The following is a 144179-nucleotide window of genomic DNA, read 5'->3' as shown; positions in this document are numbered from 1 at the left end:
ACTAAGTATTTCTGTTTGGAGGTAAATATCTGATGAGTGGATGATACCTAGCTAGATGGGCTTACACAAACCCTACCAACAAAGATACCACGCTACTCCAGCAAAGATCTGTACCACCTGGAGTAGCATGGCCGAATGCATTAACCTTATCTTCAAAAGGAAAATAGGATCCCAGAAGTAACAGTTATTTTTTTACTAAGTTTGTTTTAAGTAAGTAAAATTACATTATATTATTATTTATTTCTGCTAATAACTGTCTCTTGAGCAACTTTCCCACATTGTATATAATAGTTATCGTCCAAAGGTGGGGTCGAAGACCGCAGGCGGTTTTGTAAACTCATAGGGTCATAAGTTCAAGAGTTTAACACTTACAACATTCAATATATTAACAAACTATGTAAATTTCGTTCATTCTCATAATGTGCTATAGGCTGTTCAATAAACACTCGTTTATTTTAATCATTATAGCTTTTCAACATTTTATATAATAATATGCTCATTAATTTAAGTATTATTTTTTTATTTTACTGATTTGTAAGTCGACTTTGATATTTAGTTTAGCATTAGCATCCTGTAAATTTCCCACTGCTGGGCTAAAGGCCTCCTCTCCCTTTGAGGAGAAGGTTTGGAGCATATTCCACCACGCTGCTCCAATGCGGGTTGGTGGAATACACATGTGGCAGAATTTCGTTGAAATTAGACACATGCAGATTTCCTCACGATGTTTTGAAAAAATGAAAAATCAGTGACCTGCCTGGGTTTGAACCCGAAATCATCGATTAAGATGCACGCGTTCTAACCACTGGGCCATCTCGGCTCATTTAGTTTATTTAACAGTATTGACATTGCCATAACGGAGAAACACTAGCTTGGTTGTGTTTAAGGAGAATCTTTCCTTTCCGGAGAGGCTAGTTCTATCAATTGCGCACGGTATACAAAAAATAGAGACGGAAGTACTATGTCACAACGAACAACGGCCCTCTAAAGCGAACTGCTCTCGCAATGTTGAGTGAGACATCAACATACTCCACATTCTCTAAATACAAACTCTTGATGAAAAGTTTCTTTTCAACCCTTGAGCTACATGAAAAATAAAATGAAAATACATATTGAGTAACATAGACGATCTGAAACAACAAATCGTTTTTTTACTATCTTCTTACATATAAACGTATATAACGCATAATTCATTCTAGTTTGGAAGTCAGGGCTACATTATTAAGATACGTAAAAATAACAATTACAGTACCGTTTTTATTACCCTAAATATATAACAGAACTATTGAAAATCAAGCCTCTTAGTTTGATCACGGGCAGCACTAAATAAAAAAAAACACGTACGTCATGTACAATTATTTTCAAATATTTGAGAATAATTATTCCAGCATAAATATTTTTATACAATTTTATCAATTAATGCAATACGCTCATGGAAGCTCTCGATGGCATGGCATATTTTTTCAGACATAATCGACAAATATAATCAAGCAGAGAAAACAGAATGAAAATCTTCGCTGTACCAATTTTTTGAGATAAGGGCGAATGGAAATAAGGACAGACTTGACAACATACTTTAATTAATAATGTTGATATACAGGTACATATTAAAATCACATTTCTAGGTTCATACTAAAATCTAGTTCTACCATAACAGTAAGCATGATGTAACTTCAAAAAATAAGACTATTTTTTATTTATCAATTCATAGAGATGAATATTAATTTGATATCATTAATTTTGCTAATTTAAATCAAATAGAGCTATCCAATAATCAATTTAAATAGCTTATACAAAAAACCGACACAAACAGCGTAGAACACTATTTCACGGAATCGTTTTAATTAAAATGCTATTAGTTAGTTAATCGATGCTTAAAATACACTAATTATCGGCGTTTCACTTTCGAAACTATTTGTTTACAGATTGAGAGCGTTCGATTGCTACAGCTCGTTACTTTTTGTCGGATTAGATTTAAATAACTTAAATATTGGGTCCACATCTATTTGACTTCGCTGCTTTTAAACTCTTGCAAAACATACGTGTGAAGTAAAACGAGATAGGTGATTTATGAAGATTTAAGTAGGTATTTAGCTCTTAATCGGACGTATAAAAATACTGCGCAAGGAACAACATTGCAATAATTCGCATGTGAAATGAAAACATGCTGGTTTAGAATTCTCGATACGGATTTAATATAAATTCATTAGTCAAAATCAATCAATTTCTGCCGCGCTGGTATTATAAAAGCTTACTTTTTGTATGTCCAAGTTCATATTAATTTGCAATTGACTTTATTCGAACGCAAACTTTTAACTTAATTTCTCTTATTCATTGTACTTCCAATAATATCTAAAATTTATAAAAAGGTTTCACGTATTACGTAACGTCTCGATTGGTCATATTATAATTTGTATAAAATAAACAAATGTAAATTGTAATATATGCATGTTTAATATTTATAATAATAATAATTTAGAGCCGAGATGGCCCAGTTTTTGAGCCGATGATTGCGGGTTCAAACCCAGTCAAGCACCACTAAATTTTCATTTGCTTAATTTATGTTATAATTCATCTCGTGCTCGGCGGCGAAGAAAAACATCGTGAGGAAACTTGCATGTGTCTAATTTAACGAAATTCAGCCACATGTGTATCCACCATCCCGCATTAAAGCAGCGTAGTGGAATATGCTCCTAAGCTCTTCGAAGGGAGAGGAAGCCTTAGCCCAGCAGTGGGAAATTTACAGTCTGTTAATGTAATGTGAAAATATATGCATGTTTAATAATTAATTGATGAACGATACAAATGATGATAAATTAACAATATTGTGAAAATAGTTATTTTATACATCCCGGAACCGAATGTTCTACTATAATATACATAATCATTTATATATAATCCAAATTTGAAAAAGTTAGTTTAAATTTGGAGTATGTTGTACGCCAATCAAGACAGTGAAATCCTATTTCCGTACAATTGTCGTTTTCAAATATATATATATATATATTCATAGCTGTTATTTATTTAATATATCCATATAAGATAATAAGGTTATTTTACTTCCAAAGGTTATGTCAATATGCACACGCATGAGTAAAAATATTTTGACATCACATCAAACGCCAGGGCCGGATCGAACATCAATACATAGTGGGTGGACGATTACCCACCGTGTGCGCTGCGCGGTGCCCACCTGAATGCCTGCGATAATTAATGATTGTTGCTACAAAAACAATGCGAAGCGGTTAAGGACGCGTCCTTTGTAGGGTGTCTATATATTTTGTCCTATCTGTCTAGTCAGTTAAAATTTTTAATTATCTTATTTGTCTAGTAAGAGCCGAAATGGCCCAGTGGTTAGAACGCGTACATCTTAACCGATGATTTCGTGTTCAAACCAGGCAAGCACCTTTGAATTTTCATGTGCTTAATTTGTGTTTATAATTCATCTCGTGCTCGGCGGTGAAGGAAAAAATCGTGAGGAAACCTACATGTATCTAATTTCAACGAAATCAATCTGTGTAGTTGGTAGATTTTAATATATCAGATAAGATTTTCAAATCCCGATTCCACATCATCATCCATGTCTTCAGCTTATTGTAATCCACCCCTAATGATAGGCTACTCTCAGCGTATGCTGAAGCTTGCGGTTCTCACCCTTCCGCATTCAGTCGGCTCCCGCCTCTTCAGTCTATCGGTCCACCTGACTGCAGAATTGTCATTCGCCGAGAATTAAGATTCAACATCTTTTTTACATTTCTATGTGATCCGTGGGTCTAAAACCGTCTCGGTCATGATAGATAATCTAGGATCATTATCATTGTATAAAATCTATAAAAAAGATGTATTATAAAAAAATTAAGTTCCAAAAATACTTAAAATCGTTGTTCAAATCTGGACAAACACAACTGAGCTGCTCAAGTGCTTCTGCTTAAAATTAGTAAATAAGATTTTGTCTCTGTATACTTATTCTGAACGTGCGCAGAGTTCTTTACACATTACACTTAAAAGAAAATAACTACATAATTTTAGTATAACTCATATTGATTATAATAAAGTTAGAAATAAAAATCTTGATTATATTCAAAAAACAATAACTTTATGAAATCCGTGTCGCTTATACGCTGAGGCAAATAAAAAATGAAAACCATCCTATATAATTTATTAACTAGAAACAAAAACTGCTATATAATAATTATGTATTCGACTAAATAAAAATCAATAGCTACGAAAAAAACGCCTCCGAAAATTTGCCTACGTAGGTCGTATAACCTCGCGAACCTTTTTAGAAATACGTAACAAACATAAACGTTATTTACTTTTTATAATTCGATTCTCATCTATCTTATGGTCTTCCTACATTTTCTAGGATAACTCTTTGTTGATCGTTACGTGGGCTAGAACATGATTAATCGATATAGCTCCGTGCCGCTTAATTGGTTGCTTAGTACAAGCGCACATGCATTGTTTGCGACGTATTATAAATAGGAAACCTAAGTATTTACACCTTGCTTAACTTAATGTCTTATTAAAATAGTAATTACTATTTCTTTGAAGACTCGGCAATCGGTGTATGGTTATTTAAATGTGAATTATCTTAAAGATTAGATTCAGATAGATAACTTTATATGTTTGTTTTTTTTAATAACATAAAAAGCCTTATAGGATCCATTTATTACAAATAACTCGCATGATGTCAATATGGAAACATTTATTAATTTAATGTGTTAATAATCACACCAATTTTTGTTATGAAGATTATTTCGTATTCTCTGTAACGAATAAAAGTTGGTTTTTTGATAAACAATCTAAAAACATAAATATAGTATTTTTTTATAATTAATTTTAATGTAGGCATAATTATATGTCTTAAACCACTCAATTTAAATATTAACGTCGAATTTTTAATAAAGGTACATGTATATGGGATCGTAAAAATTAATTTCTCGTATTTAAATCACGTGCGCACTAGGAAAATATGTCTGACTTCAAGGTCCAATGAAATTTGTCATTCACGATCTGTGCGAGCTTCAGTGCGTGTGCGCAAGTAAAATATACTTGCTCGAACATCGAGGATTTTCTTCTGATGTACACTGAGCGCTAGTTTGCCTCAACGTTCGATTATTTTATCTACCGAATTAAAAAGGCGGCGTAGGATTGAGTTTGAAATATATTTTTTAAGCGCTTAGGTTAAAGGGCTGTAGTTGTAATAAATAAAAAAGTGTTTAGGGCCTAAACACACTAACACTTTTTCCAAATTTATAATATTACTCATAAAATATGCTTGTTAACTTAATACACTACTAAGTTTTATTTCATGTAAAATTCCTTTAGCTAAATAAATGAGTATATAATTTGTTTTATTTTAACTAGAATGAACAAAGCTACAAATGAATTAAAATAATGAAGTAACTAATACTAAAAAGTTACGTTAACTAAATTGTAAAAGCAGTTTCCGTGAAAGTCAATGAAAAGCACACGTTTCATAACCTTAAAAATAGTGATGGATATATACTCATTTTCTTTATACGGATAAGTTCTAATAACTCTCAAAACAGATGAATGTCCCGAATGCATATTTATACGACAGATCACCTAACAAATCTATATATAAATGAAATCAATAACGATAAGTGTGTCTCTACCCTAATAAGGAAGATTCATCATCACGTCGCTCCGAAAATTACTGACGTTAAGTTCGTGCGCTTTGAATTTTTAGTTGTTCTACTTCCCTCTTCCTAGTTCCCTCCTCCAAGGTTATATGAATGGTTGTAAGACAATTGTAGATATGTTACTGACTATATAATTTCATTTTAAAATATTAACATATCATTTACATTATCTTGTCTTACCTTCTTATAGGGGGCGCAGTGTCTTAGTATGGATATAATTTAATAGAATATTACGGATGACCTTCTTGACCCCATCGTTACTTAGGAAAGTTTTTGTTTGTGAATTGATTCCCTAACTTTTCTGTGGCAGGCTTCTGGGTAGGTACCAAACACTCATCGGATATTCTACCGCCAAACAGCAATACTTAGTATTGTTGTGTTCCTTCCGGTTTGAAGGGTGAGTGATCCAATGTAACTACATTGTTACACTTAATATTATTATTTCTTACAGCGTCAATGTCTATGGGCGGTGGTGACTACTTGCCATCGGAAAGCCATTTGCTAGTCCACCTACCTATTAAATAAAAAAACATCATATTGGTGGGTAAGACACCTATGAGCTCGATTGATGGATACACTTTACCAACAATCCCTAGTCGATTTATACGACACTCTCTATCCTCTTCTGCCGGAACCATACAGAATTAATTGAATTTGTGTAAGTGCAAGTGTTTGCTCAATTGTATAAAGCTTTAAATTTTAGCTTATTGTACTGTTGTTAAGTTACCAATGGACCTGAGAATTTATAATACATGAAAATTTTCCATTGTATGCCGCAGTACTTAATAGATATACTTTTAATAATCAACCCAACATAAAGATACTTACATAGGCACTCTCTATTCTACTCACTCGTCTACTTTGATATCTATGACTGAAGAAAAAAAAGAATTAAGCCTGTCCCTTAATTTCAGTCCAAGTCTTCGATCTCTGCAACATTATAATTGGCCACTTGACATATGTTACATAAATATAATTTTGTCTATAAAAATACAATTATTATTATTATTACTAAGCGAACTGATGAAATATATATTCATAAGTCTTCGTACGTCACGTATTGCCTCTCCCATATTGTTTATAATTTACTTAATACATCAGTAGAGAGACATCAGAAGAGGTCACACGGCTGAACTCACGACAATTCCAACATCAATTATGGAAAACCTCTCGGAACCGACCGTTAAATGCGAGTTGATTGATATTTGTGTCACTGCGGATTTGTATATAATCTATTTATTCAATAATATAATTAATCAGAATGTTTGACAATGACATCTGAATAGAAAGCCTTTAAATAAAATTAATTTACGTTGCATTAAATACAAATTACTATATCACGGACTTTACTTGTATCATAGAAGATAATGTTGTATAAGGAGATCTTTTTCATTAGGTTTCCGTACTCAAAGGGTAAAACTATTACTAACACCGTCCTGTCCGTGCGCCCCTCTCTCCGTCTGTCACCAGGCTCTCATAAACCGTGATAGTCAGAACTTTTAATGTTTACAGAGGATTTATTTCTGTTGCGGTTATAACAACAAATACTAAAAAAGAGAATAAAACAAATATTACAACAGACAAAGATTTTGCCGAATCCTTCGTGCGCGAGTCCGACTCGTAACTTTTTTTTTTTTAATTGTATGCAAAGAAAAGGTGGATTCACTAACTTAGTTCTTCGATTCAAATAGTATTTTATCTATATCTATATTTCATAAACTTAAATCGATCTAAACATTCAAATCACACAATCTCGTTTGAATATAGTGAAGTTAGTATTTCATATTTATTATCTTTCACCGTCAGTGCTAATAGTTACAATCGCACGGCTCCAGTGCGCCTGCGCAGCTAATTAACCATCGCAGATTCTATCTTTGCGAGTCGCAATTCACACTGTTCGTTCGCGCGGCCGTCAATTAAACCCATAACACAAGTACGTAGTTTGTGTTATAAGAAACTATTATCCATTTCGTTTTGTTTCACAGTGACGTAAATAAGTAATTAAAAACAACTGTCCGGAAAGAAATTCGGGGTGCACGTTTGTATAGAATTAAAATCATTAAGAAAAACTCTAATTAGTGAAGGTAGAAAGAACAAAAATAATACTAACTTATAATGACATAGTGCGGATCCAATTATAATTATGATTTTCTTTAATATTTTTTATCTTTATAATTAGCAAAGAAAAGATCTGTTAATATTTCAGAAACGTATTGCACAACTTTAATGATTCCAAAAAAGAGAAAAGCAAATTTAATTTGACTGAAGTTTTATCACACATGCACTTTTTTGTTCATAGCAATAGTTTTTATGTAATTAATTTTTAAAAGAATCATAAAAAGAATAGCGTACAGTTTAGGGTAAAGTTTTATATTCCCTATTAAGTATCTCAGTTTGCTCTTTCCGTAGCAAGTACTCTTCTAATGCGGATGTTAATATATCTATGACGTAGTATCCTTTTCATATGACGTAGTACCGTTTTCAATATCAGTATAAAATTAACTTATATATTTTTATCCAAAACATATGCGTTACGATCACAATTTACCTTCTCATTTGTTACTGATATTCGAATCCACAATCTAATGTCCACGGTTCTAATCTAATGTCTGCGATTTTAACCTAACTAGGATTTTATATGTTGCCATTTCAGTCAGTACTTTTTGCCAGCAATCTGAATTTAGGTCATTATTTTAGTTCTCTAATACAAATTCTTAATCATTCTATTTTCAATAAATTTTATAACACATTTTTTTTATTGCTATATCGTGCCTCATCAAAGGACACCTGCAACGTAAGGGGAGTTGCTGATTCGTTGCCACCCTAGAAATAACATGTACACTCGATCTTTGAAAACTCCCATATAGCGCACCGGGAAAACCTCAGGGAGAAGATCATTTCACAACCTGCACGTGCGTGGAAAAAATGATCTTGACGCACGCACATTAGCGGAATGCCAAGCATCGACGTGGCATAGATGAAATTCATTCCAAAAGCCTAAATGTGGCAGTGGCACCAAGTCAAATAATTTTGTGAAACAGAAAACCGAATCTCTCCGGAGCCCAACACTGGCTAAGGACTGAACTATATATAACAAAAAAAAAAACACTGGGTAACTGTTGCTAGATTTCTTAGTAATATTTAAGAAGTATTGCTTAAGATTTTATAAAGCTGTCAAAGTATTCGCCGTTAACAAATAAATAAATGTTCGACTATTTTCCGTAATATCGCCAAGATACTTTGAGTTGTACCACAACTCTATGAAAGCAATAGACGCTACAGGTTTCCGTGTCCTTAGCAAGCAGTTGAACAAATTGTTCGTTTCTAGCAATAATTTATTGCTACTTTGTAAGCTGCTATTAAAAATATACAACACACAATAATATATATTATAACGTCAGATTCTCAGATATCTTATTAACTCTGCGCATAAAATATACATAAAATAAAACTATGATAAAACTATATCGTTACGAGAAAATAAACGTGAAAAATCTATGTTTTTGTTTTGATAATATCTACCTTTCAAAATAACCATACTGAATAACATGATTCTCACTTAAATAATCAGCTTCTAAAACGTAAATTAATATACGTGTATAATTTGTTTAAAATTTAAACGGAAAGAAAACTGGATGTTATATTGTTACACACAAAGCATTTTAGTTCAAGTCTTGTAATTTTAATGAAACCTTTGTCGTATTAATTCAATTGTTAATCTACCCGCATTTAGTTTTAAGTTATAGGTGTAATACAGCACGTATTCTTGCCACACAAGGAAGACAATATATTTAATATATGATGTACGATATTCGTACATATTTAAAAAAAAAACTTTTGTTTTGAAAACAATAAATAACAAAAAAATTGTTCATGACGTGACTCAAGTAATTTTAACGAACAGCTTCATTCTAAGTTTAAATCTATAAATCTTTATAGAAAAACTGATATTGATTAATTGAAAATAAAACCAGATAATGCATTTTTTTATTTATAATTCTTATTATAAATTTAAAAATGGCCACCTGATGACAGGTGGTAACCCACTTACATTTAAAATATTACTAATCTGAGACTAAACTACTAAACTGTTCACCCTCTGTGCACCCGATGGTGCAGGCTTACTCGTGAGTGTACAAGCAGGAATACAGCAACTGAATGATTTGATTTTTGGTTGTGGAATAACTGATGAGAGATTAGTGTCTATCCAACCGACTTGTATAAAGCCCTTCTACTTTTAATTTCCACTGCACGCTTCTTTCAATCTCTCCGATGAGAGAGTTCAGGCGCAATAAACTCGTGCTATATGAAATATACCCCAACAAAATTCCTATTAGCTTGATCTGGTGTTTGAACCTGTAAGCTACTAGTATAGATTAAAGATGCAACAAAAATTATAATTTAAAATATAGTTCTTACCTAGTATCTCTTATATAGCACCATTTTCATTTCATCTCATTTTTGCTTTTATTCAAATTGATAAAAAGGGTGACTTCTCATTTATTCCACTTAATAACTTGTGATTTCATTATTTTTACATTTTTGAAAAAAATAATATTAATTTATGAAACTATTAAAAAATAATCGTCGATAAATAATGTGTCAAAAGTAAAAATATACGATATTCGAAATACTTTCTTAATCACTTATAAATTCCGTTTAGCAAATTAATTATTATTTATACATGCAATAAGCGTAGGACAAGTTTATTGTTATTGGCAACGGTAGCCCCTTAATTGCTAATAAATAATGTAATAATATCAATTATAAATAATAACAAACCTGATTGAAAATCTGTTAGATCTGTTTCAAACGGGTGTTTAAACAATTTCAGACATTTATTTGTTGTAAATTTAAAAATAAAATAGTGAATTACGCAATTCATATTCATAATTTATAAAAAGTAGGTACACAAAGTATTAATAAATAAATAATCAATTTTTCGTAAAACAAAAAAAGAAAATCCTAACTGAAAACACTTTATTAGTGTTTGCCAAGTTTACATGAATCTTAGCGGAAATAGCAGCGCGTTTCGAAGAGGTTTAACTACCTTTTACATAAAGTTAAACCTCTTTTAATAAAATATGACAGGCTCTGCTTGTAATAAATAATAAAATATATATAATACTAAATATTATTATATTATTTATATACATTTAAAAGATATTTTTTATTTATATTGTCTCAGTAAAATATTTAAAGAGAATTTTAGACAAAAGCAGTGTATCGTTAGCGAGCGTGCGAAAGGCCATCAAAATTTAATATCATGAGCCATCTCTAACCGAGTATAAATTAGAAAAATATAAAAATTGGATGACACTTTATGATTTTTTTATTGGGATATTTTGATTATTTCATGCTTTTGATTAATACCAACTATATTTAACTATTATAGTCGATAGGTATCTCTAGAAGGAATATCCTTAGTCATTTGGTATATCGGATATTCTTTTTTAAAATTTTATGATCGTATTTTGAAGTGAGTTTCGAGTTTTAATGTTATTAAGGAATCGATTATAAAATCATTTATCAACAAAACTGTAAGCTAAAATGAGTTCAGAATTTTAAATAAAGTTAATACATATATGAAAGTGAACTTACGGTTAAATGAAAATTTGTTTAGTTTATGAGACTTACAAATAATAATTACTAATAAATTTTAATTAATTATATATTTAAATATCGAATGTCTAAACTTAATATGTAAATAATGTTTAAACCTATTAAAGTAATGTAATCATTTGTAAATGGTTCAAGTTACAAGATACAAAACGCGCATAATGGGTTTACCTACAGTAAGTTACATTAATCTATTATGTTTACGTAACCTTTAAACTTTTTCTATAAAAGAAATACTTCTTTGGAATGTTATTACACTTACAGTACAGCACGATTTAAATTTTATTGTAAAGGAATCAAGATAGCCCTTAACTGCTCCAAATAATATAAAATCTTCCTATCTAATGCGAGTTTTAAAAGCAAACCGTAAAATTATCGTTAGTCTAAAATGTATAATTTCATGATCTGCCAATAGCCATACCTAATTTTTTTTTATTTAGCTCGCAAGCTACTATATGCGTTAAACGATTTTTAAATATAAAATAAATAAATATAAAATCTATGCAAACGGAATCCCAAGGAAGAATTCAACTTTTACTAGAAATAACAACCAGCAGCGCTAAGTTTTATGTTGGATAGTATGAGTTTAAAGTCTTTTTTATTATTAAAACTCAAATAATAACAAACGAAAGCGTTAATTGACAAGTATTGACTTATACAACTATATAATAGAACATAAAACATAGACGATACAATCAATATTACAATCTATACATATAATACAATTGGAGTGTCTATTTGCAATATTAAAATAACCGCGTTTTACTAAATGCATATGTATACACGGTACATATACCTAAATAACATTTCTTACAATTTTTGTCTGTCTATCTGTCTGTCTGTTTGTTCCGGCTTATATCTGGAACGGCTGGACCGATTTTAACGGTACTTTCACTGGCAGATAGCAGATTTAATAAGGAGTAACTTTTATTTAAGAATTATATGTAAAATAATAATAAAATCGCGCTTTGTTATTAAATTCAAACGCGCACGAAGTCGCGGGCACAGCTAGTTTGAAATATAAATGGAAAAATAAACTAATCTTTTGTAGATTACAAACGAACCATGAGAAAAGCGATCAAGAAATAACCGCCTCGAGCCTATAAATTAATACCATCACTAAAAACATACCAGCAGAACCTTGAATCAATTAATAAGATTCAGTACACACGCATAACTGGTGTCAGCGTTGATATAAACTCTAAAGGATTGTCGTTAGCGACAGGCGTGATTGACATAAGTAGGACCTTTTGTAATTTAAAAAATACGATTTGTTACAGGTAGTAATCGAGTTAAAACTACACGTGCCTGTTTCCGGAAACGTCATATAATATGAGCGTTAATGCCTAGGAACATATTAATAACGTCTGCGTATATGATGCGTGATGAAATTGTATACTATTAGATTCTTCATGTTACTATGTTGGATTGATTGCTATGAACGTAGTATATTTTAAATCACATGATTATACGGCTTTAGGTATTATTGTAAAATAACGCTTTGTACTCTGGGTTTTAGTGCTATGTCTATTTCATTGTCATTATTTTTTAAAGCTATGAAATCGTATTTCTGCCTTAAATTCCTTGAATTCATTGGGAACTGGCATACGGCATTGCTCTTGTAACTTATTGCATTTTTTTTTAATTAATGAATACATTTTAAATTAGTACAATTGTTTTAATTAATAAAATAAAATATTTTTTACCCGAAACACAAATTTATAATTCGAAATGACAAAAGAAATTCATCATTAATTAAAAGAAAAACAAATATACGAATACTCTTATAATAAAAATACTCTCAGTTACAATTAACAAATTTTTAATTTACAATTATATTTTATAATTGTCATGCATTTTTACTAAATTCCGTATTTTAATAAATTGCAATATTTTGTAACTAAAAATATGTTAGTTGTCATCCTATATATCCTTGTTAGTTGTCAACTGACTTTTTCACGTATGACGTCTCCAATCTACGGTAAAATTAAAATACAATTAAGTAGAATCATAAAATAAAGTATGATGTAGGTACATTGTATTATTAACACTCCGCTCACGGAACTCGAATTCAGTACAATAGGTCTCAATGTTTTTCACAAAGAAAATTACGTATGCCGCGCGGCTGCCTACCTAATTTTAGTCGAGTAGTTAGCGCATCCGAAGGTCACCCTTTGTTCTGTAGTCCAAATCTATCCCATTAGAATAAATACGATCAATTTTGAATGCGATTAACTCACAGTTCCGCACTTACAACCTTCGTCAATTTCCTCAGAAATATATTAAGTACTGTATCTTTCCCCAATATTTTGCAATTCTACAAAGGTTAAGTCACTTGCTTTTCCCCATTAGTTATGTTCACGAGAAAATAATGTGTCATAATGACTAGTTCTTTTTATTAGTATACATGTACAACTTTTACACTGGCTTACGTTTTTTGACATTAATACTATTTTTGAAAATATTACATGACGTAAGTATTTAAGCCAATTGTTACTAAAACATACTGATATTGTAAAAATGAATGTTTTTTTTTTAAACAAGGAAATAGACGACTTACGTTAGGCTTACTACAAAATTTATTAGCAGGGATATGGATCGCTTTATTATGAATTGATTGTACATCAATTTTGTAAAGTAAAAGGTAAAATACACAATACACAATGACAGTATATTATTTTTAGTAATCAATATGTAACTATTAAAAGTGATTTTTAAAATAAAATAATAAGTATATGCCACAGATATATAGTAAACTAAATATCAAAAGCAGCCCGGATAAACGTGCCCAAAATTGGGCTATACAAAAACTTGAGGCTACTACTTTAGTGCATAAATATGTCCATCTGTGCCGTTATAAGCTGTAAATCTCTTCTAGGAAAGTAAATAGAGTAGGTTATTTTGTTGCTCAAATAGCTGACATTAATTTTAAAATAATTTATTATGACGTTCAAGTATGGCTGGGATGACGTCATCGTAGGTATAAAAAAGATGACACACTCGGTTTTTATACCGTCTAACGAACATGCGTTATCTAGTCTGTTCTGTATCTATAACTGTGGTACGTATGTACCAATACATGCAAAATACCACTGACTGATTCATCACAAAATCTCCGAAAGTAAACGACAGATTAACTTGAAATTTAAAGAATAATTACTCATTTTGCGACGTTCATTCAGAAAGGATTCTTCGAAATTTCAAATTGAAAGGAGCTATTGTTAGGGATAAATTATAAATATATAAAAGCCATATTAAGCCGGGCCGGACGGTTATAGCATATAGCATTTTGGACTAAGCACCAAGTACGGGATGAGCTACAATTTCAATCGCATATATGCGTCTGTATCCACAAAGTCTTCATATTTTCCGGTAGAAAATATGTCCCATTCAATCAATAAATAATTACGTACAAGCAAGCAATGCCCAATTCCATTAGTATATTATAAAAATACGCTCAATATATACTTTACAATAATTTACATTATGTAAATAAATAATCATTTATGCAGAAATGTATTCGACGAATATTTTTTTAAACATTTTAATAGCGGTCAGTTTCCATTGCAATTATATTTGATATATTTATTATATACTTATATGTACATTGTACATATTCTCACAATGATTACATATTTTATATTTACATTATTTTAATTTTATAAACGCTACTGAAAAATTGTTATACACTCTATTCATATAATATAGATGTTACAAAGTACATAAGATACAGTATTTGTTAATACATAAGGTTCAACACAAAATGTTTTTTCCCCGCTTGCACATTAGCAGGCCAAATTATAACCCTTTTGGCTTCACGGTCGTCGCTTTGATAGGATAATGACGATAACTCATCCAATAAATTCAACCGTATTGCTTTACATTAAAGTCCTTATTATTTGTCTCTAAAGTGTTCTACATGCGACGTTTTAACGCCGTCGAGCAACGACCGCCCTTCTTAGCAAAAAAACTACAACTGCAGAACTAAATGCATGTGGATTGGTGCAATATAAAGCTATGTAACACGTTATATACTAACTTTATTGAATACGATTAGCGAGATACCCGCATAATGGTAAATTGAAAAATTACTCAAACGTCGCTTGTAGTAGTTAATGTTAATAGTGGCTTAGTTTCTATTAAAATTTCCATCGGCCAGAGGGACTTTGCGTTTATTCTTCTTCTTTAAGCGATATCAGTTGGTTAAATTAAAAAAATATATTTAACTATCGTGATCATAATACGTGTATATTCAAAAGTAACCTTGGTTCATAAATCCAAGCTAATTTCAACTATACTATTATTTTATAATTGTCTATTTAATTGAAACGATTGAAATGAATGCTCATAAAATATTCTTTACGGAAATTAAATTTTTATTTTGAAATTGAGAATAATTTCCTGCATATGCAGCGCAGTTCCATGTACTTTAATCTTTTAATTTAATAACGAGATACCGCATCAAACGTGACGCGGAAATGTCTAATCGGTAATCTTGAAACCAAATTAGTTGCCATTTCGGCCGCCAGATGTCACTGAATGCTGGTAACCTGGTCACGTACAAACCAAGTCTAGGTTGAATCTGACTCAGACCGATATAACCTCTATCGCATAAGCAATAAGGCAGATAATAAAGTTCGCAGTTCGCAAAAATAAAGAGGCCTGCACATAGACACGACCTTGGTTGGTGGGGAAGCGTGGCATATTAATAACGATTCTCGTATGCAATCACCGTCCAAGAAGATGTAGGCAAGGTGGAAGAAAGGGCATGGAATGTCAATCGCGCCCAAGGCCGGCCGCTCAGTATAACCCAACCATATAACAAAACAACAAAGTACTAATAACTCTTATAACAATAGCGTCGTTCTTCACTTACACAGATTATCTTGTTAATTACTGAGTGTTTAAACACACTGATGTCTTCTCTAGATGGTAAATATATCTGTTTAGGTACAACCGAGGTCGAATCGCTACTTTTCTGAAATGTCAAGGGGTTTTTCTATTATTTGTCGATTGAGGTGTGATTGTGTGAAAAATAACGAATCACAACCAACTATTGATTAGTAAATTTAAAAAGACTTGCGGTGTTTGCGGTGAACTTGAAATAGTTCATTTCTTGATCACATAATTCGCATTTCTATTGCCATTAATATAAATGAATACAATCTAAATAAGTCGAAAAGCGGTAGATGAATATTTATTTTATTGCGTTCTATCGTTTCATTTATGGGAAAGGAACATATAATGCGATACTACGAGCGCTTGGAAATGAGATTCGAATAAATTATGTATCATCTTAACAAAAACAGATGTTTTATGCTCGTTGAGATTCCTATGAATTTGCAAATATGGCGAGAAATGTTAATTATTCGTAATTGCCGGCTCGATGACTGTCCTTCGCGAATCGGACCAGATCTGCGATGTTTAGATTGATGACTAATTACATCTCGCTATATGTTAATTTCTATTGCGGGATAAAAACTTCGTCTCATATACGTATACGGAAATGAGAAGTTTTTCTTTATCATTGCTTTCGTCGTACGATGCAATCCCGGATTTAAATATTTTATTATTTATACTTGATTGCACTACAATTGACTGCAATAGGCGGCTTCATCGTTATCGGAGCGATCTCTTTCAAGCAACCTTTAATGAAAGATACAATTGAAATATCTGAGAAGGAGCACAATAAATAAATAGTTACTTATATTCGATAAATTATCCGTTTTAAACTTTATTTTTGAAATGCACTAACATTTTCCTACCTACCATAAAACTGTTAGAATCCAAAAGCCATTAAACATTATAGTCGTAACAAAAACGATTATAAACCAAGTCCACAACTCCGCAACTTGTATATAGCTTTCAATCTACAATTACGTGCCATTACGTCGCTTTATATCGACAAGGTCGAACATCGTGAAGTCACTGATACGCATTAGGCTAGTGCCACATATTTGTTCAATTGTTTTTATATAAACAATTACTTATGTAACTTTTTATAAATCTATGCCTACTCTTTAAAGACTTTTATCGATTGATCTGCAATTACTCTAATTTGTCATAATCAGCCGAGTTATCCGTGTTCCAAATGATACGGATATATATGGACATACAAACGAGGTAAATATTACCTTTCCAACGTAGCTAGCTGTAATTAAGTATTCGCACAAAAAACACTCGTAGATACATTACACGTGTAACTTTGCTGATCTTTGTTGGTTATCGTCGAATGTCTGGCGCTGGATTTATGTACTGACGAGGAAAGAATTCCTAAATACGCATTTATATTGACAGCTATTGAAAAAGAGGCTACGAAACCTTCTCGGAATGTAGAATTATGATTTATGACAGACATACGTGGGCATGTGGTAATGGGAAATAAGTATAATAATAATATGTTGTATTATACAATTATAGTTGATATAATTATTTGATTTGATTTTTATTGGCTATCACGGCATACATATTAGTTTAAGATCAGATAAGATTAAGTTTACAATATATTTTTTTTACGATTTTACTAATTTATTCTTGAGTATTTAACGTTAATGGGTCTGTGTATACTCGCCTGGGAACAATACTCACTTGTTATTCTACCGGCAATCAGCATATTATATTGCTCTTTTCTAGTTTAAAGGTTGAGCCAGACATCTCAAGCCCACATTTAACTGCATCGACATTAAATAGATGATATGAAGCTTGAACTTCTAGGAAGAACATAGGCAACTTGACGACCAATTGCTAAAACAAGAGAGCAGCCGCGGGCGACAAATAGTTATTTTTCAATCTGTGTAGATATTTACTTCTGTGTATTGAATAATATATATATATAGCTTAATATAATAAACTTTTTAGTCCGTCTGTTTGTGCACTTATTTATTTTTAACTAAAAACGCAAACGCAACAAAAGCGTCTACTACTACTTAATGAAACTGTTCCAAAAAAGTTTGGGTGTATAAAAACTTAAATTATATTAAATATACATATATATATTTATGTATAAATTCCCCTATTTTGTAATAATTTCTTTAAATTAACGCTGACTTAATAAGGTTCTAATTAAATGTAGGTCTGTAACATTTTTACAGTTTTATTAATTTATGTTGAGCACATTTTATTAATTATATAAATATAAAATTTATATTTAAAATAAGAGCCTGCTTATTAAAAACCTATTGATGTTTATTTATAGTTTTCTTTCGTGTGAATTTCGGACTGCTCGTAAATAAAAAATATTAGGAAAATAGTTACTGTTTCAAATGTTAGAAAATAGATTATAGTCCTTAATTTCCACCCGTATAACCTTTAACTTAAGAACACAAAACAAGGGTTTGCCAACATATGTATTTAAAATTAAACAAAAACGAAAAAAAAATAATAAATTAAAAAAATAAAAAAAATAAAAATAAAAACGAAGACTGAGAAGTTATTCAAATGTTTTTTCTATTGAATATGATATTGGATATGTACATAGTATATGCTAATAAAACGAGAGTTATTGATATGTATATTATATATTCAGAACAAGGACCGGATTATCCATTAGACAGAGACAGATTAAATATTTCTCCTTTATAAATGAAATGGCATACGTAATATAGCAAAAACCATCGTGATTATGACTAAAAATGTGGTAGATACATTATGTATGTATGTAAAAGTTAGAAAAAGGTAAAGGGGCCTGAGACGTTCATTACCTAGGTCCTGATACACTTAATCCGGCCACACTTATAACGAAACAATTCTCCTTGTATTTCCTTGTATATATTGTCGTCATGATTTTTTTTCTTATATGAAACAAAAAAATGGTACATATCATCAATGATTATAGATATTTATTTGAATAAAGTTCCATCTAAGCCTTTAATATTTTAATCTAAGAAGCATTTGTATATATATTATTAACCATATCATAAAAACAAGTATCAATCGAATGCTCATTGAAAAATATCATCACTAAGATAGATTTAGACATAATATAACACAATTATGCATCGGTTTTTTGTTACCTTGTCATTAGCATTTTTTCTGTCATTATACTTATGCGTTGAGTGCATCCGCCGTGATCCGAGTAGAGAGGAAGGTCGGGAGATTTAAAACATTTTGTGTTCGTTAGAGAACGCTAAATAACACAACCTTTGAATGATTTGCAAAATTAACGCTAGATAGCATTTTGTTTAGACATATTAAATGTACACAATCGTTGTAGTGTTTGTTTTAATATTTGTTTATAGTATATAGTTAATTACATTATATGTATTTTGTTATTAAATAATTAATCTATCACTTATAATCAGATTTAAATAGATACTACAAATTATTTAATATATCAGTAAGCAAAAGTCAAAATAATACAGTATTTTATCGAAAGAGCTCGCGTTGACATTCAGTGTGTAGTCTTCATTATGACAAGGTAGCCTACCTTATTTATGATTCTTTATTTCCAAATATTTTACTTTCGCGAGTTTCGTGGACAAGCATGTCGATTAGAACTTTATCACGGCAACTACTTTTATACGATTATACTACTATAGCTAGCAAAAAAAATCCTACAAAATCATTGTTAAAATATACATATATTACAGATAATGATAGACAGTAACATTATAAGCCTAAATGAGCTGAATTTACGGTTTCACATACGTCTAATTCAGCTTGTCACAAATTAATGCCAATTTAGCGTGCTATTTTAGCGTTTAAGATTTTTTTTAATAAACATACATATTTAATTTAAATATATCAAAATATAAAATATTAATTTGCAGCGTAAGCCTCAGTGTGTATTGCCAGCACTGGGCCATTGTATTAGAATAAGACCTAAGTTTTCTTTTAAATTTAAGAATTTTATAACTTATAATAGTTAAACTTTCTACCTTTAAAAATGAAAAGAACCTCGTACTGATATAGATCTAACCCTCTTAAAATCATTTTATGGCTATAGTTGACAAACCCCATTAGACATTTTAAAAAATCTTGATGCGTTGTTATCAACACTAGTTCTATCTTCACTAAGTATGGCAACACTATATGAGGCCCTAATTGCCTATAACTCTTAATCCCCAAATTTGCCTTCTTTGGAAGGGAAAATGAAGAAAAGATTATTTTTCGTCTATAAATTTCAAGCTCGCTCGTATTAAATTCCATCAAAATAGGTCCTACAGTTTTGCATTTATAAATTAGTAAGCAAGTAAGTGTAGTATAGTAAACATAAAAAACAATATTCTCTACAATTTATACAGTCTTTTATAAAACAAAGGCTTGTGGTAATGTCGAGGTTGAACGCATTGTAAAATAATTTTAACTGCGAAGAACAAATATAAATGCATCAGACCTGAACGATGCTATCAGATCCGTGTTGTAAATTAACATAAGACTACCTGCCGAAATTTCTTCGCCTACGCTGCAATTTTATAGTTCGATAGTGATACTTTTAGCGGTTTTATGAGCGAAGCGGAAAGCGATTTGATGTAACTTTTTTAAGTATCAATGATGACTTTCTCAGTTTCTATATCTAGATAGTTTACGATTATTTATGTGTAAAATACAACAATTTGTTTGAAAGATTCTAAGACATAAGAGATTTGTAACAGATAAATTACCTTCACTTACCTTTGTTTTAAGTATAATGTTATCCATTATTATATATCTAATATTGACATTTACATATAGTATAGAAAAATGTATTATAATAATTTCATTTTTCTTCTAAATTGTTATTATAAAATTAATATCAGTAACCCGCTTGTAATGCGGCCACAGACAATGTCAGCGAAGTGTGGGCTGCAGCAATTGTCCAGCCGACATTCGATCCCAAGTTTTAATATAACAAAGTTCCAACTAAGCCTTTAATAATCTGATCTTAGAACCATGTTCACACAAGACTTGGCAATGTCATAGGATAGTTTTTGCGGTCGCCTACGCGCTGGTACATCAGAAGAATTTGACTTATCCATCAAGGTCGAACATGGATTGTGTTTTTGTTAGAGCACGGTATTTTATTGTCCTCCCGACCCATAGGTGCAATTATGGATATGCTTTGATTATTATTTTACTCACAACAATAAATACTATTTAAATATAAATAAATTTATTAATATAATAAAAACCGGTTTTTTTTATCTTTTTCTTCCTTCCTAGCAGAGTGGCAATTGCGACCTTGCGATCACAGACATACAGACCCACAGACATTAGCACTGTAATTTGTGTTGATCACCGACACCTCACCAATGACCACCAGACCACCACCAGAAGTTACCACTGTAACACACTGTGTGTTATATACGTGTTAAGCTGTGAACAATAATAGTGAATATTTTTGTTATGTGGTAAACTACTACGTGTACAGTGAGTGGTACAAGCCAGAGAGACTTGCACAAAGTCGTACCATCAAGCTATCGCTCTCATTTTAGTCATCATCATCAGAACTATAATGCAGTTACATACATTCTTTGTATACGTGATTCATTATTATTTGATTGATATGACATGAATAATGATGACGTGTAATCAAATATTAGTAACTTTTATATAAAATATTTATTTCCATGCTTTCCTATAGTATGTAACTGTATATATATATATACAGTTATCAGCATATCACATAGTTTGTTTATCTCTACAACTTTGACTGGAATAGGCTATACGCTGGGGAACTAACAGTATAAGTATTCACGATAATGGTAAGTGTTATATGGGCAGATTTGTAGCTATCTGACAAGCGGCGAGCCGAGATGGCCCAGTGGCTATAACGCGTGCATCTTAACCAATTATTACGAGTCCAAACCTGCATGTGTCTAATTTCATCAAAATTTTTGCCATTTGTGTATTCAGCAACCCGCATTGGAGCAGCGTGATGGAAATAGCTCATAACCTTATCTTCTTATAAAGGGAGAGGAGGCCTTAGCAAAGTAGTGGTAAATTTACATCTAACAGCACTTGTGGGAAATTTACTGTTGAGAAGCTTATTCACGACGCAAACCTCACAAGCAAATGGGTTAAGGGCAGTCGAATGATGATGATGTAACTTAAAACGCAACAAGTTTTTGTTCAAATATAGGTATGACGGGCTAAATATTGTTCTAGACAGCTTAGCATTACGATGCCTCTACTTTAATAATAGTGGGAGAATTTTTTACTACGTAAGGTTGTCTGCCAAATTTTTTGCTTGTTGAAGGCGAAGCTAGCGGTTACTTTTAATATTATTTGCTATTGCAATATTCGCTAGACGTCTAGTAGTTGTATCGTTTTTATGATAATTATTGTATTACAAATATGACCGTTTTTATTTAACGCAGTGGAGATAAACTCATTTCAATTTCATATATATGTAGATGTCATGGAATATGTACGATCAGTTTTTAATTGACGAAAAAAGTTGTGGATTTTGTTTGTTTTTATTGTTGTTGTGGGAATATAACTCAATTGTATTTTTTTACCTACAAATATACTATGTTACTAATGAGTTTCTGGCCGGTACTTCTCGGTAGAACTATGACACTTTTTGAAATTAATCTTTTAAAAATGACGATATAAAAGTGCTCGTCTAAGCGTAACATAACAAACATAACATAACATAACATAAGCAGCCCGTAAATGTCCCACTGCTGGGATAAAGGCCTCCTCTCTCTTTGAGGAGAAGGTTTGGAGCATTTTCCACCACGCTGCTCCAATGCGGGTTGGCGGAATACACATGTGGCTGAATTTCGTTGAAATTAGACACATGCAGGTTTCCTCACGATGTTTTCCTTCACCGCCGAGCACGAGATGAATTATAAACACAAATTAAGCACTTGAAATTTCAGTGGTGCCTGCCTGGGCTTGAACCCGAAATCATCGGTTAAGATGCACGCGTTCTAACCACTGGGCCATCTCGGCTCTCAACATAACAAAAGGTTATTTTAATTATTATTTACAAAGTAATATTTTATATATGTTTTGTTTTCGGATTCACATAAGAACTAATAAATGTATCTTACATCAACTTAATCATAATGTAAATTAAATACCTACCGCATAAATAAAGCATAAGCGCTTGTATCTTGTAAATCTGTATATAATTTTGTATACGGTAATTTTAAACATACCTGGTATGTTTAAAATTGATGGTTTTAAGCAAGTTTTTAGCTTAATTTTAATTTTAGCTTTAGTTAAATGCTCACAATTCTATGAAAAATAAACTAAATCTCGCAAGGACGTAATATAAGGTAGTGGCAGAAATAAACATCTTCTTCAATTAAATTGAAAGGTGAATTTTATGAAATGTTTATAATACATTGCCGATAAGATTATGTTATGCTAAAAAATTTTGACATAACAAATCAATGAATATGAAAATAGCTTTATCATGTTTTTTATGCTCCGTTTTTTTGTAAATGATTTCTTATTGACCTTTATGAGGATTAATTTAGTCTGGGTTATTAGTGATTCATTTATTAATGTTAGTAGTTGGCTATTTGCTACAAAAAAAAATCTTACATATAATTTTATAAACAAACGATATTATATATATTTGAATTAATTAAAATATAAACAATACTATCTGAAAAAATGCATTAAAAAAAAATATTAAGAAAAAAATATTGAAAAATGTGTTATACAACTTGGGATTATTTCTAGGGTTTGAATCCAGTACTTCGACGAATTATATGAAGTTTATTTTCGTCATGTATTTCGACTGGGAGCGTGGCGTCTCCTGTAATCCGGCTACTCGGAAGTCGGGATCGGAGGATGGTTTGAGGTCGGGAGTCCTGGCGTTGTGTGGCCCATGTTGACTGGACGTCCACACTAAGCCCGGTATTAATATGGACCCCCTGGAGGAATCTGGGGGGTGCAGGTTCACTAAGGAGGGGCGAACCGGGCCAGAGGGGAAACTCAGCAGCCAAAAGTCCCCGTATCGGGCAGTAGTGGGATAGCGGCCGGGAGTGGGCGCTCAGCGACAGCCCGACCAATACAACCAGACCCGTTTCTTTTTGTTACTTCAAATATCTTTGCGAATAAATTTCAACATTTTACTAATATTTTGTGAAAAAACCTAAGCGATATTTTTATAGAATTACTTTTATTGAAAAAAAAAAGACTTAAAATATATATTTTAAATCATCGTAATTTATTTATCTATTTTTTAAACATAAATATTGTTTCCGTCTATATAACGACAACTTAGTGATTTTCTTCATATATTTTACAACGTAATGTATTGTAATGACTCGAAATTATAGCCTACAATATTACCTACGTATAATAATCGTCTGTACGACTCCATGTAAGCAATTAACCATTCATCCATGAAACTCGTATACAAGTCATAGTTATCTAGAAATAAATAATTTATCTATTTCTTACGTATTAAATAATATAAAGCTTATATAGAACTAATTTTTGTACATATAGTTTCAGTTCAGATACCAATATAAGTGTAATTTTATATATATATTTAGCATTATTGCCTGTAAACATTGCGGTCATAGTTTTACAAAGCCATATATAATCAAAAAAGTGATTAATTAGAGTCACACGAAAATAATAATTTAGATAAATCTAAGAGCCGAGATGACCACCGCAGAGAAATATTTAAATTAATACTTGGCGGTAGGTATCTGATAAGTTGGTGGCACCTTCCCAGATCGGCTTGCACAAATCACTGTAACCAAGTAAACATCTATACGCATCGAATGTAATTTGGCAATATGACCCGCATGTGAATCCAGCGTGCTTAAGGAGTGAGCCTTCTCCTCGAGAGGAAAACTCTAACAAATTTACAAGCTGTTATTTTAATTTTGTAATAATAGTAGACTTTATACCAAGGCGACCTTACAGCTTCAAACAATCTCTTACATAGAACCTATATCACGAATATACGTTGATTACATAACGGAAAAGATCCTTCATGAGCCTTGTTAAATAAAGAATATATTAATTTTGATTTTTTAATAATTAAGATTTGTGTACTACAAAATGCATTACATACTGACCTATAAATACATAAATATAGATGTGATCCATGTAATGTACATAAATATTTATAATATATTTATTAACTTAACATTGAGGACTATATACAAATTAAAGTTAAAAATAGACACTGTAGAAATCTTGACCTCGCGGATAGATGGCAAGAATGCCAGCAGCATTTCTCCGTTAAACAACAATTCCGATACTTTAGTATAGTGGAAGCAATAAGACGTGTTCTGTCTTTTAGATTTTTTCATACTCTTACTTCAAAGTCCGAGGGGTTCAGACGGCAAATGTTACAAATATATCATTTGTAATTAGAGACAAACACTTATGCCGAATATTCTCTTCAGCATGATTATTACGCAGCGGGATCGGTCCATATATTAAAATGATGATATAGATATTTATACATACACGATAATAACGTCTAGTTAGTAATCCCGGATATTTTAACAAGTGATAACTGATGTAGACTCTGAATTCTGACCGATATTACGAATACATTAAATAAAAAAGAAATAGTCAAAAGTCTTTATTGAAGTATTTGTTATCGTGCGATAATTATGAAACGATAAGACTTATTTGGTCGTAGATAAATGAATATTATTATGTCTTTAATAGGAAAACACTGATAGTTTTAATTATAATATTATAAACAGCAAAATATCATAGAATTATAATGTAAATCCACACTAATAGTCGAACTTATAATCCTTTTTTTATTTTTGTTCCATTATGGGCTTTAGGTTATTTTTAAACAAATATGTAAAAATAAAAATTACCTATTGCGTGTTAACCAAATAAAACCTATGTGTGTTTGACTTGTATATTTTCATTGCTTACTGAAGTATAGAACACGGTGATTTTTCTTTGACGTATAAGTTTTTAAGATTATTTGGTTTTCTTAGTAAAAATCTTTAACAGACATATCAATCTTTGGATAAATATCTTTAAAAATGTGCACAAAGCAGAGAAAATTGTTCAGAAAAGGCCTTAACCTTGCTCACTAATAGACTATTACATAAGAATAATCTTACAAAATAAAAATATTCTTGCTTAGTAACAGTATCAAACAATACAGCTTAGATTACGCCACAATACACCTTCTGTTCCACACTTAGGCCCTCTGTGGTAACAACGTAACGTCCCACTTCAGTCAAGGTTCTAACATCTAACTATCTAACATCGAAACGACGTAAGTAACATTTGTGATATTTGTACATTGAGCCTTAACAAATGGTGTTTAAATTTAATTCGCATGGATTAACTTATGATCTTGGGACATTAAGCTCCTTAATTGGTTGGTAAAGTACATTTCTCCCTATGAAAACAATGTTAACATGTTGTTGTGAATGTTTATAAAATAAGTTCAAATTATATTTTTTTTTTTTTTCGGATTTCGAATATTGAACAAAGGAGTAGCTATAATATTTAAATGTTATACGCGTCTACGTGCTCTACGTACGTCACGTATTTCTTATTATAAATTGTTTTATATTTGTATTGTCTTTTAATATGCATTACGAATATAAACCTTATTGTACATATATTTAATTACGCATTTCGCATACGCATTAGTTCAACTTGTAACGTTTAAAGTTACCTCCACCTGGAAACCTCAGGGCACGTCGTGTTAAAAAGGTATCATTAAGATTAAAGCTAGGTCAATGTAGGCGTTCAGTATAACTTGACATAGCTAAAATTTTTCCTTGAAATTCAATGCAATGCGAATAAAGGCTGCGGTAGTGAAAGTGCTCGCGATTTTGTCGTCATCCTTTTAAGCGATAAAAAAATATTTCGATTGCCTCTAAAATTCTCGTAAGTACGAGATAAACGCCTTGAAACAACATTTTTAAGCTACTTGTTGCACAATTTAAAAAGTAAATATGCGAATAAAAAATTAAGTGATTTCCTTATTTAAAGAATCTATTTTAAACTGCTTGTATCATTTACAGATATTTTACTATTAAAAAACTCTTGCTAACTGGTTCTCGAGGATTCATATGTCTGACGTTAGTTATAGTTTTAAGGTACAACGTTATAAATTGCAACTTTTGAAAATGACATAATTTTAAATATTAAGGGACTTGAAGGAATTAATTTATCGCCAATTGAAACTGTTGTGGATACTTATCACTTGATTTATGCGGTTTTTCTTCTGCGTTTGTTTTTAAATACTTCTATCAGCCATGTGTGCGACCTCTTTAAATATCCTTCTGTCGTACCACTTTCAAGACAAAATAAATAATTAAAATTCCACAAAAATAACTTGCTATATTAAATGCATTATATAGGGGCACATTAAGATTTTTTCTTAAAACATATTTCATAATTTTATAATTATGGTAACACATTTGGTGTTACCATAATTACACGCAAATTGAACAATCTTTAAACATAGACTAGAGTTCGAGTTTATTTATAAAGAATTATTTTCTCAGTTTGTCAATACGCTCGCAATTTGAATTGAGGTGTTATGTCCCTTGTACGTTTAACACTCACTTGCAATTCAAACCACAACACACTTTTAAATAATATCAAACCATTTGTAAAACTTTATAAAACAGTTATAGATATTCAAGGTAACGTCATGACAAAAAATCTTTGAAGAACGTTCAAAAACTACAAAACAGCTAATTTATTTTAAACTCTAATTACACGGTTTCTATGAGAAATAGCGTGATTGTACTCATCATCCGCATCGACCTTTCGATGTATGGAACAGAGATAATTGAACAATGGTACGTTCAGGTCTGCCCGTTCACTTTGCACCGCTTTTTTTGGCTTAGAACGTCCTCGCCAGCATCCGCCTCGTATGCTAGCGTATTTTTAATACAACTATCACTTTTTGCATTTGAATCTTTTAAAATAACACAATATGCAAGTTTTTCGAATCATTTTAATTTTCGCAAGGTCGGATCTTTATAACATGTGATTTCCAACTATTTTGCTAAAGCCAATTTTTATTTTATTGTAATTTCAATATTATAAATGATTTGGTAAAAATGTTGCCCGTGTTATATGCACATTTGTTGCATTCGGTTTTCGTAGATATTTATTATATGTAGGTATTTACGTCCGCATGTTTTATAACAATAGCGGATGTTTTGCATAAGTATCTAATATTATAAATACCTGCCATTTTAAAAAATCATTTATATGTATAAAACCCCATGCTAATTAATAATACAACGTTGATAAGAATACAAAATTATTTTAATGTATCGCTTGAGTTCATTTTAAGTGTAATTGACTTTTTTATAATTTACTTATCAAAATCAAAGTTAAAATAACCCATACAAACAGAAAAAAACATTGAGGTTTTATTATAATAGGTTACTATTAAAATAAAACCTTAATCAACAAGCAACTTGGCTCTAAATATAAAAAAATTAATGTGTTCATATCTTATTTTGAAATGTTTACTTTATTGTAATAAAAACAATGTGTCCCAAAGAACAAACCTTTTTTCCTTACCATTACCATTACTAAACAAGTCTAAAAACCATGCCATTGAAAGCAAAAGTGTTCCAATTAAAAAAAAATACAATACAAAACATATCATGTATTGACGAGTATTTACTATCCACATTTTGCTATAAAAATTCTGTGTCACAGTTCTTTAGAGGATTACTCATTTATTAGCGTGTCTAAAGTGTCAATATTGTTTAAAAGGAAGCAATGATCGTCATTGAAAAAACACACAGACTACGAGTGAAGTTCACGGTAACATATTTGCATAAGAAAAGATTTTGTTACGCGTCTAATTTAGGCGGCGTCTTCTTGTAAAGAGTCGAGGACAAACGATCATAAAACACTGCTCAGAAACAGCTTTTTGCTCTAATAAACCTATAAAATTTGTTTACCAACACAACCTTTTTGACGATCTAATTTTTTTTTTTAATTGTCATGAGCCGATGACAATTGGTCGTCGTCAAATGCACAATTTTTGTTTTGTTTGAATATAGTCTCCAAAAGGGTGCCGCCTGATCTTAAAATCAAACATTCCGTTGATTTTATTTCGCCTTTTTGTTGACTTTTAAAACAATTCTGATAAATAGAATAATAATTATAAATGCACAGAATTTAATATCGGCGTGTGCAAGCTCTTTATTCTTTTGTTAAAAATTATGAAGCTATTTTTACATTGAATATTTCCTTAAACTTTTCAATTTTATACATTATGAATGTTTTAAAATCTCACGACTCATTTATTTTACGTTTTCTTTTTATAAAGAATCATTCAAGGATCTTCTGATTATATCTCGTAAGTAAAATTAGCTTTTAATGTGTCATAACTCGAATCGTATAAGTACTCCTCTATATAAAAATATACTAGCTGTGGTCCGCGGTTTGAACAAACGATGTATACTCGCCTACCACATAACTTGAAGTTATTTGTTGATCCACTGCAGAGAGTCGTAAGTAACATAAAATTACATAACTTTTCTTTATTTTATTACTAATTTTTTTTTACTAATATAGTTTATCTAAGATTATTACGTTCAACCACAATCTCTATATATTTTATTTATATATAGAACAACATACAAACACACAAAGTTTTTTTTTTTTGTCCAATAAATTACAAGTAGGAACCAGTATGTATCGAAATATGATATCGAATAAAACTTAAAATAAAAATGTACGTAAACATAAAAAATATATGGTATTTATAACACTACGAACTACGTATACACAACGAATAAATTCATACTATCACTTTCAAAGAATAACCTTTCCCAGGTCAATAGCAAATTACATACAATAAACATTGCCAGTAGTCAAATAAACCGAATGGCAACAATAGTGTCTTTGTACAAAACAAAAGCCACCGTCTTCCTTTTGAAAACGACTGCTGATTTTGTCATTGCATAATTACAAAAGAATATCATTTTGTAGAAATGTGAAAGTAAAAGTAGCAATCTGCAACAAGAGATTCTATTTAATTGTGCGATATTAACCTTTATTTGTATACACATAAGATTCCTTGATAACATCTTTGTACATCCGTAATAAAACTTTATGCCTTGCTCGGCATTTTTATTCTTTTGTCCTATTTTTATTGCTTTGTACTTTTACTTTCGCTTTCAACGAATGCTTTAAATGAGGTCGTTAAATACGACACAGTTTTTACCTTGTTACATATTATTACTTAGAGTAATTCTTGCGATATTTATATATTAAAACATTCTCCATAATTTATGTTTACAATTATTTTAAAGTATATAGAACGGAATATTTTAAGGAGACTCAGGTATTTCTTGAACGTATTATATATTAAACTTTTTCGATAGTTTTTTTTAGTAACATTTTTAGTGTTTAAGGCCAGTGGTAATGGTAAAGTGGTCACTATAGACTTTGTATTGCTAGAAATATTAAAAATCCCTTCCAATGGGCCAAAAACTTTGGGAAGTAATTTGTTGTTGAATCCAACTATACTAATTAAAGCTGCTTGGCGGGACTCGGACAGGCTTGCAGAAAACCCATAAAGTAAAATATTTTTGTATTTGCAACCTTCATATAAAATTATGTAGATATTTGAAAAAAAACATATATAAAATTGTAGCTATATTATGTATCACACATTTAATCAACATATCTTCAACATAATTTTTTATTATATTTAGTATATTTTAGTATAATTTGCACTTAACGAGAATTATCGTTTAATATTCAGCGATCACCATATTTCGTCAGTCTCGTAAAATGGAAGCGCAGTTTCTGTTAAATATTTTTCTGTTATATGTCAAAGTAAAAAAAAATATCTCGTATATAACCGTATAACGAATTAAATATTTGTAATATTTATGCAGATAATAAAATTGTAACAAGGCCAAGTCTGTATAGGAAACATATTTTAAAGTTTAATTCTGAGTATTATATTAACGTCCTATAAAGAGAATTTCAACCGCGCACCGCACTGAAATGTATTCAACTAAACAGGAGATATACAAGTAAGGTAACACAATATACTGTTGAAGCTTCTGTCCTCAGTCCTCCCCTGACAGTCTGATCGTTGGGCCATCCGATACGATCAGACACACTCTAGTTATACTCTTCAAAGCTTGGAAGTGACACTTCAAGACTTTTTAAGTCTGGATTTCTACCAAGTTTTCTTGTCTCAGAATACAAGTACAATTATAAACCTCAGCCACACAACACAATAACTATTATTAGATTGTATTGTAATATAAAATTACGTTGATAATTCCCAATAATTGATTACGACGTCAAAAATTTATTGAAATTATAAAAACATGCATTTTTAATTAACGAATTATTAAGCATGTTATTCGGTAACTTATTAATATTTTTTTACAGAAATTAAATTAAAGTTCCCACGAGTCATATGAACTGAGTCAATAAAAAAATGTCCGAATTAATTTAATCGAATAGAATTGAAATGAATACCCATATTGAGTGAATTATTTAATAGTGAATTATTTAACAGAAGAAAAGTAAATTACTCAAAATAAATAATATGTAACAATTTTTCGATGTCAAATCAAATGATTTTTTATTTCCATATATACATACTTCTACAAGAACTTTTGCTACTTCAAGCTACAAGCCGTTCGGAATGTGGATTTAATGGATGTAAATGCATATGGAGGTGCATAATATAAATATAATGTAGTAGAAATAAAATTCCCAATTAATGGAGCGAAAAAATTGCGCAAACGCAGTCGTTACAATTTACAATTTCTTTAAAAAAAAATACGTTTGTAGGAAATTAATATTAAGTACACGATTTGTCTAAATCTCCGAATAATAAAATAAAAACCTGTCAACGTTTACGCAATTTAGAATTAATAATAATTAACATATTAGATTTAGTATTTCGTTACAAAATGTCATTTCCCTAACAGAATCCATGAGGTTATTACGATGTGGGTGTAATTATTTACATTTTTCGTCAATAAATAAGACGTTTCACTAAAACGCCTTCATTTTAGCATAATTAATGTCTTCCTATGTTAGTTTTCCTTTTTCTATCTTGTATTAATTTTAATGTTAATAGTTTAATGACAAAAATAAATATTGTATGTTATTATTAATAATGTTAATATTTTGTATCCTATAATGCAAATGTGTATCGGTTTCATTGTATTCTTTTTCGACATGATAACATTCTACAAATTATCAATAAATATTAATAATACGGAATTACTATGAATCTGCTATTATAATGACTTAGTACTTCTCAATTAAGTCTCAACTAGTGTGTAGTAGTCGTATATATTTTCAAAGTTTAATTGAAATTTTATCTTAGTTTATTTTGAATAAAAAGATTGAAAATATATACAGAAAAAAAAACACAGAAGTGCTTTTAAATATTTTATGTAAGGTATTATACAGAAAAAATATTAAAAAATAACATTTGTGTTTTTTTGCTGTCTTTACTTTTAGTCTAACGCACACTAAGACATCTAATAAGCACGAGCGTCACTCACACTAATGCACGTCGATAATATTTTAACTTAGAGGGGCGCGCCTTCGTGGGTAAATAGATCTGTAATAACTAGAAAGATATTATAAATGAAAGACAAGAAACATTGTAATGTTAACAAACAAGTTATAAAGTTTTGAATAACAAAGGCGTGGTCCCGCTCTTATTTACACTAATGCTGTGTAAATCGTATGGATATTGACTGTTAAACTATTAATCAATATGTAACAACCAGCAATCGATCGAGATAAAGACAGCTCATTATCACCTCTCACAGAGAGCTAAACCTATCTTCGTACTTGATTTATAGCGCTACTCGATGCTATTAGATACGTTTGTTCTCTAATCGATAGTACTATGTGTATGGTGCAACTTTCTTATACATTAATTCCAGCTGGTCAACATACTCGAAAGCTATTATATTGTTAAACAATAATGATATAATATTATCTTAAAAGGGCTTTAGCAACGAAACATCGGCAGTATGAATGAAAAAAAACCTTCATACTGCTAGGTCTGAGCCCTTAAATATGTACTTGATTAAAAGAACGGATGGAGCTTCCAGTACACTGCTTCACTGCTAATCAGTAGATACATAATATGTAGCGGTTTCATCGGAAATATAAAAGATTCTTGATATTTTCTTTTATCTCGGAGTGAATGAATGAATTAAATTTCGGATTCAGCGAAACTTGTTTGGTCTCCTTCCTAAATATGTGTTCCCTATAGTAAGATATATCGACTTAATTAATTCCAAATTTTCATTAAATCATTTGAAACTTCGAATTAATGTATATTTGTTTCTCAGACAAGTCGCGCTATAAGGCTTAATATCCGATGAACGATCGGTCTAATTATAACCACGCCCCTTAAAGCCTACAAGCAGACGTAGTAATTACCTATCACTCATTGCTCATGTATTAATAAATAATGTTAATGTTCCCGTATTTTACAATGTAATCTTGACGCCATACACATTCGGAATACATAATATGAAAGTAATGCAAACTATGTGGTGTAACTTACATAAAGAGACTAACAGCTAACAAAGCAAAGAATAATATTAACTCCACAATGTAAAGCTTTTATGTGTTATTAAATAAAAAAAATGAGATCACTAGTTTTAAAAAAATGCGGTTATCACAGGAAAAAAATATATTTTTCTTATTACTATAATGGTAGCAATAAAGTATCTATTTAGAATACGTGCCACTCACAAGGGAGTAAGTAGAATGCGGTACAGGGAGCATCTCGGTTGGTCTTAAGCCCAAAGCGCGCCAAAATATTTTTATGTCAAAAATAATGTTTGTAATTGTTTTTTTTTTTTTTATTTAATTTAAATCACCCACGGACTTACAGTTTCCCGTGCCTTTTTTACTTATTACGTTTTATAAATTTTGGCGTTTTTATATGTTGTTTTTGTGTTTTGTAATTGTTAGCAAAAGCCACTATCTTGCTTACCTCAATAATATGAAGTTGTAACAAAAGTCACATGTGTTAATAGTAATTATCTCTTCAAATATCGATGATTTAATTTATAACTACGCTTCGTACATCCATACTGGGACAATAATTAAGCATGTATCACGTCTACGTTGTAACTGCGTCCATAGTAATAGGTGAACAGTAAATATATCACAAGTAACAACCGAATTCAAAGATTTTTAATATCATTTTACCCTTTAATTAGGCGTAACTTTAAAGTAAGAAATTTCACATTATTAGGCTACCCGTATAGAGTCGACTTAAGCTTTAACTGAAAATATAACTTACATTACAAGATACTTAAAATATTTAGATATATTTAAAATGTTATTAATGATCAAACCGATCATATTATTTCAAAATTAACGCAGCTAAGGTTTCATCAAGGATAAACATAAATATACAAATCAAACATTCCATATATGTAATTAAAAAGCTTCTTTAATTAAATATAAAAATATATCAGTTATACATATAGTCGTTACGAAGCTTTTTTATAACAAAATACTTAAAAAAGTCCTCAAAAACCTTAAATTAGTAATCCGCTAAGATTAGGTAAATGAATGTATAATTAACAAAACCCGTTTAATCTTCACGTTAAAACATGTACCTACGGATTATACAAAGATTTTCAAAGAGCCGTTATATCAACTTCTTGATGTTGCAACAATGTAATCGTGTTTGTGAATTACACCTTGAGACCCTTCCATCAAGATGACAAGATATTAAGATGATTTCACATCTTAAAATAACGTTAAGCAAGTAATATTATAAACCTTCATTTTATTTATAATATTGTAAACCTTCATTTTACTTAACTCTATGTCATGCTATATATGTATTTAAAAATAGGCGTAAGTGAAGACCTGAAATAAATTTATGATTTATTTATTAAATATTATATTTAATTGTTATTAAAAATCATGAACGTAAGCATGTTTTTCAACATTAACGATACATATATACTAAAGTTAAATTTAAATGTTATTATTTTTAATTAATTTTTATTAAATCCTTTTTATATAAAGATAAAAAACGAAGAAAAAATACAAATATATGTAGTATCAAAACCATTATAAAAGAGTGTAATATGAATTGAGTGGCAATATTTTATCCACACATAAATAAGATAAATTTAATTACAAATTTTGAAGCCAAACATACATACGTAATGCGAACACAATTTCTGCAAATATTGACTATGAAATTATCAGTGACCGAATTATTCTCTTAACACAACAACATCTTGGATAAATATTATACATTTTAATCCGCTCTTCCTGATCAGGATGACTTAGTTATGCAGTCAGCGGTGCGTGATGCGTCACCTTGCACGGCTACACGAGGCGAGGTGTGGTATAAGTGATCGACGCCACCGCTTAAAATAATGCTATTATAAATCAAAATCATTCAGTCAATATAGAAGCAACAAGAAACACATACCGGTTAGAAAAAAGAAATATCTTGACCTGAGAAGAACCAGCGAAGAAAACTCAGCGGGTTTTTTTATCAAGGAAATAATGAGGAGGCAATCGTTTCATTCCCAAAGTGTACGGTAAACTCACTTTTTGAATTATAATGCATACAAGCGTTCCTTTACATTTTTTTAAATATGACAGCAGAAGCCTTGTATGGATAAAAAATAAATATATAAATAATTCATGCAAAAGAAAATTAAATCACGATTCTTGAATACTAATGTTATTTGAATTTTAAAATGTTAGTGTCCTCTTGTTTTCTGCATATCTGAGCTATTGAAACAAGATGAGTTGTATTGATGTATCTGTTTGAGTTTAATAGACTTCTTAGCCGTTTGATCGATCGCAATGAAAGTGGGCACATACGTTGGTATATATATTTTTACATAGAGAAGATGTTTCCAAATTGCTGTTAGATGGCTCTGCATCATATTATAGAGTTCCTATCGCATGAGAATATGTTTGTCAGAATCTAAATGCCGATATCAGTATTAATGGATTTCTAGGCACGATATATAAAATTTTAATTATTCTTTACTGACATACTCTGTAAATATAATGGTAACTTTAGAGTTTCTTGCAGGTCCTTCTTGGTAGAATCTACTTTAAACCGGTGATAGCTTTATATTTCATTCAACACTGTAACATGGTGCTTCAACAGTTATGTTAACAGTGATACTTGAAATTAGAATATTTTGATTTTAATTTTAATTATTAGTTAGAAGACTTCTAAAACACGGCATGAAATATAAAAAAAAAAATGCTTAAACATATTTATGATGCAAGAAAGAATATATTTTTTAAACGAAGTGTAGATAATAACTACATTTCAAATAAAAAAAAGGTTTAAGTAATTAATAAGCTCAAAATTATCCTACAAATATATCACCACAAAAACGACTTACCATTTTATCGACGTAGAATAAAATTCATTAGAATCAGAATATTCCAAATCCAAACGAAATTTGAATTAGTAATTAAAGAGCTGACGAAAAATTTTTTATAATATATATATAAAGGACGCACTAATAACCATGAACACAGGAATGTGTAGTGTGTACAGCTATTATTTTCATTTTCACAACTACGTACAATACAATGCCAAATCCCAAGACGTCTCCCTTGTGGATTATCTTGATTTCACGATAATAAGATCGTCGATCGGCATTTAATCTCATAGACTGACACGGACCCTAGATTCAGAACTAAAATCCAGTGACTTCATTTAATAGACAAAATCAATTTATATTGAATTTTCAGGTTTCCTCCTCCAGCTAGCTCTCAAATCATAAAATTATTTTGAACATATTACGTTATTATTTAATAATGATCACAATTTCAACAATAATCTTAACACCGATATAATTGCTATGACTTCAGGCAAACGTTTGACCAATTATAACATTGCAATTAACCTCGAAATTCGCTGAACTCTGGAAATGTTTTAATTTAGTTTAAAAATACACAGTTTCTTAATATTTTTTCGCAAAATGATATTGTTTAAAGCGTTACGTAGCATTACTTTCAACTTTCTAAGTGCTTATGTGTTAGTTTAAGTATGTACCTTAAAATTAATGTATATTGTATGTAAATCATTATGATTTTCATTCAGAGGTAGACAAAAAGGATTATTAGATATGCCTGACCAATCAAAGCACTATGATGCTAAGCCTAAGCCTAGATACGAGGAAACTGTTAGGATATCGTCATGATACGAATAAAACATCGATGTTCACGTTACGCTAAACGGAACCCATAGTGAATACAGAATGAATACCCATTAAGATTATTATCAATTATTTACGACATAATAATACGAGTTATTTTACAATAAAACAAAACAAAACTGAATTCTACTCGATCTATCAACATTTTTGTTTTGCTAAATGTCTTGCTTTTGCAAAACGAGATCTGGTAATGAAATGCCCCAAATAAGGTTAAAACACGTTCTGTTTTTTTAAATGTTCGTCTGTATTTACATTTTAAAATTTTTCTGACTGTGACCGACTGGTATCCGTTAAAAATGACGGTATAATTTCATCTTACTCGATCCCGAAGAAGAATGGTTTGAAATGATATTATTCAACAGCAGAATTATGATCAGCTGCTCTTAACAGTGATCCTTCAAATGAATTACTCAATGTCAATGATTTACTGACTAACTCACAAATGAAAGAAGATATAAATAATTCTAATGTTTACCTCTTTGTAACCCCTACTTATTAATGTTGCTAATTATAATTTATTAGTGCTTTGGAATTTCTTATAAAAAAATTCTGATATGTTGATTATTTTTTCACAATCACACGCAACTTTCAAATTAATTTGATTATTAAGCGATTTGGATTCTAAGTAGCAAGTAATAAAAAAAATATATATATTTGTGGATGATTCTTCCGACATCTTCAACTATAATCTAATAATATTTCAGGAAATTTACACAAAATCCTTAATTATACACTGAAACCTTTCTCGTGAAACCGTCCACGGATGAAAATAAGACCCCAAAAAAAAACAAAAAAAAACGTTTATTGTATTCTGACAATGAGACAAACAGACGCGGCACAAGACTTTGTTGAATAGTATATAGAGATAAATTAATATAATTAAATTAAAAATACTACTTTTATTGTTGTCCGTGTACAGCACGTAACTATAAAAAGTAATGATCTATAGCGAGATGAAAAACTGCTAAGGGTTCCATCTAGGATTTGTTTCTAGATAAACATTTTTGCATCATACATTTTCATAATCTTCACACGCATATCTCGCACTCTTGTGTAATTACAGACTCAGAGAATATAACACATATCTCACGGCTTACATGGAGTGAATATATGTACAACATGTAGTCAAGTTTATATAAAGAATTTTATTCTATACTTCATGTCTCTAATATTACCAAATTTTTATATTATTATTAGTTATAAGTAATCATCATATAATTTCTCAAATATTACCAAAAAATAATTTATTTTATTATTTTGTGTTCTATAACAAAGGTTACATATATAAATTTAAAATTCATTCATAATTCTAAATTCCATTTTCTTTCTCATAATCTTCATGTAAACATAGTTTAGTTTTCATAATACGAAGTTATAGAATGGTCAATATACTTAAAAGCGACAACGATATTTCCTTATTCTCTGTGTTGTTTGTCGGGTTACTGGCAGCGTCCACATTAATAGCCATTAGCGGTTTCAGGTTTAACGGACACTGTACACTTTAAACAATATTTAATAATACTTAAATAATAATACTTATTTAATCATGGCGGACATTTTGAAAGGAGGCAAGCTATATGCGCGGGATAGTGATGCGTGAGAATTATGAAATCCGATGGAATAATCCGAAATGCACGGACAGATTTCAGGCGTTACAAGCTGATGATGCTTTGATTCCGATCCACGGGAATTACTGCCAACATGAATGTTCTGGACAACTGTTGACAATTACAAAACAGAATAGGCAATAATTTTTTATTGGGCCGGCCTGGGAATTTGAACTCAGGACGTCAGGATCTTTACCGTTTTAAGCTGGCCAATAGACCAACAAGGTTGCCAATATTTTAAACACATTCAATAATAAAATAATCTATGTATAGAATTCGCCATAGTGATTGAAGCCGCAGGCATATCTTATTAGAATTAAATGATTTCATAGTACTTGCCGCTGTCACGATTAACGTGGGAGTACGACCACGTTTATGTTTTGATAACGAATAATTAACTAGCGTGTAAAAAATAATAATAGTAAAAATAATTATAAGCAACGTCACAGCAGCCTACGGCGCTATCAACGTTGGTTCGCGTTGAAGGCGGAACTGTTTTATATATATAACACATTTAGGACAGCAGTGCTTAGTGCAATTATTTATAGCTTTGCCATACTATTAGAAAAATATTTATGCAATTATATAAAACTAATAAGGCTACGATTAATTGCTTAATACTAAACATTAATTACGTTACCATTACCTCATTTATCGTTGACTGAGTGTGTAAGCTGTATGGAAGCGATTTATTTTATTTACGATCATCGACGTCAATATACATACACCCTATTCCAATCGAAAAAGGAGTAAACGTAATCAAACCTTAGACTTACATTTTCTAAATTATTGTTAATAACTTCGCTATATTATACACAACAAACAATTCTTGATCTATGATTATTTATAATACAACTCTATTCCACTGATGTATATGCACGTTAGTTTTCCAAACAACTTCGCCAACATTCTTTACGCCATTTTTTCACAAATCCATATTGATTTCGTCCAATGACAACGCATCAATTCAAGGTCAAATTTGTTTATTTGTCTTTACGCCTCCTGTGGTTGGATTAGCGGATAGAAATAATTCTCTTAGGCTAGTTAAAAGACCATTACGGACTACTAATACTACAACGCGATGAATAAATTCTCTTTAAAATAAACGCTCTATTCGGCTCTTCCGAAACGAAGTGTTGTATTTTTGTTATATGAATATAATCAATTGTTTGAATATTCATCTATGAAATGATTTCGCTGCGTTGTCAGCTGAGTAAGTAATGATTATATTTAGCTATTAACAGCACATTATACATAGAATAGTAAACTTCTTGTATCTTTAACCTTTTGTAATGCAAACATGTCTTAAGTGTTTTAAGTGCATTCTACATGTAATGTTATAAACATTAAACAAAAACCGGCTATTAAAATATCTTCATTCTTTTGTCATTAAATACAATTAATTGTTACAATTCTTGCACTTGTAAGTATTTTTTTTTTGTTACCTGGCCTCGATTGCTACATAATTTAGGTTTTTATGTCGTCCAAAGCTTTGTCCGCATTGTATTTTAATACTTAAATATTGCTTTCAAATACTGCAGTCTATTTATGACAAGAAATAACTTATACTTACGTTTAAACGTATGGAGTATAATAATATCTAATTATAACCAAACGAAACGTAAAATATTTTATATTGAATATTACTTGGTATATGAACTCTGTAAAAGGTTGCCGAAATAAGTATCTCCCACTTGCCATTTATTCTACCATCAAACAGCAATACAAGCAGCAGCCACATGCAATGTATTGCTGTGTTCCAGTTTAAGCGGAGAGTCAGCCAGTTTGATAACACATAGACTCACACATTTTTTTACAGTAAGTACATACTGAATATCATCAGGCTGTATTTTTGCTCAACTTTCATTTTAAAAAAGGCACAATATAGTTAATCTACAAATTATGACGACATTTAATGGGCATATAGTAGAAAATAAATTAAAATAACAACTTGCATGTGTACTATAATGAAGTTTAGTAAAACCTAAATTCAAACTATGTATTCCATTATGGAAACATGCCACTGATTTTATTCAGAGAAGCGGAGGTTTTTTCTGTAGTCATTTTGCACTTGTTTGTGGTGCTGTTTTGATATTAAGAAAAACTTCTAAGATCACTTTGCGTTTCTGCTTTAAATATATGCATCCTATCTGAATAATTGTTTAATATATCACCTAAGAGATGTTATTAATGAAATGTTATATTCGTCGCGGTTGATTCACACTTTGTCACGAGTTAATGAGTATTGTCCATTGCCTAGTGTTTTTAAATTTGTATTGACACTATTATTATTATATTATTTTTTTCTTTTTAGTGTAGAATTGTTGATAATTTATGTGCTCAGTTATACTTTTATCAATTTTGTTTTCTCAGTAAAATAATGTTATTCGTATGAGAATAAAAAAAATTAAACCATATATTTTTGGGAAGACCATCTTTGCAACATTGAAAGATTTAGTTTAACATAGTCATTGCCCCGTTCATTTATAATCACAAATATTTTGTATTTTAAAATAAAATAAATCTCTTTCGTTTTCAAAAGTCCTAAATGTCGTAAATGATAAAGTAACTGAGCTATATAAAATTATTACTAACAATAATAATAAAAGTAATCACGTAACATATCGTTTCATAAAATTTATTCCATGAATTATTCTATGAATTGTTAATAGTTTCTGAACTTTGCCCTTCCCTGTGAGTAAGGACTACATTATAACAGCAGCTTTCAATGATATTGTATTTACAGTATACGATATCGACCAGACTATATTTACGTAAATGTTTATAACGTTTAGTATAACTTTGTATATAATCGTATATAAGTCTATTTCTATAATAACTCAAAATACCTTAAAATACTTATTTATATAAATGATCAATGTAAAATAAAATTGTGTTTGTCAATTTGTTTTTCTTATACATAATTGAGAAAGTGCTTGGCATGATTTTGCATACAAGTAGTTTATTGCCAGGGATCGACTCTCACCGAAACAAGACTATATTAAACATTAAAATTATGTAATGACGTAGAACGTTTTAAATATAATGAAAGCAGAAACCAACAGAATTTATTGGCATAACCTTTGATACTAAATAATATTGCAGTGATTAAACAAAACACCATAATGCAGCCGCTAACTCCAATTAATCAATTGCATAGAATCAGTTCCTCCTTTGTGGGGCAATGTAGACGGATTTACAAAACTCCCTGAAAACATCGAAATAATACACAATTAATGTCTTCATAGATGATGGCACCATAAAACACACCTTGGGAATGAGACGCACGCCTCGAGGCTATTTCTTTATTTTATAGAAAACCATAAACAATCATGAAGTTTGACAAAAAATCCATATCAATCAATACTTCAATATATTATTTACAATAAATCAATTCAGAATTTGAAATGCATAGGCATTCGTTCCATTAATCAGATGTTTTAAAATTTTACGATTTATATATTTTACTAGGATTTCTTTATTATTTAATTGAATGATCGAAATAATGTTTCCGAATCGTAGGAACTAAACGATCATTATTGACTCATATAATTATATGACACAAGCTCTGTGTTCATATATTCATATTTAATATGAATGTATTATATAAAAGGAAATTTTTAACACTTATCTTTTACGATGAATCACGTGTTAGTACTCAAATGAGTGCATCCGTACTTTAATTGTTGGTGCTCTTTGTAGTTCTTACAGTAAGGAAGAAATAAAGAAACCATTATAAAACATAATAGGTTATTGTTGTCCCATTACATACATATAGGGTGGCGTATCCATTTGAGAGGGTTATACGGTGGCAAGAATTATCTAATTTAATAAATGTAGATATACGCCAATTTTTGATTTAAGCCAGTGTAATAACGAGCAAAAGAGACAAAAACATCTTAATTCCCATAGTTGCCGGTGTAATAACTGGTTTATGTTTTTCATAATGCATTAGGCATTAAATAACCTTAGATCGATACTGACCACTTACTATGTTTTACTGACTTGCTCGTCTGTCTTCCGGATAAAGAATAAAAAAAATACTGAAAATATTTATAATTAGTATTATACTAATAATTAGTTCGTCTAGAAAAATACGTAAAATATAAGTAATAATTTATATTATATACAGCATTACTGAACTATTTACTATCCTAATAAAGCACTTATATATATTTACTTAAACAAACAAGAATACGAAAATGTAAATGTACTTAAATCAGTTTAATGAAATTCATTGTAAAATGATAACGAATATTATGAACAAATGTTTATACAGATACCCTACATGCATTAATTTATGTTTTTTGTTCATTAATTATATTCATGCAATTATATTTGAAATAAATTCAACTCACATCCGAAAAAATAACACAAAGATAAATAGAAATAAATACATTGAAAAACATGCAATTAAAGTTTTCTCGTGAGATAAATATAAGCGGAGCATGTATGCTAATCAACACGTGATGTAGATCGATTAAACTAAATCGTTGTGTAGGAAATAATCAGAAACTTTGTAACTAGGGTAAACATAAATTCGAATGATTTTAGTCGAGTCAAATCAAGTCTTAATAATTTTTTTTTTCAAGTAGGCTGCTAACTTTTAACCACTTTTAAACCGTAATTGCATTTATGATACACGAGACGCAAGATTAATTAAAATTGTAATTCAAGCTTCAAATAAAATAATAGTTATAGTAAAATACTTCACTCAATTGCATTAAATAATATTATTAAACAGTTGCAATTCAAATTATTTTATACATAAAATATATATTAAAGATTACTTAAGAATATAATATTTATTTTCGTATAATATTATAGTTTTATAAATATAATTAGTCAGCAAGCAAATAATATATTTTCATTTTGTGTATTACATCAATCAAAAGTTAGTTACTATTTAAAAACATAGAAAGAACATAGAACATCAATGAAAACAATTTGGTATCGGACAAAGAACAATATAATTATTATACTAGTGAAGTAAATGAGACTTTAGTATTTTTTTTTTTTGGTTTAGCTTTGACGTATACTTTTTCTGGTGATTTGATTTAGTATTTAATTCATGGTCACTCTAATCACGTTAATATGCAAATTGCTTAGCGAAGCATAGTCACGGAGTTACGTTACTCCAGTGATCTTGATATTAATACGTACGTAATATTATTATATACAAGATGACTTCAGATTGACTTATATTATTTGATATTAAATAAAGCTTAATTGCTTTAATATAAAGACTATATTACTGTAACAATTGTTCTATTTAATTTCGTTGCGGATATAAAAATTCATTATTTATTTTAGTGTAGGTAAAGATTTTTAATATTTGTATTCGTGTTAAACACGTATTCTAAATTTAAAATAAATATTAATTAACTCCGAAAGGAATTTCAATTAAACTTATAATTATGTTTTTAATCGTGTAAAATTTCGCTTCTCGTCATAAAATTTGAAAGTGTCGGAGGCCGTCCGGGTGAACTGTTTCGGTAATGTGTGTGAGCTATGCGTAATATGTGGAAATAAAAAAATATATAATGCGAAGGGAAAAATCCTTTCTAACATGATGCAATACATCAGAATGTTACATAACATTTACGATCCTGTTGCATTTGATTAAAACACGACCGTTTGATCAGTGGCTTGGGGAAAATTCTAGACATTTATAACGGTTACCATACGTTCCCGATTCTATTCCGATCCAGTCCATTTTCCTCACGAAACTAAACTTCAGCTGAATTTAATTACAATTCTACTAATTTAAAATAATTATAATACGCTTCTGATTCCCCACCGATTCAATTATGTTACTCCCTTATATTGTTAGACTAGAAAAACAGCTAAACGGCCATTGCGTTTCTTTTGGAATAAAGTGACGACGTATTACTAGCATTAACCCTTCGTAAGTCTTACAATGATATTTATCCATAAACATTTGTTAAAATATTGACAGCGCTCTTTGTTTAGTACATTTAGCTTTAAATCAGTATGATTTTGAACACTTCAATGACTTTTCAAAGTATATTTGAGACATAATATGGCACAGTCAATAGAACACGTGAATCTTACCCGTAGGTCGATTGTCATAACCGGTTACAATCTAGAATTTGCACTACTGAGTTTTACATTTGATAAATTAGTATCAAATTATATTTATCCTATTCATGATAAATGTTTGATTACTGTTCTTAGTATTGTATATATCTAATAAATATTACCCTCAAATATTTATAACATACAGGATACGGGCAATTAGGATCAATCAAAACATTTGGAAATTCCTACCTAAAAAAGCATGTTCCAAACACGGGCGGCCGAACTATCTTATTATTAGACACTTACAAGTTGTATGTTATTTACATACATGTCGTGGACATAGTGTTATCTTAAAAAAAAGCACTTAAAGGTGTACTTGGCGAGAGCAATATCGTGTAACAATGGTGTTAACTGATTGTTTTCACTAATGTTACGTTATATGCGAATTATATTAATAAGGGTAATTTTACTAGAAGGCTAAGTGGTAATGTTATCTGGTAGGTACCACCCAATCATCTGGTACATATTCTATTGCAAAGCCAATAGTTCCCCTTCTTAGTACACAATACCACCGACACCATAGTTAAACAATCAGCATTAATCATATGTGACTGGGATAGGGTTCTAAATTAAGTTATTCTATGCAATACCTACTCTAAGAAAAATGAACTAAATAAATGACGCAAGTCAAGAGGTGACATTTTAAAAAGTCAGTGCCTCTTACAACGACGCACAGGAAATGAGTCAGTTTTCGTCTTGAAACATTAAGAGACAAAAAAAGATGTGTAATTTTCTCACCTTGTTCAAAGAATTTTCATCTTTATTGCTATAGAGCTTACAGATGGTAGTGGATAAAATTGTTCTTACATAACTATACAAACTGTAGGAACTTCGAGGTTGGTGTAAGGTTTAGTTCTCACAGCTAAAATTATCGAGTCATTTTGTCGGTATATTTATGTACAATCTTAGATAGTATTCTTAGCTCTATTTACTAAGTGGCTCCCAATCTAACTTCGTAGGAATACACGCATATATCTCTACTAAGCAGTATTTTGTTCAAATCTGACAGGCCTCGCTTCATATTTCTGTGCGATACTCAAGAAAGATCACTTCGCGTGACGTCACTTTTACAAAGTTTCGTCTTTTTTATAAACATCAAAAACGAAATGTTATTACTTATGTTGTTGCAATTCAAGGCCGCACATAGTCAGACGATCAAGTCAGACCAACTTTTTTGAGAAGAACTAGAAGTAATTTTTGTAACCACGTAACTTATATTTTATGTATAGATAAAAATAATAAATAATATAAAAATAAATGAATGATCATTGTAGTGGATTTTGCAAATGATATAAACACTATTTCTTATTTATAGCAGAGAGACGAAGGGAAAATGATCAGTAATGATGCTGATGAATTGCACTATTAAATTCTAGATTATTCCTGACAAAGACAATGCATCCGTCGCCAAGAGTTAGATCAAAGGTGTTGTGCCTTAATGTAATGGGTTCATTATATTTCCTTTGTTGATTTTTTCTTACAATAACTAGCTGACACCTCCCGTTATATTTGATACGTAAGTATTAACTGAAAACATATTCTTGTAAATGTTGTATTAAATTAAATAGAACATATTTAACTGAATAAATCTCTTTTTTATAATAGCATATTAAATGATACATATCTCTTAATCGGTCTAATAAAATAATTGGGAATAGAAATATTCATTGTCGAATAAAAAAAAATAATGCGATATCAAGACGCATATTTTGTCCAAATTTGGTGCTGATGTATTTAAGTAAGTTTTTTAAGTGGAAATAAGTAGAATACTTGGACCCATTCACTCAGCGCCAACAAGTATTTATCCTTAATAAACCCGTGGACCTTAAGCGTAAGAAATATTCGGTTTATTTCGTAAACAGCTGACGTGACAAATATCAATACTACATATACACACCCGACTTTGCTTTAGATTTTAATTGATATGAAAACTGTATATTGATATTTTTTTGTGGTATATAATATCAATTTACGTTAAATATTTCTTAATTCGATTTTCAAATATGATTCTCTAAATGATTAAACTATTTATATATAATTAAGCAAAAGGAGATAAAATGTAAATGCTATTTTAATTTACTAACTAAAATATTTATTGTATCGAGAACCTCGCATTGTTAAAGTAGGTGAAGTTGTAAAGAGCGGCGGTCGTGAAATGAAACAAATTTTCTTCGTTAAACGAATGATTCAACCAATTAGGACTACTTACGGTCGTACATTCCGCGCCTCTTAGAAAACAGTAAAACTCATAGTAAATATTATATGTTTATATAGTTACATTTAAGTGTAATTATAGGATGCACAAACAAATAAAGGTCAAAATCTTTAATAAATATCACACAAAACCCTTTGTATTTCATTGATTATACATATTAAGTACTTATAAGTAGTGTTTTGTTTTTAACCCTAAGCGATTATAGTAATTCCCTATAATTTATTTATAATATTAGAAATAAATCGAATTGATCTTAGACTTTTTTTATTTTTATTTTTATAATTTTAATATTTTTTAAAGTATGGATATTATTATTATTTTATTTTATCATAGAAATTTATATTGTTTTTATTAAGAAATTGCTTTCAATCTATCGTAAATTTTTTTTTGTTAACATAACAGATGTTAGGTTTTGTTAATAGCAACTTTAGTTCTCGATGACCACAGACATATGTATATTGATAATTTATAGAATTTATTTGCGTCGTTAACTGTATTGTTTGTTAAAACGGTTATAATATGAAATATAATATAAAATGGTTATAAGTACATCACTACACTTATAGACATAGCTTGAATTATTATCAATCACTCCTTACGTCAATTCACTGTAGACCATGGAATCTAAACCATTATGTCAGGTCTTGTTTTTACACTGGCTCAATTGGCTTTCAATCCTGAACTTAGCCCATTCAAAGTAGTGGTATTTGATGGTTATAGTAACTGGTGGGTTGGTACCCATTCAAACAAATAAATAATAAAAAATTAAGAAGATTTTAAATTTATGAAAAGTTTTATCACCCTGCATTTAACGGGCTTCATGAAGGAAATTCATTTAAAAGTGAAATATTATATATATCTAAAAATCAAACCGTTTAAAACAACACAAAGCTATGAATAAAATTATTTACGAAGTAAACAATTAGTAATCTGACTATTATTATGGTTTAGGTAATTTTACACAAAATGCTAAATTATAGTTCGTTATACTTGGAAAAATACATCAATTAAAAAGATACTTTTCATCAAGGTCCTCTAGACGCTTCGTCGAAGTTCTCAGAGGAGTAGGTACATGATCCACACAATACAATTTTTAGCTTCGTAATGCGCAACACATGGCAATTTAGAAACTGAATATTGTTACAGCCTGTAAAATATCACAGCCTTCTCAGTCTCAGTACTCGACATTGGAGCAAATTCCTCATGCCTTTTTAATCATCTAAAACGTTATGCCTCTGCTTGTAATTGCACTGGCTTACTCATAAATAAAACAGCTACACATCCTACCGTACCGCCGTTATACGTACTTTCAATTGCATTTAATGTTATAATTTTTCTTTAAACACATATGCCACATAAAAGTAGAAAAAAAATCTAAAGAATCATCAAATTTGTAAAATACAAACACGTAAAATAACCAACCACACATTAGTACAGCAAATTGTTTATTTTCCACTTAACATTGGAACAATGTCCATATATTTATTAGCTACCCACTTTTGAATAAGACTCGCATAAGCCCACAACATCTATTTGAGCTCCAATTTTATACTAAAGAAACTATTTTATGCACTCAGAATATATTTCAAAAAAATAAGCTATAATATGTACTTAAATAATTCTCAAATTGATGTCCAAAATGACTTTACTAGAACATTTTACATTAAAAAACATTACATTTAAATCAATAGCACAGCCGAAAAGTTTTGTCTTAGCTGTGTAATAATGACTTTATCTACGATGCAAGATATCGCAAGAGTGAGATTTATCCGAGTTCCCACATAGCCTACAAGGTCACAGTAATTTGGAGACATGTGGCCACCACACTGCAAGGTTACATAACTAGTTTCCTGTGTTTTATGATAGATTTTTTTAGGCGGTAAACAAATTTCAATTATAATAATAATTTCGATTTTATTAATGCTATGATACCTTTTAAAATCTACGTGTAAATTTGCATCTACATTAATGTTCCGTGACTTGGTAATGCTTTGAAAATTCAAGCAACATTTGAAAGTATTATTAAACTATTAATAGGAACCTATGTTTGTAATTAATAAATTAAGTCACTCACTGCTAGTATTCCGAAGGCCGTAAATGTTGTTTAACCGTTTTGACCTTTCACTAAAACATTTTATTATATAATCATGTGATATAACAGTTCATAAATCACCCATACGAGTCGCAATTTACTGTTTGGAATTACAACTAGGGATATATTTAATAAGTAGTCATGATACGAGTATAAAGACATGAGTTTAAACTAAGCTATTGCTCAGATACACCATTAAATTTTCGAATTCTCACTATACACATTTTATGAACAACTGCGTGTGTCGATAACCATTTCCTACTATAAGGACACATCTTGCCATGGAACATAGTCTAATTTTATCATTTTTCTACTGTAAATTTCTAATTATTAGCATTAGCAGCCCGTAAATGTCCTACTGCTGGGATAAAGGCCTCCTCTCCCTTTGAGGAGAAGGTTTGGAGCATATTCCACCACGGGCCATCTCGGCCCAGTGGCTACAACGCGTTTCTAATTATTATTTTATAAAATATTTTTAGGCAAACGGGCATCCTGATGGTAAGTGTGCCCCGCAATTCAGACATTAGCAGTGTAAGATTAAGCGTTGCTTACATCGTTAATGTGCTACCAACCTTGGGACCAATGATGTTATGTCATTCGTGCCTCTAGTTACACTGTGGCAAATTTCATAAAAATAAATTTAGGCCAGGTCAATCTTGGGAATGCTTATTCTTAATTAAAAAATTTAAATACTGGTTCCCACTACAATACGGATCTTTCTTAAAATTTTAAGATTCCTACTAATTTTATATAGGACTAGCTGAACCTGCGGTTTTACTTCCAACCCCCGTTTTACTTCCATATGGGTGGTGTTTCGTAAAATCCGTTCTTAAAGGAACCTACCTGCCAAATTTCAAATATGTAGGCGTTATAGTTTCCGAGATTTCGTGATTAAACAGTGAGTGGTATTTCGCTTTTATACGAGTATATATAGATTTAAGAAATATACTTTCAGAATATCAATTGGAGATCTATTGTTATAGAAAGCTTGATGTTTGCTTATACATAAGTATAAATGTTCTGGTTATAAATTATATTGTTTACAACTTACATCCGAGTTCTACAACTTGTTCCCACAGAGAGCGTGCGATAAAACTCGACTTAACAAAATAAATATTCAACAGTTTCTGGCTATAAACAAACGCGCACTTGTTGCTAGTACGGATAGAAAAAAAAATAGACCAGTAATGCTATTTTTGACAGTCTATTTTGTACTACAAATTTGTATATTATAATTTAAAATGATACTTAACCACAATGAGTTGATTTTTTTATAATGACAAAATTGAAATTTTATTTGCACCTAAACAATGAAGAGGATAATAATGTTTTAATATATTTCAGGCATTTGTAAGTTAATTTTCCATATTCATAATAAAATTTATCTATCGTTGTTTTTTTCCTTGTGAGTTCTTTAATTAACGTGACATTTTTTTTTAGTTTATTTGAATACTTATTTGTTTGTCTGGAGATGTATCAGACTTGATTGATATTAAATTTTATTAACAATAGCGCGCATTCTAAGTTTGAAGGTCTGAAATAAGGTTTGCCGAGACTTTCGCTGAGACGGTAAAATATAATATTAACTAACCGTGGATTTACTTAACTGTAATTACGTCATATGACCCTTTGCATCTCATGCCTAAGCTAATGCAGTCACCGCTTTTGTTCCTAAAAATATATTTATATGCATCGCGCGTACTGTACCGTCATTACAACAAATACATACAGCAAAGTCATAGACAGGATATAGTTCAAACTACTAATCAATCATTTTAAAACATGAAACAAGTATTTACGCTTCGAATTTCCTGTTAATTAGAAGATTTGAAATAATTAAAATACACTTCCTTATTTTCATTATAATTTGAAAAACAATAATACCCATTTATTTTTGGTCGACTACGTCAAGATGGACATATTTGTATCTACACTGAACTTGAAATTCCGAATATTTGTTTACTCATACTAGCAAATATTTCCTTAAAATAAAATGTGTACAGTTATAAATTAAACGTATTTTAAGTATATCCTTATTATGTCGTCAACGAAGATAACTTTTGAGTTTCCTGCGTACCAACCTAATAAAATTTAGTCGGTCGGTACAGTCATTGTTTTTCAACGTAAATAATCAATAAAATAAATATTAGATGAATGATATTTACAAAACGAGTCACCAGCTCCGTCTTATAAAGACTAAATTTTAACGTCTTACCAAAATGTATTAAATATTAATATCTTTATCGTAAAAAGTAAATAATACAAAAATAAACTTATAAAGAATTACAAAATAATTATGCCTTTAATTCAATATTATTATTATCATTAATTACATGTGGATTTTTCATTTTACAAACTTATATCGTATTAATATTAACTTTATTAGAATCGGTTATATTTTATGATAGAAAGTAACATTTATAAATAAAAACATCGAAGTCACCAAGGCTATGTTACTTTCATTACATTTTCCGAGATTGTTATAAGACCAATTAAAATACAACTAGTTAAAACTAGTCAACATTGTATTGAGTGGAATGCAAGCGTCTATGTAAGATAATAATAAATATCCTTATTATTAATTACCACCTAATTAATCTGTAATACTGTCGTTTGTTCTTGTTAGTTACAATCAAGCTATATTTTATTGAAGTATATTCTTTCAAGTACATTTTAAGTGACAATTTATAAAATTCTATCACCGGATCCAACTAGTAAGCAATTTAATCAGTGCGAAAACATAAACAGTATCATGTAACACATAAAAAAAAGTTTGGGTCAGTTTAATAATAAAGCTTGATTTTTTTTTTAATTGTGAATCTTTAATTTTCAAATTATTTGATTTAAATTTTATTGATTATTTTAGGAAGTCCAATAGAAATAATTTAGGATTTCATGTAAATACAATGGATGCATTTCTTTTTTAATTGTTATTTATTATTCAAACAATAGCTGAGTTGACCTAATTGATAAAACATATATGTAAAATGTAGATTGTGGATTCAAATCGGAATAAGAACAAACAGAAAATTGAATTAATTTCATTTATTATTTATAGAATATTTCATTAATTTTAGCTTTTTTACCTATCAATCTCAAAATAAAGTTAATTAATAATTATAAAAATGTTTTGTTTTTTTGCTATCGGTACTTGTATGTGCCAGTAAGGAGACATGCGTGGTCATAGATTATTGATTAATTTTTAAACAGCTCCCAGCTGATGTCATACTTAATAAGGACATGAGCGCTTTCATATTTTGTATATAGGCCACCAAATCACATCTGGAGCCCTAGTTTAGTTGAAATAAGATAACACTTTTAAAGTGTATTGTTTTGTAGTTGATAAAATGTTACATAATATATCTTTGTATTAAATATTTATTAATCAAATTCAGCGTATTTTCCTTTAATATGCGTTTTTAATTATATTTTATGTTTAATCAAATTAATGTAAAATAGAGCCGAGATAGCCCAATGATTAGAACGCTTGCATCTTAACCGACGTTTGCGGACTCTAACCCAACCAAGCACCACCAAATTATCATGTGCTGTAACTTTAATTTTAAATAATTAATGATACACTGATTTCTACAAGGATAGTGAATAGCTCTCCTCGAGTTTAGTAAACACGTATGTTCGTTATCAAATCCAAAAAAGCTTTTCTTCTAAATTTGAATATTTTATATTATAAGATGTCACAAAAGACCATCCAACAACCACAGACATCTTTTGTTTTTTTCCTAGCGTTGTTATGATTACTAAGTTAACTGTTATCTGTTTTTTGGTTTTTATGGGTAATTTGAATTGTTACTTTCGTATGTTATAAAATGTCGTTACATTCGTAATTTAGTAATTAATTATTATTTTTAATTGTAATTTCATTTCTTCGCTAACAGAAAATATTATCAAGAAATTCAGAAAAACTGTAACAACCAGAGACTCCGCCAGACGGTAAATCGCGACTTCTCTAGGCTCGTTATAAAATTAAAATTAAATTAACATTATTTTTTTAAATACTCGCAATATCGTATACACCTACTAGGAATTGATTTTGCTGAATGAAATTTCATTGAATTCCTATGATTCAATGGTATCTACACATCTAAAGACACATGTAGTTAAAAACGGTAGCATTTTTATCATAAGTAAGATAAAAATCTAATAACAGTTATCTTTTAATACAGAAAAAAAATTATAATTGAATAGCTGCTTCTAAACCTGTATGTTTTTTTTTCAGACATGTAGTCAAATAATCAAATTAGATGAAGTGCGAATACGATACAATCTAATCCAAAAAAATGTAAATACAATGTATTTATATCCACTACGATATTTACTACGCCGTTGTCGTAGTACTGATAAGATAATTTCACAATGACATATTGTGAAAGTAGTATCAAGAAGGATTTGAAGTCTCCCTTTTATGTTCTTGCTGATAACGGAAAGATAGAATCAGAAAATGTTTTCGTTATATTAAAACATGTATGACTCGTAATCTATATTGGTCATTCTTAGTAAAATGGAAAAACGCTAAATATTTCGTCTTATATAATAACATCCAAGTTTCTTCAAGATCTTAAAGCACGAGATGAATCATCTACACTTATTATATAATAAGTAACCGAAAGATATTATTTGTAACTAACGTGTCCTGCGAATTTAAGTTTACTACGTCCCTTGACGTTTATTTAATTTTGAATCTGTTCTGTTTTAGCTTTACCATATATTAAAAAAAATCCAAACCAGAGTGGATCCTAGGTACAGAACAGTACAGAATACAAACAAATAATTTAAGATGCAATTAAAATGTGAAGAACCCTTGTAAATTTATCGTCATAGACAGATAATATCGATAATCTTTTCTCACGGACAAATTGATAAATTATTATAAATGATTATATTTCATTAAAGTAGATTTTCTTATTTATTTTCGTTGATAAAGGTAAAAATAACGTTATCATTAATCTATGTATAATGGCGTTTGAAAATAATTTACGCAACTTTGTACCTACAATACCGTGTACATGGGCGTGTGTATCAAAAAAATTTATTTTTAATTTTTCTTAGTTACTTACATATTTTACTTATACACGCCAAAATTAGTAAATACACAATACGTATTACATACGTACAAACTCAAAAACAAAGCGAGCCGTGTGACGAACGTCCTTAAACGGCCTCTGTGAAAAATGGCGCCCGAGAAAATGAAACTCCCAAAAAAAACTAGCATCAACAAAAAATCTAAACAAAAACCAAACTATTTCGACAACACGAAATATTTAAAGATCGCTGTTCGTATACAATGGTTAACGTGCGACTCCACGGTATTACCTCACCGATTTAGATGGAACCAACTTTTCCCACAGACCTCTTAGTTCCCATAGGTCTTGGTGTCTTCTAATGCTGGTCATATTATAGCTGTATAGAAAAAAATGGCCGGTGAGATCAGCAGCGGCCTTGGATCCGCGCCGTCGGATACGTGCGACTTGAATTGGCCACCGTCAATTAATTTTATTTTCTTTTTCCTAGTAATCTTCACTTCGTTGCCTGTTACTAATGAATGTCTTAAATAGTGAAACATTTAAGATAAAATTTTATTCAAGTTTCGAAGGAGATTTATTTTGAAACTAGTTACCGTCGTGAGCAACTTTAAATATCTGTTGCACAACATTTTGGGTGATAATAACTATATTTAATTATTTATTTTAAATTAATATTGGATATAAATGGATAAAACCCATGCTTTAAATTTATTTTAAACAAAACCTAACGGAAAATAGAATCCAATAATAAAATTGATGACGCACTTATAAAACAATAGACTTTTGTATCGCGTCAAGTGTTGGTAGAAATTATTCATAACAATAATTCCCAATTAAATTCATTTATAGGACATGTGTTACCTAACGGCATCTGTGATCATATCAGATGTTATTACAATCTAGATATCAGTAGAACGTTGTATACAATGCGCCATTTGTGTCAAATTTATATTCGACCTTTATTACATCCTTTATTTTCGAATCATTATATCATTAAATAATTTTAATAGTATTCTTGGTACTTTGAAGATGATATTCAGCTAAAGGACTACTGTCAAACTGAAATTCCCAGTACGACTCGCCTCGCTTCCTGCTTCAGAAATCATTTATAATCAATAACTTTATACACTAAAAAAATTATGATACGTACAAATACAAATGCATCATCATTCTCAAATAATGTAATATATATAAGAATACAATACAAATCATAATGCTTATAACTTATATATGACCAAAGGTTTTTCGGAAATATTTCGAAGTAGCTGCCCCGCATGGTTTGTCCCGCAATAAGCTTTAGTACTCCGTCCCCGTAGGTTGTAGCGTGATGTTTTACATCTATTATAATATCTAAAATAATCTAAAAAAATGTGTTTGTATATAGAGGGCAATGTCTAGAACTAATGACCTAACTCTAAAAAATATTCCTGAGTGCTATAGAGTATGAATTTTATTTACAAACTATAGGTTTATAGCACTCAGGACTCATTTTTATTACAGAAGAATCATATTGTTTTCTATGTTGATCATGTTCAGCTGTGCGAAGCTGCGTCGAGTCGCTAATAAAATATAATTTTATACAAATAACAACCCTTACATATCCACATCAAAACCTTACATATCAATATCCACATCAAAACAACGCACTCGACAGAAAGGTAAATTAAAAAAAATGTTCAATTTCTTATCGTAGCATATTGTATCAATGAAGCTACAACTGTATTATTTTGGTAAATAAATATAAATTTATGGTGTGCTTGATTATTAAATTTATAATACAAAGCTATTTATATGTTTTGTTTGCCTGTCCGGGCTAACTTTCAAACCGATTTAGTTTATGAAAAGTTACAGTTTATTTATACATTTGTTAACCGTTAATTAAGACATATCTACTAGTAATCAATATGGCCACTAAAAAACTATTGTCATGAATCATTATTTCGCGAAATTCCCCCGGAAAGAAAAGCATACCTCGCTTTGCCTTGATTCTTTATTATTGCTCGGTTTTAAATTTTATTTATTAATCCGTGTATATAAGAAATGATTATTGTTAAAAGGCGGAGCATGCCTAGATGAAATAAGAATCGAAAAAAAATCTATTGGACTATATCTCAATTGTAGAATGTGATTTCTTTTATGGCATTTGTAGTAACAGGGCAGGAGACTCACCTGATGTCTTGATGATTGTCTGAGGCCTTTAAGTAATGTGTAGGCTCTTTTCTTTTCAAGAAGTATCGGCTCGGAAAAACCGCCGGCGAAAGCTGGTTCGAGACAGAAAATGTCTTAAAATCGCGCTATTGTAGTTTTTCAGGAATCTAGGCGGGTGCAACTTAGAATTTAGACACGATATTCGAAGCTGAAATTCAACAGAAGATGGAGCACTCTGCATTCAACATCCACAACACAAGGCGATGACACCAGAATTCTCCCATAATACAATCTTCAACACCAATATGTCCTTCACCATATATCATATACCTTGACCGATTTCGAATGAGATTTTATATAAACATTTCGGCTTTTCAGGAATATAAATACATCACGTTTTTGCTTCAAAATATCGTCACTGGTCACGTTGTAGAGAAATACTTCAACGTGAATCTGGAATACTCGATATAAATCATGTGAGGAAATTTTATTATTCTCTTATGATACATTTATACAAAAATATGTGAATATAAAAATATAATTATTATTTTATTATTTCTGTTCAATAAATGTCGTATGTCGCGACAATGATTATGCAAAATAATATTCTAAGTTGTTATAGATTTGAGTTATAAATTATTTATAGTTTTCACGGTATAATGTTTCTTTGGGTATAAACAAACTTATAATGGAATTGGAATTATTATTTTTTACGAATAACAAATTTAAGTATCTTTGAAAATGATTTTGTATAAGTGAAAAACACAATGTTGTTATTCATAACAACAGTAAGATGTGTAATATGTTTATAATAGGATTGCGAGCTAAACTTAATTTAATATAATTAACCCACACTGCACGATGTATGAAACTTTTATATCAAAATGTTTGTTTAAACATTTTCAAAATGGGAGAAGTAAGTACTGAAACATTTTTGTATTACAAGGAAATATATTTAAAAAAAAATCAATTTTAAAATAACGTGGGAAAAAATATATACTTTCAATAACAATTAATTGTACAAAAAAACCTTCAAATAAACTTTACTCATAAATAAAAAAAAATAAAAAACAAAACAAAATATTGTACGTTATATATAATTATAGCAAGAATTTAATAAGTCAAAACGCAACTTATATGTAAGCTTGCGACTGAGTATACCAGTCTAGGAAATTGCAGATCTATAATAAGTCGTGACCCCATGTCTAAATTTTGCTTACCTTACCACGGCGATGGTGTGACCCTTTTTATTTATAGCAAAAAGTCAGACGAACAAAGGGGGTCACGTGGCCCTCTCGTGTTGTTAAGTGATCATCACGCCCCTTGCACCTCCAAATGCACTGGCTCACTTCCACTTCAAACCGGAAAACTATGAAACAATGTACAAATGTCAATCATCTTGTCCCCTGATTGCCCCGTCATATTTGTTGTCACCTCAGTCTAGTCATTACATCGATTAAGCGATTTTACAATTATTCAAGCTTTGTTGAGTAATATTTAAATTTAATTTATTTTTAAGTTTGAGTCGATGTAGAAAAAGTTCATTAATGTTGTCTTGGGTCTGGGTGTTTGTGGTACTGTCGTTACTTCTAATTTTCCATAACACAAGTGCTTTAGCTACTTACATTGGGATCAGCGTAATTTATGTGATGTTATTCAATATTCATTTATTATTTATTATCAAAACATACGCTAGAAAATATATCAAAATATATTTACTATATCATTATAGTTAAATAATGAATAATACACAAAGATTTAAATAAACGTATATTTCTAGTCTAACATTTAACACAGCTCTCAAGGAAAACCATTTTACAATGTGATTAATTACTACTAATCTCTATAAAACAGGGGTCATATGGCCTTCAAATAAGTCGTATCATTAGAACAAAACTAATTAACAACATATCAAACTAACAAGGAAATTAAGCGTACAAACGAATACACATTGTTGTTGTAATACTTAGATAGCGGGTGAGGAAAATCATTTTCTAATTATTGGAGTAGCTTTATTATTTTAATTCAGTAATTAGGTTTTAGTTTATAGTTTATAACAAACAAAAAAAAGGAAGCATCCCGAAAAATATATGAATGTTTTTGGAATAAATGTCAAACTTTTCATTGGCCTAAAGGACTTAATAGATAGGGTGTCAGTAGTTTTGTCTTAATTTTGGAAGGTTATCAACTATAATATGAAGTAGAGGGAATAATACTGCATCAAAACTTTTTTTTGTTACGAAGTTCTTTTAATCGGCTTACGGTAGGGCAAAAATCCAGACTACCTTTCCCTCTGCTTCTCTATATCTATGTTTTTTTGTATTATACACAGCTTTGTATAAATTTATTTAAACTTTTATTTTAACAAAAAAAATATTATTGACATTTAATTATTCTTAATTGTTGTTAATTTATTTCACCGTATCTTCGTTCCAACCTCTCATGACATATCTCTTTTTTGTATTATGTAGCTTATTGATTTTGTATTGTAAGATGCTATCGGAGTAAGAGATTTTACGCACAACCACTCTGTGGACCCAGCTTTCGCCGGTGGTTGTTCTGAACCGATACGACTTGGGAACCTTCAAGAAAAGGGCCTTTATGGAATGAGTACCCACTCATTCCATAAAGGCCGACAACGCAATTGCAAGCCCCCCAGTGTTGCAGATGTCCATGGCCGCTGTTAGTCACTTTCCATCAGGTGAGTCTATAACATAAAAAATAGAGTTACTCTTCCAGTTCTAACTAATATATCATAGTAGCAATGAATCAAATGTTACCACAACTGACTTTGATCTTTCACAATTGACTTTCAAATTTTTAATATAATACCAGTCTATGCGGCTTTTTTCATCAACAAACAGCAAAGAAAAACTAGTAATAAAATAATGGAATGAAAAGGTATGAATTTTAATCAATTCTGTTGTATTTTTCGTGTACACGACGTAATTATTAACTCATTAGGTTTCTTCATAAAATGTGTATTTTTTACAAAAGTACAGTCAATTGTAAGTCACCTCTACACAAACCAAGCCTTTATCGTGTATATTAGAATTAGAATTATACCAAATCTAAAAGAGATTTCAGGTAAGCTTCTATTTTGATTTCTTTTTTTCAATCTTTTAAAATCCTAACTGAACAATATTATAAACGTGATAAAAGTTATTTTATTTCATGGTGAGATTTTGTATACACGTGAAAATTACAACATAACATTCTGGAACCTGCCCCTTCACTGTCTACTCAGATGCGGGCGAGTGCTGAAACCAGTAGCAATATAAGCATAAGATCAGCAATAGGTAATAAACAAGGCATTAAGGTATGAATGTCTAATTATTTGACGTACCTTAACAAAATTGTCAACTATTTGGATACTCAAATATCACCCCACATCTGTAACACATAACTGATGTAAATATTGTGTAATAATAATTATTGTTATAAGTTTTTCTATAAAACGTTAGGTACGATGATTTATTCTGGAAATTTCGAAATTTTCCACTTTAAAATAGCATTCTATTTAATTCAACAATTCATAGAATAAAAAATAATGAAGATATTCAATGCGATTTGAAGGCCATACGGAAATCGTATCATATAAGCGATTTTTTAACCTAATATATACTGCATTGCTCATATCTGAATGGAATACACGATTCTATTCGTGATAGGAAAAATATATTCTGAAAGTTATCGTTAGAGTATCATTTATTATTTTATAATTATAATATTTCAACATAATATAAATATATTGTATTTGACTTTATGGCAATGATAAAAAGGTGTGATTTTATTTTTACATAAATGTAATTGTATAAGTATCATTATTTTGGAACCCGCAAAGATTTATTTGGTGTTATTTATGTTTGTTGTAAAGAAATATCTTGGTTTTTATGCAAACCCTAATAACGAAAAACTCTTACACGTTATACAATAAAATTTGCACCATAAAATATAATTTTCCAAACAACATATTTTTAATAACTTTATGTCATTAATACAATCATTACCCCTTATGGTGTATACCAATATATTTTTTCCAATCAAATCTAACCATCTTAACCTTGAAGACCATTTTTTCAAATTAAGTTTGTATTAAATCTGACACGAGTATGAATCATGCTCACTAGAGGGACCCTACCTTAAATATGCTATGTAAACTGTGGTAACGAATAAATAAAAAAAAATACATTAATTATAATTAATTAAATTGTATGTTAAATAACTTAGTCTTTAATTCCAAATTTTACTGTTAAAAGCTTACATTTGTATGGCAACTGAATTACAAAACGGTAAGATTTCAAAAGAAATACTACTGCACTTAAGTAAGGAGGTCAATGAGATCCTTAAAAAGAAACTTATTTTAAGATCATATAAAAATATGAGCAATACCTTTAGGATGTCTAGGAAAATGTGCAAAAAAATCATATTCGGGTTTTTCATATTTCCATTCCATTCCAATTTCAATCAATTCCAAAACTAATATTATTAATGTAATACAAAAATGATTTTAAAGAAGTCTTATACAAAGAACGTTAGAATATTCATCCTAATTCTATTGACCATGAAATTTAATATTGAAGTTGAGTCTAAACGGTTAATTCATATTCCCATCTCTTTCTGTACCCATATTAAGAAAAATATATATATATAAACACACAAGAACAAAATATAACTGCTTTTCATAGAACTACGCATGGTTTGGACAGGCATGCATTTTTCAACTAAACTTAGTTCCAGAATATATTGCAACAAATATACAGAATAATTGGAAATATGTTAATTGCTATTTTTATATCTATCGAACTGTCCTTTTTACTCCAATGTTTTCCGGTTGCACAATACCCAAACCTCGTAATTGATAGCCACTTCGATTCCCGACGGGGTTATCAGTAACGTAATACCGTTGAAGGTTGTGACATAGTTTTCTTCGATCTATTTTATCTTTTGAGTGCTTCTTCAATGGATCGTGTACGGTTCATAATAAGTCATATGAAAGGATTTTTTAAGTCAAACAAAAATAGATTTTAAATGATTCACTCTGATCATAAAATGACTTGAACGATAGTAGGCCTTTTCAATTCGAGTAATAGAACTCATAGATTATTTATGCTTTCATTCAAAAATATACTTTATTATCTAGGTAAAAAGTTCGAAAGTTAAATACAAATTGTCAGTCATTTGGTAAAATGTCTTTGTCTAATAATAAATACTTATCGATGTATTTTCGTCATAATGTTACACATATTTTTTAAAATAATTTGATAAAGTTTTTTAATGACAGTTAGAATGATAGTTAGGAGGATAAAACAAGTTAATCTTAACCGAAGATCACGCATGTGTCCGATTAAACTGCCATATGTTTATCCAACAACCCACACGAAACCTGCATGGTGGAATAAGTATGATTTTTTTTTCTTAAAAGGAGATATTGTATTTGCCTAGTAATAGTACAATTACAGGCTGTTTCTTTTCGAAGAATTCTTTAGCTCAGCAATTAACTTAGAAATTGCAAGGAATAGTAACAACCTTTCAGAGATTATTCCCACGCCTTTTCGGCTGTGTCGGAATACCCGTGCCATCACTTTTCGTACTCGTCTTCGTCTTTTCGTTTCAGTTTGACTCGAGTTTCAACCCAAGACATCAGTATCTGCGGCCGTATAAGCCAACTAAGCAGTCAGTTCTTATAAATACATAATATCGAGTCCAATACATAAAATCCGATTAAAGGCAATCCGAATTTAGGTTACCTACATTAGAAAGAGAGTTTTAATGTGTATTGATAAGTGAAGTTAATAGGTTATCTAATATTCGGTAACCTATCGCTATTAAGTGTTTAACACTGTATATATAAAGACAAAAATAATTTGATATGAATTTAAAAAAAGAACTTCGCTTTAGTCTACTTATTGTCATCGCATCATTTATTTATAATAAGCATTTGCTTTGTTTCCAGGCCTTCGCCTTTATCAACTGTATTATATTGTGAATCAATATCATAATGATTCGTATTATTTCTTTTACTTTTTAGTAATAGTGTTGTATAACAAATCTCAAGCTCTAGTATATCCACATGTTTGTATTTTGATCCAAATTTCAAAGGACTTTGTAAATGCGCCTTGAAACTTGAACGCTAAGATGTTCTTTTGTTCCTGATGTTACACTAGTTCATTCAACATTCAAGTCGATAAAATATCTGATCAGTGGATGGTACCCACCCAAGCGACCTTGTACAAGATCCACCACCAATTAAACATATTTTGTTAATAAGGTGTTACGAAGGAAAGAAGGACCGTGTATCAGTATCAAAAATATAATTTTGGTACTTTAATCTCAGTTTCAGATATCATCAAGCCAGGACCCGATGTTCAATATTCAAGATTCGCGTTCAATTTGGGCAATATGTATGGGCACACGTTGAAGGCTTGCAAGATAATACTTATATTATCTTGAAAGCCTTCAACGTGTGCTAAACGCCTCGGATTGATCGAAACTCGAGCGCCACTGAATTTTATGCCTTAATTTATATTCGTAATTCATCACGTGCTCAAAAATATCCTGTGGAAAACTGCATGACGTGTCGGATGAAAATCTGCCACGAGTATATCTATCAGAACAGCGTGGTTAAATTCTTAATCGTCTCCTAGAAAGGAGACGTAGTCTTAGCACAGCTTGAGACATTTACAGACTGCTATTCACTTAATATAAAACTTGACACATTAAATTAAAAAGTGCACGTGCAAAGTATAAGTCATTGCCGAAGAATGAATTATTAAGAATGAATTAGTGCAATGTTTATTTCATTGGTTTATCCAAATCGTATATGTTAATGTCATAGTTTTGGTATTTTTATCTCAGTACATTGAATAAACTTTTATAAAGTTTAACTTTTTTTTTAATAGTCTGATTTATGTTTTAACAGTTAGGAAAACATTGTTGTGTACAAAAAGATCAGTCATTGTCTGCCTACTTTCAACTTATATTCCGAAATTACTTGTCTCCAAGTATTCAATTGACAAAAAGGCCTCTGTGATTAATATACGTATTTACATAGATAATAACATTATGTGCATTGTCGGCCACGTGCGACCCGGTGTGATATTCAATACATTCGCCCGATGTGTCTAGAGTTACGTAATGTAATGCCAACTTTCAATGTCGCCTGCGCCTGCGCCGCGGTCCGAATGAGTTTTGCCATCCTCAGTTGGTACAACTGTTGGATTATAATTGAAATAGCAGTTGATAGGATGTTGTGTTAGAGCGATTAACTTATTTAAGTGACCTATTATATTATAGTTATATATATTCTTAGCAATAAAACAAATAGTTAAACATAAATGTTGTAAGTAAATCATACAAAGGAGTTGAGAACATTGTACATGTACCTACATAAGGGAATTATTCATGTCGATTATAATTTAAAAAAAAAATCTATATAGATACCGGAAAAGCGATAAATGAACACATCGTCGTTACTTTTTAAATTTATATAGTTTTTTTTTGTTAAAGAAATTACCTACTCGTTTTTACTAAATTGAGATATTAAGTATGATATTACATATATTACATCAACTTATTACAATAATCGCCAGTACATTATGGCCACGGTATTAGGACCATCAATTGCAATATACTTTAACCAAACGATTGAATTATCAAGCCCTTTACTATGCGGTTAATACTAGGAGCTCTATCTTATTTAAACATTAATTATTAAATCAAAGGCTATCAATCAATCAATCAATTGATTGAAATCAAGTTATGTTTTTTTTCGAAAATGAATAAAAAGCGCGATAATCTCTCATAGAAAAGTATACCTCCATAAGATTATGCTGGATTCCTTGCTTAAATTGAATTTAAAGGTAAATCCTCTAAACCGTAAAATTACATTTTTATGTATTATTAAATATTATTTTAGATGATACGAATCAGTTAAGTTAGCCAGACAGCTTTAAAAAATGTTTTATGAAATAAAAATATTTATTGTGGTCGTCATGTCACATATATATATGAGTACAAGTAACAAAACTTCTACGACTACAAATTTAAAATTAAAACATGATGTTACGAACTTACGATGATAAATCCGGATGGAAAAGTTTTTGTTGTCAAAATTAAGCTTCAAACAGTATTGGAAAATTTCAAAGTACGAAGCGGTTATTAAAAAAAAATGTGTGGCTTTCATTATTTCTTCCCAGAATTTGAACCAATTAAATTATTAGATAATAATAATTCTTCATTTTTCGAAATACTTCAAATAACAGTTTCATTTTCCATAAAAATCATCCAACGCTCAAATTTAAACTTAGTTCTTTTTAATTTGTAATCTGTGAGTGAAATCTTTTTTTTTAATACTTGTACTGGAAAATAAATTTTAAAACTAAATTTAAAAATGACGTAAATTTAAATACGCATGTGAGTTATTTAAGTGAAAAGTAAAAGTGACGATTGTTCTCGTGACATTAACAGAGTTTTGGGTCAGCTGCATTGTTATTCAAAATCGGCAACAATTAAAAAAGGTACCATTGGTAAACAACAAGGGTATTTTTTTAACAAATGACAATATTTACAACGACATTTTTAACCACCTTAGCAAATTCGTGTTAGGGCTTTGTGCAAGCCGTTGTGGGTGGTTATTACACACTCACCATTTATTCCACTATTTAACAACTATTGAGTGTATTTTGTGTTTCGATTTGAATGACGAGTGGACATAACATATCAATTGGTGGCGCATTGGCGATGTAAAGAATGTTTAATATTTCTCATCTAAATGAGTAATGGTGACCATTCCGCTACCTATTATAAATTTAAAAAAAAACAATTAAAAATCCTAGCTTCCAGAATTAATTAAATCCGATTCCAAAATGATAACGAACCAAATCAGTGTAAATGGATCGACCGATCGCAGCGGCGTTAATAGCGTTTAATTTAATGTATATTATCCTCCAACAAGGTTGTTTCGTATAAAGTGATACATTTACTTTATTAATCCGTATTTTTTTCGATTAAGTCAACTTTCAATAAAATTCTTTTCTTAATGGTTATTACGTCAACTTTGGGCCTCGCACCTGAAACATATAAACTTGGTGTCGGTGATTTATAAATTTATAATATGTATAATGAATTTTATTAACATTCTTAAAGCAATTGGTATGCAATTACAATTTCTTGAATTTGTGTATTTTATTCACAAATGATTTTTAACATGATACAGTAATAGTTTTGGTAATATAAATAATAACTTATACAAACAATAGAGTTTTCATGTGAATATTACAGTTTCTGTTCAAATAAACTTTACTTAACTGGTTTTGGTTGGTATGTATACTTATAATGGCGTTGTGTATTAATTATCCAGAAACACGTATAAGAATATGATTAAAAAAAATCTATAAATAATAAATGCGAATAATAAAGGAGTGAGTGTAATATGTACGTCCTCCAGTGATAATTTCCACTGTCCACTTACCACCACTTACTTAGCAGTCGTTATTGCTCGCTCTTCAAAAAAGTCTTAATAGTTTAAAACAACTTTACACTTTTCGAAATTTATATTTTATTATTATCTTTGTTAAAATTATCTTTTTATTAAATTAAATACATACGGGCCGAAAAGTTAACCTTCCTTGTGACTTCGCCGTAGTCGTTTAAAAATAGTTTTAGTTTATCACAAAAACTACTATATAATAATACGTATATCATATGAACTATAAAACAGGAGAAAACTTATCCGGTGATGTTTGAGATATAATACAACGTTATACAAACTTTAACTTCAATCAATAATAAAAGAAATCTCATGAAATACTTATGTGATTTTATAACACATTACTGTTTTAAGTTAATGTGGCTTATTGCGAGTTACAAAAATAACCTTACCTTATTTTAGAGTTACGCTACTACCTAATAATTTAATTATTGCATATCTATATGGGATTTGTTCGAGAAATTGGCAGGCGTTGAAGAATTCTACCCTGGCGAAGATACGGTATTTTCCAGGGTTATAATATTATAATAATCGCTAACTGTTCTATATCGCACATATCGCACTATATTTTAGCAGACATATAATAATACTATACATTATAGCTTTAATACTATCACTAATATTAGTTTACTGGACGTCTTAAGTCTCAACACACTGATTTCAGGAACATTAATATGAAAATACAATTAGATACAATATTATCATTAGTATGAAAAAGATGTAACGCGGATGAAACCGCAGTATATATTTAGTATAAGCATGAGAATACATTTTCATTACAAAATGACTAATTACGAACGCAATATATAATCTAGGAAAACTTTCGCCTATATAACGTTATTGCGAAAACCTTATTTATTTTATTTCAATCTTTCACACACTCGTAAGACCTACTCAAACCAGTTTCCATCATTTATGATTCCATGACGTCACAAGCGAGTGTCTCATTTATATATACCGTGAGATATGAGGAAAACTATAATTACTGTGCGTAATTACATGGTAGGGAACCCTGGTGGGTGTGTACGATTCGCCTTTGACCGGTTCTATTAAACGGTATGACAAGGGCGTGATGTCAGGCGACATTGCAATGAATCACTGCCCATAAAAGGATCGTTGCACAATCAATTTCAAATAATGATTGTACATACCATTATTAAATTAATAATTTAGAGTGAAAATGTTCTTAATGTCATACTCATTATTGCTTATATCTGCTCAATCGACGGTCTTAAGACACTACGAATAGTATTTCGATCAGTACTAAGTAGGATTTCTTGAGATTTAATTTATTTTTGACTATGACACACACTCATACAAATATACAGTCGAAAATACAGTGTCCGCAATAGGAGACGATAGGCATTTCCGATTATGAGTGTGCTCCGATTTCGTATACCGAGTTTCTTATACAAATGTAGCAACTAATATTTCCAACACCTTGTCTGTAATGAAAATTAGAAGCAAGTGGTAACGTTTTCGGTAAATACAAAGAGAATATATTTTATTTGTATTTTATTGCCTCAAAAAGGATAGTAAATGAGCAGCTTTATCCATCAATGCGCTATCATCTTAAATCCCTTGTACCTGTCATTACAATGGCTCATTAAGCATTAACACCGAAACATTGCAATTTATAACGTAGTAGTATGTATTTGGCGGTCGGATAACCCAAGTGGGCGCACAAGCGACTCCACAGCGATTGGTAGCAAAGCCTATACACTAATAAAATATTTACTTTTAAATAAAACAAATCACGTAAATATAAACAAAAATATCATATCATCTTTTTATTTCAGTAATAATAACATTTAAACTAAAATTTTGTTTAGGTTTACCGGTTTCGACACGTTTTGCTGACAATCCAGTCTCTGTCATGTGATGTGATGATTAATATCTGCGTGAAATTAACTTGAATTGTATACTCATACATGTTTTCGTTAGTTTCCAAAACTTTTCTCCCTATTAATCATATTCAATTCGATTTAACATTAGTTATACTATTAGCTTGAATTCACGAGGTTTTAAACGTTTATCAAACTATTACTTGGTAAGGTGAAGCGTAATATATTGTATCTCTAACGTCATACTTTCATTCTTTCTACTTTTCACTTTCACTAGTTTAATACATCTACGCGTATTTAATTTTATTAGGATTTGTGACCTCTGTGTTTTCCTCCCTATGATTTGGCAGTTCAAAGAAAATTCTCATAAAGTCTATTATCGCAAAGATTAGTTACAAGTGCTTACCCAATTTAATGAAGACATTTTTATAATACGTATTAATCTAACCGTAACTTATAAAATGTTAAGGTAAAAAGCCAGACAATAACGATAACGATTTTTCTATAAATAGTGACGTACACTCATTACGTACGAGCTCATTGTCCAAGGTTTCAAATCTGCCACTGTACCCTATTAAATAGGGTAATAAGGCTTTACAAATAAGTCCCAAAAGAAAAGTTAAGAAACGTTTTTGTGCTAAAGATAATTAACCTATATATAGTTACATATTTAAATTATTAATTAATTCTTTTAGCATTGCCTCCATTTGTGAGAGGATGACTTTTTCACGATATCGAAATGGCGAACCAGCGGGAAAATTCTGCTAGCATTCTCACCGCCATTCCACACGCTCATGGACCGTATATCAATTATTACGATCTGTTTATATTTATAGCTTTTATTTAATGTTAAGTGTCATGTAAAAAATGTTTGTCCACTTAATTTTTTTAAATACCTGTTGCTTTGGCGTCATTTTTTACCGAAATCGCTTTTGCGGGATACATTCATAATGAATTTTATTTCGATGATATTTATTAGTTTTTATTGCTTAAATAATGCTTTCAAGATACCTAATTGGTCGACGTTTAACAATTTGTACGAACAAGATGTGATATACAGTGGGTGGTAAATCGTGCTTGTCAGTTTATTAACAATTCATTGTACATATACGAGTATTATCAGGTTCGATTACAAAACAATTGCAGTTCTCTCCTATGATAAAGGATGATATTGCTGTCCATTACCATCCGCTCCAATTGAAAATTTTGATAACAAACTAACAATTGTATTATTATAACTAGCTCACTAGGTTAGCAGCGTGACTCATTTACCTACATTCGAATATAGCCTCCTTGTATACAATCGCAGCTGCTCAATAGTGAAAATGTGTTAGTTAATATGTTTCTTCTCAATGATAAAGACATCTTTCTCACGGATTTCGGTCGCAGCGATTATTCTAGAGGATTATGTATGTTATGTAATACTAGTTCGTTAATTCCTAGTATTTCCTCATTCTCAGAATCCGATGGGACGACAAAGCGGAAACGACTGGACGTTCAGAATCAAGACGTTGATTTTTTCGAGTTCGTTTTATACTTATATTCATTTATTCGCCTTTACGTACTTTCGGAGGTAAGGGAGTGTGCACACTTCCAACATACACCCTCCGAGAGTATGCTAAAAATATTTCGAAGGAAAAATTCAATTTTTCGTCACCCGGCCTATATTATAACTGAATACAAGAAAGGTGTTCTGGAGATGATTTTGTTTATTTTAATACAAAAATAAATTTAGAACTTTATGATCTACCGAATTTTTTTTTTATTAGTTCTAATTAAACTGATAATGATTAGTGCAAAGACGCTTTCTGTCTTTATTTATGGAAGGTAGCACAAATACTAATGAGATAATCGTGTTAAGATTGCGTTTAGTGTTGAGTAACTCAACTACAGATTAAATAAGCGGTGAAAGTGTTAACGAAGTCCTAGTTCGGTGATCATAAAACATTCTCTCATACCCATGATATTGCCTTTTATGTTTTTATGCGTGTCGTATTCAATGATGGTTTTATATTCATTGTTTTTTCATTTTTCATACCAGTATAAGTAGTATTTGAGTTATTTAGGAATTTGGTTAAGATGTACATCTGACCTTGAATTATTGTGGTAAACCACTTCTATGACAAGCGAATGAGTGATGAATGTACATATTAGTGCAGGCTCGCGAACCATTGTGGTTCTGTAACTAATTGACTTGGCACCTCACGGCCGAACTACAGCGTAACATCTCGATTCTCGTCGAATAATCTTTGGTGGAGAATGTGCAAGAAAAATAACGTTACCTATCGATAAGTAATAACTTTTTCGCGGTGATATGGTTTGTAATGATTTCAGTTATATTCTTGTTTATTGGAAACATATATATACAATCAGGTAAGAAATAAACTGCCTTTGTTTCGGGTTTCTGGCTACGTCGCGTACATTACTATGCTGCGCACGTATACCATCTGCCCGTAACACTTACAGGAGCAGCATTACAAATCGTGGCGCAGGAGTGGCGGGAAGCGACCTTGGTGCAGCGTGAATCACTGCGGCGAAAGTGGGAGAAATGTGCCACCGCGCCCCGCGCCCACCGCTTACTTTTACTTTCCAGCGTGGCGCAACCGACGGCGGCGCCGGCGCACGCCACTCGCCCGGCGCCCGCGGCCCGCAGCGCCGTCGCGCCGATACATTACGCGTTCTCCTGCGAACAGCCCGCGCCCGCGCCTGTGACTGTGCCCGGATTACAGTGCTTAAGTGCTCCTAGCCCTGGATTCAGTTTAAGTGTGCCGCGGTGAAAGTCGAAACCGGGTCGCCGATAAGCGTTGTGCAACGCGCGCGGAACTCGCGCGCGGCCTCGCACTCTCCCGCAGGAAGCGTGTCGCAAGCGTGGAAGTGGCGCAAGCGCCGGGAAACCGCCGCGCGCTCCTGCGCGCACCGACACCCTGGATTACCCCGGCGAGGATCAAGTCTCATCTACCATTGTCCCTCGGTAAGAGCTGTCAACCTTATATTATACTCTAATGACCCTTTCTATGGTTTTTGTATAGACTCTGTACATGTTTCAACGTTTCTTTATATATTTCAAAATCATATCATCGCTTGTATTAAATGCAAGCATCACATGCGACTTCAATCTAAGCATTTAAGAGCATAGTGAAAGGGACACGAGAGTAGTACCAACACACTTAAGTGCTACAATTGGCGTCACCGGCGACTGAACTTCGGTTTGGGTGTCGGAAACGCAACAAATAAAGAAGTGAAATATCCAAGGACAATACAACTTTCAAGTGATTTCGCGCGCGGCCGACAGTAAAAACTTCGTAACGCGCCTGCGCAACCTCACGGTCTCACTTTCGACTTCTACGCTGCGCCGAGCCTCACTCTACGAGCAACACTTTCAATAGCTATTACAAAACATCTCGGCATGTCGTTTTCACTTAAAATTCTCATTTCATCAATCGATCATACGTCATTTAATGAGTGAAAGCGTTTGCAGGCCTTTCTTATTTCTAATGATAGCGATGTCATCAAATAATGTAAGCAGTTTACGAATCGTCAAGTCTTGATGTTACCTTTATTTAGAAAACCTTCCAATTTCCAGACCGCAGTTTTACTGTTATTGAGTTGGTGCCACTACAAACAGCACGTTTCAAGCAACTGTCATCATTAAGTAGAACTGAAAGGAACGCGGTCCAAGGCCAGTTGGATAACGAATTTTCGTTTAATATTAATAAATGGCAGCCACGGTCGATCGTGACGGATTCAATGGTTGATGCGGATGCATACCACCGCCCGCCATTGCCACCTTCGAATAACACTTTCACGAAAAGCAGATAAAAATAAAATACCAACCGAGATAAGTTTAAAATATTTTAAGCGATGATGTGCAAAGAAAGTTACTCAATAGGTATGTAGATTACTAAGCGATGATTTTGTACAGAAAGTGCTAGAATAGTAGTTATTTTTGTGGTTCTAATTGTATTTAAATATACCCCTAGGGAGACTGAATCCTTGTCTATTACTATAACGTAATTACGCAATAAAAATACAAAACTTTCCTTTCAAGAGATAAATGTGGGCGTAAGTTTAAATGTCGAGATTAGGATATACGATAAAGATCGTTATTTGCCAGTGACAAAAGTACAATGAATATAGTAACTTACAATTTTAACTTTCACTCAGAGAAATACCGACTCGGAAAGTTTCTCGGCGTCGTACGCAACCGAATCTTACGGATGACTTCATTCTTTGTAAACGTTTCGGTGGGATGAAATTTTAGTCAATAATTACAAAATCGATTTATTGTAAAACTTTTTAAATGAAATAATTAATTCTTTACAGATTATTTTGAAATGCATTACTTCATTCGTTTGGTTTTTGAAGTTCAGTCAGTGTAAGTTTTTGCGTTGTATTAAATATATTAAGTTAATTAAATTTGACCGTAATAATTATTTAAAATAGCTACTCGGTTTCAATAACTAGGTATCGCGAGAACCACATAAAATAATTTTGTTAAGCACATTCTTCAATCGAGAAAGCAATTGGCCACCAAAGATCTAACAAAACTGCACTAACCCAAAATAATAGGAAAGATTTATCACCCAATAGAAATGTTTTAAAACAACTACTAACAAAAGAAGATATTAACAATCTATCTATCTATATAAAATAAAAAACTCTTATAAGATCCTCATGACAGTAAAAAATCCATAAATAGAGATCCTATTAAAGGTTAAACAATTCTCGACAATCGGATACAGATTTGCAAGTAATTTGAATTGATTAGAATTTACAAATAAACAATACATTCCAGATATAGACAAAGGCGTAATATAAATCGTGACGAAAATTACAATCAAGAAAATATTCTCAAACGAAAACAATTCGACACAGTAACGAAAGATTCGAATTATAATTCTAAAATCGACTTTAATTAAAATTAGGCGTTTAAAAATTCATATAAATTCATAAGTATGAACATATCATATAAGGCGTTTCGATTTTGAAATCGAAAAAACTAAAAAGGTTTATGGCAGAATAAATATATCGAACATTAAGACATTTTCGGTACTAGCTTCTACCCATCTTTGCAAGGGTAGAATGAGTGTCTATATAAAAAGTCTATATAGTTATGTATGGTTGACGCGGCGCCTCCACGCCTCCTTGTCGGTATGATTCTTTCCAACATATTCAACGAATCCTCATATTTGAAATATTAATTTAACTTTAACACTCAATAAACTCATGATTCACTCAATCCAATGGTGAAAAACGAATGAAATTCCCCTTAGTTTTTGAGTTTATCGCATTCAGGCACACAGCAAACAGACTACTAGCATACTTGATTTTATAATACGTAGTGAAACAAAAAAAAAACAAACAAAAATATACCCGTAGACGTTTGTCTCGTGTAAGACGAATAATACGTATAATTTTATTCATTTATGTGTTTTAGTTTTATTGTTTTAATTTCAAAAATATACAATGAAAATATATATTTTTTAAACTACCTTCAACTCATTTGGCTCATAGTTAAGTACATAAGTGCTATTGAGTACTTTAGTATAAAAAAGTCCTGTCACCAATACCATACATTTATCGACTAAAGTTACATTTTCATATTTAAAATATATTTTTTAAGACTTGTAGAAATTATAGTACTATCAGTAAGGTATAACTTATTGAAAACTATTTATTTTTAAAACTATAATCCTTAGTTAATTTATCTTCTATATCTACCATTATCATTATTTTAAAGAATAGCTTAATTTATTTCTTGAGCTGATTTTCATGCGTGACTTCATAGGTAATATCGACAAATAATATTGAATATGCTCTTCTATAAAACCAGTTAATGTGCTTGCACTTTCGAATAGCCTACTCCCATCGAAGAAGGAATAAAGGTAAACAGACCTTAGCTTTACGTATACTACTACTACTAACAGTTCTTGATTAAAATTCTATTCCACTTAACTACTTATATCCACTTTAATTTCGCGCCCTTTATCGCAAATCCTTAATGAATACGATAGATTATACAAGCTCTCGAAGAATATATATCGAAGAATAATACGCGTCATTTCCATGTCAAATCTTGTTTATTTGTCTTTTGTCCTCTAGTAGTCGAAATAAACTGCATATCAGTCAACTCCGTAGAGTGATTTTTAAGTATAACTTTAACGTAAGCTTAACTCTATACACAAAATGTTACTATGTGAACATAATATTATGTAACTGACCCTGATTATATGATATTAGAATGATACTTGTTTAGCGTCCGATATTTACATTACTTTTTTGATTATTTATCTAACAAAATGCCAAGGAAAGAATCGAGCATATAACGTCTTATACTACTTGTATCTTTTACGTAGCCAACCGTACTGGTTATACTAGTAGGAATTTGTACAAGCTAGTCGTGGTAGTTCTCTCTCACTAATTCTACCGTAACACAACCGTATTTTGTATTGCTTTGTTTGAACGGTGTTTGCGTCAAGTGTAATTACAGGCACAAGGGACGTAACACGTAGATCCAATGCTCGGCGGCGCATTGGTATTAGTTGAAACTTATTGCAATGTCAGTATATTTAACGAGGGTCAACCTTAACATAAGCTATTAAAATTTTTTTAAAACGTTATCAATATTAAGACTTGTGAATATATAAATAAGGTTTTTAAATGTAATTTAAATAATATGTTAATGTTATAATCTATTCATTCATTGTATCAATAGCTTAGAGCCTAAGACGACCTTTATTAGGGCTATATATTGAAATGTCGATTGAATTATATCGTGGAATATGACGTAGATTACATCTTTATCGTTTTTATTTTGAAATAAATTTAATTTACACTCATCGAAGGGTTAACATCTGTATCACAATATATGCAAGTATATTTTATACTAAAATGTTAATAGTTATAGTTTCGTCCAACATATGCCCATGCGGATTTACATATCCAAGGCTTTAGATTTTAAGTATATATTCAGTTATGCTGTTTATTTCTCATTTAATGTGACAAATATTTTAATCTATTCGAAGTGAAGCAAATTCCTCGATTATTTAGTACCTACATAAAAGATTAGGTTACTGTTACAATATTATTGTCGACATTTCACTGTGAACTCTTGTGCTTAGATATTTTGCAAGCTCTGAATAGACTATTGTTTTGGTACAAACGAAAGGTCTTACTCGTTCAGATAAATAGATCCGTGTAATGTGACAGTTCATTATTAATTACCAACAGAAGCTCTTTGTGTAGATTTAGCCATTATTGAAATAGGGGAAATAAATTCACATAGAGAATTAACATGTTAGAAGGATAACCTTCAGTAGACGAAAAGATACTGATAAATAAATACATAATTGACAAAAACGAACCTAGTTGACCTCTTTGTGGCATAATATAAATGATTTTAGAAGATTTTTTGCTTTAAAAAAACAAAGTGTTTTTAAAAAGATTGAAATATAATACAATTCTACCTACCTGCCCAATTCAAATGTTGCAATTGTGTGTAGAAAAGAGACAGTAACGTAACCTTTCACTCGTTACAAAATAATGTTTCGATAACAATATTTATATGTAAATTAAAAATTTTAAAAAAGAATACAATTAAGGCAATTCTCACAGATGCAGAGGCATTTATATAAGTTCGCGGTTCAGATGATATTTGCGAAGTTATCCAATCGCTTTTCTAGACAATGAGAATGTGGAAGCAAAAGTGAAATGCTGTTACGTTATCAACGGAACGAGTTTGCTTACAATATATGTTATTAAATAACCGCTTCAGAAACTTTTGATATTCTATACTTAAATTAATTTTAAGCGTTTTAAATATTTTAGATTTAATTAAACTATATAGTTCAACCTTCAACTCTCCAACCTTAATATTATTAAAATCTTACTAAGTATGTATTTTATCTGGAATAACTCTGTATATCCGACTTACTAGGTAACATTGAAATTTTTTCATTTTTTATTGACGGATTCTTTTGACGTTTAAATATTTCGATAATATGTACATACAATGTCACGTAAATATTCAAAAAGTTATTATTATTAGTGTTACATTGAGTTAATTGTATAAAATATTGAAACGAAAGCATGTCTAACGACCCACTTTGCATAATTATCTCAAATTTCATTTGCTCGTTGTGCAACGCTCTGACTGTGCGCGCCCGAAACGTGTCGTAGCAGAAACATCATTATCAACTTTCATTGCTTCATGCTCAGTAATTGTGCTATTTGTCCTGCAATAATCACTTGGCAAAACAACATCTCCCTTCATCGTTGTAAAAATATTTCGATGTTCAGTTGTGTCATTTCTCTCGGCGAAGGCTTATATCATCAACTTCATTCCTCGATCACGGTCAGCTGTATATTTACACCGGTATAACAAAATATTACTTGTGACTGTCAATTAGTATGACTTGACTTTGACCTAAATTTGTTCGAATAGTGCTTGCTGTCTCACAACAAAAGAACATCTTCAATTACTATACGACGAATCTGAAACCAATTTTGGGCTATCAGTATTTATATAGATTTAATACGAAATAATCTACGATGAACGTATAGTGTTCGTGTGATATTTTAGTTTCTTTGGTTAATGGAGTTTTGATTGCAAATGCAATTGAGTGCACTACTGTGCAGTTTTAAAATAAACTATACAATGGAATCATCGTTTAATCAGTTAGAGCCGTCAACGGCAAGTAGGTAACAGCGGCGTAGGCGACGGCGGTACACATTGCAACGTGCCGATTCAAATCCAAGGTCTTTCCTAGTGGAAGAGAACGGAGTTTCCTGCGGCCGCCTATCTCTGCACACAACGATAGTTGCACGTGCACGCACACGCGCCCACGTGTCGCTATTCTTTGTGCTCATTCTTTCCTAGCTACCGCGAGAACCCATCTTCTTTTTGTGCCGTCCGCTGGCGTTTGAAGTTCGAGCCTCCGAGCATTTCGTTATATAGGCGTCGGGCGATGCGCGCGCCGCGCAGTTACTGTGTCACTGGAGCCCGCGCGAGAGGTGGCCTGCAAGGACTGTACCGCGCCGCCAACCTTTTTTTCTGTGCGTGCGATGTTTTCACTTTCGTCATTTTGACCGGGCCAGTTTGATTTGACGTCGCTCGCGCACGGACGTGCCTAGAACCGGACGTTGTGATTATCCTGTGATCGCTGGTGCTTCGGATTGTTTTGTTTTTTTTTTTTTATCGTATATCATTTTGTGAAAGAAATGGCTGTGATGCAGTGCTAATATGTTCGATAGTAACATACTTTTGAATTTCTACAATGAGATTGCGAATAGAAGTGCACTACAGTTGGCAAGGTAAGGCATTGTTGTTTGTTTACTTTTAATTCGTGTTGCGTTATTACGTGTGAATTGGTGTTTGCGCGGTCCGGCGGGATGAGTGACACAACCTTGTGTCTAATGAACGCACTATTCGTCTCTTCATCCGCCTCTCGCCTTCGCCTCTGAGCCTCACTCGGAGAGGTTAATAGGTTCACATTAGATCGTGGTTTGCGAAATCGACTGAACTCAGCGCATGAAATGCGCCCGCGCCGCTTTTCCACGCTTAGTTTCGCGCGCATTCGATGCGCAAAATAACTATGAATAAATTGTACATTATTATAAACCAATGCGTTTGCGGTTATGGAAAGATGGCCTAAATATGCAATTGTGTAGCAAAAAACATAGTTGTATATTTTAATTACATTGCAAAAACATTATTGTACGTATTAGTGTTTTTTTTTTTATTTCAACATTTATAATGTTATAAATATTTTTAAGCAATGCCAACGGAATTTGAATATGAAATATTTAAAATTGAAAGTTAATTCAACGACTGCAAGACACGGTTGCGAAATAAAAAAAATACTTTTTAAGTCATTAAGAGTTCTAACTTGTTACTGATTGTTGATGTGTTCTAATTTTTGAGTTTAATTAAAACATTAATATTTAGAAAATAAATTGCTTGTACCTTATTTACAAGAAACTCAATTTACCACACGCATAAATATTTTGTTTTTATGGGTACATAATAATTTGTACGTCCTTCTGAACGCGCTCTCAAATAAGATAGCACCTTTTCGCAACGCATAGTTATCCACCCTAAAAAGAGAAAAAAAACACCATATTTGTAAGTTCTAACTTACATAGGTTGTAATACGACTGAATTGATAACCTCTTTCTTTTTCAAAACATCTACTATTCACATAACATTTTTAATTTTGAATAAACAAAAAAAGTGTCCATAAAATATTATATATATTATATTTGCTTATTGTCCCTTTTTTAATTATATCTTTTTTATTATATTCGAAAGGTAACCTACCGAATGATCGGATAAAATATATCTTTATAAATTTATATTTTTAAAATTCTCGGTTCAAAATAATTGTTATCATTTTTTATATCAGAAAGTAACTCGCTACCGTCGCGTCGCCTTGAAGATTTCATTTAATCTCAATTGATAAAATTAATAAAATTTTGAAACCAATTACTATAACATTGATAATAAACTTGATAGTTCTAATTATTTATTATTGCCTAATATGGATTATCAATAATTCATTTATCCAATGAATACATTTTTACTGAATTCCAGCGATTCTAAATGAGCATGTATCAGTATTCTATACGATTGTAAAATAGTGCCTTTCAGTGACATGAACTTTAATAACGTTACCGAAATAAAAATAAACTTTAGTCAAAACTCTCACAAGAACTTAACAGCCGTCATTTTACAAATGATCACACTTATTAAAAGCGTACAACACAAATAAACTGTATTTTTTTTATTACTAGCTTTTACGCAGCCTTATTTGCGTTTTATTCGTAACTTTCAATCGATTTTTATTAAAATCCACTTAGTGACGACGAAACATACGCACAAAGTACTTTCGCATTTATCCTCTGAAATAAATATATTTAAATTCATAAAGAAGAACACATTTATATTATTGGGAATTATGTCCGTACAATTGTTATATTTACAATAATCTTAAAATATTTCTAACCTGTTATTTTTTTCTTTACAAATCGGTGCATCATTTATGACGTCATCGCTATTATTGGATTGTGTCAATGGATGCTAACTGTTGGCACAGTTTTTAAAGGTTTAAGGGCAGCCTAAATTTAATGATCCAATGTCATTTAATCTTTAAACAAATGCATCGAGCTCTGAGTAACGATATGAATCGTTTTATGAACAAAATATTCATTAAAAAGCTTAAAATATTTTTTTAATGCTTAAAGAATAGTTCGATATATTTGTTATCAAATATGGTATAATTTTTCAAATTTCACAATAAGATAAAATGCATTAAGGATTTGAAAATAAGTATTCTATTTGTTTTTATATCAATTCTCGAATTTTTCATATGAATCTAACGCGCAGTAAAATATACTAAAAAACGTGACACATATTCGATTTATTCATTACATATTTAAAAACGAAATGTTTATATGAATTATTAGTTGATCTATTTATTATATACGATTGAAAATTTAAAAGTATTTATTAAATGGGAAGCATTTAACAAACTTAATTTTGAAATTCACAAATAAAAATAACAGTTTAAAAATTACTTCTTTCCGATGTTAATAATTATGTTAATATCGCCGTGACCTTTGTATATGTATATGCATATATTTTGTATAATTTATCTGTTAGTGTATTCGAAATTTAAAACGAAATGCGTCAATAGAACGAACCTTGATTTTAAGTTGTTATGAAATTGAAATACTTAAGCATTATTTATTCCTCTTAATAAATATCATAGTAACCTTCGATTTGTATGATTTATTAAATTTTTATGATAAGCTATAACGGTTTCGATAAAATATGTAACATTTTGTACTTATCTTTATTTCTATTGAGCGTAAAGTTTATCCGTCTCCTCGTCCGGAAACATAGATATAAAAGCATTTGTACATTTATTATACTGTATAACTTTTCTAATACTATCATTAAAATAATTCACTACAGTTGCGAGGATATGGTGGAAATATTTTTATTAATATTTATATTATTATAAAAAATATCTATTATTAACATACATAAATTAAATACTAAATATTTATGGAATAATGTATACGTAATACGTATGTATACATAATACTGCCACAGAAATTGAAGGCTACAACTGTCTTTATGTAAATAATAACGTCTGTGTTTATTTGGCAAACTTTTAATTTATTTTGCTTAATTTTATTATTACAAAATATCTAAGTATGTTCTAAATTGCTTATCCTTATTCCATTTTAATGTTATGTAACTTTTAATCTGTATAGTTTTGAATGAAATAAGCAAGAAGCAAATTAAGGAACAAAGACAAATTTCTAAATAAAATTAAACGTTAACGGAACAAACCATGCCACGTTCTTATAAGAATAGACACTCATAGTCCTTTTTTGTAAAACATTCATTGGTTAGTTTTAATTTATTATGTATATTTTTAACTTAAAATCAGTATAGTATTTAGGTAATACGGAGAGCAGGGTCAAGCTAATTCTATGAAAGCCAACTAAAAATCCTTATTAAATTGTCGCCTTAAAAATTACACCATCTGATATGATAGAATAAATATATATACTTAAATTTCTTTTGTTTTTGACCACAAACTACGTTACATCACTCAATATGAGTGCTACATGTGTATAACTGTATTGGTTATTATGTACACTCATATCGTATTCATTGACATAAATATATACTTTATACTACTAAAAATTTTCATACAAGATTATTACTTATATTCGTCGTAAATTATCGTTGCACGTGGCGACGTTCCAATTTATTTTACAATTTATTTATTTTTCCAATAAAAGGGTTAAGTATATAAAATTAATCTATTTGTGACAAACAAACGGTTGGTAACCGCAATGGCTCTAATTGGACAATGAATCATTAGTGCGCCTTTTTCCTGGAAAAGTTACGCTTGTAGTAAGAATTTGTATTGCGTGGAGAAAAAATGATTGATAAAAGATCTTATTGAAAATAATCTGTATATATAAGAAACTATTCAGAGTATCGATGCACTTTCTAAACTATAACACATATAGACTTGACATTTGGCGGTGACAGGCACGTACTGCACAACGTAAGAGTATTCTCTTACGTTCTGAGAAACTGATTTTCGATTGTTTTTAAGGGCAACGCTACACCTATGCAATTATTTAATTCTATCAATCAACTCATCCTTAAGTGTAGTTCTGTAACACAAGGGAATATAGTTTAATGCTTCTTGGATTAGACCGACGTGCCGCACTAATATTTTTTACTCTTAGCTTAACTGCGACATTTATACTAATTAATTTATAATAAAAATGTAGTATCGAGCAAGATTGGATAAACAACAATATGTCATTCAACTCAATTTATTTATATTTTAACTGGATGGGCAACTTGTTAGTTGTTTTTTTTTTACATTTTTACTAGTAAACCGCTATATTATTTTAGGTAACGTACCAAATGTTATATTATAGTACGATATATTTTTAATCCTTTTAGTGCAAATAACTTATTTTCTACAGCAATCACTAGTCGAGTGTGTAATAGGACAAAGTTAACCATAGCTTATATGTACGTGCACTCGAAGTACTCAGTTAGGAACACAATCAAACAACACCACACTCAACAATCAAATATAAAAATGTGCCTGTTTAGAATTTTGTAATATCTGCTAATTTCTTTGTTATTAAAAAAATATATAACGATTATATAGAAAGTCGTAAAAGATCGATTTTATAAGTTTTAATAAATCGGCTTGTCCTTTTTCACTATCACCTATCACTAGATCACCCTTAAAAAACGTTATCCTAATGATGATAAGGAATTATGAAATTACTAATGCTCTTCCCGGTTTATCCGCGTTAACAGTTACAGCTCCGCCCTCACAGCGTAATGTTATATAGCCAAATTATTGAAAATAATATATATCTGCCATCTATCAATATAAACTATGTTTTTCTACAGTAACACCAAACAATGAGTCATTGACATGAGCAATTTACATGAAAATAATATTCAAGAACAATATGTTTGAATCCAGCTGGAACTAGGTTTACAGCTTCCAAAACGTTTCCATCTTAAAGCAAGCGTTCATGTCGCAATACAAGCGCGGTCATTGGCGTACTGCGAAATACGTGACAGAGGGAACATCCATCTATTTATAATCTATTTTATTGAACATTGTATTGTTTTATTCATTAGCTATTGAGTATTTTAATTTATTCTTCAAAATATTGTTCAAAATATGAAATTTGGAGGATTTGATAATTATACCTTCGGTTAATGTTTATTTAAATTCTACAAATGAAAATTCTTTCTTCCTTGATGACGTCAATACATAAAATAAGTTTAGTTACAATGTTCAACGGTTGCTTTATATAAGAATATATGTCTATAGTTTATTTTCGGTTTATTTAATGTCTAATAAGATCTGTACTAAGAAACACGCGAAGTTAGACTCGAATGATTACCAATTAGAACCGACTAGTAAGTATTTCAGTTTTAAAATTACGATGTTCAATGTTAAATATATTAGTTCAGCCTTATTTCATTTAATTATATATTGTATTCGTATTCCAACCTCAATTATATCCATCACGGAACGTCCGTAAACAAAATATAAATATTGCAAAAAAAAAAAAGCATTTGTATTATTTGAAGTAATTTGTTACTTTTCAATTGCAACAAAAAATAAACTATTTTTCGACTTTAATTGCTTCGTTTATGTATGCTATTCATTAGCCTTTAACAATAAAGTTATTCATCTATAAATTTCTTCACCTAGTCTAACATTGAAATGAATTTAAAAAAAAAAACGTTATCAGAGGACTCGATGTATCCGTCTCTGAGCGATTGTGAAACTATACGTAATACTTCGATACTAAATATTCATAAGATTCCGACCAGTATATTAATTGATTTAACGATGAATATCGCTTGTAAGTTTATTTAATTACCTGCCAAATTAGTACATGCAATTCTGTTTCTTTTGTTTGAATGAATTCAGACCACATTTGCATACAGTATAGTGACATCTTTGCACTCGCTTTTGATCGTTACTAAATCGTATTTTAATGGTTTCCACTGCTACTGATTGTGACGGTCATCGTCTATTAACACACTTAACAAGTTTCGATTCAATTAGACTGGCTTGCTATCGTTGGATACATTCTGCGGTATCTCCAATGACATACCAATTTTTTCTTTTCCAAATCAATTCTCTTGTTAAATATTTCTTTTATTTTTTATTGTTCTGTAGGACTAAATACATTTTTTTTTTTATATAATTGTATTAAACAACAATGAAATGTTTACATAGCTGCAATTTAAGAAACTCTCGAATCATTAAAATTAAAAGCAGGTCATTGTTATTGAACTTATTTTCAAAATATATACTAAAAAATAAAGTACGTAAAAGCTACTGGTAAATGATTTTTTTTTTATTTTTGCCGTCAAAGATCAAAAACCCCTTTACAGCACCGAAGGTCATAAAAACCTATTTTGGTTCGACAATAACCAGCAGTTAGCTCATCGTTACAAAGCGATGTATTGTCGGCTAACAATAAAAAGTTTAATATTCCTGTCAAAATCGCTCCCAGCCCTTTCTTGTTCCTTGCGGCACAAATTACCGAAGGACGTTCGAACTGGGTCACTTCGGAAATAGTTTATTGTTATCGGCTAGTCTGCGCACACGCAACTCTCGCACACGCGTGTCCGTCACCGATTTTCAAACGATTACGCACACACCCTCAGCTCGTTCAATTAGGGTTCACGCATCCTCTTCTCAGCCTCACCGGTTCACCTTCACATTTGAATACCGCCTTTAATTGTGGTATTTCATCTAATGCCTTCCGCTTTCGTATGAAAAATTGATTAACTTTCTTAAGGCCGACGAGTCAATAAATCGAAAAAATATCGGATTTATGATATCATAATACCATTATAATGACCTCACCTTAAAGGCCACGATTTAACCTATTAATTTTATTACGATGTTACCCTTGTAACTATTTGATATTCAATATTTTGGAATCGGAATTTGGTCATTTACTTTCATTATTTACTTATTCTCAAAAACACAATTTGTTTTATTTAATAATTTTTGTATACCTTGACAGAAATATTGACTCATTTAAAATGTAAAATATCAATAGTTTCATTCCATATTTATGAACATTGGTTACAAATATAAATTAATTATGCGAGAACAGGTGTCATAAATAGCAATAAAAAGCCCATCCAAGCGTAAATTCTGATTGTTTGCAATTTTATAGTCAATTCGATTGTAGGTAAGTTGTAAAATAAGTTAAAAGCCTCAAGGCTTCTAAACAATAACTCACACGCGCGCATAGTCAGCACACTGTTGCACAACAGCGTAGATAACGCGTACACCTATCAATTTGGTCTAGCACATTCACAGGCTTACAAATCTGCGTTCACATCCGGAGTAGGGCGAGGGTGCGTGTGTGTAAAACGCACACATGTAAACGATTTCCCGCAAGTAGCTACCAATATTCAACGCACGCGCACGTGTAAACATAAGACGCAAACATATAGAGCGAGCCCTAGAGTGCTAAAACAGAACGATCGTGAACGAAAGCGCACGTTTCACACAGCGATAGCTATATTTAGTGAAATGTCAGTGTACGTGTAGGTCAGTTACTATTGAAACTGAAAAAAAAAAAACAAAAAAATTATTAGCCTTCATCAATTCTCATATATTTTATTAAAGCCCTACTAATTTACTTGTGTAGAAAAAGCTAATTCTTTCGCGAATATAACATTCAAATTTATGTTACTATTAAACTGTACATTGATTTATGCTTAGAAACTGTAATACTGAATAAATTTTTATAAAAAAAATTATAAATACTATGATCAGACTCAAAAACAAAAAAAAAATTTGCTGCGACGAAACAATAAAAGCAATTATGGGACGTATACGCTGAATGTACCTACTTGGGCATTGCGGCGGGCATAAGCTCGTATACGTTATATTAATAATAACCTAATCATTATTTGTAAATAATTGTGTCAATTGTAAGAGAAATAATGTGAGATTATCTCAACACAAGTCCATAACAAATTTATACCGCGCATTCCTTATCTATCTGGTAACTGGTTCAACTTGCTACCACAAAATTTGCTCGCGCTAATAGAACTTTAGATTGTAACGTGTCAACAGAATGTTTACGCAATTATATTCATTGTTGCATATTGGTAGGCATATTTTTTGCTCGATTCTATACGTGCACGCTTTCTTTTATAACGATTTGCGTGTTGATATATTATCTCTTTGTGAAATATTTATTTGAACAGTTTCAGCGTCACGTATCTTTGTCTGATTTTAAGAGAAAATTTACTTAAAATAAGAATGTAACAAGTGTATTAATATTGTACTTAGTTGGTTTAAGTCAATCCTTAAAGTAAGTTTTCTGTTAAAAGCAATAATACTAAGGCAATTAATTTTTTCATGCATATTTATAGCAGATTCTATGCATCCGTGAAAATAATTAAAAGACAAATATACGTTTTGAAGTTATTTTTATGACCTCTATCTTAACAAATAAACTATATTCACAAAATATAATTTTTCGTTATCAAGTAAATTAAAAATTTAATCTAGTTATTTTGGTTTCCATTTAAAAATTAAACTGTAGACAAAGTGTCACAATAAGATTTTTTATTTATAGTTTTACGACGTATTTTTTTATTTCAAATAATTATAAATAAGTGAAGTATAAAACTTACGATACATAGAACAGAATATAAATTATTTTCTTATGTTTCTGAACTACCTGTAATTGTTTTCTAAGATAAACACTACACTATAATTAAGGGATCTCATTAAATACGATAAAACGCTACCAATAAATCCTAAACAAGAGTAATTATAATTCAAAGTCAAATGTTGACAATTGTAGATTTGGACGTTACAAAAGTTATAAAACCTAACGCTTCTATACACTAACAACTGTAGAATAACTACAAGATAATTCCTATACGGACGTGATCAAACCTTTAATACTCTACTCCATATCTCCATACATTGTAACATAGTGAAACATACTGCTCAACAGCTCTCATCAACAATAACCGATGTGTTGTGTTTACGTTTTTGTTCATCTCGTTTACAAATAAACTTTTCCCAGTAAATATGTAAAATTTAATTGAAAACGACGCAATACGCGTTTAACAAATCAGACAATATATTTATTCTGTTTGTATTTCTAGAAATAATAATTAAAGTCCCAATTCAAAGCACTGTATTTACATTACCCTTTTCAACAAAGTTCCGTCATAGAGAATTTGAGTATGTTTGAGATTCGTAAATTTTCCTATTCTGAAATTCATGTGTTTTATTACGTTCTTCTTCCAAATATATATTAGAGTACCTTTTACGTTGTATGACTCATTGCGGTCTTAGTTTATGCAGACATGATTCAATACTACGAGGCACCATTTTAGTGAAAGAATAATGTTGGATCATCAACAAATTTAGACGTACCTAATACGTAGTTAATTCTATACCTACTCATTACCAACCATATATTTGTACGAATTGTTTTATTCGTAAATTTATATTCATATATTTTGAATGTTGCACTTTTCTAATTAACATCTGAATTGTAGAACCAATGCCAAACAGAGGTCAAATTAATTTGCTACAGTAAAAAGGATAAACATAGAAGTGCATTCAGCAACTTACATAAGAATCTTTTATGTATTAACATATTGCGTTGAAGACAAGTGTTGATTAATTGTTCAACTTAAAGATTTCCTTATAATAAATCTGATGCACGACCTCCGATGCTTAGATTCTAATAATAAAATATATAAATTAAAAAAAAAAAAAGTCATTTTTTATAAAACTCATAATGAAACTTATTTTATAGAAACGTAGGAAATTATGATCTATTTATTACAATCAAACTGACTTATAAAGAATAAACATATTGTAATAATTATTTAGGTTATTCAAGTTATGTAAGTTATCCGTCAAATATACCTGTATAAGCCCAGACATCTTAAACGTTGAGAATAAATAAGAATAAATGTAAGCTTTTGCCCAACAGTGGGATATTTATGGGCTGTTAACTGTTCTAGATCATTATAGTAACTTTGTCTTATTCTCGAAGCAAGAAATCTTTAAAGATATTCATATATATCCATATATGTAATTCAAAAGATTTGTATCTTCCATCTATAAGATTTTTATCTAGAATTACACATCTCTTGAGCAACAGTCTAGGGAAATGAATACAATTGCTTATATACTACCAGTTCCTCAATTAATTGTGCTGTAATTAAATACCCAACTTCATTTCCTTTAATTATAAGTTTAAGTTTAATTTAAATACAATTTAAAAACATTGTGAATGTTATGTTTTTTATAATAAATTGTTGTTTTTACTAACAATACCAATTATATAATGGAATTCGTTTATAATGATTCTAAAAGAAAATGGCCTTAAAATCCTGAGAGTATTCAAGTATTTTTTTTTGTTTTCGAAACGACTCTAAAAGAGATCGGAGATAAATATAATGAAACGCATCAAAATGATTTCACAAAGAGACTTGAACGCTTAATATATTTGAATAATAAAATGTGATATTTTGTTTCGTCCAAGGTCTAATATTTCTCAACAAGTAAATGTTGTAAAGGAAAAAGACAATTTTCTCATAGCGCTTGATGCGTATCTAACAAAGCAACTGCATAAAAACTTATGATAGACAATACATTGTACTCTTTCTACGGCTTGCAAAGAATTAAAAATTGCGGAAGACTGGGAAATCTAAATTAAAAGTATTATTTTATTTTTAATTCAGACTCCCATTTGTTTTTAGTGCAAAATTGATATTAACAGTAACACTAATATACCCTTTAAAATAATTATTTTAGTTTAGTATAGCTGTATAACACAATCTACTGTACATCTATAAAGTCTTCTCATTCAATTATTATTTAATTTATCTTATAATCATTTATTTCGAACCAGGAAGTAAACCAGCTAAAGCGCTTAAATTATTATTAATAGTCACGATTCCATAAGTCGTATTTTCATAAACAACAATATTAACGAATGACGTCATGATTTTCTAGAGAACACTTCTAATGGAAAATTGCTTTGCTTTGTGCCCTCTGCATCATACAAGTCACGTACTGGTGTTAAAAAAATATTGTTTTCCTCAAAGTCTTTATTTACACAATGTAATTTCAATGTAAGTGAGAAATTTTCCAAACTTGTTTTTTTTTCATATCAATATTTATTAGTCGAACACGTTTTTATAAAGCAATGCCATGTATAAAAGTCATCGTTGCAAGAGGATGCTAGCTGTCTTAATTTAAGCCGAAATTACCCCGAAAAATTCACGTAATGTTGATGGACGTAAAAGCAAGGAAATCCAAACCGAGTCGCTACAACAGTTACGTGTCTTATTACGTAAAGCCTTTCGTATACTTTCTCTGTCAGCAAAATTTAGCGTGAACGGTTATGCAAGCACGAAATGGCAGTCGACTAAATTTCATCATTTTGAAGAGCGGACGAAGATCAACGAGACTTATACGGTGAGCGTCGGTTTCGAAATGTGAAATGTAGAGATTTCACGAACCTTCAGAATCATACTGGTTATCTACACGCCCTAATTTCACGTGTTGCATTTTTACATTGATAACGTTTTCGTAATCAAGTCAGTATTATTTAGATTTAATTTAAGATATCATGTTTTATTAAATTTTCACAATTTTCTTATCTTTATTATTATTAATATAAAATTAAATTTAGTAAATGTTTTTACGCACAGAAGTTACGATGTTACTAATCAAAATGATCACGATCAATGTTACTAATCAACTTTCATTTCTCGTATTGAAAGTAACGTGTCTAGCGGTGATTATTTTTACGAATGTAACACAAAATTTTACCTAACACCGAGTTGATATTATGAGGTAACTTTCTAAAAACTGCTCGAGTGACCTTGAAATAAAACGTTCTTACAAAACCGCGGACCACTCGCCGGCCCTACCTCCCCCTCCAATGCAATGCGCGGATCTACGCACACCCCACCACACGCGCACGCGCATCTTTGTGTGCGCCACACCCACACAATGACAAACACGTGTGACACACATGTGTGCGTACACCAGTTCAACGTAGACGAGTAGAAAGAGTAATGAATTATCTTCTATGATCCCACACTCGACAATAAAAAATAATTATCCAATTATATATATCAAACAACTGACTTAATATTGCCATATAAGGAAGTTGATGGAAAGAGTTCTTAGGAATAAACCCGGAAAGCGGATAACTAGATAAATGATTCACAACGGTTTTCTCTTGCGATATTTCTTGTGATCTTTGAACAAAGTATCTAACAGATAAAACTATGAAAAATGTGTCATGTCGATACTATAAATTATAAAACAACTTGAAAAAATTTACCTTGGCGCTGTGCTCGCTAACAAAGCGCACCTTAAAAATTCCATTCATCTGTTTGGAAATCTTCGCCTTCCAAATATGTGAAATCCTTGAACGTGCTATGTGGGTCATGACCAGGTTCCAATATGTCTCGCTGTCGGTTATTAGCATTGAGTATGTTGCGACCGCGTAGATCTGTTGCGCAACTCTGTTGACTTTCATCCTGAAGGTCAAGTGCCATCCTATTTCAAAACGGACCTTGGTCGAGTCTGGTTCACCTCGGACTGTTGAGAGAACGAGTAAGCGGAAGCCGTTATTTCTAATCGATTTTATCAGATATTGTAGCGTCCTCATATTTAAATAATTTCGTAATTAGCTCGTTTGCTATTTCAAATCGACTACAATATATATAAATATACTATAAAATGATATGAACACGTCTAAAACTTAAAACTAATCGCTTCAAGGTCAAGCAATTTCGCGCCGTGAGAATTGCTTGTGTGTATGACTTAATCTATCATAATAATTTGCTGTAATAACCCAAGTGATATTCAAATGACTGTCGACAATCAAATCCGACCTTTTCCTAGACACGTTCTTTATAAATAGTCATCTAACTGCCACGGTGATCGCGAAATGTCGAACACGAACTCGATTTATTTTCAAAGGAGAAATATTGCGAAAATACAGAAATAAGGTAAAACTCTACTTACTAGCGAACCGGTTTTTCTAAATTTAGCTTAACAATTTAATATGTAAATAACTTTGCACTTAAGAATTAGTTAAAAAATCAAAATCTACGACGTACAATCATATTTGCGTACCAAATATAACGTGTAGCAATAATACGAATTTTATGAACATTTTAAACATAATATATTGAACATTAAGTTTGCCTGTACCTAATAACAAAGTCGTAACTCTCGCCTGTTCGCCTCAAGAGTTGGTAGACGGAGTTATTGGCGTTGCCAGTTAACAAGTATCTGGCACAAGGGATCAATCGTCAATCAAACGCAAGGTGAGAGTATAACTGTGGAAGCTATTTTAGCAGCATCGAAGGTAAAACTCATTCGCGCTTTCGACTGAAGTCTCTCACAAGGGAACGGTGTTATTTATAAACAAATGTAGTTTGTCAGTTGCCAACGAGCTCTATTTGGGCATGGCCTCATCTAACAATTCTTGGTACATGGAAGTATGTGCGTATTTTGAATACAATACAAAATATGTGGTACGCTATGTGGCGCCCATACACCACCAGTACACGATAGTACAGCTGCTAAGTGTCTGTCAATAAGCGTATTGTTTGCATGTGAACATTGCTTTACTTTGTGTTGATGCCACGCCCTTACAGTTTAGTCCAGTGCAACAATGAAATTCTGCCAATCATTTTGCATATCTGTGTTGGCTATTGTGTCATCCTATGGCTCACTGGATTGACACGCATATTTCATGTTATTATCTAAGCAATAACAGTCGACCATTGTAACATTACGCGTTTTGACAAACAGGGAAATAACTACAACAGAAACATAAAAAACACTTTCCATTATAATTATCGAAACAAGTATATTTTTGTTTCATTTAATCGACGAAATTTTATACGTAAATTAAGAACAACAACCAAAAAAAGTTATCATTATGACAATGATCTCACGCGACTCATGGCGACGTTGATTAAAATAACAAATTTAGACATTTCCGTATTTTCCTACGTAGAAGAAATTATCGCCGATTCGTTATCGCTTCCCAAAAGTCACTACTCACACGATGCGGGTACGTCGTGTAGTAAACACAGCGTACAACGAGCGATTTCCATACGCCAAGAGCGATGCGGATATCTTTATAGAAGTTAATTGTTTTTGTGATCTAAACAAGAGCGCCGATGATGCACCACAGATTGCTAAATTGGCCGTGGCTCTTATGAATGAACTGGCATTTGTTGTGGAGTTGAGGTTACATAATAGTTTGTATGTGGTGCTACACAGCGCAGTCGGTGCTGGCACTAAACATTTCGTCCGAAGGCCGGCGGCACAAAGCGTGTGCGGCGCGCGGCGTATCGCTCGCCACGCGCGCCCCGCCATTTCCTGTTTGACAACTATCGACTTACATCACTATCGTTTTCTGTCATACTTTGCTCCGCTGTTAGATGCTTGAAAAGGGGTCTTGCCTGTTGCTAAGTACTTTTTACATTCAATCATTGAACCAATGTTACTGGAATTATTAATGCCAATCTCCGGATCGAAACTCTTCACTCTATATAGATATATTTTCATCACACAGGCCATAATTAATGACCTCCTTTTTATATAGAAACTATCTTAAATTACTTGCAGATTGTGTTGTTTCAAAAACCTTTGAGCGAACGTTCTGAATCTGTTTCCAATTCAATTTAACCAATCATTTCAGCGATCTAATTAGAGCATGAAAATGTCGCACGTAAATACGGCTCATGGGATTTTCTGCGAGTGTGGTCAAGCGATCTATTGACAGCTAACCTCGTTTACTAACTCATCGGAGCATGCTTGGATATGAGACAATTTAATTGTGTACAGCATTCTTAGCGGCCCAATTTATTGCTTCATGGGCAATTGCGTGAAACTAACACAATGCGAACTGACTCGAAATAATGGATTTTAATAAAATGCTTAGTAACAATATCAATTTGTTGTTGCCAGCAAATATGCAACGAGACTATAATTATTATACAGAAAGTAATAATGACAACGGGTAAAATGTAATCGTTTGACTCTCATTGACATGTTATAAATATCGTTCCGAAATAGTGATAAATCGTGTAGGATTAATTTCGACATCCGCTGATGATTTGTTCCAACTATAAAGTATGAATGAAATTAAAATTTAATATATCTACTATACAAAACAAACTGTTTGTTTTTTTTTAAATAATTCATTTAAATTGTCATCATTATCGCTCATCCCATTATTTGGGGTTGGTGCAGTTCTGTATAGATAGAATTCTGCAGACTTTCACGCCAACTGCCTGCCGCCGTATATCCTTCCGCCGGAAGGTTTTTCCAACGCTAGAGATGAGATGACTCTCGTTTCTTTGTAGGATCTACAGGAAACAGTACTTAGTTACAACCTAGTACGATACTACAGATTATATTTAGAATTCACAGACTAAGAACCTAAGTTTTAATTAGCTATATTGGTTCTTAATTATAATTTCTTTTTAATGATTTTTGACATAAAAGTACTAAAGTACTTACGTTATTAATTAAATACGAACGACATTATTCATTTATTAACATAATATAATGTTTTTTAAATTCAATATCCCGAGGAAAATCATAATATATGTATTTATATCGACTAAAACTAGAGTTAGTTGATTAATTTTATATAAGTTCACTCGTTTAAAATATTTTTAAATATCAATAAACACGTCTTAAAACCCTAATGTTAGTCAAACACGAAGTAAACGTTTAACAAATAATTTACATTATACAAAGCAGGTTTAACGCGTCGTCGAGTTTCAACACAAGACATAATACAGGAACATTAATAACAAAACACTTAATCGAGACAAAATGCGTTTAGAAACAGTTAGAGAACAGTAATCATTTACAATAACAATAATGTATCATAAAATTCAATTATTAAACCAAAATACTTACAAGGTATCGATAAATAAGACAATATCGCAAACATATCAACCTACTTTACATACACCTACTACTAAATTCTTTTTTCTTCTTGAAAGAATTATCTTCAAGGAATAAGCTCTTTTATACTTAGTTCGCTTGTCATTTTTTGTCTTTTTCATTTCGAGTACGTATCAATACTTAAATGTTAAATGGCTTAGCTTAATGGATTTATTTTGCTTCAGGAATTTAAATTTGAAAAAAGTTCAAAATATTTTTTTTACTAATTGTTAGTTACATTTGTGTGTATATAGATATTTAGGTAGTAATAAAGTTAATGAATCGATGTAATTATCGGGAGTAGCAACTCGCTTCTGCTGAGCATAGATTAATTGGAATAATCATGCATTAATCGTTGTTATGGAATTAGAACATTTGATCATATGACAAAATATTTTAAGTTTGATTTATATGATTTAATATGACGCGGACACTTTCACTCTAATATCTCCTGCACGGTTGGGTAGTCTCCGTTGAAAATACCTGGAATTCAGTCATTATCACCCTCAATAGTAATAGAGGAGGCTTAGATCAGCGCAACCGTACGACTCGGTGACCCAAAAATAACATTAACGCAAACTGTACGTAATATAAATACAAAAATTGCAAAAGGTAATAAAATATACCTAACTTTCTATTACCTAAACATTTTTGTTACGAACATTAAACGCAGAGAACCAGTTTATTTGTCAGATTGACTCCTATCTCGCAAAAACTCGGCTACACTAATAGATAACTATACGTTTAAACGTTATTACTGTACGTCTTTTTCGTAACTCAGAATTTTAGCAACGGCAGGGAAAGTCGGCTTTTTTTCAATCTTACGCTCCACTAGGCCAACGGCTACAATTTCATAGCTTACGACATCGTTTCGCAAAGTCTGTCTGTTGTTCATTGTTTCCTACGACATGACCAATTAATAGTTACTGTCATTTTAGTAATTTCGGTTATGGAATTTCAATCGACTTACCTGTTTTATACCGTTTTATTTCAAGTGTTTCGATTCGTTTTAATGTTAAGCGTGTTTAAAAAAACTCAACAAATGGATGGTTAAGAAAACAATAACATAATTCGTAACTTCTGTTAACTACCTACAATATATAAGATATTCGAGTTTTGTAATTGAAAGTTTTAAAATTGGTTTCGCATATTCTTCAATTATTAATTTTACACTAAAACACTAAACTACTTGTATTGCAAGTATAACTTGTATTTGTTAATTTGCTAATTTTTCATTGAAATAAAATAGTCATAAATTCCTTAAGACTAATACTTGCCAAGGTTTTTCCATACAATGCCCGCGAAATTGCCCCTTCTAGGAAAATATGTCGAACGCTCGCCAGACTATCGTAGTCACACACCATTACTAAGTATAATCTCGATTCGTTGCATATATTGAAAATTTTTATACAAATTCGACTCATTTATAAAGCTATTAACAGCATAACTAGTTTCTCGCATAATTTAGTACACGCGCATTAATAAACGACACATAATAATTAACATTGTAATACTTTGGAATGAATGAGCTTCAGATATTACAAAAAAAAAAAAAAACAAGCTAAAGCTGTATAATGAAAGTGTCACATTTTGTTATTTATTTATACAAGTATAACAAGCGTAATGTGTTTTTTGGACAATTAATAAGGATAATTATCAAGTTACTTACTCATTATACACATTTCTGTATTTGACATCCCGTTAAATCTTAAAATTCCTTCCTTCCTTGATTAATACTGTTCACCTAAGACAAAACTATAAAAATATTGCATATGTTAAAAAAAGCTGTTTATCACATTTTATGTTTAACTCTAATACTTTAGAGTATTTAGTTAATTAAACATATAAATTAGATAAAATACCCTTTCGTGGTTATTTTAATTAAGAGATGCATTAAAAAAACACATACCAGCCTTTGATTCATAATCAAACCTTCACAGGGCAGAGATTTATTGATTCCTAGGACCTATAACATTGACTTGTCTGGATTTAAATCAATCTCAATTATCTTCAATTATACGGCGCTACTAGAATTCTTTGATGGTTTCTTATAAAGAAACCAGCCACGAGTATCATAAACACCTTAAACGGTACCCTGAATACTACGTTCACGTAGTTTACTTTTGTACGGTCTATCGCGAATATCAGCAGTATTTATGGAAATGTAAACATTTTTCTAACATTATTAAAGGATGTTGTTTTATTTTATTGAATTCTTAACGTACAGATAAATAAATATTTCATATATGTGTTAGAAAAGAATACATAAGCGTACATAAGACGTCTGGTTGATGATAAGATATTACACAAAGTTTGTAATAAAAAATGTAATTTAAAGCAATATAACCCTAAAATATATAAATATTTAACATAAAAATATAAGAAAAAATTCGATCTTTAACATAGTAATGTAATACGAAGAATTTCATCAAAATATTGCGCATAACTTTGATTTTGTTTTGGTTGATAAAATGTTCTTGTTTATATTTTATTTAATAATGATATAGTCAACGAATAAATATAATTTATAGCTTTAAAGCGGTAAACTGATATTTTATGCTCATATTTTAAAATAATCCTTTAAATAAAAACTCTCTTTAGACAGGATGCAATCTATCTGTCACACGACGTAAAAAAAAAAGTGTAATTTTCATAACTATTTTTCGAATGCATCTAAAATATATCATAAAACATTTAAGACATAACAATTTAGATAACACAAAAACATTTCAAATTAAGTATATTTTCTTTGAAATACAATTCGTCATCAACCGATGAATAAATTTGTATTACATTTTGTTTGTTGTTTCGTCCAAGAGCCTTTGTCACTTTCTACTGTATATATATTAAGAACTTAAGAAGTGTAGGCATAAATGTTGAAAACCATCGGTACTTCAGAGATAAACAATACAGACGAAGCCATAAGTCATGGCTAGTAGGTGACATATTACCCTTAAGTGTTAATAATGTTGCTTGTCCATTCTAGGTTTGTACTTGGTACGTGTTTAATTAGTGTGGGTTGAATTATGTAACAAGTGTTTCTTTTATGATTCAACCTTGAATTGTTCTTGATTCTAGTATTGAGACATTTTTATTGCCCCTTGTTAACATAGGCGATATCTTGTTGCGTTGCTTCCTGTTTGTTTCTATTTTTAATACGACTTAGTATTTATTTGAATCACGCCGTCTTAACCATCGGCCGTAAGATGTGTTGGACGTAACTCTCATCTAACAACACTATCTTGGTACATTTCGTTATTTTTCGATAATGATTATATTTTTTTTAAATACTGTAATTTTCTTGTTACTCCAATTGAAACAAGCGTTCTAAATTTATTCTACGACCCACATATTAATAACTTCACACGTTGAGAATTTCGACCCTAATTTACAAAATAACTTTTAAACGTAGATACCTACTTAATTTTGGGAAGTTATCACTTACGTTTATATAAAACTACACAGTGAATGGTTAATTTAGTCAATGAAATTGAATTTAAAATGTTTCCGGAATTTTGTTTACTAAGGCGAAAGTGAAAGTTACTGAACGAAGGTCGGCGCACGTGGGAAAGGCCATAGAAAGACTAAATAAAAATCGCTGTCCGCTGAAGGCAACGGTACAATTCGATTTAAGCATTAAAGCGTCGAGCGCCATCTCTGAACTATATGAGTAAACTTTTAACGCCATCTATCGGAGATAAAGAAAACTATCATGTGAAAGTCTGCTAGTGCCTAAGTATTTTAAACTAAATCCGGCAGGGAGCATTGTGGATGGAACCAATTTAAAATTATTTAATACTCTCCTTAAAAAATTAAAATGTACTGGATTAATAAAAGTTAAAATTGAAATTGTTTAAATCAATAGTTAATAAAACTATATTTAATTGATTTGAGTTGACATCTTGCGTTTCAATTAATCACTGATTTTGTAACTTGATTGCAAACGTTTTTTTGTTTCTAACAAAAAAGAAAAAGATGACAAGAAATATCTATAAATAACGAACAACCCTAGGAGGCGAGTACAAGCCCACGATACGATTCGCTTGGCACGAACAATGGCAGGCGAGCCTGATGCGCAACACTGCGCTCGCGTCGCCCTGAAAATGTCACAATGACTATAATTTTCATGTGAAAATCTTCACAAATGAAAAAGACTCATTAGGTACATGTTTTTTGCAATAATTTCTTAATACTTTATTCATTACAGCCAAATATTAAGCCAGAAGTTATTAAATTACATTAATAACATTACGAAACGGATCAGTAATTTAATGTATTTATATATATAAATTGAAAAAACGATTCCGAGTTCATTGCTCAAGGTGAATTTACATCACGATTAACCGCTGAATTGGTAATGCTTTTCTTGATCACGTAAAAAGTTTAATGCGGGTTTTTTAGCAATACCAATGTATTTATTACCCTCTCACCATTCTCATACTTATCTCAAGATTTTTTATTTACCTTGATTTGTTTAGATTTTTTAGTAAAGTTAAAATATTTTTTAGATCAACATTAACATGATAAAGAAACCTGATGGCTTATCATTCTCTCCAACCGCCGCTTGAAAGAGTCTTTCAATAAAGCAATAAGTATATTTCAATAAAAAATCCTAGCGTGCCACTCAACAATTGTATTCTATACTTCAGTCACTGCCGTCACTTTATTGATAACCTCTTCGTTGGTCTAGTAGCGACTAGCTTATTAGTGAGCAGATCATTGAAGTGCGGGCTTCGAATTCCGTAAATTCAGGGTCGTTGATCTAGCGCCTAGTCTCTCAACAGTGGTGTCAAATTGCCGTCCCATCAGACTATGAGATTGAGGAAATAGAGAAAGATCTCACTATTTGATTCTCCCGCGCAGTCGATTAGGTTTTTTTGATATTGGATGAAATCATTAAATAATTTTAATTGCGTACAAATAAAATTTGCAGAAAAAAATCTATTCGGCCTTTGAAATGTCCGTTAATTTTTCTTCCGGGTAAAAAAACGGCTTTTATTTATATGTTACTGAATATTAAAACGATTAAATAAATTCTCAAGGAAATGATTCTTTGTTCTCGATGGAAATTTTTAATGGGTGCTCATTAGCATAGTACTTAATTAGACTTAATTAGTTGTCTGGTAATAAATATTTTTACCAAGACAGTCAAAGCGAGTAATATAATACATTAGCGAATGTACTCGGATAAATATTGTATAACATACTTTCAAAAGAACATTGTATTCTATTATAATCTTATTTTCATGGTAATTTATTTGTAAATAATAATAATTAATAATTCTTTAAAAATACTACGTAATTTATCATGTTTATTTGACAAATAAATAGTTTTGTAGTAGAATAAATCATTTCAATCTTAAATGCAGACTTAAATATTATTATGAGACTAATCGAATAATTTGATTTTAAGTTGGATTAAGTGTTTAGTATTACGTGCAGCTACATGACGTTCAATTAAATATGACTTTTAAGTGAAACCATGCAATAATAGAGAAACTGTTGCGAACAACAATGCCTTCGACCCCGCTCTTGCTAAACCGCCACAAAGACGCGCAAGCTGATCGTCTTTTAAACGATCTTGCGTTAGAACGCTAATAACTAGTTGCGATACCTTATCAGGCCAAGGTCCGATTGCGACAGGCTTTCTAGCACTTGCCACTAGGACTCTTAGCCGGAGACCGCGTCAACTGAGTTCATTTAAATTCACGTCACCTTTTGACCTTTTTATCGTATTGAGAAATACTTTTCAATGGCCATTGTATCGCATATCCAAAAATCACACCTATTGCTTATTCAATTTCCATAATTTTACTGCTAGCGATGATATTGAATCGTTAATCGCTTAACAGTTCACTGGCTATAACCTTGTCTTCCATTAAATCAGCGGTTTTCAGTCTGACATAGATAGAGATTAATGAACCGAAAACAGTATGGCGAGCCTCAATTTCGATATGATTTCACTTATTTGCACACATAGTATCGTGTTAGAAAATTTCAAATCTCACGAAACTGTAATTCGATTGGATTTGGTTTAATATGAACGGAAGAGGCACGCCACTTTGCGGATTATAACGTTTATTTATAGTTTGGGTGCATTCATTATAGCTAAACTTAAAAATAAAAAAAAATCGCTCAATGAATATGTACATATATTGTTTATTTCAGAATGTTCTTCTAAAATTGTTTATGATAATTACGAAAAATATTTGTGTGTCACTTTTACACATTTACAGACTGTGTAATTGTTTTCTATCTTTCCAGTGCTGGAATGATGGGCGAGGGCCTGCTGACACTCACGTACGGCAAGCACCACGCCTGCATCCTGAACGAGGTGGGCGCGGCGTGGCGCGGCGCCCGTTACTCCGACCTGGTGTTGGTGTGTGACGACGCTGTGCCGCTGGCTGCCCACCGCATCGTCATGGCTGCTGCTAGTCCCTTGATAAGGTACATAAATTGAGTGGAAAATAAATTTGACTATTTATTTATATATAATTTTATCTACAATAAACCAAATTTTTCATAATTACTTAATAATAATAACTGAATAAAATATCAAAATCAGTTTTAAATTATTAATTAATCATAAAAAAATGCTTTATTTTCAGAAAAATCCTAGATGACACACCATCTATCGAGAATCCAGTCACAATTCACATGTCCGGCATAAATAGCACCCTTATGAGACATTTACTTGTTTTCTTATACAGTGGACAAGCTTACATTGAGGTTAGTTGGAAATAAATGCACATCACGAGAATAAATAAATACGTTTAATATTTAATAAGTCTAATTATCTTCTTTGCTTATTTCAGTCGGGAGAAATCGATGATATGCAAGAATTATTTGAACTGTTGGAAATCAAATCGGATGTGTGGAAATCAACAAAAGAAAGACAACAGGCAGAAGAAAGAAACAGATCATGTGACCGATTAAAAGGCAAAAATCTCAAAACAGACATTAATAGTAACGAAAGCAGTAAACATGACGCGCCATCAGGATCCTCACACTCGGAAAGCGAAAGAGTTACGCCAGGAGCAGGCTACAGTAAAGACAAAGAACGAGGAGAATCAGAATCTTTGAGTATAAAAAAGGAAAGCATGTCAACGAGCAGTAATGATGAAAGGGAGGAAGATGATCCAGATGGTGAAAAAAGAGATAAGGAATGCGGACGAGTTTCTTCACGTAGACGAAGCTCTTCGAATCCTGTAAATTTATCACTAGCCAGGAACTCAGAAAACACAAGCAGCGAACACGATGATTCACAGGACCTTGATGTCGAAACAGTTGCGGCTAAGGTATCTAATACGCACATTTAATTAATATAATATCATTTAATTATTTAAACGTACATAAGGTATTTAAATTTTAATTAAAAGTGTAATGTAATTTTAATAAGTCTTTAACACAATATTTGTTTCCCTTTACAGAATATTGGAAGAAGACGATCTACTTCATCAAGTCAAGAAGATCAACCTCAGGAAACGGTATACCGAAGACAGTTGTTAAGCGATCGATTAGGTAGAGGTATTGAAAGAGCAAAGAGAAAATCACACTATTTGGAACCACCCGAGCTGGACTTAAGAACTGTAAAGTTAGAAGATTACGGACACCTTAAGACATCCGATAATGAATTTATGGCTCTTGTTCAAACGTCACCAGAAAATTATGTAGTTACACCACACAGGAAAAGAAGAACTGGATTTCATAATTCACCATCACAGAATCCCCCATTTGTTTCGTTCCCTCCAAGCTATTTAGAAGAAATGGCCCACTTGCGATATGCCCAAGGACCCGGCGTAGCTGCGGGTGTTGCCCGACTGGGAGCGCTACACCAACTTAGCGCTTCCGCTCCACCTTATTTACCAGAAAGAAGTGCTACGCCTCCAGCGACAGTACATGAAGACGCTCTCAAATATCGGCCCCCGAGTGCGGGATCATGGGGTCCTTGGCTTTGTCAACCACAAATGGGAGGAGATGAAGCACCATCTACAGATCATGAGCAAGGTTCGAGTAAACAAGCGCCTGTCCGGGAATACCGTTGCGAATACTGCGGAAAACAATTCGGTATGTCATGGAATCTCAAGACTCACCTGAGAGTTCATACAGGAGAAAAACCATTTGCATGTCGTCTTTGCGTCGCCATGTTCAAACAGAAGGCTCATTTGCTTAAACATTTATGTTCCGTACATCGGAATGTTATATCATCGAGCGAAAATGATGGTCGAACGAATACCCCAGGGCGGTTTAATTGCTGTTTCTGTCAATTAACGTTTGAAGCATTACCAGAACTTATAAGACATCTTTCAGGACCACATAATAGCCTTCTTTTAAGTAAAAATTTACATGAATGACGCCTGTCCACGTGACGCGAAAATACGCGTTTTATTGGACATTGAAACTTCTCTCTACTCGGGAGCTTAATTGTGATATGTGTTTAAAATGGATATAATTTGCTAAGTGTTTAGTTGTAAGTACGTTATCGCAGAGCGATATTCATATTAAGGCATTCGCAGAAACAAAACACTGCGAGTGTGATATAAATTTTTAATTTAAAATCATGTTTGCCGAATGGGTCCAAATTGTTATAATTTGTTTAAAAATTATAATCCGGGACCAATACCTTCCGAGATAGTATTTATTTGAAAGATGTATTTTCATTAGCATAAATATTATTTAAAAGCCACCGACACATTAATTCCTTAAGAATAGAAAATAGATGTGATTGTCAATGAAAAGTTGCGAAGATTGTACAGCCTTTATCATAGGAACGTCACATGAACTACCTCCTAATTTAAATCAGTGTTTTATAAAAATACCGACGAAGCGGTTTTACAGCATTGACTTTATACACCGTAAGATTGTAAAAAAGTATGCAGTCGATGTATCTAGTCAGAATTGGAACTTAGAATTAAACAAATCAGTGTGTTGTTCATTCACTTAACAAGGTACAAATTGTATAATAGTTTACGTCCAAAAAGAAGAATCGGAACCGTTTGTAACTTATGCTTAGATTAACAGAGAATAGAAACTAATATCTACAGATAATATTTGAGTAAAATGGTTATCTATTCGTGCATTACTTCAACTTTGTTCCAATTGTAAATCTGACTTGGCGTTTCGCAGCTTTTCGGACATACAAAATCTCATTATTAGTTTTTATTACTTACGTAATTTCTAATGTTAGAAATAATGTGTTCGTAATATTAAATTTCACTATGCCTTCAATTAGTTCGTGCCGTTTTATTTTCAATGTGGATGAACACCAAAGATTTGTAAAGCATTGATGTTGTTTTGGTGTATACAATTAAGAGAAATTATAGGGACCTGAATTGATTTCGACGTGTTAAACTTAACGTAACGTATTTAGGTACCAATTTAATAATCTCACGACTGTAATTAATAAATTTTCTTAATAATTAATGTATCTCTTCTACAAACACTTCAGTAATTCCACTGCGAGCTGTTATACGAGCTTGATAACTATTTTTTTGATTTTTTGTACTATCTTAGTATTAATTTTAATGCTGACTCGGCATTATGTTCAAATTAAAATATTTTACGTCTTATCTTTATTTTAAGCTTCGTTTAAAATCTTTAAAGATTTCTTTAGCGCGCACTAGTATTGTGGCCAGTTATTTTTAAACTGATATCTTAGTTAAAACTGTGTGGTTGATATATTTTTATACTTGGGTCTTTCTTTTACTTTTCTTACGATACTAATGTCGAATACCAAAATTGAGACGTCGCTTAAATTTTGGCTAAAAGCTACAATTGCCTTAAATTCAATTAGAGTTAGTTTCGATTTAATTACGAAGCAATAAGGATGTGTTTCAAATTTAGTACCTATAAAGTAGCATTCGTAATACTCATTTTTATACACAAAAATAAGGTACATTTTTTAATATTTTCACGTTTTTTTTTATATATCGCAGGATTATTTTCATAATAACAAACGAGTCTTCGTACTTCATTAAAACTAAAGTTACCAGAAAATTGTTCAAAACCTAGTTTAAATGACATAGTTGTCGAATCGCTTTAATGATTTCCATTTAATTGTTACCTATCGTTATACCTGATATTTTTTTTTTATTTTATGTGTTTTGTTTTTATTGACGTAATTTTGTAATTGGGGAACAACATAATCTTAAGTATTGTGATTTTGATTCGTTAGATGTATGTGATAATTGTCTGTTATTATTGTATAAGACGAACAGAGAACGCAGTCTTCCAGCGCGTTTTCCATATTTTCGATTATTATATGTAAATATTTAGATCTAAGTACTGCATGACAAAATCGTCCGTAAAACAAATCGCTGCCGTTCATACGTAAAACGTTTACTTGAACAAATTGTCTATATATTTTTTACTACCTTTTAAAATATTTCCATAGAAAATAAGATTGTTGTGATATTCCGGAACCGATCCGGCGATGCCTTAAACAATGCAACTTATACTCGTCAAATATTTTTCTGATTAGAAATGCAAATATGTCTTCATTAATCATTATGTCTAAAACACATTGTAACTTTTATCCAACAAAAAAAATGCATAATTTAATTGAACTATTTTGTACAAATTGTTGTCTTAACACCTCCATTTCTTTTTATAATTCTAGTTATCAAGGAAAAGGGTGATTGAAAATCTTTAAAAGATAACTCCTATTCTTCCATTTTTCAAATGTAATTCAAAATGTGTTTTAACTGAAATCGGAATGTTATCTAGAACATGACTTAGTTTATTATGTACATACGTAATCCAATGAGAGAGGAAGCTTAACTTAATATTGTTGAACTTGAATATAGATTGTCTCCGTTAATTGTAAATTATAAAATAGTTTATAAGGTTTCACATAGTGTACAATTTTTTGTAGATATTATTTAGAATATTAACATTCTGTAAAAATGTGTTCTTACCCTAGTAAATTAAATAACGAGAATATTTTAGTTACACAGTCCGATGTTTGTTTTAAACCCTTTACCTAATATATAATAAAACTATCAAAATTATACTATTATTAAACTATATCTTCAGTTAGTAATAGAAATTATTCTAAATACTCATACCTCCTATCATAACAAATTACCAGTAGTTCATAGCGAGTACCTACCTACATAAAGCATGCCTATGCGTTGATAGGGCTATGATTAAATCAGACAGCCTATCTAGCATGTCAATAAAGCAAGTTCAATTAAAATATTTTGAACTATTTCATTTAATAATTCTTTTTATAAAATATACATAACATAATTTAAAATTTCAATGTTTTTTAATAAAATAAAATAATATAAAAGGAATGAATTTTACAAAAAAAAATTGCAGTATGACCACAGTTGTGCTGTTATAATTAGGCTGGGCGCGTATTTCAATGAGGATGTCATATCGATAAAAAATAATCATTCATATATATATATATATATATATATATATATATATATGTAATCTTATTAATAAAATCGATTCAATTTAGTATAATTTCTCGGTGGTGTAATGCTACACCGTTAAAACACCATTATTAAAAAGAAAGAAAATTCTGAATCATACAAACTATATCCATTGTATTCATACATCTACGACTACATCATGAGACGTGTGTAGTTTAAAAATATAAATTATACTGATAAACACTTAGCACATGATTCTAGTCATCCTCTTTTCTTAAATTGATGATGATGACACCTGAATATGAACAATGATTAACACCTTGATTACTTAATTTGACCTGTACAAAACTATATTATATATTATTATTAATATTTACTTTCAAAGTATTTATTGTAAGTATTCTTGCCATTTATACCAGGCTGATTTTCTATAGACTATACGAGTTTGATAATAGACATTTGTCAGGTGTGTCACGAGGATGAAAGTCAATCTCTAATTTTATTTTTCATTCGATAACTTTAGAACTATCAACGGTTGGGGAAAAATTCATAAATATCTAGCAAACAAACGATTTAATTTTTGTTTCAAAATTGCAAATAAGGACTGGACTACTTGATTAGTTGGGCCACTTGATGTCAGATAGTAAGTGGTCACTTTGACGAAGAAATGTTAACCATTCTGTACATCTCCAACCAACCTTGGGAACTAAGTTATTATGTCTCTTGTGCCTCTAATTAGACTTGACCTATCACCCTTCAAACCAGAACACAACAATAATAAGTATTACTTCTTGACTGTTATATTTATGATAAATAGATGGTAAGGTAGAATATTTCGATTCGGACAACTATACAATTACTTGGTGGCATCGAGCTGTTCTGATGTTGTAGCCACGGTTGGATACATGGATAGTAGAAATATTCAGTGGCTACAAATAAATCTAAGCTCTGGCTCATATGGTGTATTTTCACTGACAAAAGCTTATTTTTCAAACTGTAATTCATATTATTTTCCACTTGAACATGGTTACTGTGACTTTGCAATAAAATAGGTAAGCGGTGTCGTAGACTTTTTGAATAATTAGTATTTAAAACCTACAATTTAGTATCGTTGAATACGTTACTGACTTGTAGGTTTAAGGATATCTTATGAAATTCTTGATTGAACTTGGTTTTAATTAAATCGAAATTTGCTTTGAAGCTTTGAAGAATTCACACAATTCAACACATTTTTTCACTTTTTGAATATTAAATGCTCTAAAAGCAATCAGCATTAGGCATTTTCTTGAAAATATTTAAACTACAATTTCGCATCGTTAGAGCTCATTTAAAGGTAGCTTCTTGCTTATGACGATGCTGAGTAAACATGATCATTAGTGGACCGGTTGAGATCGAAGCAAACACACTTATGGACTTAATGCGTCTTGTTATTTAAGCGAGAAAATACGTAATACACTTTTAATACGTGAATAAATACATGTTATAAATAGGCTACCATTATTCGCTGCGCTTTATTTCATTTATTTGGGATCAGCGTAAAGATTTTGACTTTTACATTTATCTCCGTATTCAGTCATCTGCTCATCAGTTACTAACTTCTTGCACACTGCACTTGTGGAGGACTGAGAATCCTCAACCGAGCCATATTTCTTATTTCGAGTTTTCTCTTGTGTAAACCACCCAAATATATATCTTCTCGTAATATGCCTGTATTATACTACACTATATTGAATTTAATGTACTGCTTAAATGTCGAGCTACCAAATCCCTGTCGTCCCTGGTAGGTATGTACCATACAGTATTAGGAGACATTTCATTATGGGTCTTCGAAGTTAATAAACACCCGTTTATGAAGGTTTCCTATAAATACTACTCGTTTGTATTATAACAAAAAACATATTATTTTCCAAATAAAGAGTGCAATAGTTAAACTCCTTTAGGGAGATTATTTCTAACATCTTAGAGATTGCTCTCCCCATAAATAAACATTGAAACTTTTTATTAATGTGATATTTTATAAACATAATATAAAATCATGATGCTGTCGTCCTAACGGATTCGGCCATGCTGGCTAATCTTAAGGGAAACTAATCAACTAAGCAGGTCATTTTATAGTGGATAATTGTTTTCGCTACACAAGTGTATTCGCTATTCCCTCACTCTTATAATCCGATGCGATGGCGATCCGACACAATCGGAAAGAGTTCATGAACAGGACCAACAGCTTCACGATTTTTCCGAGCCACGGGAGTGTACATACTTCTAACGTTCGAGACTCTGATCTATTACTGAGAATTTCGCCAATAACTTCTTCTCGGCCCGACTTAGGGTTTGAACCCAGGACACTTCGAGATTTGCAGCCATAGATATATATCTAGGAAAAGATTAAATATTTTACCATAAAATTACATACATTTCTCGTACATTGATTTAGTATAGTTGAGATCTATTTAAAAACTATACACTCGCCACGTTTTTACGATCAGACACACATAAAAGATTACTAGAATTACGATTGCCTCTAACTTAGAGTTCTTTATGGAGTAGGTACCAAAAAATATGTATATCGTGAAGATACTGGAGGTTATTCTACTGAATAGAAAATCTACTAAGTAGACAATATCAACTTAACACCTACTGAGTTAAGATCTTACCAATATTTTTGGAACCAATTTCTTTTACGCAGTTTACAGTAGAGTGAACCTCTCTTACTCTTTCATTCTGTCTCTTTCTGTTATATAGGTACGGTTTCATATAATAATATTTAATGTTATTTTTGTTAATGTTTAACATGGGATTTTTAATAAATAAATAAACATTTATATCTCTATTTTTAACGTTGTTTATTTAAAACAACTTATTTCCAACCGGGTGTCCCAAACATTTCTATTTTTCTTTATTACATTTAAAACCTTGAAATTGTTTCAAAACTTCCAAGATTGTTCTCCATGAAATCCTTAGCTAAATAGCATTTAAATTAAGATTTTCAGCTTTTATTTCCATAGCATGACGTTTCGACCCTTGTTAATAATTCTTTGTCAAGCAATTATCTATATCCGGTAAAACTTTCTGAGCTGTAAGCAACAAACTATTTAAGATGTACTTCAAGTGCGCAAACGAACTAAGGTTTAAAAATAGATAGCAAAGATAGAAAATAAAAAGGCTGTGAGCTGAAACCGGTAGAGGCAGATGGCTCACATCTTTTTGCTGCGATCTATGGGCCGGCATGGGAACATTCCAAAACTATACATTAAAGTTCAATATGGGTTATTTTAATGTATATTGTTTTGTATACAGTATGAATGAATTAATTTAAGACTTTATTTTATTCAATTCCTCATAAATAGATACATATTTACCTACATTTTAAATGATTTCATTAATAATCAATTCTTCTAGGAGTTTTTAATCGTTATATTTCATTAAATATATAGACCAAGACGAAGACGAACTCACTACCCTGCCACTCTTTTCTACGAATCAAACTACATTTTATCGAAATCTTGTAGGTATTAAGTGATATTTTCTTTATTATATAAATTATATTAAATATTATTTTTTGAAATGAGTTTATTTTTTAATTTACAACCTAGACAAATATGACGAATTTCAAGCTGCCTTTTTTACCATATAAAATAATGTTACACTAAATATCAATCTGACGACTAAACTCCCAGGTATAATAAAAATAATAAAAAATTCAAAAAATATACCAAATACAATCACTTAATTCGTTTATAGCATTATAAAAGTTCACAGTAAATAGTTTAAACTGCATTCATGGAAGACAGAATCACTTGTCGTTTATTCGATGTATAATTTTAATTATACGTATAATTTTAACGAATTTTCACTACCAGAATTTATAATAAAATATTACATTTCATTTTAGGGTCATAAAACTTTACTCTTTATCGTCTAAAATTATTTAAATTAATCCAAAAATATATGGTTTCATGGAAAGTAAAAACAATTCTCTTAGACTATTCTTGGATAAACAAAAACTGAATTATTTAACAAAGCCATCCAGTCTGCCAGCGTTAAAAAAGTTTGCTATCAACCACATGCCTAAGCATTGCCTAACAAGGCACGTTGCAAAATTCATTACAGCATACATAAATCAACCTAGGGTTAACTCCATTAGATGCAGACCGGTTCCCGTCTGCGAGGGTTTAAAAGCGAAGTACGGGGCGTGAAACATCATTCCCGACACATCCCCTGGTCTCTCCTGATCTCCTGGCAATCATATCCAAGATGTTGAGGTTCTCGGTGCTGCTTCTGGTCGCGACGGCATCAGCACAAATCCCTTCGCTAGGATGGTGTCCTGATTATCAGGTATGTTGGTTTTAACTATTAATTAGTAGACTTATATTATACTGTGTTTGATTTCATTACTTACTAAATATTTTGTATATATATATATATGTATATATAACACAAAATATTTTCTAATAAATATTATGCATTTGAAATATGTTTATCATAATTATTCAAAATTATTTTGTGATCATATTTATATATACGTATTTGCGTCGCGCTTCCAAACTCCAATAAAAAAGAACACCAAAGAAAGTCGTAAAATATTCGCTACTTAGGGAAGAAATAATTTGATAATATATTCCCTTAGTTTTTAATTTTATTCCTAGCTTCAATTTTTATTATAAAATTAAACTTCTGTTAGTGTTCTATGCTATGATACAAAATGTTTCCATTTATTATAAATCCTTAAAACTTTATGATGCATGAAATTGTATACACATATGTAACAATTATTTGAGATACATACGGGGCACCTGTTTAATGTTTATGAGCGTTTTCGTCACTATCTACTTATTTTGATTTTAAATAAGCAAGTATCATATATTAATTTTTAACCCTTTAAGTCGATACCTAATTGTTATTTAGTATCTGTAGTTATAGCAAAACCGTTTCACTATAATTAACAATACAATATGTACATTTAAGAGTGCAAACGCTTGTCTAAGTAACAACTGATTGATTCAAACATATTAACATACTGATAATTTAAGTGTGCCGATATTTAATTTATGAAAGTTAAATTTACATTTATGACAAATATTTGTCATTTTAAAAATACTTTTTTTAACATGTACATGTATTGCTATTGGACCGGTTCAAGGGGTCGACGACATTGACTCTCTGTCAATAGTACTTTCGATTTTAGCCCATTCATACACTCGCTCCTTGTGATTACACTTGAAACTGCATAATCTTAAAAAATCGAGTTTTTTTATTTACATTATTTTAAATTGCGGAGTTTTTTTTACAAGACATATGATGTACTGTTAAAATGAAAATATATGATCCTGTATCATTAGGATTAGGTTTACTGACTTATTTTTTTTGACTGGTCATTATGGTGACTGGTTAGAACACGTGAGTCCAAGCCGGAGAATGGGGGTCCAAACCCAGGCATGTGAATTTTCATGTTCCTACTTATATTTGATCTCATCCTCTCCAGTGAAGGAAAACATCATGAACGATATGTCAAATGAAAATCTGCTACATGTATATCAAAGTAGGGAGGTCTTATTCCAGCCGTGGGACGTTTACAGACTGTTTCTTTTAAATATTTTTTACCTTCTTTCAGCCCATGGCTAACTTCAACGTGAACCGCTTTCTGGGCGCATGGTACGAAGCGGAGCGATACTTTACTGTCGCAGAGTTGGGTACCAGATGCGTCACCACTAAGTACGAGAGTACTCCTGAAGGCAGAATACTTGTCTCTAATGAGATCACTAACTCGTTGTACGTATAAAGCGTTATATATTCAAATTCAGTCATACTATCATTGTGGATTTTATAAAGTTAAATACATTAAATCAAAAATGTTATAAGGAATAAAATTGCACTTTTCAATAACTTCATCTTTTCTAATAATATATAATATTATGAAGATTTATAATTGTAATTTTAGCTATTAGGAACATAATTTTTCCTGAGTGCCATAGAAAGAGAAGCACCCAGCATAAAAAAAACCCTTTTATATACAAAACCTCTTTGTTATCAGAACTGGAATGAAACGCGTGATGGAAGGATCGCTTCAGATGATTGGCAGAGAGGGTGAGGGTCGTATGATTATAAAGTACCCAGCAATGTCTATGCCTAATGACAATGAATACAGCATCCTTGAAACCGATTATGACAACTACGCAGTCATGTGGTCCTGCAGTGGCATCGGGCCAGTGCACATCCGTAAGTATTATAGAGCTTTATCGAATAAAATTGCTATATAAGATTGAAAGTGCCTTAGGACTATTTATGGCTAGTTCTTTTAGAGCTGATTGGAAAATAGCAAAAACCAGTATCTAATATAAAAGATCGTAAACTCCTTCTAATAAATGTAACACATACTATAAATATTATATGTAATTACATTATTAACTTTATATCTGCATTATTTGACCAAATAAAATGTAACCAAAGTAATTTTCGAAATATCTAAACTGTAATTTAACGACAAATATAAAAAACAAAAGAAAAAAATAACATATTTTAAAGTAAACTCCAGTCAATTAATTTGTGTTGTATTTTCAGAAAACGCTTGGATCTTAACAAGAGAGCGTCTCGCGCCATCATTGGTAATGCAAAGTGCATACGCTGTGTTGGACCGCTACAAGATCTCCCGAACTTTCTTCGTGAAGACCAATCAGGCAGATTGCAGTATCCTCCCTAACCCAGCTGCCGATCCCATGGAAATAAAAAATAATGTCATTGAAGTCATCATGGATGCTAAAAATGCTCCAGTATCGAAAATCCCTGCAGATGATGTTCCAACGGTTGACGTAAGAATATCTGAACCTATGTTTATATATATAAAAATTCTGTACGTGTGTTTGTAACTGAACTCCTAAGCCGATTTTGATTAAACATTTTGTGTGTATTTTAATGGCTGCCTGGATGATTTTGTCTGGACCTGATGGTGGCGTTGCGATCGAGACGTTAATAAAACTCTTATGTCACCCGGTCGAAGTTGGGACGGGAGGCTAATATTATATAAATAAATTCAACGTTTATTTAAATATATTTTATCACAAATATAAATTACAGATATTTATAAAGATATTGTTACAGATATAATCTAGCTATTATAAAGAATATATATAACATAATAATATATTAATTCGAATTTAAATATAGATATTTTGCTGTCTTTCGTCAAATAAGATTCTATACATTATTGCTCAATTACTTATAAGGACCATTTGAATGAATGATGTGTATTCAATCAATAAATCCTTAAATTAAATCACGTTATATATTTGCAGGACAAAATAAAGCCAGAAGTAAAGTCTGAAATTCCGCAAGAACGTTCTGCCATTCCTGAAATTCCTGCTGAACCCCAACCGATGATGTTGCCAGAAATCTCCGAGAAAAAAGACGAGAAGATGGATAAGCCAGAAGAAATGAAAGATGAAAAACCTGAAATGGAAAAAGATATCAAGCTAAAACAATAAATAGCTTTTATTGAGTACAATAGTAAAAAACAATTGTGTGGACTATTAGTATCGGAACAGTATGACTAGCTCTTTAAGGCTTCTGTACCAAATACATCGTCCGACATTTACTAATGTCAATCAAATAATTTTAAAAACTCTACTGATGAAATAAATAAAACGACGACAAGAAATAGTTAGCATTTTTATTACGTATTTAAAATCCTACAAATTACTTAAAACTGGCACTGGCACGAAATAAGTTTATATTGTATTTCAAGCTTTTATCTTGAAATACAGCATTGCCCATGATGATCCATGATTAAACTCTTTAATAATATGGCATTAGAATATTATTATTTTTGTCTTAAAACATTATATGTGAACAATTTTTATTATAATGTGCTCAAGTTGCGATCAACAATGCATTTAGTTTCTAAGCAATTTTCGGAAACGGGGAGTCGATATGGCCTCGCGGCTTAAACACTAATACGCACAGTAATGATCACTAATTTCTTTATATATATTTATATATACGAAAAATTCTAACTGTTTTTATTAGTTCTTCATAATATAGTCGTTTTGAATGATAAATACTATCTCTTTCTGCAAAGCTTTATGGTCTCAAACACTTTTTGTGTTTTTTTTTTTAATTATTATTTTCAAAAAAATAATTTTTTTTAGTTCTACTTACTTCTCTACAGTATTATTTGGAACCATTAACTAAGACATATCACACTCAATAGATTTCGTCTTTTGTTATGTCAAATTCTCGAAATTTGGCATAATACTATGGTCTGTTTGCAAAGTTGGCATCTCATTTTTCAAATCGCGATTTTTATAGTTTAATCGACGAAACTATTATAAGACTTTCTATAGAATCATACTGGATACCATTAAAAGTGAAGGTTCTTTATAAGATGCTATCATCACACACGTATACTTTCCTATTTCTAATACCTATGCGCAAAGCTAGGGTTGCCAGGCGTCCGGATAGTGTCCGGACATGGTAAGGCTTTTTGATTGCGTGTCCGGCCAAAATAAAGTGTCCAGCTTGTCCGGCTTTTAAAATTTTATTTATTTATTTCGTATATATATTTTATTTATATTTCATTCGAAATTAACAAGATTCATGGTAATAATCAGAATAGCTTAATTTTACATACACTTTTTAGCGTATCTGTTTACTGAGGCACAAAATCTTCAATAATGTAGGGTGTCCGACTTTTTACCCCAATGTCCGGCCAAGCTAGCTGGTCTGTTCGGCTATTAGGTTTGGCGACCTGGCAACCTTACGCAAAGCAAGGAATGCCTGCTACTTAGTCTATCGAGCCACTCTGAATTCAAAACATTCAATTATATTATATATTAATTATATTCCACTAATAGGATAAACTATATGTCATGACGGTGAAATTGAGACCTTATAAGTTAAGTCAACATAAAACATTGAATTTCTGTAACGAAAAGATCGTAGATCATGCTTATCTTACGCAATCAAGCCGCGCAGTTTTTTTGTTATTAATAAAAAAAAATAAACAGAAATGAAATTCTGGTATGAAATGTAGTAAACAATTTTGACCGCAAAAGAAGCAAAAAGGAACGGGTCTGGTTGTATTGGTCGGGCTGTCGCTGAGCGCCCACTCCCGGCCGCTATCCCACTACTGCCCGATACGGAAGCTTTTGGCTGCTGGGTTTCCCCTCTGGCCCGGTTCGCCTCTCCTTAGTGAACCTGCACTCCCCTGATTCCTCAAAGGGGTCCATATTAACACCAGGCTTAGCGTGGACGTCCAGTCAACATGAGCCACACAGCGCCAAGACTCCCAACCTCAAACCATCCTCCGCCCCCGACCTCCGAGTAGCCGGATTACAGGAGACGCCACGCTCCCAGTCGAAATATGAGGTGAAAATATGGTTCTTATATTTCGTTAAGGGCTGGGTTCCAGCCTTGATACCAAAAATTATATATTTACATTTATTTTCTTATTTTTAAATGATATATTTTTTGGTTCTGTCATTATTATGTGTTATTAGGATTTTTTTACGACTTTGCACGTCTTTTCAATCATATTTATAAACCTAGCAAAACCCGGTAAACGCTTTCTGTTGTCTGGACGTATTTACAGATAGAATAGTAAATACGTAGATGTGCTGTAGCGCCATCTAGGGACGTTACGCCAAAGTGCATAGCATAATACATGCGACAAACACAATTTTGGAGTACTTTCTTCGTAGTCTACCATATGCTTTCGTCTATTATTCCTAAACAAACATATCATACTGTTATTTTGTAGAGCAGATGCTAATAAATTATTAAACAAAATATATTTTGCTTAACCGTTGCAATCTCTCAATTTCCACCTTCATCCTTTCATCAAAAGTGTCACCTTTATATCATAACACGACAGATAATGTATTTTGAGGATCAAACAGACGTGCTGCAGTCAGAACTTGTCAAAATTATCAATTACAGAGATAATAATTATTATATATTACTCAAACTTTAATATAGAGATTATAATTATGACGGATCGACACATCAAACTTATTATTAGTACCGTAAATGTATCAGTTACATTTATGTTCTATCTTTAGTGTGTGTACCTAGTTAAAAGTATTAGTTAGCAGCCTGCCTTCACACGGGTTTGTACATAATTATGTATGCTGTGTTTATAAAATATTTAAGAAGGAGGAAACTTAAATTCGTCTTACATAGAGTAGGTTTAGGTTTTTTTCGGGTTAGCACAGAAACATCTCATGATTTTTATTTATTTATGTATTTATTTTGGGATCTCCAACGTTTGTACATAAACGCTTATACTAATACATTTTTAATTTAAATCTACATGTACCCTACTCTAATTTAAAGGAGAGCACACATTCATAAGTAAAAAAATTACATGAAATATTAATATAAAAATCATATTATAACTATACTGTTAACATCTAGAATAATTTATGGAAGAAATACAGTAACTATAACAAGAAAGAAAGACGATAATTATGAAACTATGTAATGATCAGTAAATAATAAAAAAAAAAACAAATCAAATAATAAAAAAAACTAAACAATTATTTTAAATAGTTTTTCAAAATTTTATATTTCCATTCATATTTTTAAATTTTAAGTAAATACCTATTTACATTTATATTACAATACTAGCTATCCGTCCTGCATTCGTATGAGTAACATTAAAATAATACCCTCAAATTAAAATTTATCACATAATTATATAAATATATATAAAAAAAACCCTTATTAAGCGGTATTGATAATTACGTACTACTTATTTAATCCTTGTAAAAAAACTAACAATACAAACTACTTTAATTTTCTTAATAGATTGTAGTTTATAACTATTCATTCCATTACAGAATGGTACAAATGGTAAAGTGTATATGATATTTTTATTTAAAAAAAATTCTTAAAAATATATTGTTCAATAACATTTGAGAGCGAGTCACTCACAGAACGAGATCCTTTTCGTTATCTCGAAGGGATATTGGTTTACCAGCAATCTTCGGTTCAGATGCATCCGTTCTAACCACTGGACCATTTCGGGTCTAAATTTTCAAGGGCTTAATTTTATGTTTATAATTTATGTCGTGCTCGGCGCTTAAGAAAAAATCCCAAGGATACTTGCTTGTGTATAATTTCAATGAAAATCAGCCACATGTGTATGCACCAAGCCGCATTGGAGCATTATATAGAACTACGCTGGATACGTTCGACACGTATACTCTCTTATTTCTAAAGCTAAAGCTATGCTCATATCAATGGATGCTTGCTACTTAGTCATTCGAGTTATTCGGTTATAATCACACAAATAGGATATTATATGACGGTGAAATTGAGACCTTATAAGTTAAGTCAACAAAGAACATTGAATTGCTGTAACAAATAAATCGTAGAATATGCTTATCTTCTTCTTTAAATTATAATAAAGAAAAGGCTTTCACATTGTGAGACTATCCGGTCGAGAAGGAATACAAAATGTTTTCCGCAACTACGCAAGCAAGCCGCGCGCAGTTTCTTTGTTATCAATAAAAAAGGTTAAAAATAAATGAAATTCTGGTGTGAAATGGTATAAAATACAAGTTTGACCGCAAAAGTAGCAAAACGGAACGGGTCTGGTTGTATTGGTCAGGCTGTCGCTAAGCGCCCACTCCCGGCCGCTATCCCACTACTGTCCGATACGGAGGCTTTTGGCTGCTGAGTTTCCTCTCTGGCCCGGTTCGCCCCTCCTCAGTGAACCTGCACTCCTCTGATTCCTCAAGGGGGTCCATGTTAACACCGGGCTTAGTGTGGACGTCCAGTCAACATGGGCCACACAGCGCCAGGACTCCCAACCTCAAACCATCCTCCGCCCCCGACCTCCGAGTAGCCGGATTACAAGAGACGCCACGCTCCCAGTCGAAATATAAGTTGAAAATGTGCTTGTAATATTTCGTTAAGAGCTGGATTCCAACCTTGATATCCAACGTTATATATTTTTAATTATTTTCTTATTTTAGCTGTATATATTTTTTTTAATTCTGTTAATATTATATATTATTAGGAAATACTTAAGCGAACCTTTCAAATATATGTATATTTATATACTAGCAAGATCCAGCAAACAATTTCTGCTGTCCGTGCGTATTTACAGGTATAAAATAGAAATTTATGTGTGCTGTAGCGCCATCTAGGGTAGTTACGGAAAATATAGTAAGTGCATAGTATAAAAAACACACGTTTGACAACACTCTTTGAAACGTTTTGACATTTTGATTTGTATGTAAATGAAGGGAAGATATACCTTATATAATTAATTTTACTTTCAAGGTGTAATACTCAATTTGTATTAATAGGTGCAGGCTGCATCAAATTCATGAAATTAACATGTAGCTTATAAAAGAACGACATCCCACTCATTAATAAAGGTATAGGAAAACATCGTGAGAAAAACTAATTCCTATGGAATTCTGCCACATATGTATCTACCAATCCTCATTCAAGCTGCGTGGAAACCTTCTCCTCAAAGGGAGAGAAAACTATTGCCCAGCAGTAGGATACTTACAGACTGTTACTTTATTTTTTAATTTACTATTCAACATTAATATTTGCGTACTTGCTAAGCATACAAATACCTGTGACAGGAAGACTTGCCGTTTAATAATTTTGCTGAAACTCTTAAAAGAAAAAAAATAGAAATAATAACTACTTAAAGATTCGAACCTCCTATTTTAACCCAATATAAGAAGCCCATTTTTGTCGTGTACTTTGACTGGGAGCGTGGCGTCTCCTGTAATCCGGCTATTCGGAGGTCGGGGCCGGAGAATGGTCTGAGGTCGGAAGTCCTGGGGCTGTGTGGCCCATGTTGACTGGACGCCCACACTAAGCCCGGTATTAATATGGACCCCTTGGAGGAATCCGAGGGGTGCAGGTTCACTAAGGAGGGGCGAACCGGGCCAGAGGGGAAACCCAGCAGCCAAAAGACCCCGTATCGGACAGTAGTGGGATAGCGGCCGGGAGTGGGCGCTCAACGTCAGCCCAACCAATATAACCAGACCCGTCTCTTTTTATTTCGCTGTTTAAAATGCAATAAACATCTTTAAGCTATCGTCACTCAGATGAAACAATGTACATACATTTAAAATATTTTTACTGCATTTAATAGTCACTATATTCTATGTAATGAAACATTACATAACCTAAAGATAAACAGATCTTAATGTTTTCTTGAAACTATGCATATACAAAACAAGATGTCCATCCTGTCTTTGTACGGATAAAATATGTACACAGTTATTTCCTATTCTCCCCATTTAATTTGAAATTTATAAATATCATCTATCAGTAAACTTCTACGTCGCAAAAGAAGTTACTGTACGAAATTGCAAATCAATCAAAAAAGTCAGTTATATCTTGTTTTAACAATAATAAAAGAAAGTCGCATCCCGCTGTCTGTCTGTCCCTATGTTTACTTAAATCTTTAAACTATGCAACGGAATTTAATGCGATTTTTTTTTAATAGATAAATGATTCAAGGATATAATTGTGCACTTTAAAAAGGTCTAAAAAAGTCTGCGATGGTATATGTCTATCTCTTAGGGATAACCCACAATAACCATTTTTATTAATTAATTTTCTGAGTAATAATGGCTTATTTACGAAGCGATTTTAAGCAATGGAGAATTCTTTATTATCCAATTAAATACCTTAAACACATTGTACGTTTAATATGGTTCAATAGAGCCCTGAACTGACTGAAAAAGCTGTAAACGTTGTATATAAAGACATTCTGTAGTATATTTAGTAACAGCATTGCAACCGTGCGAAGGCAGGTCGGGTCGGGTCGCTAGTATATGTACACTAAAAATAAACCCTCAGCAGATAGGTCAACATTCACTTTGAAAAAATGTATAAGCATTTCAAAGAACAAATAAAAAAATACATAAAAACTATTATCATTACAATCATAAAATAATTTATAGGTAAATTAGTATATATTTTTGAATAAAAAACCGTTAATATATATAAGACATATTAACTAAACCTTAGTATAATGAGATGTATTACAATATTTATAAAAACCTAAAAATTGTATTCTGTATTTGGTTTTATGTACATTGGTAAAAAAGGAAGTAACTGCTCAAAGTAGGCTTTTCATGGATTATGAGTTGATTTTTAATAACGCTAAAACGGATATCGGTGACGTAAATATTTGAGCTACTTCAGGTATTTAAAAAAAAACTTATAATAAAGTGACTTGCCATTTTAGTTTGTTAGGTTCAAATTATTTTCTGTTAATAAATAGGCGGTTATATTACTAAATGAAACAAAGAAATTTTTTGAGTTTGTTGAAGACCTTCCATCGCATGGAAAGTACTGTTCCCATCAATTGTGTTGCTGTTGAAATCTGCATTGTAAAAAACAAATTGCGAAAAGGCAAGAGGTAAAATATTACGAAGAGGACGAAATGCACAGGAATCTTCAAAATATGAAAATGAATTATAAGATGCAGAGAAACCTAATGTTAAGGAATGATTAAGTAAAATTGTAGAAATTTAAAAAAAATGTTTGAAAATATTTTACTATAAATTCGTCTTGAGCTAATTTTGTGCTAAAATGAACAGTAAAAAAGTTATTAAGCAAAAAAGAAAATTTTTGAGCAAATTTTCTCACTTTTTTGGTTATAACTTCTTAAATTTTAAATTTTTGGTAAAAAGTCATATAGATGTAACTGTAGCCACAACGATTTGATATAAATTATGTCTTTAAAAATTTTCGGTACAGTTAATAGTTTCAGAGATATAGTTAAAAATATGTTTCCACCTCATTTTCAAGATGGCGGTCGGGGACAAGGCCGTCAACCCCACAAACTTGGGGTTAAGGTTATATTGACCCCCCCCCCCGCCACATGTCCCACAAATAACATCACGTTCTCTGGGAAATGTTCAGTTTGGCCCTAAAATGCTAACATTTCAATGGACTAACAGTGTAGTTCAGACTTCTTATATTTCAATACCTTATCTTATATACAACTCGAAATTAATATACCTATTTATATATTTTTTTCTAACATTTAATTTACAGTACTAAAATATAATTTCAAAAATTTGTTAATACATGAGGTTAGTTCAAGTAAAATAAATAGATTAGATATGTACATATTATGCACATAAAATTTCAACAAAAAGAGACGGGTCTGGTTGTATTGGTCGGGCTGTCGATGAGCGCCCACTCCCGGCCGCTATCCCACTACTGCCCGATACGGGGACTTTTGGCTGCTGGGTTTCCCCTCTGGCCCGGTTCGCCCCTCCTTAGTGAACCTGCACCCCTCGGATTCCTCCAAGGGGTCCATATTAATACCGGGCTTAGTGTGGACGTCCAGTCAACATGGGCCACACACCGCCAGGACTCCCGACCTCAAACCATCCTCCGGCCCCGACCTCCGAGTAGCCGGATTACAGGAGACGCCACGCTCCCAGTCGAAGTATATGACGAAAATAGCCTTCTTATATTTAGTTTAAAGTACTAAGTTCAAATCTTCGTTTACAATTAAATATATTTTTTAAGATTTTTTTTTCATCGACTTTTTTTAATTCAAGTTAATATTTTACAATTATAATAAATTTATTAATATGTATTCTTCTTTTTTATTTTGAATTATATATAACTTAGTGCTGCCCTCTTTAGGTTAAGTGACAAATCAGAATTCCTTACACAAGTTCCAGTATAACAGCTCGGTTTTAGCTTTAGTTTAAATGTTGCTGTATAGATGGCGCTGTTAATAAAAAACTAAATAGTATGCAGATTTTATTAAAGCAATAACTTAATGTATTAAAGCGTAGTAACTTAAACGTAGAAATTTTGTAACTAAGTTGGCATTGTTAATACAAAAAAATATAAAAGTACTGTGTATAAATAACATACTGTAATTATATTATTTGGAATGAGAATTAAGCACTAAATTTCATACTGGTTCACCTTGATAGAATTTAAATTCTGAACCTCTGGTTTGTTTTCATGTTAACTAGTCTTGTTAAATTACAATTGCTTCTAAGAACCTATTTGAATAAAGTACCTACCTATATCTTAATTATGATTTTCTTTTCTTTCTTCAATTAATTATTCCTTTTCCAAATTAACAAAACCAGTAGAAGTAAATAGAGCATATTTTTAATATATTTTATCCCTTTCGGATTCTGATTTGTTATAAATATTAGATATTATTATATATTTAGGTTTGTATAGTTATGTATATATTTGTTGCCGCTTTCAGACTACGTCACGTCATAATGTAGGACCCTGGTTGCCTGAATAAATCATTATCATAAGGAAATTATTCATATTTAATTTAAATATTTCGTTTATTATTTATGTATTACCTTAACTTTGTCGGAATTACCTATCTCTATGGGTATGGTTACATTATCTCTAATATTATAATACTATTAAAGTCAAAATCTACTTAATTTAAGTAGATTACATAATCTTTTGAATGATTTTAAAAATATAGAGTTTTATTTTATTGAATACACGTAACCCTAAAAACTTGTTCGTACAATCTTGCATAAAATAAGAAACTTCCTATATAAAAAAAAAACATTAAACCCATCATACAGTATCTTTAATAAATAAATAATTAAGATTTTGATTAAATTGATCGACAAATAATATTAAGTACCTATCAATATATTTTTTCTCTCGGGGTATTATAATATAATATATATATAAATATTTCACCAAATGCGATCTATACGATACGATACGTTTACAAAATTAATATCTATACTACGATCATCTTCGGATTATACAGTAGATTGAAAAAAAAATGGTAGTATTCTCTAATCATTATTATATTTATCTCGTAGGTTTTATGCGCGCCAGTGCAGTCGACGCTTGACCAGAAGGTGGATCGCACTAACAGACGTTTTTATGTTTAAATACAAGTGTTGATCTATAGACGAGTTTAAAGATAATTGTTTTGAAGGTGAGTTATAATAATTATTAGTTTTCTATTTTATTATTCTGACAATTTTATTTACATTTCCTTATTTATTATGTTATAAGGTATATAATTCAAAAACAGTTAAACTACATAAGTTAATAATAAAAACAGTGACTATGTAGTTACGATTTTCTTAATTGTTCGTTATATCTATATTATAAAGTTTATTTTCCTATTTTTGTTCAATTTATATTAAATTGATATCATATTATTTTTTTTTGTTGTTTAAACTTCAAATCCTACGGGACAGATGTATCGTTTTCAAAACTTTTTATAATGGAATCCGATAATATCAAATATTTGATAACGTATGCGGTGAATAATTTTGACGGCCTTGATTTTATATGTGACGTGATTCGTATGACCGTAAATATTTATTCAACAAAATTAAATTTACAAGTTCAATAAAACATACATTAATTTTAAACGTTTAGTTACAGAATATACATAACTAGGTATTTCTTTGAAAACAAAATATAAAGTACAATTATTTTTATAAGTTTATCTCATTTTATAAGAAAATCATCGTGCTCTTGTATGGACATTCTTATTTAATCATATTATTAGACAAAATGATTTTGCAAACCTTGAAACAAGCAATTATAGTTACAAAAAAGTGCTTGTACTATGAGCGACTAACCGTCAAATATGTATAATTAACTAAGATGGTCAAGTGACTAGAACGTACGGATCTTAAGATCGAAAGTGATAGATTCAAATCAAAAGGAACACCTCTGAGATTTTCCTGTGTTATAAATGCTTAGTATCTATCTTAAGAAACTTTAAGGAAATTTTGCAAACGTTTATCCATACACAAAGTACCAATAGTTGTGTACGTTAGGGGTAGGACTCATATGCCGTCATGCTTCTTCTCGAGCCCCTGCACGATCGTGGGGAGTATTGTGTAAAGCAATTTTTTATTATTATTTTTTATTTTAAAATTATCTCTCATAGAATCTTTGACACAACTATACATGCAGCATAATGTAAGTCCAAAATAAAAGTTAAATCTGATCATTCATTTCGGAGCTACGATGCCACACACAAACATGTTAGTTACTTATTGGCACTGGTTTTTAATATAAGAAAAAAAAAATTCTAGAGCAAAATTTAAATGTTGACTTAAGGGTTCTATTAAACTATCATAGATTAAATTTACGCTAATATATTATTATTACTTATTTTTAACACTAAAGAATAAGTATGTTTGTACACACTAATAAGTCAGATATTAAATTATATTTTGCATCCTAAAGAAAAAGGCGAGGGTCCAAAGAACTCTAAGTCATTATGTGTAATGTACAAAAAGTTAAATGTTTATTGCTTTTAAACGAGGACGAAGCCGAAAATAGCGTAGAGTTTATATAAAAATAATTTAGATTATGATAAATTATGTTGATTGCAGCTGAGTGTTATAAATTGAGCATCAGATAAACAATTTCAATAATTACGGGTAATTTATAACAATACCAAAGGTTGAATTAGTCCTATTTGTACACAAACTACATCATATTAATATTATAAACAGTATCTATAACAGTAAATTTTGTTGTTTACGGAACTTTTCTCAGTAAAATAAAATTCATATTAATATAGTTAATGGTTTAGGTCGAACTATAGGGATGATGATGCTGAAATATGTCGTATGTTCATTATATTAGTAAATCACGACATCGTAGTCGGATAATTTATTGTTGATCCATTCGCTTTTGAAGCCAAAACTACAACAGATACTAGAAAAAAAAAGGAAAAAATAAATATTATGTAATAGTTAATTTAATGTTTATGTCACCAAATATTAATCCGTATCAATACATATATCTATATATATTCATAGAAACGCTTATAAAACACTTCATTGGCCATTTAAATCAGGAATGTTTCGTAGCTCCGTAATCGTAACCAAAATAATCGCCTATCCGAAATAAAAAATTATACAATTATATTTACTACAATTTTGTCTTTGCATAGTGTTATACATAACGAGAGTACTTAATTGAAGTGTAAGGATTTTTTTCTATGATTATATTTGATATCAATTCAGAGTACTTAATTAAGTAAAATTGTTAAGTTGTAACTTTCTCTTTTACAATTTCTAAATGATTTAATTTTATTCCTAACTGAAATCATCCGAAACAATCGGATACTCCGAAATAATTTCGTATCTGTAACCGTAGTAGAAACCGGTAAAATATTATTCATATATCCGATAAATTCATACACACGAAATTTCATATCCATAACATCCCTGATTTTATGCTTACACTTTATGATTTGGAATCGTAGTTATGGAGATATTACGAGATATTTCAAATATATCATAGAAAAAAACCGTAATTTTATCAGAAAAATGCCAGAATAGATGACAGTGAGTGATACGTGCATTTAAATTTTAATTTTTGGCTTTCATATCAATGGATTGTTATATCTTGACTACTTCCAGAACTGCAATTTTGCAAAAAGCAGCTTAATATGTGTATTTTCTAAAGTAAGAAAGTATATCCACTGGATATTAATTAAAGGCTCTTTCCTACAAAATTACTGCAATTAAAATTTTAATAGCCTTAACTTATTTCAAGTTTCTGAGGATGTTCTATAAAATTAATACAAGATTCATTGCTAAAATATATTTATACATTAATATAGACTGAACGTAATTACCAACCTCTCGATTCAAACATATTCTACAAATCCCTATATAATTCAGACAGATAACAAAGGAAGAAAAAATATACACATTCGTAAAAAAAATAATTAAATCATAATATTAACTGGCTTTTTATGATCTAATAGAGTTGGAATTTATTGCATAGCCATTATAAAGAAAATTTGATATGAAAAAATGGACAACTAGTTTCGAACTTAATTAATAGTTAATTCAATTTTGTTATAACTTCATGTTAAAATAAGTCTTATTGGTGTATAGGCTTTATTTATATAAACGAAGCCACAACAAACTACTAGTAATCAATTATAGGACAAGAAGAAGTACATCAAGTGAACGGTATACTTCACATATAATGCCGACGCCCCGGACGTTCGAACAAGTTATGGGATTAAGCGTATGAAATACCGGCTTTTATTAATTATTTTGATCTTATTGGAACAAGTTAAAAGGTTATTATGTGAGTATAAAATAAACAACATCTTCTGTACTTAAATGTTTTTAACGTAAATAAATGTTTTATAGTTTTTAATTAAAAATGTTTTCTACGTGATTCGTAAATATCTCCATTTGTGACATTCTGCTTTATCGTTTAAGTTTTTACCTTTTTCCAAAAATATTAGCGTATTAATAAAATATTTAGCCCAATAATGTTACTTATGATTGTAAGTGCATGTACATACGTATTTGCTTTGGATTTTTTAAGTCAACATTGATTATGAACAATTTTGTATAAATAATAAATAATATTCTAAAAGCACTACCATCTTATTTTTTTGTTTGGCTATACTAAAGGTTACAGAGACATAATTATCATACTTTTTTTGAAGCTTTAAGTAAAATAATATCCTAACATAAAATATTGCAATATTTTGTTTGATACGCTAACTGTTGTGGGCATAAAAAGTATGGCCTTGACGATGGATTTGAATTCACAACAAAAAATATAACAATATAATAAAATAATATAACATACTTTACTGATTATTCAAAATATAATTAAACCATGTCATTCAAATAAAATAGAATATTCGCTTATTCTTGATACTTGTATTTAAAATACTTTACATGCCCAAGATTACCGTTCAAAGTACCGTACAGCCTCCTGACCTAGGCTAAGTACATGTATTAGAAATGACATCGCTAAGAACGCGAAACGTCAAATTGACGTAGTTAAAAGTGTTGTTACCAAGACTTCTTTCAAGGAAATGACGTATATTAACTTTATATGTAGAATCAATTTATTGACTAAACCCGGAGAATATTATACATATAATTGTAATAATATATATAATTTATAATATGTCCCCGTTGTTTTTGTTGAGTTTTTATTTATGATTCATTAAATTTTGTTTATGTATGTCAAAATTCACAGCTCGATGTAACAACCTTTATTTTCAATATTTTTTTATTTATTTAAGCACAAATAACATAAATAACCTTAACATAAACAAACGTTATCAATTTACATATTCAAATATATTTTTTTATAAAACCCATGTTACCCATACACATCCAACCAAAACATAATTATAAATATAAAACATCACCTTATTAAAAAACTATTAAAGAAACTATCCTGAAAAGTTAATTTTACTATCAATAAGTTTAATGTTTGGTCGTAACATAATGTATTTAAGTGTTTACATAAGTATAAAACAAATAAACATACAAATAAGTCTAACAAGATATGCCTAAGATTTCAAAACGGGAACATCATTTGCACACAATAACGGCCCTTAGCATTGTAAGGTAAATCCACTAAGAAAAACATTTTCAACAATCCTTTGTTATTTAAAGTAAACGTACTCAATAATAAAGCAAGTTTCTACATACTTTAATAAAAGTAGAACATACATATTTTTTCTCTTATCGTCACTTAGTTAATGAAAAGGTGCATAAAGCATAGAAGAGCATAAAATCATTTTTTTTTACTTATATGTATATATAGTGTAACGTAAATAATATATAATGCCACTTTTAAAACTGAACTGAACTCTAAAAATTTCATATCAGATATATTTTTTTTCATTTTTAAATTGAGACTTAATTTAGACATAAGCTCTTTTAAAAGTAGATACTTTATAAATATATTAAGTATTAACGGGAATCGGTCGTCTTTATATACGCTCTCTTATCTTTTATCATGTTAAAATGTTTAAATATTATACTGTATTAAACGATATTATTAAGCAGCGTTAAGGCTCAGAGCTGATTTAAAAACCCTTTTTTTCCTTGTTTTCATTGCAAAACTTAATATTGTATTTCGACATCAATTAACTAAATACTCTATATTCAATTAGTTTTTTGATGTTTTTCTAGCGTTGCCTACTTTATTCTTTGATTCATCTGATATCTATATATGCACGTTTAATTTATTTTTTATTATTGAATTTTATTATTACCCTTTGTTATTGACTGTATATTTCCATAACATCATAATGGAATTATCCATTAAGAAAAAATGGTCAAACCACATTTTTTGTTTTTAACTTTTTCTAGTTCTCGACCACTTCTACGAACATGTAAAACTAATAATAGGTACTTGTCTGTACATACTTACCTACTTAATGTTTAATATTTATATAGAAACGACATACGTTCAGGGGCGAATAAGTGAACGTGCGGAAAATCGTTTATTTTTTTAATAAGAATGTGTATTTCGTACGGTCGTCTAGTCTCGTAATGAGTATATTTAACTTATAGGTATAACAAAACACACAGAATACCCATCACTTACATTCATATGCTTATATCCTGTTTATTAATAAAATGTCATGGGTATCAATTGAACGACTTCGATACGCCTTTGATAAGCTTATAAATAAAAGATATAACATAAGATAGCGATCACATCGCGTTGGCGTTAATGTAAAACATTCACTTCGTGATATTCGTTATTGGCTCTTGTAGAAACACCCGTGACGCCTTGTGGCAAACATGTGAAATTCGCATCATGACTATCATGCGATTTGAAAGGTTACTAGAACTGGGGCGGCGTATTCTCTTGGCCAAAGGGAGTAAGGTATTAAATCTACCCCAGACTATTTGATCAATCGTGTATTTTCGTGAAGGCTTATGCTATTTTGTTGTTATGTAAGTTAGAATATGACAGCCTTGTCAAGCACGAAAAAAAAAAATGTAGATGTAGATAGACAGACGACAAAATATGTATGTATAACCATATAACAAAACAAAACAAAATCATGTATTATTACTCTGTCGTTTTTATAGAGCTTTTATTTAATTTAATTCGTCAATGCCAGTAACTTGTGGCTGATGACTTAATAACATTGAATTTAAAAATACGCAAAACCTTTATTTCTGTTAGCATATACTTGTTAATGTACTCGTATCTGAAACCAGTTTAAAATATGACGCCCGTACGTTCGTTTTTCGTACAAAGGCCGAATAGTAATTTATCAACCTGGAAAAGCTCATAGAGTCTTCTGATTTTATATTAATATGATATAATTGCAAATTCATAGATGATTTGGAATAAATTATGATGATAAACAATAGTATATTATATTATATATGTATATATATATATATATATATATATATATATATACATATATAATATAATATAATATATATATATATATATATAAGTTTAAGTTGACAGAGGGTACTATGTACCTACCAATAAAATCGAAAAGACAAATTGGTAACCTAATAGCTTACAATATCAATAATTATTTTATGCCTAATGTTACCAAGGATCATATGCATAATAAAAATAACAATTTAATTTATATTAACACTGATAAAAGTAATTTAAATTGAATTTTAAGACAAAAGAGGTAGTCTCTGGCTCAAGTATTATTAATACTAATATTAATTTACCTAATAGTAATTTAACCTTGGATAAATTCCTAAATCTTAAAATTAGAAATAATCAAAACAATAATAATAGTAAACTTGTAAACCTGGTGTACCAAAACATTCAAGGAATGACAGGAAAAGATTTAGAAATTGAGTTATTCATAAGCAGTAATGCCATTGATATTTTATGTATAACAGAACATTGGCTTGTAAATTATCAGTTTATGTTTAACTTTAGTGGTCACCAGATGGCTAGTATGTTCAATAGAAAAAAAGCTATACGTGGTGGCTCATTAATACTTATTAACAAAAATCTAAAATTTAAAGAACGTAAGGATGTTGTGAGCCTTTCTATTGAGCAGACTATTGAAATAGCCTGTGCAGAGCTTGAGCATGTCATTGTTGTATGCGTATACAGACCTCCTAGCGGGTTATATGAAGCATTTGAGAAAATATTGGAAAGTGCATTATTGAAATTATCTGGATCAAGTAAATATATTTTTATTTGTGGTGACTTCAACATAAATTTATTAGAAAACTGTAGCACAAGTATTAGATTCAGATCATTATTATATTCATATAACCTCATTAACTTATTCTTAGAGCCAACTAGAATCACTGAATCCACTGGAACATGTATTGACAACATATTTACCAACTGTGTACCTAATCATAAATGTATTATAAATATGTTAAGTTCTGATAATTGTGGACAGTTGGCTTCATTTAATTCGCAAATAAATAATAATGCTAAGGATTTAAAACAGACATTTGTTCCAATCAATTTGTATCGAATTGAGAAGTTCAGAAGTAATATCATGGCAAAGCTCTCATATTTACAATTAAATGATAATTCTAATGAGCTTTATAACATTTTTTTTAAATTAATTAAAACAGAATTTAATGCCATATTTACTTCCAAGACAGTCTATTCAAGGAATTTTCTTAAATTTAATGATTGGGCGACTGTCGGAATTCACAAGAGTAGGCAGAGGTTGTATGAACTTTATAGTGAAAGATCATACAACCGGTCTTTTTCATTTATCAGTTATGTTAGTGCCTACTCTAAACTATTCAAACGTGTATGTCATACAGCTAAATCATTGCATATAAAAAAAAAAATTATTGAGGCACCTGATAAAATTAAAATGACATGGAAAATTATTAATTGTGAAACTGGAAGAGTCAAAAATAACATCTCCGACTTTAGCTTATCTATTGACAACAATTTATTTTCCTCAGATCGGGATGTTGCAACTGTTTTTGAAAATTTTTTTGCTGACATTCCATTATCGACAACTAACTCATTAAATTCCTCTCCTACCGTTGCTGAATCATTATTAAAAAACCATGTGGAAGAATGTAATATTAGCTTTAAATTTAATACAGTAAGTGTAAGTGATGTAATAAGTTCCTTCAGATCACTAGATATTAAGAAAACGGCCGATCTGTGGGGGATCTCTGTCAAGGTAGTCAATTCAATAATTGATGTAATCGCACCCTACCTTGTCACTATATTTAATAAATGTGTCCTTAGTGGCGTGTTTCCTGACCTCATGAAACATAGTAGAGTATTACCAATATTTAAATCAGGTAGTACATCAGACCCCAACAACTATAGGCCCATCTCTGTACTACCAACTCTTAGCAAGATCTTTGAAAAGTTATTACTAAATCAAATGCTAGTACATTTTAACAATAACAAGTTGCTACACAAGAAACAATTTGGATTTACAAGGGGTCGCTCGACAACTGACGCTGGTGTTGAGCTCGTTAAAAATATTTACAGGGCCTGGGAGGAGTCACAGGATGCCTTAGGGATATTTTGTGATTTATCTAAGGCCTTTGATTGTGTGCAACACGAAACTTTGGTCAGGAAGCTACGTCATTATGGAATTAGGGACACTGCACTCAGTCTTCTGATTTCGTATCTGAGCAATCGCATTCAGAGGGTTGATGTAAATGGAAAGAGATCTCCCGGGTCTCCAGTTACTGTGGGGGTCCCTCAAGGATCAATTCTTGGACCATTTCTCTTCCTTGTTTATATAAATGACCTGCCACATCTCCTAGGTGATAAACGAGATAGTATTGTTTGCTGATGATACTTCTTTAATTTTTAAAATAAAAAGACGTCTTTCAATATATGACGATGTGAACAATACTCTCTCTGAAATAGTAAATTGGTTTAGTGTTAATAATTTAATGTTAAATAGTAAAAAGACTAAATGTATTAAATTCACTACTCCCAATGTAAGATGTGTCAAAACGAGTGTACGTTTAAACGGGGAAGCATTAGATGTTTTAGAATCTACAGAGTTCCTTGGTATGACAATAGACTCTAAGCTCCAATGGGGCCCCCATATAAATAAATTGGCGAATAGACTTAGCTCTGCAGCCTATGCGGTAAAAAAAATTAGACTTTTGACTGATGTGGATACGGCACGCCTTGTGTACTTCAGTTATTTGCATAGTATAATGTCGTATGGCATCCTACTCTGGGGTAATGCAGCTGACATTAATACTATTTTTGTACTGCAGAAGAGGGCTATTCGTGCAATTTATAACCTGGTCCCAAAAGATTCGTTAAGAGGTAAATTTAAAGAAATTTAAAATAATGACTGTCGCTTCTCAATTTGTTTTTGATAATGTTATGTATGTACGCAAAAACATAAATGATTTTCCCAGAAATTGTGACGTACATTCTATTAACACTAGGAACAAGAATAAACTTGTTACTCCAAGTACCCGATTACACAGGGTTAGTAACTCTTTTTTGGGGCAATGTATACGTTTTTACAACAGGATCCCAGAAAACGTTCAAAATTATTCAATTATAAAATTCAAAAGAGTCGTTAAAGAGCGTTTGTGTGCTAAAGGATATTACAACACTAATGACTTTTTAGTTGACTGCACACCTTGGGAATGAAATGATCGCCTCCAGGCTGTTTCAAACAACTAAAATATACTTATCATTGTACCTACATGGAAAATGGTTAAAAAAAATTAAAAAAAATATATCCCGCTGAGTTTCTTTCGCCGGTTCTTCTCAGGTCCGAGGTGCTAAATTCCGAACCGGTGGTAGATTTTTGACAATCAATAAGCAAGTGCAAACACTTCTATATTGAATAAAGATTTTTGACTTTGACTTTGACTTATATATATATTAAGTTAAAAACTTCATTCAAATATGCTGCGAGTAATACTAAATTTTATATTTGATTTAAAATACTAATCCGTGCCAAATAAACCAAAAATTTCGTAGTCCGAAAGGTAACGACGTTAATTTCATACAAACTCTAAATTATCACAGTATGAAAGTTTTATAACAATCGTAGTAGCTTTTACAAGAACCTTTTAAGTTTCGTATTATTAACCTCTATTTCGAATTTAACATTATAAATCATTTGTTCTTTGTCGAATACCTATTTTTGCATCTATGATTACTAGTCATTTTAGTCTGTTAGGCGTATTTTAAGCATTACGATGAATGCCAACCTTTGACAAAAGTTAAACAATGAAAATCTATAATATTTCCATTGCAAACAAAATATCTTGAGACTTTATTATTTTGTAATTATATATATATATTTTTTATTAAAGAATAGAAAAATTGCCATCAGCTTAACGAACATTAATTAAAAAATTATAATAATCTCTAAAAATAATAGTTCTTCCTTCTCTTGTAGATGTCTGTATTGAGAGCGATCGCTATTTTCCTATGCGGGTTGTCATTGCAAGTATGCAGTGCGCAGATGGTGTTCCCTGGATCCTGTCCAGATGTAGCCGTTATGGGTGATTTTAATGCTAATCGAGTAAGTTCTTAACTTTTTATTTACGTTTATTTCCTGAACTTCATTCTCTTCTTCGTTCGTTCTTCGTTTATACCCCTTTTTAATGATGTGATAATATATATTCTTTACTTATTGTGTTCGAAATATAAGTCGGGATAACAGCAAATCTTTTTATAATAAATATTTTGTTTTTTAACATTTCAAATTTTATTGATTTCAGTATTTAGGTAAATGGTACGAAGTTGAGAAATACTTCGCAGTATTCGAGTTCGGAGGCAAATGTATTACTGCCAATTATGATCAAAAAGACAATGGTGTTATAAGCGTCGTCAATAAACAGATAAGTTCTTTGTAAGTAATTCATCTAATATATATTACCATACTTTATGTCACTTTTTCTTTTTATAAAGCTGATATATTAGCCTATTGGAATTTTGTTAACCGATTTTGGTATTCCTTAGACTAAACTAATATTATTTCTATACTAAGGATTTAATAATATAGTCATGAAAGTTAAGATACTTGAAGTTTTACTTGGATTATCGATTTTTCACAAGTGTTATTTGAAAATGACCTATAAATATTTCAAACAATATATTTTTCTGTCACCAGCACTGGCATGAAGTCTGAGATAGAAGGGGAAGCGATGCAAGTGAGCCGGTCCGACGAAGGCAAGCTCTCCGTCCGGTTCCCATCACTACCCATCAACATGGCCGCACCCTACTGGGTCGTTGACACGGACTACGACAACTTTGCGCTGGTGTGGAGTTGCTACGAATTTGGCGTATTTCATACGAGTATGTATGAAGTCGATATACTTTTATATAGTTTGTGTTCTTTGTTCACTGTACGTAGGTATATAGTAACAATATCAAAAGACGAGTATCCGTAAATGTATTATCATCAAGATATTTTCTTTTCAAACATTATTCAGGTTAAGTTATTTTAAAAATCTATTAATTTTTTTTAATGTCACGGGAAATAAATTGATCAATAGTATGTCTCTTGTAGGAAATGCATGGATATTGACCAGAGAACGAGACCCACCTGTTGAAACTCTAGAAAAGGCATACGCAGCCGCAGACAAGAACAATATCAATCGAGCTTACTTCCTGCGAACAGACCAAAAGAATTGCCCTGACGATGACTAAAAACAAAAAAAAAAAATCCAAAACAAATTACATATATGAATTCAAAGAAATTGTGTAATTAACATTTAATGCATTTAATAATGTTAAAAGTAACTTACTTGTAACGAGGGACATAGTTCTGGTTCATTTGAATTCCACCATCACAACGCTCTTCAATCATCTCCAAATTAATATTTTAATTCGCTCTGCTGGCTAAACAATCGCTTTATAATTTGATTGCCTTAAGTATTTTGCCTATTATGGCAAATATCTAATGCAATATGCTTTTTTTTTTACTTGAAAATCTTTGAAGTCAGAGAGACGAATGTTTTTTATCATATTATATTTGATTTCTAAATTAATTATGATCACATGTATTTATAGATTTAACAAGGAAATGAAGGACGAAGTGTAATTTTAAGTTTTAGTATTATATACACAGCAACCGTTTGCCGGTTATTTTCACCAATAAATGGATATATGAAGGAAATTCATAATACGTATTAAAAGCATAGGTGGTAAACGAACAGGAGGATCGCCTACAAACCCGGAAGGCTTGCCCATACGTTGCCGTCCTTTAAGGAATGAGTACGTTAAATATTATTTGGAAGTCAAGTTTTAACTTAATGTTAAGATCATCTCGAACAATCTATGTGTTTTTTTAATTGTTGTACAATTTGTGTCTGAGAAACATTTTTTAAGCTGTACATATAATGTATGTAATATGTTCACATATATACATATTATACAAATACACATAAAATAAACTCATACATATTATTATGATTATTATTTATTATGTTGGCACTACCCTCGAGTTTAAAGATTAAAGGTTGTTAAATACAAAATGAGACACAAAAATCGAACGAGATATAAAACCTATTTAATGCAAAAACAATTCTTAAACATTTTAAAATATGGTTAAATTTAAGGTTTTGTTACGTACTTAAGTATAATAATAATTTCAAAAGTTACATGTTGATATTATTTGTATAAAAGTAAATATATGCGTCAGCCTTTCGTGATTATTTATATATTATAATTATTAGATGATTTTTAACATTTGTCTAAATAATATTTTGGTTTGTGGTTAAGTCGTTAATCCACACTAAAAAGACTAAAAATAATGGAATGTATTGTTACTATGGAATTCCATTAAAATATTACAAAAACGTATCCAAAAATTTATGTGAAAATTTCAACATCAAATACACAGAAAATAATTTAATTTAATTTAAAAATAAAACTAAACTACGTAAATATAATTATGGTTTTTCGACTTATGATTGTGTGTATGAAAGGAGCCGGATTGGAATTTATTTTTTCACCTTTATTCCAAAAATATAATAATAATAATCAATCATCAAATAAAGCAACAATTAATAAACTATATTTCATTCATAAGCTTATGCTTATGAATGAAATTTAAAATATATATATGTTATAATTAGAATTGCAATAAAAACATTAACACTATCCACATGATTTAGACAGTATAATATTATAATAGTCTTCATATATTATCATCGGACGACAATTGTTGCTAGACTTTATACATATAATTCATTCGATTAAAATATGTAAAAAAGCTTAACATTTAAAACATAAAAAAGAAGAGTCAACAAGAAAAACCTAGTACTTTTTATGGTCTTAATAGAATATAACAAAAAAACGAGCACAGAGAACGTTCTAGGCCATTGCGATGTGCTCAAGCAATGGCCGGGGACAAGTTCTCAAGTCTCAACCATAGAATGACAATTGTTTTTGTTAAACAAATTATTACGAATGTTTTGGTTATCCTACAAATTCTATTAAAATGATCTTCAAAAATTAACACATCGATATAAAACGAAAATAGTGACTAATAAAAATGTTATATTTACGTATTTAAAATATCTAATTAAAAATTTGCATTAAGACTCCTTCGTTGTGACTATGTCGGCGTGCTATCGTCAGAGTGCCAACTTTTCCGTTTTTCTCTCGTAGCTTCGTCGTAAGTGGGCGGGGGTGGTATGTGGTCACTCTTTGTCTTCGCGGGCTTGGGTGTCGATGCGAGGCGGTCCTCTTCCGCTTCCTCGGGTATGGAGTCCCTCCGGCGGTCGTACTCGGAGAGCGCGGGTTGGGATATGTTGTTGCGTTGGGTTAGCTTGGGCGCGCTGTTTGCTAGCTAATAAAATGTATATGTGTTGAACAGATTGCTGTAACATCTAGACAACATATAAAAGGCAAATACGTGACTATCGCTCATATTTATAAGGTTATTTCATAATTTATAAGCAATGCGAGTCTTAAAAAGGATGCCGATGTTTTCTTGATTGTAGCATTATTTTAATCTCTCACTTGTTTTGTATGTATATGTGCCTATTAACTGGACAACAATATTCAACTCAGAGAAATCAATGTTTAAAATAATGTCAGTTCCACCAAATCTCGACCAAACCTAAAATAAACCTAAAACCTTCAAATAGTAATGTTTTGATGTAAAAAGTCGTACTTCCTAATTGATACAGAATATTTAATCCTTATTTATATACTCCTGAGTGTATTTTGAATATGTTATCATTTTGTAATTAAAACTATAAATTTTCATTAAGCCGTGACAAGATAACTTAGTCAAATAGAAGAATCACAAATTCGTATTTGAATTTTACGTACTATTTGCTTACTAAAGACTGTTTAGTTACGAATGTTGTATTTTAAAATATTGAAAACTCTAAAAATGCTATATTGCGTATAGATTATTTTTCTCTAAATATATTTTGAGGCTACATAATATATTTCTGATAATAAATCTGATTGGCAAGATGATTTGAATAAACAGATGATCTTAGATAGGGTATCGTATACTTAGGAATGTAATGAATCAAATCTGTAGAGGTATTCTGCAAGATGAAACTCGGAACTCACCGCAGGACACGAACATGAAATGTTAGAATATGATATGTAACATTGACTGTAATAATTATAAAATGTATAGGGTGCACCGTAAGTTGGTACAATTTACGAGTGAGATACGAAATGTATTAGAAAATTGCACTACTGTAAATTTAAATATGCGTTTTACTCGAAAATCTATTAAGCACATTATTTATATATTTAGTAAATAGCAGGCCCTGAAGTCTTATATTGCCCTTGTAGTTAGTAAGCTATCCTTGAAACTAGATCCTATATTAATATGGCCTGGCCTCGACCTAAGCCCTTGCTAGAGTGCTCGAATTTGAAAGGCAGCTTTCATATATATATTTAAACTTTAAAATCTGCTAAGCCATAAGAGGTAATGACAAATAGCTTTGAGAACTGATTTCTAAATTAAATATAATTTCTATTAGATTTGCCAAGAAAATGCTAATGCATAATAAAATTTAAAAAATAAACAAAATACCTTATATTGGTGCGTAGGTCTATTCTGACTGGACAGGACAGGGTTGGATATATGCCCTCTGCCTTGGTGATGGTTGATCTCCAACGCAGATCTCAAGAGATCAACTTTAGACGAGGAACCTTGTGGCGTTTTGGGAGATATTTCAATATTGCTACAGCGTCTCTGGCTGTTACTGCCGCTACGGCTACGGCACAATTCGTTTATATCACCTTGTGAAAGCTGTGAAAAATAACAAACAAAATGAAAGTCGAGCTGAGAACTATTTTGCTAAGCGATAATAATATTTTATATAAAACTAACACTATCTACAACCTATACCGATAGAGAGCTTGTGCTTACAAATAACGAGATATGTATATAAGAAAAATTGTTTTAATAAAATATAAAGACAAAAATCATATCATTTTTTAACTCACCCTTGCTCTAGAGCCTCTGGATAATGAATGTAGGGAACCTAGTGGGTTGAAGCGAGTAATTATATGGAGTCTCTCCAAAGATACCATAGTACCAGCATCTTTGCGTAGAGGTTCGCCATTCAATTTGTCTCCTTCACCACTTTCTGTGAAGATTAATATTCTTAATTGCTATTCTCCGATTAGGATTACTTGCTTTATATATTTGCTTTAACATTAAATAAAGACGATCATTTTTTCTTTAAGCACGGACATTAACTGATGTCCATATAAATCTAAATGGCCAACTAAAGTAGTGATATATTTATATACGGATTATAAGCTAGATTAAAGTGGATCCAAATATAATATAAATGAATAAATTTTATTTATTAATATAGTTATAGTTTATATCATATCGTAAGACGATTATTTTATAACACAACCGATCAAAACTTGCCAGTATCTGGATCAGAGACGTCATGAATAGTCTTCATGTTGATTTTTCTAAGCCAGAAATAGTGCAGAAGACCATATAGAACTCCACCCAGGAATGCTATAAGTCCCATGTAACGGAACGCTTCTCTGGTCCCCAAAGAAGCAATCAATAGACCTCCTCCAAAACTGCCGCTTCCTCGACCTAAGATAGTACCTAGTTTTATACTTTATAGGATTTGCTTAATGAATTAATTTACCGAAAAAGAGTTAAAATGAGACCTTAGTCAAATACAAGTAATAATACAAACTAACCCAAGCTAAAATGTGCCATTCCGAGGACACCTATCAATGTGGCTAACAAGCTTTTGGGTGCCAACATCGCGCAGTACGTAGCGGCGGCGACCCACATCAAATGGACGGACAGTGACTCCATCGCTTCAAAAGGAAAACACCACCAGGAATTTCTAAAAAAAAACACAGTAGTGAATATAGAGAAACTGATTACCTTCTCATTTGGTTGATCATCGAAAAAAACTATTATTTTAAAATGCACAATTAATACAAAATGCAATGTGACTTAAAATGGTTTTTCTCTTGATTTATAAATAGTAATAAAAATATTTATTTTTCCATTCTAGAAGATAAAAGACATTGTAGTTATGTAGATGAAGTCTACATTCCTCAATTTCGTAATCCGATATGACTAGTGAAGGTTTAGGCAAATAACCGGAGGATTTGGAGATACAAAATTAACTAACTTTCGAACTCCGAGCTGCTACTGAAAAATTATTATCAAAAATCTCCAATAACTTTGTTGGCCTAGGCTGAGATTTGAACCAGGCAGCTCAGGAACTATAGCATTATAAACTAACCAATAAACGACGCAATAAAACATATCGTACAATCAAAATCAATAATACGATTAGTAACAATGATGATTATTTACTCTTGGTATCAATAAGGGGTGACATACGATAATGCTAAGGTCATAGATAATGAAATATTGCACACTATCACACCAGTATGGGTAGCTTCTCTTCTGATCTTCTGGTAATTTGCATTGACTATCATAAATGTGGTAGTATATGAAAACAGTAATTTTCATTTTGTATTGAAGTTTTTGGTTCGCATTAAACCTATATATAATAATTATTATAATTTATAATGGTCGTAAAGCACTAACTTACATTGCAAAAGACATTCCTGTAATTGGCCTTAGAATTGGATGGTGGGTGGTAAAGATTTTTTTAATACCTTTTATATATAATAAAATGAAAATAAATATACCTATAATTTATTTTAAGTTCATACTTCTTTATCGTAGTGACAAACTCGACCAGCTAAGGACTCATTGATGGTGTCAGAAATTATATCGATCGAAATTGCGAGAGTTCCGAGACATTAATAATAAGAAAATTGCAAATTACTTATTATATACAATTTCCATAATAAAATACTCATCATTCCAGATGATTTACTTGCTTGTTAACTTTGTCGCAAAAATAAAATTCATAGAACGATAACAAAATTTTCAGCGAGCGATGAACACGCAGTGGGATTGGATATAACACCCACATTCGATCATTTTGCTCATAAACTTGACAATGCTTTACCGTCGCGTAATATTCCTCAACGAAGTAAATTCTATAATTGAAACAGACGTTATGACGAGCTGTGTTTCAAAATTACAGACAAAACACGGAAATATTTATATACAATATTGACTTCATAGAATTGATTTGTATTTATTCACGAAATTTTCTGATCTCTACCGAAGTAACTGTCAGTCCTATTTGGACAATTATTTTGCTTTAGATAGTCCTTTATTAGGGATTATAAAAATGATACGCTTTGTAACTTCACGCTATGTTCCTATAGAGCGGAGCATTAACTTTACTCGACAACCAATATAGCAATTTATATGTCACAAACATGTATAATCTAACGCGGGTTATTTATTCCACGAGGCACAGCACAGTAGAGCGAGTTTATTTGTATATCTTGACAACTCAACGCCTCGATTCCATTGAAATGACATATGCAGGAGTCATGGAGATAAACATAGGCTACCTTTTATCGCTATTGAACAAATGATCGCACTCCACTCGAGTGACGTAACACGCTAAATCTACATCATAATATTATGAATTTAATTTGTCAAAAAATCCATAAAATTACTGATTACGGTGTATATATAGAGAATGTAGGTTTATATAAGCCTTGTGCAAGCCCGTCTGGGTAGATACCACCCACTCATCATATATTTTACCGTCAAGCAGCAACAGTTTGTAATTTTATAATAATAAATAAATAAATATTGGACAACACCACATACATTACTCTGATCCCAATGTAAGTAGCTAAAGCACTTTTGTTATGGAAAATCAGAAGTAACGACGGTACCACAAACATGTTATGTTCCGAGTTGAAGTAAAAGTTAGCCAGTGTAACGATAGGCACAAGGGACATCGGTAGCACATTGGTTATATAAGCAGTGGATAAAATTTCATAAGGCGCTGATGTCCATCGGCAGTGATGACCACTTACCATCAAGAGGCCCATTTCCGCCTACCAATGCCATAAAAAAGTAGGTACCTACTTGTTACATGCATGTAATCATATTATATATACTTTTTATTAACAACTGTGGTTTGCTTGCCGGTTTAATTGGAATAGATATTTCGAAACTTTGGCAAGTTGTGTCACTTAAAATTTTTTTTTAATAGTTTTAAAACTAGATTGTGACTTGTGACTCTTTTTAAGTACTATAGGCATTATAATAATGTTATATTTTTGTTACTAACCGACTTTAAAAAGTAGGAGGCTCTCAATTCGTCGGAATCTTTTCTTCGATTAAGTTGTAGTTTAAAAATATTAAACTTATAAACCAACAACGTAAATTAATTCAATAATAAACAAATAAATGTCAATGATTATTATGTTATTAGTTTTTATTTTTTTGTGACAGCTATTACGAATAGTGCTTCTAAAAGCACGTACCTAAATATCGATGGTTCTACGTCTGAACTCTTTCCGGCCGTATTCAATCGATGAGCGGCACGTTCGTAAATGTCTCTGCTAATATGTTCTGTAACATCAGTCTTTGATGCCGCGAAACATATACAATCTTTGCATTCCTGACAACAGCTAATTGCGTATTCCTTACAGTATCTTCCAGTATAATCATTCAATCACTGTTATTACAATTGAATAATACACATCGTCAACCCTTATCAGATAAGCAGACTATTGTTATGTCATTAATTGTTGAGTTCAGAACAAATTGTGATTCATGTAAATATTCCTAGAGTACGCCCTAGATGATGCTAAAAATAAAGCATATATTTACGTTCGTTATCTGTTATAGTAGATATATCTTTCAACATTGTTGTGAAACTTCCCTACCCGCCGATTACCATAATATTATAATCGCATCTTCAATTGATAAATGTAAGGTCGACTTGCATACCAGGGGTAATGATATCTTGAACGAAGTAATTTATAGTATATATGAGAAGGACATGTGAATGAAAAGGTCACTTGATAGTAAGATTGAAGATACAAGACAACTAACTAAAACAATTGTAATTTTAAAGTCATTTCTTGAAATGTTAAAGTGGTCGTCATGGGTTCTAAGTTGTTATGTTCCCTGTGCCTGTAATTACTCTGTTAACACATACTTACTCTATAAACGAATAACCAACTAGTCTGGCTGCGTGGGAGAAGAAGGCCACGATGATGACGTTGACGTGGCCGATGCGGGAGGTGATGGCGTCAGCTCCATACAGGAAGGGAATACTGCTCAAAGTGCCCACAGTCACCGTTATACCTGTGTATCAAGATTTTATTATTACTCCCATGAGCTGGATATTATATATATTTTTAACATTCAACATTGTAATATATTATAAAAAAATAGATGTTACGAATATCCTATGATTTGATTGAAATCTTTCAATTGACCCAACATAACTGCAATTTCGGAAGAAAATGTTGAATCTCTCCTATAATAGCTAAGTGTTTATTTGATTTATTGATAGTAATTTCTTACGTTGAGTAGACTCTTACCGAGTAAAAAGTTGGGTGCTCCGAGTTCCTTTAAATATAAAAAGAGATACGATTCAATGAATCCCCAAAAATTTCCAAGAGCGAAAAGGAAAAATATGAATATAATTATGTGGGGCATTTTAATTATGTTCACTAAATCGTGTAGCAAATTATCAGCTGGCAACTTCGCTCCGAGGGGCATCACAGCGACGGTGATGGCTGATATCAACAACAATACGTCATAAGTATAGAAAGCTGCTGAATAGTCCGTGTAGCCTGTAACAAGGTGCAAACATTCATTAACTGCGTATTGACATTGGAGATAACGATTACAAAATGCTACTTACCGACTTGTTTACTTCTCATATCTATGAGCATGCCAGTTATAGGGGAGAAAATTGCCATCCCAATACTTGAAAACAATCTCTCTCGGCCAAAATCACCACCATATTTTTGAATCATCGTTAAGGCTATTGGATCCATAATCGTTACCCCGGCTGATAACATAATAGTTCCCATGAAACGTAGAAAGAAGTAAATGTAAAATGTTTTATCATCGCTCTCCTTGTAATCTGGGGGACATATATCCGGGCCACCTTTCCTAAAAGTCATCAAGTACAGGGTAATAAAACTTTTATTTATAAGTTTTAAAATAAGCATTGAAATAAACTTATAGTTACCTAAAGTCACATTTTTGCACCATGCAGTCAGCCGATAATGTTTCGAGACGCTGTTGCGAAAGTTTGGTCATATTGTGCAGCATCACGAGACCGCCACATCTCAAATCTTCCTTATCAAGCGCGGTAATATTTACTCCTTGAGCAAGGAGAAGTTTCTCGCCAAACCTTGATCTGAAATCTGTTACTGTATCATTGTCGTCCTAAAACAAAAAACGTAAAGCAATTAATGTTATTAAATGTTATCGAGAGGCTTTAAAAATCTTGACATTAAACATTTTACAAACCCTTTCCATTTCGATTCCAAGCTGTTCTTTTGGTTCGCCTAAATCGTCGTGTACTTCTATCAAAAAGAATGCTGCATCATTATAATCTTCGTCATCATCAGTAATATTAAGGAAACTGTAAAGTATGACATAACATCCTTAGATTAAAGCCTTTAAAAGGTAGATTTTAAACCTGGTACTACTGGTAATTTAACTTTAAATCTGATCATTGTTGTCATAAGCTATAAAGTTAACGAATAATTAGTAACAGTCCATTATAAACCACTTTCCACTAGTCTACAGGTGAACATGCATGTTATCATTATAGCTAATTCGTAGGCTCTGAGGAAGGCTTAGTGTACATTAATTGTGTTTGAATAATCGTTTCCGACTATTTACATGACTATTAAAGCGATTTAAATCTAATGTAAACTGACGTAAGCAATTTAATAATTATTATTTTTTTGAACCTGGTGTTGGAAAGATTCGGTGGATGAATCTTGTGTGAAATATGAAAATCGAGATCGTCTTTATCATCAGCTGGATCACTGGATGGTCTCTCAGTAGGTCTTGATAACATGCAGTGGTCAACACATCTGTCAAGAACGAAGTCCACTTGTTCATCCTCATCAGGACATTCTCTACTAGGACATGGACTCCACCAAATCTAAACAAATAAAGAACAATACAAACTGCATCGCAGTTAAACTCCATCGAAAGCTTAATATATTATTGAACAACTTTAATATAAAGCTAATCGATTTGTAAGTCATTTGCATTAAGTTGAGTTACTCCAATATTAAATAAAAACATTTGAAAGTAAGCGTAAAGGTGGTTGGTTACACTTTAATTCGAATCAAGCGTTGACTTCATAGGCATTAATATGCATAAATTTAGCTTTATTCTCTTAACCATGTCACAGAGCACTGTGACAAAACTGTTTAATCCGTTAAGACCGGATGAGATCCATTTGCTCAAATTCTGAGGACAAGAGTTAAGTTCGTAACTACTTACGAAGACATGATTCCTTTTTTGTAGTTAAATTAGTTTTTAATCTGAAATACCTCAACGCTCCTTTTAATAGGATGTCGCATAACGTAAGCTGACGGCATCACTCCTGGAGTCTCTTGATGTGGAATCAAAAGCAGCGAATGGTGAAAAGCTGCGTTCAGTATGAGGGCTGTAATTACTACTGGTTTGTACTCTCCGAAGCGATCGACTAGAAAACCTAAAACCAGTACATATTATAATGCTTTTTTTTTAATTTAAATATTTCGCCATATGTCAAACTTACCTGTTATAGGTGGACTTAAAAATGTAGTAAATGGTAATGCTAAATACACAAAAGAAATTTCTGGCACAGTTAGACCTATACTCTGCATGTGTATTGTCAAATAAGGCAAGAGAGACGCCGTTGCCCCGTACATCACAAATAAAGTCACTTTCAACATTATGAGATTCGGATTGATCCGCAACCAAACAATCATTCTTCGGTAGCATCCTTCTGGTTCTTCACTGTCCTCCTCCATGTTTGACTCCTCCTCCGCGTACTTCTTAGGTATATCATCCAAAGATTTCGACATATCTCGTTCGCGAGTTTTCACATTTTCATTACAAAGTTTAAGTGTTTGTACGCGGGCTATATCTTATCGACTGGCGCTTGGATCGGCGGCTGAGGTTGGCGGTGATGTGACGATTATTTATTTAGGGATTACACGTCGTGACTCGGTGGCAGCGGGAAGCCAGGAGGGTCCCGTGCTCCCGAACGACTGCGAAGCGGACAGGCCGCAGCGGACGTCGCGGTACGCCAATTTACAAATAATAGCAAATTATCCTCGTTTAAGAAGTGTCACGGCGATTGGTGGGGATGTTGGTTAAATCGACTGGTGATCCGAAGACCTTGCGGGTAATAGCCGAGGTCGGGGCGCTCCCGCTTGGATCTTAGTTCCCGAGATGAAGCCGCTCATCGCGAAATAGCGCGCGACTTCCTTGCCGCATTTGAATGTGAGTTATGAAATTATGTACTATCCATTTAAATTTATTTATTATTAACAATATTGATAAGTTTTCTGCTATACAATATTAAATTAAAGAAAACAAAATCGATATAAATCTAACAGTATAATTTGATTCAAACCAATTATAAATCAATATAATGTTATTCTCGTCCTAGGTATTTGTTATTAAGCATTTATTATTGATAGAAGATTTTTATA

The 144179-nt window shown here is 31.2% G+C and overlaps 4 protein-coding genes across 6 annotated transcripts; 3 read left to right on the top strand and 1 right to left on the bottom strand.

The window, feature by feature from the left end:
- The first annotated feature begins 70559 nt into the window (after positions 1 to 70559).
- Positions 70560 to 103940, top strand: LOC125067989 (transcription factor Ken). 2 transcript variants are annotated; one of them, XM_047676934.1, is made up of 5 exons: positions 70560 to 70895; positions 99274 to 99456; positions 99618 to 99738; positions 99825 to 100307; positions 100440 to 103940. In XM_047676934.1, exons 2-5 carry the CDS (start codon positions 99281 to 99283, stop codon positions 101361 to 101363), a joined length of 1704 nt encoding a protein of 567 aa, XP_047532890.1. In that variant the 5' UTR covers positions 70560 to 70895; positions 99274 to 99280; the 3' UTR covers positions 101364 to 103940. The 2 variants fall into 2 exon arrangements, with proteins under 2 accessions (XP_047532890.1, XP_047532885.1); XM_047676929.1 differs by lacking the exon at positions 70560 to 70895 and adding an exon at positions 76857 to 77236.
- A 4632-nt stretch (positions 103941 to 108572) lies between these two features.
- LOC125068007 (apolipoprotein D-like) lies at positions 108573 to 112046 on the top strand. Its single transcript, XM_047676949.1, has 5 exons — positions 108573 to 108728; positions 110005 to 110162; positions 110425 to 110609; positions 110952 to 111199; positions 111683 to 112046. Exons 1-5 carry the CDS (start codon positions 108648 to 108650, stop codon positions 111869 to 111871), a joined length of 861 nt encoding a protein of 286 aa, XP_047532905.1. The 5' UTR covers positions 108573 to 108647; the 3' UTR covers positions 111872 to 112046.
- A 9172-nt stretch (positions 112047 to 121218) lies between these two features.
- Positions 121219 to 133594, top strand: LOC125068011 (apolipoprotein D-like). The gene is made up of 5 exons (XM_047676961.1): positions 121219 to 121329; positions 131527 to 131652; positions 131852 to 131982; positions 132244 to 132428; positions 132643 to 133594. Exons 2-5 carry the CDS (start codon positions 131527 to 131529, stop codon positions 132780 to 132782), a joined length of 582 nt encoding a protein of 193 aa, XP_047532917.1. The 5' UTR covers positions 121219 to 121329; the 3' UTR covers positions 132783 to 133594.
- Positions 133595 to 134256: 662 nt separating this feature from the next.
- Positions 134257 to 143822, bottom strand: LOC125063956. Of its 2 annotated transcripts, none has more exons than XM_047670734.1 (13): positions 143258 to 143821; positions 143028 to 143191; positions 142434 to 142630; positions 141985 to 142099; positions 141701 to 141900; positions 141368 to 141621; positions 141042 to 141296; positions 140658 to 140802; positions 137286 to 137437; positions 136996 to 137175; positions 136560 to 136702; positions 136144 to 136362; positions 134257 to 134928 (listed from the first exon to the last, which is right to left on the bottom strand). In XM_047670734.1, the coding sequence occupies exons 1-13, from the start codon at positions 143544 to 143546 to the stop codon at positions 134695 to 134697; spliced, it is 2547 nt and encodes an 848-aa protein (XP_047526690.1). In that variant the 5' UTR covers positions 143547 to 143821; the 3' UTR covers positions 134257 to 134694. The 2 variants fall into 2 exon arrangements, with proteins under 2 accessions (XP_047526690.1, XP_047526769.1); XM_047670813.1 differs by having other exon boundaries at positions 134845 to 134924; positions 143258 to 143822.
- Positions 143823 to 144179: the final 357 nt, after the last annotated feature.

The sequence above is a fragment of the Vanessa atalanta genome, chromosome 1, assembly GCF_905147765.1.
Source record: "Vanessa atalanta chromosome 1, ilVanAtal1.2, whole genome shotgun sequence".
NCBI classification, from domain to species: Eukaryota; Metazoa; Arthropoda; class Insecta; order Lepidoptera; family Nymphalidae; genus Vanessa; species Vanessa atalanta.
Note: the sequence above shows the minus strand (reverse complement) of the source record. Positions and strands in the feature narration are given on the sequence as shown.

Bases quoted from the DNA above. Each gene is read 5' to 3' on its own strand.
- LOC125067989 (XM_047676929.1), top strand. From the start codon at position 77,166: ATGTTCGATAGTAACATACTTTTGAATTTCTACAATGAGATTGCGAAT. The intron at 99,457-99,617 runs GTACATAAATTG...CTTTATTTTCAG, and splicing joins GCTGCTAGTCCCTTGATAAG to AAAAATCCTAGATGACACAC. The intron at 99,739-99,824 runs GTTAGTTGGAAA...TGCTTATTTCAG, and splicing joins GTGGACAAGCTTACATTGAG to TCGGGAGAAATCGATGATAT.
- LOC125068011 (XM_047676961.1), top strand. From the start codon at position 131,527: ATGTCTGTATTGAGAGCGATCGCTATTTTCCTATGCGGGTTGTCATTG. The intron at 131,983-132,243 runs GTAAGTAATTCA...TTCTGTCACCAG, and splicing joins AATAAACAGATAAGTTCTTT to CACTGGCATGAAGTCTGAGA. The intron at 132,429-132,642 runs GTATGTATGAAG...TGTCTCTTGTAG, and splicing joins ATTTGGCGTATTTCATACGA to GAAATGCATGGATATTGACC.
- LOC125068007 (XM_047676949.1), top strand. From the start codon at position 108,648: ATGTTGAGGTTCTCGGTGCTGCTTCTGGTCGCGACGGCATCAGCACAA. The intron at 110,163-110,424 runs GTACGTATAAAG...CTTTGTTATCAG, and splicing joins AATGAGATCACTAACTCGTT to AACTGGAATGAAACGCGTGA. The intron at 111,200-111,682 runs GTAAGAATATCT...ATATATTTGCAG, and splicing joins ATGATGTTCCAACGGTTGAC to GACAAAATAAAGCCAGAAGT.
- LOC125063956 (XM_047670734.1), bottom strand. From the start codon at position 143,546: ATGTCGAAATCTTTGGATGATATACCTAAGAAGTACGCGGAGGAGGAG. The intron at 143,192-143,257 runs GTAAGTTTGACA...TACTGGTTTTAG, and splicing joins TTTAAGTCCACCTATAACAG to GTTTTCTAGTCGATCGCTTC. The intron at 142,100-142,433 runs GTTCAAAAAAAT...CATACTTTACAG, and splicing joins CCGAATCTTTCCAACACCAG to TTTCCTTAATATTACTGATG.